Source organism: Sycon ciliatum, chromosome 3 (assembly GCF_964019385.1).
Source record: "Sycon ciliatum chromosome 3, ocSycCili1.1, whole genome shotgun sequence".
Lineage (NCBI taxonomy): Eukaryota > Metazoa > Porifera > Calcarea > Leucosolenida > Sycettidae > Sycon > Sycon ciliatum.
Window position 1 is genome coordinate 34,154,276 of NC_088645.1, and position 128,258 is coordinate 34,282,533.

The 128,258-nt window shown below is 46.8% G+C and overlaps 3 protein-coding genes and 4 long non-coding RNA genes across 11 annotated transcripts; 2 read left to right on the forward strand and 5 right to left on the reverse strand.

The window, feature by feature from the left end:
* Nucleotides 1–13,217: 13,217 nt before the first annotated feature.
* Nucleotides 13,218–24,672, reverse strand: LOC135812693 (uncharacterized). Of its 2 annotated transcripts, none has more exons than XM_065325966.1 (3): nucleotides 24,476–24,672; nucleotides 20,384–20,466; nucleotides 13,218–13,445 (listed from the first exon to the last, which is right to left on the reverse strand). In XM_065325966.1, exons 1-3 carry the CDS (start codon nucleotides 24,589–24,591, stop codon nucleotides 13,342–13,344), a joined length of 303 nt encoding a protein of 100 aa, XP_065182038.1. In that variant the 5' UTR covers nucleotides 24,592–24,672; the 3' UTR covers nucleotides 13,218–13,341. The 2 variants fall into 2 exon arrangements, with proteins under 2 accessions (XP_065182038.1, XP_065182037.1); XM_065325965.1 differs by having other exon boundaries at nucleotides 20,372–20,466.
* Nucleotides 24,673–30,757: 6,085 nt separating this feature from the next.
* Nucleotides 30,758–33,608, reverse strand: LOC135812694 (uncharacterized). Its single transcript, XR_010552922.1, has 3 exons — nucleotides 33,451–33,608; nucleotides 32,062–32,126; nucleotides 30,758–31,267 (listed from the first exon to the last, which is right to left on the reverse strand). It is a non-coding gene; the product is annotated as an uncharacterized LOC135812694 (long non-coding RNA).
* A 6,865-nt stretch (nucleotides 33,609–40,473) lies between these two features.
* On the reverse strand, nucleotides 40,474–43,760 carry LOC135812695 (uncharacterized). The gene is made up of 3 exons (XR_010552923.1): nucleotides 43,553–43,760; nucleotides 41,589–41,647; nucleotides 40,474–40,827 (listed from the first exon to the last, which is right to left on the reverse strand). It is a non-coding gene; the product is annotated as an uncharacterized LOC135812695 (long non-coding RNA).
* Nucleotides 43,761–46,977: 3,217 nt separating this feature from the next.
* On the reverse strand, nucleotides 46,978–51,718 carry LOC135812696 (uncharacterized). Its single transcript, XR_010552924.1, has 3 exons — nucleotides 51,550–51,718; nucleotides 48,389–48,447; nucleotides 46,978–47,680 (listed from the first exon to the last, which is right to left on the reverse strand). It is a non-coding gene; the product is annotated as an uncharacterized LOC135812696 (long non-coding RNA).
* A 27,584-nt stretch (nucleotides 51,719–79,302) lies between these two features.
* Nucleotides 79,303–84,836, forward strand: LOC135812045 (uncharacterized). Its single transcript, XM_065325361.1, has 7 exons — nucleotides 79,303–80,225; nucleotides 80,402–81,047; nucleotides 81,237–81,481; nucleotides 81,689–82,206; nucleotides 82,427–82,571; nucleotides 82,732–83,405; nucleotides 83,680–84,836. The coding sequence occupies exons 1-7, from the start codon at nucleotides 79,799–79,801 to the stop codon at nucleotides 84,439–84,441; spliced, it is 3,417 nt and encodes a 1,138-aa protein (XP_065181433.1). The 5' UTR covers nucleotides 79,303–79,798; the 3' UTR covers nucleotides 84,442–84,836.
* Nucleotides 84,837–102,071: 17,235 nt separating this feature from the next.
* On the forward strand, nucleotides 102,072–103,952 carry LOC135812041 (uncharacterized). Its single transcript, XR_010552738.1, has 2 exons — nucleotides 102,072–102,677; nucleotides 103,361–103,952. It is a non-coding gene; the product is annotated as an uncharacterized LOC135812041 (long non-coding RNA).
* A 4,077-nt stretch (nucleotides 103,953–108,029) lies between these two features.
* On the reverse strand, nucleotides 108,030–118,420 carry LOC135812042 (uncharacterized). Of its 4 annotated transcripts, none has more exons than XM_065325357.1 (7): nucleotides 118,179–118,412; nucleotides 113,979–114,082; nucleotides 113,010–113,195; nucleotides 111,913–111,939; nucleotides 111,074–111,293; nucleotides 110,216–110,494; nucleotides 108,030–109,161 (listed from the first exon to the last, which is right to left on the reverse strand). In XM_065325357.1, the coding sequence occupies exons 3-6, from the start codon at nucleotides 113,149–113,151 to the stop codon at nucleotides 110,236–110,238; spliced, it is 648 nt and encodes a 215-aa protein (XP_065181429.1). In that variant the 5' UTR covers nucleotides 113,152–113,195; nucleotides 113,979–114,082; nucleotides 118,179–118,412; the 3' UTR covers nucleotides 108,030–109,161; nucleotides 110,216–110,235. The 4 variants fall into 4 exon arrangements, with proteins under 4 accessions (XP_065181429.1, XP_065181427.1, XP_065181426.1 ...); XM_065325355.1 differs by having other exon boundaries at nucleotides 111,913–111,942; nucleotides 113,979–114,048; nucleotides 118,179–118,411; XM_065325354.1 differs by having other exon boundaries at nucleotides 111,913–111,942; nucleotides 118,179–118,411.
* Between the last annotated feature and the right edge of the window lie 9,838 nt (nucleotides 118,421–128,258).

The following is a 128,258-nucleotide window of genomic DNA, read 5'->3' on the forward strand; positions in this document are numbered from 1 at the left end:
CTCGTACCTCTACACTGGACTCATCTGTAGCTGCGGTTGAGGATGCGGTGGGCCAGTCATTGGGCTCCGTGATCCAGGTTGGTCCGCCCCTCCAGAACGGACTACGGATCTGCTGTGCACTACTCCCACGCGACGGTAAATCTGCTGGGTTGTGAAGGCCCGGGCAATGGTTCCACACAATGCCGACCTTCTTCGATATCTCTTGGACTTGACTGACGCGGTTAGCCACAAATTTTTTCCATTTGTACGATGGATTACTGATCCAATGAATGGCAGTGAGACTGTCAGTCCAGCCATAGACTTGCGTGACGGTCACACGCAGCTCCTTCACCACAAACTCAGCGTAGCGAGCCGCTAGACATACTGCTTGTAACTCAAGGCGGGCTAACGTGGGCGGAGACACAGGTGCCACTTTGGCCTTGGCAAATACCAAGTGCGACTGTCCATTGACGACGGCATACAAACAACATCCAAACGCTTTCTCACTCGCATCGGCGAAGGCATGAAGCGCAATCGGCGTGTCAAGATTGCAGCAAATCCAACGTGGTATGTCAATGCTCACCACTTCGGCCAACTCTCCCCACCATTGCGCACATGCGGCTGCGATGCCATCAGGCAACATATCATCCCAGTCGCCTCCGACTTTCCAGGCTTGCTGCAGCAGTATCTTTCCCGGCACAACTGCCGGTGCTGCTAGACCTAGCGGATCAAACACTGAAGCAACACACTTGAGGAGGGATCGCCGGGTCCAAACAGACGGCCTATCGGACTCGCCTAGCGCTGCTATGCTGAGCAAGTCATCACTGGTTTTCCATTTCAGACCGAGGACTTTATCTCCGGCCTCTGGATCGCACGGGATTTCGTTGCCTCGCCACTTGCGTAACTCCATGCCAGCATCCTTAAGCACACGCACGCTGAACTCTTGCATCTCCTTGGCTTCCGAGGCATTTGAGACACTAGAGACCAAATCGTCAACGTAGAAACTCGTGAGCAAGAGATCAATACGATCTCGCTCTTTGGGTGCAGACAACGCCCGTAGCTCCTTCAAGTGATGCTGAATCACCGCAGTAAGCATGTACGGCGAGCAGTTTACGCCAAATGGCAGTTTCGTTAGCCTTCAGGTTAACAGTTCATCGCTGTCGCTTCGACCGGGCCACAAGAAACGCAGGTACGGACGGTCTTCGGGATTAACCGCGACCATGAAGAAAGCCTTGCGGATGTCCGCTTGCAGCGCGCTCTTATATTCACGGAACCGTAATAGCATACCTGCGAGACTCGGCAATAGCGACGGTCCAGGGTCAACCATGTCGTTCAACGACTTGCCATCTGGAGCCGTCGCCGAGGCATTGAACACCACTCTTAACTTCGTGGTTGCAGCGTGCTCGCGGAATACACCATGATGCGGTACATAGTACCCGGCATCGCTCTCACATGGCTCCAGCTCAATTGCTCCAAGCTCACGGTACTCCCTGATCAGCACATCATCATAGAGCGCACGCTTCCCATTCCTCTTCAGCTTTTCAAGAAGCCGCGTTGCGATGACTCTAGCTTGAGTAAAGTTATCCGTTGGGCGACGTTCATTTCGCCACAAGAGACCCACTTGGTACCCGCTGCCCTGGCGACATAGCGGGAACGATGGCAGGTGCTGATGTTGTTCTGGAGGTTCATCCAACTGCCATAGTTGTTCAATGTGGGCTGTGACACATGACACGGTCACCGGCTGACTGTTTCGACTTGGTGCAGACGCTGGACCAGATAATACATTACCTATCTCTGTGTTCCACACCGTCTCACCATTAACTTCCTTCTTGCTGTGCAGTACCGCGTTGATTTATAGTCTGCACCAATCAGCATATGTATTTCGTCTGATGTCCCTTGTTGAGGCTTGTCACTCAGCTCTACTCCCCAACTGTGCCACTGCGCAATGGTCTGCGGACTTGCGCACTTCAGGTCCAGCTCAAGCGTTGGTTTCACGAACGCGCGTACCCGAATGCTAGCGGAGCTACCCTGGATCGTGATGGCGTACTTATCCATGCGCTGTTGGGTTGGTTCCGCGCCGAACGGCTTCACCTCTACATTTTCAACCCCAACGTGTTCTGCATCGATTGCTGACACCAACGCTGCAGTCACGAATGACGCCTCAGCACCCGAGTCCAGGAACACTCGAACCTTCGCGTTTCGAGTTCTTCCCTCAACTCGTGCCACTCCGGTCATCAGCAGCACACTTGGCGAGTGTAGACAGCACGACCCAACATTCTTCTCCGTAACTATCTCAGTCGGTTTCTCCCGGCTGTAACCTGCTCTATCCAACACATCATGTATTAGCAGGTGGTGTTTCCTCTGGCATTTCGTGCATCTCGAGCCTGACCGACATTCTCTGGCCATATGGCCATACTTAAGGCAGTTCCAGCAGAGTCTCTCTCGCTGCAGAAAACCCTTTCTCTCTTCCTGTGGCAGCGACTTTAGCTGCTTCTCTGCATCTGCGACCGATATCGCCATGCACTGTGCCGACGCCGTGGGCCTTGGCACGGATCGTTCTACTGGCTTCCTGGCAGTATCACCCTGTCGTCCGTGCGCGACCTGGTAAGACGCGCCGTGCTCCTGTACCTGGCGCAGTGACATCCCGTAGCACTGCCGTTCGACCAGGTACGTCTTCATCTCAGGTCCGCATTGCTCCAAGATTACCTGCTTTGCCATTGCTTGCAGCACCGGGGCCATTTTACCTATATCGGCGCTATACTTGGTGCCCACCTCGCCATCTTCTGTCATAGCGAGTGTGGCCCACACCTCTACCTCTCGGCAAACACGGACAACGTATTGATGAAACGACTCATCTGACCGCTGCTTGCCTGTCAGCAATGTCTTCCACGCTTTATCCGGAGTCTTTCCGAGCGAGGCAAGCAACTCTCGCTTTGCTTCCTCGTAATTGTTGCATCCAATACATATCCTCTCCGCTTTGCTACCCGCTAGCGCGATGCGCAGTCGCAGCAGCCATTCGCTTTCTTCGAACTCGTTCTTGGAACAGATGTCCTCGAACAGGTCAAGATAACGCTCCAATGGCTGCGTTCCATCATCTGAGGGGATTTTCATCAATGGTTGACGCCCCCCGCTGTGACTGGGAGATTCCTCTGTACCTCCCATCGCGGCTTTACCCTCACCCTCATGCGCATTGGCGATGCGCTCGTTAATCTCGTTTAGTGTTTTGGCAAACTCGGTGCGGAGCGCCTCCTCTCGCCGTCTGGCACTGCGCTCCTCACGCTCCGTGTACTGTTGGAGCCTCTGCTCCACATGTACCTTCAACAACTCGCCTTCTAATCCTAACCGCTCTCCATTGTCGATAAAGCTGGCTTCCAAATTGTTCCATAGTTCCTCTGCCATGCTCGCTCCTATCCTGGCGTGGTCGCCAAATGTTATGAACCCTCTAAGATTCTCTAAATTGTCAGGATCGTACGACCACACGGCACGAGGACAACACTTTTCCTTTACACAGTATATTTCACTTCATCTGATAATTAACAATGAACACTAATAACACCAGCTATTTATAGCATGCAAAAACAGCGTACATGCAAAACATAAGCATATAAAACTGGACATAACAGCGTATACAGCAAAAACACACACAGCGCATATAGCGTATGCCATGCAGCAACATCAGTGGTACGGCGGAGTCGAAAGACAACATTGCGACGAATACAACGCCATAAGCGCGAAGGCCTTTCCCAATTGAGAACTGGTGGTTTGCAACAGTGGTAGTCTTTGCCGGTTTCTGAGGGTATCCTGGATTTGGTGTGCAGCGCTGTGGAAATGGCTTGCTGTGGAGGTCCCAGCACTGGATGTTGTATCAAAGGTATGACCTCGTAGCACGTGCTAAACCTAAACAAATTCAAAAATTGACTTGGGTCTGTGAGAGTGTGTGAGAGAACGCCCACTCGTTCCGTTGTGACAGATTCCAGGGCCTCGTTGAGGGGCCCTACCCAATCACCCATGGCTGCTTCTGGACTTGTTCTAGGTTTGAGTCCCGCGCACGAACAGAATGAGCACAAAAAAGGGGAAAAAATTGTAAATGCATTTGTTTGGCTTCTGGGTGGATCGCACACCGTGGCGCTTTGCCGGAAATTTGAGTTTTTCCGGCCTGGAAAGCCTGTCAGTGAGGCGCAAGAACTTGTTAATCATGTCCTGAGGGCCAGCATAGTGGCAGAAGTGGGTGGTCAAAATTTCACTCAAATCCATTGAGAAACACCAAAATTACGGTCAATTGAATGCCATGTGAAATTTATGGGTAGGCTGTCCCCTTAAGGTGGCAGACTACCCAATAATTCGCTGAAAAATGGAATCCGTAAATTCATATCCAATGCTACGTCAGTCAAAAGAGCTTGAATAGCTGCAAATTCTCTGAAAATTGTGTCCCGATCTGACCGGCCGTTCAAGACTTTTGGCCGAAAATGTGCCCTTCAAAGAAAAGATATTTTTGTTGCACGCTGTCATTTGTTGGCAGCACTGTATTTGAATGTGAGCAGACCGTGCGCAACTTGGCGTATCATGGAAACACGCGAAAATGTGCAGAATTTTGCTCCAAGTCCAAAAAATCAGGTTTTTGAGCCACGTATTGGGCTGCACGGCGGCGGTCGAAGCCCGCCGCCGTGCAGCAGGACGTTTGCCAGCACCCTCGTGACGTTGCAGATATGTGGCTTGATTATTGTAGTTGACGTTGATTTAGTGACTTTGGCAAGTTTGAGTCGTGTCAAGAAGTCAGGTAGGATTCAGTACTAGGCAGTAGCGGAACGTGAGCGGTAGTCTTTGCCGGTTTCTGAGGGTATCCTGGATTTGGTGTGCAGCGCTGTGGAAATGGCTTGCTGTGGAGGTCCCAGCACTGGATGTTGTATTAAAGGTACGACCTCGTAGCACGTGCTAAACCTAAAAAAATCAAAAATTGACTTGGGTCTGTGGGAGTCTGTGAGAGAACGCCAACTCGTTCCGTTGTGACCGATTCCAGGGCCACGTTGAGGGGCCCTACCCCACCAACCATGGCTGATTCTGGACTTGTTTTAGGTTTGGGTCCCGCGCACGGACAGAATGGGCACGAAAATGTGAAAAAATTGTAAATGCATTTGTTTGGCTCCTGGGTGGCTCGCAAAACGTGGCACTATGCCGGAAATTTGAGTTTTTCTGGCCTGGAAAGTCTGTCAGTGAGGCGCAAGAACTTGTAAATCATGTCCTGAGGGCCAGCATAGTGGCAGGAGTGTGTAGTCAAAATTTCACTCAAATCCACTGAGAAACACCAAAGTTACGGTCAATTGAATGCCATATGAAATTTATGGGTAGGCTGCCCCCTTAATATTTGCGTGACCACCCCTCACATACATTGAGTTAGACCGGCAAAGGGTTAAGGGGGCAGACTACCCAAAAATTCGCTGAAAAATCGAATTTGTAAATTCATATTGAGTGCTACGTCAGTTAAAAGAGCATGAATAGCTGCAAATTCTCTGAAAATTGTGCCCTATCTGACCGGCCGTTCAAGAGTTATGGCCGAAAATGTGCCCTTGCAAGGAAAGATTTTTTTGTTGCATGCTGTCATTTGTTGGCAGCACTGTATTTGAATGTGAGCAGACCGTGCGCAAGTTGTCGTATTATGAAAACACGCGAAAGTGTGCAAAATTTTGCCCCAAGTCCAAAAAAGTCCAAAAAATCACGTTAAAAAACCACGTATTGGGCTGCACGGCGGCGGGCAAAGCCCGCCGCCGTGCAGCAGGACTTTTGCCAGCACCCTCGTGACGTTGCAGATATGTGGCTTGATTATTGTAGTTGATGTTGATTTGGTGACTTTGGCAAGTTTGAGTCGTGTCAAGAAGTCAAGTAGGATTCAGTACTAGGCAGTAGTGAAACGTGAGTAGCAGTCTTTGCCGGTTTCTGAGGGCATCCTGGATTTGGTGTGCAGCGCTGTGGAAATGGCTTGCTGTGGAGGTCCCAGCACTGGATGTTGTATCAAAGGAACGAACTCGTAGCTTTTGCTAAACCTAAAAAAATTCAAAAATCGACTTGGGTCTGTGGGAGTCCGTGAGAGAACGCCCACTCGTTCCGTTGTGACAGATTCCAGGGCCACATTGAGGGGCCCTACCCCACCACCCATGGCTGCTTCTGGACTTGTTTTAGGTTTGGGTCCCGCGCACGGACAGAATGGGCACGAAAATGTGAAAACATGTAAATGCATTTGTTTGGCTCCTGGGTTGCTCGCACACCGTGGCAATATGCCGGAAAATTGAGTTTTTCCGGCCTGGAAAGCCTGTCAGTGAGGCGCAAGAACTTGTAAATCATGTCCTGAGGGCCAGCATAGTGGCAGGAGTGTGTGGTCAACATTTCACTCAAATCCACTCAGAAGCACCAAAGTTACGGTCAATTGAATACCATATGAAATTTATGGGTAGACTGCCTCCTTAAGAGAAATCATGACCTCTACAGCATCTATAAAAAAATTGCCTTCCCCGTCAAATGCAACGCAGTACAAACGTCAGGGGAATATAGCAAAAACGTGATCACGTGTAGCCCATAAAGAATACGTCGAGTCCATTACTACTTCTCTCACCGACAGCCAGCGTCCTTCACTTCACTTATTTATAAGAACTCTTCGTAAATCAGCATCGTCATTGGGCTCTAGTCCAACAACAATCACACAGTCTGACCAAAGTTCCGCCACTGCGCCTCTTGATATTGCGGGTGCTCTGAATGAGCAGTTTACCAGCTTCTGCGTTAAGGATAGACCGGAATGGTTAGTTCCTTCCATCCACCAAATACCTATAGAGTCAACGTTTACATCGCTGACGATTGCATCCCGTACTGTAACCAGATACATACGCAGTCTCCCCGATAAGAAGTCTCTTGGTTATGATGGTATACCAAACGAAATCCTGAAACACCTCCAAGACAGCCTAGCATATCCGGTATCGCTGCTCTTTAACATCTCTCTGTCGTCTGGAATCTTTCCTTCCGCTTGGAAATACGCTTTAGTGGTCCTAATTTATAAACGCAAAGGCTGCCGGTCGGATGCACCGAACTACAGACCCATCTCCCTACTGTGCTGGATTTCAAAGCTGTTTGAGCGCATTGTGTGTGGTAAGATCAGCTATATCGACACTTGTCCCCGTACTTGCATACCACGCAGTCTTGTTTCCGGCGAGGAGACTCCACAGCTCTGCACCTAGTCCACCTAATCCAAAACATCATGCAATCCAGACATTTAAAAGAACATACTGGCATGTGCTTCTTTGACCTGGCGAAAGCCTTTTACACCTTTTGGTATAGAGACCTGATTGCCAAGTTGGGTGCCTATGGCATTGGTGGCAACCTGCTTTGTTTCTTTTAAAGCTACTTAACTGGCAGGTTACAGGCTGTACGCGTCGGGAACACCCTCGTCTCCCCAGGCAGGTAATTCGGGTGTGCCACAGGGACCAATCCTGGGGCCACTATTCTTTTTAGTTTACGTCAATGATCTACCGACGTCTGTCCCTAATGTTTCACTGTTTGCCGATGACACCACAGTTTCCGCTTCAAGTAGTTGCAGGCAATTGCTAGTTGATGACCTCCAGAAAAAGATACACTCCACCATTTCTTGGATGTCGACTTGGAAGCTGAGACCGAACACTAAGAAGACCAAAAAGATGTTCTTCTGTAGCGGTGCTAGTGATCAGTTCTGTAATGTGTCTTTATCATGTCCTGGCAGCTCATGGACCATAGAAATTGTCCATGAACATACGCACCTTGGTATATTTATTGACGACTGTCTAACATGGGCTCCTCATGTAGACCATATTTGCAAGGAAACTAGTAGTGTGTTCGGCATACTATAGCCTCATCGTTCTCATCTGCCAAATACATGCCGTTCTATGTTTTATCGCTCGTATCTATTACCTATTTTCCAGTATGCATGTCAGTCTTGGTGTAGTATAAGTCAGCATCTTGTGAACAAACTTGAAATCCAACCTAAATCTCTTCTTAAGATATTGTTTCACAAGCAGCGTTTATTTCCTAGTCTTGAGCTCTATTGTATCAACAATACTCAGCGACTGCAAGATGATCGCAAACCGCAGCTTTGCATTTTGATCCACAGAATTCGCCTAGGTAAAATTCCCATTGATCTCTCAGTATTCAATTGGTTTTCTCTGTCCCGGTCCACTCGTAACAGTCTCTCACTTCCTCGTGCTAATTCAGCCGCATTTACCAACTCTCCTCTGTTTTTGTCCTACAGCTTTTGGCTGCAACTTCCTCAGCATGTTAAAATATCAAAATGTCTCTCCAGCTTTAAAAATGGACTCCGATCGTATAAAGTAGTACGATAGTACGATAGGATCTCCTTGCTGAATTCTTGTCTATCCTTCTTTCTTCTCTTTTTCTTTATTCCTTTCTTTTCTTTTCTTGCCGTGGTTGGCTATCACCCATCTCTCGCATTTTGCGTGCCAATTGGTCATGGACCACGAGTTAAGTGAAATAAATATAAAATATATAAAAACCAACAACAACGGTTATTATGGGTTCTGCAGAGTGACACATGTGGTCAGCGGACCTACAAACATTGTTGTTTGTCGAACTAAGATCGAAATTGGTGAGGGAGGTGCTTTGGCACCCAAAGCTAAGCACCCCCGCCCCGCCTACGCCGCCACTCTCGAGACCACGTATAACGTGAGGTTTTCGATCTTTGCTTTTGCTGTAGCTCTATAAATTGCTGTATTTTGACATTTTTCATTATTCCCTGTACTTACCCATGATGAGAAGGGAGCGAAAACGTTCGGTTACCAAATTGGCTTCCTTGACTGTGTGGATTGCGTCGGTGCTGTCACCTTTTCTTTCGAAATAATAATAATAAAAATAATTTGAAACTCGTGTATTGAGCCAATAATAAATGTAGAAAGGAAAAGGACCTATGGAAACGAGTTAAGAGTAACTCTCCATCACTGTAACCAGATACTATATACAGTCAGAAATTGCAACAACTAGGCACAAAACTGACAGAGTACTGAGACATTCGACGTCCTGGCACCTAGCTTCAACACATCTCCGTAGCGCTAACCGACAGCCTTCCAACTTGGAAGGTTCAAGGTTATGGGAAGACCAAAGAGGGGAAGGCAAGCGCAACGAAAACGAGCACAAGCTACAGTCCCAACGGAACAAAGAATGTCGATTGTCACTGGACGATGGCGAGACCAGTAGCCGATTTGACAAAGCGGTCTAACTACAATTCGAAGCAGCAAAGGAGCACATCACCCAACTTGGGTGGGTCAAAAATATCAAAGAAACGTTAAAAGGGGGAAGCTTTGCGAGAACGAATTGTACAAGCCGAAATCTAAACTCCTACGGTACTCCTCATGCATGACATTGTGATGGACTAGTTGACTACAAAACAAGTTGTTTCACACGACGTACGTTTCGCCGTATGGTTCGTGACGGCTAATCAGGTGTGCAATTTGAAACTCGGGTATTGAGCCAATAATAAATGTAGAAAGGAAAAGGACCTATGGAAACGAGTTAAGAGTAACTCTCCATCACTGTAACCAGATACTATATACAGTCAGAAATTGCAACAACTAGGCACAAAACTGACAGAGTACTGAAACATTCGACGTCCTGGCACCTAGCTTCAACACATCTCCGTAGTTTGGTCTTCCCATAACCTTGAACCTTCCAAGTTGGAAGGCTGTCGGTTAGCGCTACGGAGATGTGTTGAATAGGTGCCAGGACGTCGAATGTCTCAGTACTCTGTCAGTTTTGTGCCTAGTTGTTGCAATTTCTGACTGTATAATTATAGTATCTGGTTACAGTGATGGAGAGTTACTCTTAACTCGTTTCCATAGGTCCTTTTCCTTTCTACAATAAAAATAATAACTGTAGAAAAGAAAAAAGACAAATGGAAACGTTAGTTAGTTAAGAGTAACTCTCCACCACTTTAACTAGATACTATTTTTCTTTTCTACATTTATTATTGGCTCAATACCCGAGTTTCGAATAATAATAACATGAAACTTACCAGAAAAAGTACCAAATTCTGCCAATTTTTCTGCCGGCATTATCCGCATATGCCTACTTACAAAGACGCTCCGTTTCTAGCGCGATAAACTCCTCGTGAACACCAGATAACAGTATGTGCATGTACATGTAATTCAAAAATTATTTTTAGTGAAGAAATGTCATTCTCAACTGGGGAGTTTCAAACATCAACATAAAGTGACCAGATAGAGGATGCTGAGAGGTATGACGTCATGAGAAATGTGCTCAAGTCACAACCACCGCCCAAGCCAAGGCTCAAGGCCACCTTAGCCTCCACTACAGCCAGGGAAGCACAGCCATCCCTAGGAGGCGGCCAAACTCGCTGAGCCCTTCGCAGGCATCCGAACGCAACAGAGCGAAACCCAGCCTGCAGCGAAGATGGGCCACCAGCATGCAGCACACCTTTTTCTGGTTGTCTGCTACTGGATTAGGTGATGCCTGTGGATGGTTTGACGTTCCGAATTAAGGTAGATCTTATTCTCGAGGGGACACTTTGACACAAGTTCACTACTCTTGTTGAGATACAGGTGCTTCTGTGTTGCTTGCCGTCATTCACACCTTTCTAAATCATGCTGTGTCAGATGCAATCTTTCACAACTGCTGTCATTTTACACTGTTTGCTTTGTGCCGGTAAATGTTAATGTTAGTATCCTATTGACTGGATACGAGGTCAATATAGGAAGTCGCACACAAGCATTCAGCGTGGAAGAGGTGGAGCCGCTCAAAATCCAGTGAGACACCGAAAGCAGCCTTTGTCCAGGCAGTTACCAATGCTGTGTCAACTCTGCAGCAAGCCCAACTTTCCTGGGAGGAACACCTAAAGCAGAAGCTTCGAACAGGCAACTTGCGGGACAAACAGTTGTGGAGCACCATTAAATCCGCCGCCAGGGAAGGAACGACACTCTGACATTTCTACGCTTGTTGATTCCAACCAGCATGAACATCTCACAGCCAGCTCCAAGGCTGAGTGCTTCGGTACCTACTTCTCGCAGAAGTGCAGTCTTGGTGGTGACGACTTGAGTCACACTGACATTCCGGACCATATTCCACGGAAGCAGGGCCAATTTTAAATTTGAGTGTAATGCCACTTTTGTGGACATGTAGTGTTATAATGCTAGCATAATGCTCGTTGCAAATCGCACACTTTAATGCTGCTTATAATGCTAGCATTTTCCGCCCAGGCCTAGCTACTACTACTAGCATGCAAAATGCAATTAGAATGTACCAGTACTGTGAAAGACTGCTTCCCTCTCGCTGTCGGCATCCACCAAGCCCTTTCAAACAGCTCGCTTGTGCTTTATTGCACCTTTCTCACTCACTTTGGACTTTCTGGCTGAGTAGTACAACCAATGTACATGTACATGTATGTAGTTGCTGCTGTCTATGGTATCCAGTCTCCACTCAACTTTATTGCATTTCTGGCGAATGTTTCAAACCTTATAATTATACATGTGCACTGCATGCACTGCACATGAAACATTTTTAGATTTCACATGAGAACAGTGTTTTCTCCTGACAAAATGGTCTTTCAGAATATGATTAATCACTGCCCTCATCATACTAATTTGAGTGGTATTTTAGTTACGGTCAGTGGCCGGAAGTTCCAACTAATTTGCACAGGAGGGAGTGGGTCATGATTTAGGCTGCGTTTACACGACAACCATTGAAAACGATTTACAATAACGAACATGATTGTACATGACAATAGTACAAACCAGTGACCAGGAGAGTGCACAGTAAAACCTGTAACTAAAGACCACCGTGACTAGCGACCAGCCTGCTACTACCAACCATTTGGCCAGGCACGGACAGTCTCACATTCAAAATGCACTGTGACTAGCGACTACCTGCTGAACGCGACCAGCGCCCGCCTGTTCTTGTCCCAAAGACGATTTTGACCCGTAACTAGCGACCGCGATGTAGGAATTCAAACGTTGCTAAAAGCTCCTTCTTGATATTTTGATGATTTTCCATGGTCCTGACAGGAATCTTTCGGTACTACACCTCAACAAATGAACGGAGGCCATTTTGACTGTGGAGTTCGTTGGACTCTACTACTCTTGTCAGAATTTCAAGCGCTGTCAAGAATAAACATGATAGGAAACGTCTTGGAGAGCGCATCGAAGGCGCTCTCTGCTCGATGTTACTACTCTGAGAAGAAACGAAGACTGAGCGGCTCTGTCACCCCAGTCATACAAACGAATCGACGATGGCGTCAAGGAATCCAGAAACAAAGCAGCACCGCATGGTCCTGATGCTGAAGGATCGTGTTCAAACAATCGAGACGTCACAACAAGGATAGTCGGTACGATTGATCGCATGAACAAATTTGAAGCCCAGCGCAAAACGAAACTTCCACAGGGAACGTTTGACTCCTGGCTTCAGAAGTAGCAGCTGAATTTGACGTCAAAATTAATCTCTCTCTCTTTTTGTTTCTCTCCATCTCTCTGTCTTTCTATCCAAGTGCTGTTTGACCTGAAATAAGAATGGTATTGCGCAACTCCTCGGGAATTGTATTAGCTGCATTTTTGATATAAGTATCATACAATGGGATCCATATATGGTCGCACGGTGCAAACCTCTAACTAAAGACCACCTGCTATTAAAGACCGCTTTTGCTGGCACCAAGGGGTGGTCGGTAGTCACAGGTTCTACTGTACGTACAAATCATTCGATAGAGAGGAATTATGGAGAAGTCCAGAAGGAAGAACTCAAACCAACATACCGGTATCAAGTGAAAAAAGGGAAGAAAATGTATTCAAGCGGAGTAAACAGAAGGAATACATGTATGAAGCAAAACCACTGGGGCCGTCAGATTGATTACCTGGACCGAGCCAGCCGGGAAAAAAACCCTCGCGCCGACGGACGCAGTGATGAGGGTAAAAAACCGGGTGTATAACCCCAGTGGCAATACGTTGTATTTGGTAATGGAAGCGTGGCACAATGACTACATTGTATGTACATCTGCAGATTTGTACAAGGCAAAATCAAGATGCACCAAAATGACGGTTGGAAGGTCAAGGACACTCGTCACATTCCAAAAACGGACATCGAAACTACTAGTGAGTAACTTAATAACCCAAGAAAAGGATCAACGATGCTGAACAGGAAATGAAAAGGCTGGCATGCATTGGCAGATTACAGAGGTGATGCCTGTAGCAAAACGAGGAAGAACTAGAAAAAATAATATTAATATACATGTAGTAAGATGAAGAGAATTAAGCAAACAGTCTGCCTGTCCAGTGCCAACGTCAGTGACTCCTATTTACATCGCATACGTTTCACAGTCCTGTGAATAGTACAACATCATTGTAACGAGAAGGAAAGACGACACTCTTTCCGCTTCTGCAGCATCCTTCTCCTCGCGTAGCTCTTATCCAAGCACCAGATTGAATGCCGCAGCTCCTCAACTGAATATACAAGCAGGTCGACAGGATGAAAACAGAAACAGAAATTATTTCAAACTTAGAAGTTGCGACTTCGGCGGTATTAGTTATGAAGTTGATTATTTCAACTAGGAACACACGCTTCTTGCCCAACTTGACACTTCTAAGTTCGTAATGTTGTCCCTCACGCGTACGTGCGACTAGTTGTTGGAGGTGACAGCGTTTTGAATAGCTATACTGGCTCTCAACGTCTGTTTAGCACAACTCCATGAGCGACTCTGACTCACGCTGCAACTCGGGTTTCACGAGGTGTTTGTCGCGCTGGAAACAAAGCGTCTCTGTAAGTTTGTATCCCTGGTGATGGTTTGGCCTGGAGAGCAGTATATAAGTGGTGCTTTTCAGGCACAATCTTCCTCAGCCTGCTCAAGCTCAACTGATGAGGGGTGAATTCCCCGGAACACTGTGTATTGAGCAGGGAGTGGTCCTTTCTTGCAGGTTTGCCGAGTGGAAGGTACGACGTGCTCCTCGTGTGCTCCGGATGGCAGTCGTGAGTCAGTCAAGTGTCAAGTTGGGCAAGAAGCGTGTGTTCCTAGTTGGAACAATCAACTTCATAGGAATTATTTCATAATTATCATCAAAAAGTTCCCTTCGGGAACGGATACGATAATTTACTTTTTTACTTTAATCAAAAATAATTATCGACCCCTCTCTGGAGATCGCAGTAATGGTGTGTTGGTTGATGTTAGAACCCTCTCTGTAGTATTTGTTTTATATTATAATCCCCCCCCCCCCTTCCCCCTCCAATCCATCCGCCAAAGTGCGAAGTCCGTCCAGCTATGCTCAGTTGGTCTGTAGGCTGGACTTAGTGTGGTGTACTATCAGTTGTCTCTGCTCGCTCGCTTGTGCTTTCTTTCCTTCGCCACTCAATTGATTTGTTTGTGTTTCACATATACATGTACATAATGTGTTGACAGTTTGACAGCAGCATGAAACAAGATGAAGGACACCGTGTTCGGAAACAGTGACCTTTCTGTAACCATCCACACGGTTGGTAGAGCTTCGGTCTGTTGAGACCATCTGAACCGTATGGGTCCTGGACCCGGTTCCGACCCTCTTTATTCTAGAGGTCAAACTATCAACATGTAATTTTTGGACAAACAAGGGTTTTCTAAGAGGGACTGACATAATAAGAACGCGCGATTAATACGTGACTGACTGAACCTCAATTTTTGAAAGAACGTTCTTTACTTGTACATGTATCTATACTTATAAAGAAGAGGCACCTGTGACGTGTGTTTGTCTGTGTGTTACGCAGAAGCGCTGCGGAGCAGCGCTGCCCTGAGCACGCGAAGCGTGCGAACAGTGTAGCTAGCGGCCGCAGAAGCAGTGAGCACGCGAAGCGTGCGAATCGTGTAGCTAGCGGAAGCAGCCACAGAAGCACTGAGCACGCGAAGCGTGCGAATCGTGTAGCCACCACCACGTGCTGAGCACGCGAAGGGTGCGAACAGTGTAGCTAGCAGACACGATCAGTGCAGTGCGAGTAGCAGTAGCAGCCGCGCGCAGAAGCACTGAGCACGCGAAGCGTGCGAATCGTGTAGCCACCTACCCTAGCCCATAGCCCATAGGTAGCACTAGCAGCCGCACAAGCGCTGCGGACCACGTGAACCGTTCTCTGCAAATAGAAACATCTGCAAAAAAGGATACAAAAGATCTGCACTGACTGCACTCTGCATCTGATCTGCAGTGAAGAGCGCATCGTGCAGCTACCTTTTCCACGGACCACGTGAACCGTTCTCTGCAAAAAGAAAGATCTCCAAAAAAATGATACAAAAGATCTACAGCTTCCTTTTCCACGTGAACCGTTCTCTGCAAATACAACAAACTTGAAGACTTGACCTAGGCGACGCTTTGCACTTTTTCATGTTTTGAGCCGCTTCATCCGCCACCAGGTGATGGACAACCCTGACCAGCCTCCCGAAGGCGTAACAGACGTCCCTCCTTCTCCTTCCAACGATGAAGAACCTCCCTCACCAGGACTTCAGCGGTCTGGGAAAAGACGTCGCCGGTCCTCATCAATAACGTCGTCCGACGATGAAGAGGCCATTGCCCGCAGACGCGAGCAAGAAAGTGACAGCGAGTGACTTCTACGCGTACAAACTGATGGTCCGCAATGACTCCTTCAACACAATCCTCAGAGGTGCTCAGTTATTCCACCAGTACATTGTTGACATGTATGTGAAGATCGAATCTGAACGTCTATCCTTCATTCGCTTCAATCAGGCCAGTCTCCGAGCAGATAACTACGTTCATTTACGTGACGCCATCAGCAATGACGGAAATCCTGCAAACGTCGGTCGGCAAGTCATTTTGCCCGCAACTTTCACTGGCGGCCCACGATACATGAAAGAAAAGACACAAGATGCAATGACGTATGTTCGAGAGCGCGGCAGGCCACAGCTTTTCATTACCGCCACATGCAATCCTAAGTGGCCCGAGATAGCTGCAGAGCTTTTTGACGCCCAGTCACCGCATGACAGAAACGACCTCATCGCACGTGTCTTCCGTTTGAAATCAAAGTTGTTCATGGATGTCCTGACAAAAGGCGAATTGTTCGGCCCGAGCACTTGCAACATGCACACGATAGAGTGGCAAAAGAGAGGCCTGCCGCATATGCATGCACTACTGTGGCTCCAGCATTCAATTCCATCTGCTGATGTGGATGATGTTGTTCGTGCGGAAATTCCCCTCGGCGGAGGATGACCCTGTCCTCCATGACTTGGTCAAAAAGCATATGATCCATGGACTTTGCGGTGCACTAAACACAAGCGCGCCATGCATGAAAGATGGGAAGTGCAGCAAAGGGTACCCCAAACCAATGGGGAAACACACCCAGACGGACAGGGATGGATACCCTCTTTACCGCAGGCGCTCCCGGGAAGATGGCGGGTCATTCACGGTGTTGAAAATTAGAAACGAAGAAGTCGAAGTCGACAACAGATGGGTTGTGCATTACAACCCAGTCCTCCTTCGATTGTTCAGTGCGCACATCAACAGCCTACCAGCGACCATTCTACCAGCACGGCCGCAACCCAGCCAGCTCCAATTATTCAAAGAAAAATGCAACAAGTATCTGCTGCACCTGAACTGGCAAGCAGCCACCGACGCCCTATGAAACCAGTGCCTCACTAGCATCCTCCCCCCCCCCCCTTACCACAATGTGACGTTATCTTTCACTCTGCTTCTCTCACGACCATCTACCCATTGTCCTTGTTTCTCACTATTATTCATTTCCCCTCTTTCTCCTCTCTACATGGTTTTACTGCATTATGGCGCGCTTTGTCTGCGTAGACGCCGAGACCTTTGAGGTCGGCAGAGCAGCCTGGCCCCGCCACCACTTCTCGCACATATTCGGGAATATAGTGGACTTTCGTATAAAAATAAATAAATAAAAAAAAATCAATGTGGAGGTGTGCAACTCTGTAACGGCCATCAAGTACATCACAAAGTACATCAACAAAGGTTCGGATCAGGCAGTCTTCGGTGTCCAGAATGAGAACGATGAGGTCAGCAGGTACCAGACAGGTCGGTATGTTTCCAGTAGCGAGGCAGTCTGGCGCATTTTTGTCTTCCCGATTCATGGCAGGTATCCAACAGTCACCCACCTTGCGGTTCACTTGGAGAATGGCCAGCGAGTCTACTTCACAGAAGAGACCGCCCATGCTGTAAGTGAGAGTCCGCCAGAGACTACTCTCACTGCTTTCTTTAAGCTTTGTGCCACTGATGCCTTCGCGAGAACTCTTCTGTACAACAGCGTGCCTTCCTACTTCGTGTGGGATGCCCAACGGAAGAAATTCAAGAGGCGCAAAGTCGGCACTCCTCTCCCAGGCTACGAGGGGGTCAGGAAAATAAGTGATGCTCTCGGCCGAGTGTACGCTGTGCACCCAAGGCAGGCAGAGTGCTATTACTTGCGGCTCCTTCTGCACACTGTTCACGGGCCGACTTCGTTCGATGATGTCAGGACAGTAGCTGGCCGGGTGCTGCTAGTATCTATACAAAAGAGAATGACCAAGGAACTTCAAGTTACGCTATACTGTCCACTAACACCACCAGTTACTAAACAATCAGCTCATGCGATAACATTGCACGACACTGACCGACGGTACTGACGTTCTACAACCAACTGGCTAACAGCTCTAGCACATCTTGGATGCGCACTCCAACAGCCTTCCAACTTGGAAGGTTCTAAGTTATAGAAATAACATAAGGAGGGAAAGTGAGCGCAACCAAGATAAGCACGAGCTGAAAGTCTCAGCTGTGAAGGACGTTGGCGGATGTTCATGCATGTTATTTCTATAACTTAGAACCTTCCAAGTTGGAAGGCTGTTGGAGTGCGCATCCAAGATGTGCTAGAGCTGTTAGCCAGTTAGTTGTAGAACGTCAGTCCCATCGGTCATTGTCGTGCAATGTTATCGCATGAGTTGATAGTTTAGTAACTGGTGGTGTTAGTGGACAGTATAGCGTAACTTGTAGTTCCTTGGTCTTTCTCTTTTGTATAAATTAAACCTTGCCTCTCCATCTGGCTCCATACTTGTATATCTATTTACTACATAAAAAAATTCTCTCCATACAGTTTTATAAAAATGTCTACCCATCCTCCTCCTAGGATTCGCAGGAAACTGTCGGTCCAGTCTCAAAGAGGATTGCAACATTGGCGTTAATCAACGGTCAATCTTCAAAACTCATTGGCCAGATTGGAGGTTCTCACCCAATGCAAGGCTAGTAAGGTGACAACGAAGTATCTCAACAGAACTAGTCCAAATGACTCTGAGTGAGTAAAAGCTTCAATGGTACGCGCCCACTGGACGCTTCTACGAGAGCATACAAAGAAACTCCAGCCTAAAATACTGGTCCAGAAAACGAAAGTAGAAGAAGCTGCGAAAACCTGCAGTACGCTTCAGGAAAACAGTTCAATATTCACAGATGGATGGAAGTGGATCTAAGCATACGGTGTATCTGCTTCCCAAAACGCCACAGCACTGCACACATGGGAATTTAAGAAACTACTTCCTTCACCGACCAACGCTACAAACACGCCTTCAAACAAGCAGAATGACGCTACAAACACTCCTTCAAACAAGCAGAATATCTTCAACCTTTTCTCTCACAACCTCTCGACGAACCAAAATGACCTGTTGCAACTGGGCTTGGATTTCGCTCTTCCACCCAAAAAGGTTCAAAGGAAGAAGTAATCAGAAGAACGGAGATGTGGGCCAACACACTTCCAGAGGATCGCCGTGGCCTGGCAATAGCCACACGCAAGAAGGTACAAGAAGCCCTTGACAACGCCATTACACCTTGTTTCATGCTGTCAATCTAACAATAAAGAAAGGCCTGGTTTTAAACCCTGACAAGACGCAGGTCTTAGCCATTGAGGCATCACGCCGTAGTACCCTGGAACTCAACGTTAACTGCAACGGGACGCCTCTCACCCAGACCACCACTGCTCGCTTTCTGGGCCTACAGATCGATTCCTGTCTTCGGGGGACGCGCAGGTCTCCAGCATAGTACGTAAAACTTCCCAGAAGCTAACCACCCTGAGAACCATCCACCCGTCGCTATCTGAACGCCAGTCGCTCCTCTTCTATTCTGCCCTTATACTTCCTGACATGCTTTATGGATCAAACGCGTTCTTCTCTGCCCTCACGGCTCAGCAGCGGCACCAGCTCACTGTCCTCGACAAGCGATGTGTTCGCTGCGTAGCCAATCTGCCCTTCCCGTCCCATACCACTCCTATATACACTCGCCTTTCCCTGATCCCTGTAATTGAACGTGCCACATGCAAACTCCGTTTCCTTATGCACCGTGTCCACACCAGCAGCATCAGCCCTCTTCTGAAAGATAGAGTACCCCTCCAACCTCCCAGTATCACCCGTGGCAATGACAATTGCAAATACGTTGTTCCGCTAACTCGGCGAACATCTGGCGACAGCCGACCATTGGTTTCCGCCGTGAAGCTTTGGAACACCCTGCCACAGGAACTCACGTCCGCTCGTCGTCCAACCCCGTTTAAAAGATTGCTGAAAGTGTTTTTCTACGGTTAATATGGCCGAATAGCACCTCCCTCTGCCATAGGTCCTCATCTTCCTATTTCTCCCTGATTCTTACTTCGTTCGAACTTGACTTGTAATTACCGGTGCAAATACTTCCTTTTGACTGTTTTCTCATTTTCGCAAGTGAAGCTTTATCGAGCCACACTTATTATTCTATCGCCATCATAATATTGGGCATCAATGCCCATGGCGATGTAAAATAAAACTTCAAACAAACAAACAACTATAGCAAAGTTTATCTAACACTAGTTTTGAACTAGCTATCGCGTTAAAAATAATACATGATTGTACATGTACAGCAACACCTGTGACTAACGACCACCCCTTGGGGCTAGAGGAAGTGGTCTTTAGTGGCAGGTGGTCCTTCATTAGAGGTTTTCTCCGCACAACCATGCATGAGTGTGAGACCGTCCGTGCCTGGCGAAGTGGTCTGTAGTAGCAGGCTGGTCGCTAGTCACGGTGGTCTGTAGTACCAGGCTGGTCGCTAGTCACGGTGGTCTGTAGCACGAGGCTGGTCGCTAGTCACGGTGGTCTTTAGTTACAGGTGTTACTGTGCATGTAGTGTACAGAGGGGTACTCTCATTTGTGTCTCCTGACTAGCCACATGCGGATAATGCCGGCAGACAGATTGGCAAACTTCGGTTCTTTTCTGGTAAGTTTCATGCATGTTTGGTATGTGGATAAAGAAATGGAGCAGAATTCGAGGAATTGGCCGCCATAAGGTTTGTTTGGTTCTGCCAATTTCACTGCTTTTCGAGCAGAATCTTCCACCTTTTCGAGCATTATCCGCACACCCCTACTCCTGATACATGTCATACTAATCTAGTGCAATACACGTACTGATATCCTTACGTTCCGGTGTCGCTGGATCGTCTCCGTCCCAAAACTCAAATGATCCTTGTCGCTCAGGGTTCATTACGCAAACAGCAGGACCACTGCGAGACAACACACGAAAACAAACAAACAAACAAACAGAACTAGTGGAATAACGTCACTGACCAACAAAAGGAAACAACATATTAAACAAATATATTACCATCAGGTGCTCACCATACTTGTACAGTAAAACGTGTAACTACAGACCACCGTGACTAGCGACCAGCCTGGTACTACAGACCACTTCGCCAGGCACGGATGATCTCACATTCATACCGTATTTCCGCAAATAAAAGGCCGTCCTCGTATACAACGCCTTCATCGTATACAAGGCCGGGGCAGGGGGCGATTGAAAAAATAAAAGACCGTCTCCGATTAGAAGACCGGACCTACTACATATGTATATGAGTCTTTGTTCTTGTGTTAAAAATAGAAGACCGTGCTTCAAACTGTGGGAAAAAATAGAAGACCGAGCTCAAACTGTGTAGAAGAAAATGGAAGAACGGGGGTAAAACTGTGTGGCGAGAAATAGAAGACCGGGGGTCAAACTGGGTTGAAAGAATAAAAGACCGTCCTCGAATACAAGACCGTCCTCGATTATAAGGCCGGGTTAGGACGAGGTTGAAAAAATAGTAGACCGGCCTACTATTTGTGGAAATACGGTATGTGGTTGTGCTGTGCAAATCTCTAAGGACCACCTGCCACTAAAGACCGCTTCCTTGGCCCCAAGGGGTGGTCGTTAGTAACAGGTTTTACTGTACATTTACATGTACAAAAAGAGCCAAAGGGATGTTACAAAATTACGAACTACAGTAAAACCTGTTACTAACGACCACCCCTTGGGGTCAAGGAAAGCGGTCTTTAGTGGCAGGTGGTCCTTAGTGAGAGGTTTGCACAGCACAACCACATTATTATGAATGTGAGATCATCCGTGCCTGGCGAAGTGGTCTTTACTACCAGGCTGGTCGCTAGTCACGGTGGTCTTTAGTTACAGGTTTTACTGTACATGCATGTGTAGAAGGTCACAAGAGAACGTTCTGGATTCAAACATAAGCAGGCAAGATTATTTCTACATTTTTGTTTGATCAACGAAGCCTCGAAGGCACATGTAATAGACCAATCCCGAAAAGATTGTCTGGGTTTGTGAAAGGGGGCACTCGTGCAAGCCAGAATGTGTGAAGTGCATCTGTAATGGGTAGCCGAGTGGTAGGCGCGGTGAAATCAACAAGAGTTACTTTTATTCTACATATACTTCTTTCAGGTACACACCTGAGATATTATTATTAGTGAAAGAAGAAGCGGCAAAATAACTGACTTTCTCCCCGGTACACACCTGGAGGTTGAATACAGGTCTGCTCTCGATATAACAACTCTCACTTGTACATAAACCTCGTAAGAACATAAAAAAATCAAATCCCGCGCCGAAACAGCATCACTCCCACACAAAATTTGTTCTACACAACATAATCCTACATAACATAAACCTCGACATAACACACGCGACGGCGGTCCCCGACGTGCGCACTCTCGATACAACATAAATTCACGTGCATGGTATGATCAAGCGGTAGCTGTAGCTAGGCAGTTTAGGCCAGTTTAGTCCTACATAACGTAAACCTCGGCATAACGCACCCTATACGCGCAGTCCCCGACGTGTACACTCTCGATACAACGTAGATTCACGTGCGCGGTACAATCAAGCTGTAGCCGTAGCTAGCCAGTTAAGTCCTACAGTATGTGCACATATTCTGCGGCATTGATGGTATCTGATGTCGATGGTGGTACAGTGTGTATATGTTTGCACGGTTGAACCCGCCTTGTAATACCCTTCATTTTGAGGTGCATCTTGTATTTCACCCACGGTTTTCTACATAACATAACTCTCGATATAACATAATGTTTGCGTGGTCCCAGAGATTACGTTATATGGAGAGTAGACCTGTAGCTCGTTATTATCAAAATCTCATCTTCATCAAAACAGAAATGCGCAGCCGCTTTTATGCAGCAGCTGCCGTACACTTACATGCGGAGATACACTAAATATACATCAGGCAAAGCTCCGTATTAGTTCCGTACTGCTTCCGTATTGGTCGGGCAGGGATACTACACATCGTTTTGTATTCAGTTTGTGTGTATCAGCTCATGGCGGAGGAGAGAGAGACTTTTGCTCGCCGAGCTGAAACTCAAGGATTTGATGGAGTCCTGCCAGCAGCCTGTCAAAGGACCTTCGGTACCTTAGGCAGACCCTGACGGAGTTTGGAGGCCAGCTAGCTCTCGGTGAGGAGAGAAACATTCGCGTGGCGATCGACTCTCCGTAAAAAATGCAAGCTACATAGCGCCGACATACTGCAACAGCTACGATTTCAGCTAACTTCTCGATCTGCTGCTTCACAAAGTTCAACTACATTTACAAGTCCTGACTGTTGTAGTCTGAAGCTGGAGTCTCATCGCCCACCTACAGGTAGCTTTTGGAGCTGATGGATTTCCCGACTTGGACTCCTTCCGCAAACTCTCGCAACATTACTACAGTGTATGCTGTGTTTCCGCACGCTCGTCTCGACATGTCATCTATACTGTATATGTACCATGTGTACCGGGTCGCGGAGGAGCTGGACGACCTCCGCTGACTCCAGGTTTCCGAAATACTGCCGTCGTCTTCGTTGATGTCGCTGGTGACATTCTCCCCTTGCAGGACGTGCGCATAGTTGTCATCCCGGGGATAAAGACTATGTTGTCTTTCGAAATAGTTCTTCATCACGCGCGAATGATTGATGTTTCTCATCATGAACTCGTTCCGACTGTGTGACACGGCGATGGTCTTTGGTGGGGCACTGGCTTGGCGAAAACGATATCTTCTTGTGCAATATAACATTGATCGGCTGCAGATGAGTACAGTCACTTCGTGGTTGATCCTATAGGAGGGCAGCGGCCAGGAAAGAGGCAGGACTCATCGAAAACGAAGCGCTCGCAACAAACAATAGCACTCGAAATATCTCGTAAGATTTAGGGCCTATCGCTTTGAGCCACAGCGCTCACAGCCTTGCCTACTTCATCAAAGTGAGCTCTACATGTTCGTTGATCTCTTCACACTACCCAGACGAACGAAACAAGGATTAAGTCTTAGCATTTCAACTCCAACAGCAGACCATTACCAGTGCGAGAGAGAAAACTACAAAGGGCTTTGCTTTTCTGTCGCATCGTCTCTTTTGCATGGAACTAACGAGAAAACCCGTGCACTTACCCTCGCATTCACACGCGAACTATCAAACACGTCCTGTGCCGCATGCTGATCAGGTAGTGCCATGTATGTGTTGTACAGTGTACTCTCAGGTGACATGCCCCCTTTCGAACCCAGACAATCTTTTCGGGATTGGTCTATTCCTACGTGAAGCGAGCCTATGCCTAGTATGAGGCATGGTTTCCCTTTTTGTGATTGTAACATTTTGATTACGCAAGAGGTGATGATTTGTTTTTTTTGCGATGAAACTCTGAGTTCCAAAAAACAAAACAGCCCTATATACTTCCTTTTGTGTACCTCTTGCGCACTACGCTCTGCCCATTCCTGGCATTTGAGCAATATTGCAGGAGGCCTGGTGGTGACAGTCACTTTTTCTTCAGACTTTTCCCGTTTGCGTCTTTCCCTCAAACCAGTGAACATCCTAAATGCTTTTTTCCAAAAGACCCTAGATCTCTGCTGACCTGACCTCGAGGGAAATACTGGCCAACGTATGACATACGTTTCACCTGTTCAGGTACATGTATGTACAACGAAATTGTGAAGCACTGGGCGAACACACAAACATGCAGACGCGCTCAAGCATAAAATACAAGTGCATCCGTCAAGTCTTGCTTGTGACAATTATACTCATTGTTACCCTATGCCTGTATTCTTCCTAATAGTCTTAGGCACTGGCTACGTCAATATTAGATTTAATAAAAAATATATTATACTCAATCTGCGGACAGCGTGCTGTTTCGTTCTTTGTGAACTCCTCAGCGCAGCACAGAGAAAATGAGGCCGAACCTGATAGCAATGAAAATAAAATGTATTATTATTATATAACTTACCTGAGTATCGTATTGGTGTATCGGTGGCTATTCGCACGTTGAGAACTGACACCCAGTCTCTCCAACTCCACATCTTGTTCCGCAGAACGTCGCCTTATTCCATGACAGCAACCCATGTTACCGGTATCTGTTCCTTCTTAGAATATTGATTCCACTGTTCAGCTGTGCTCATAAAGATCAACTAACTGGTCACCCATGGGTGCTACTGATAATATACTGAGCTAGATTAGGCTAGAGCATGTGTGTCTCGCAGCGACACCATGCAATGTATGCCATAGTAATGGAAGACATGAACGTTCATGACATGATAGTGTCTGTGTGTGCTGGCCGCAGTCAGTGTGGGCGCCGAGTACTGCATAGATCTCAGTGTGGGCGCCGAGCGCTGTGTAGACCTCACTGTAGTAAAATCACGTACATTTAGTGATTTATTTAACTTTGTGGGGGCAGTGCACGTGCACTGAGCACTGTGGTTGCAGAGCTAGGCAAGCCAGGCTATTGAACACATCATAATAATAAATAATATACATGTAATTTCTTTTTCTTTCTTTTTTTGAGCCTCCACTGAAATGCCGCTAGGGTTTATGGGGTGTTAGCGGCCGTCGTGAGTTCCCTTCGGGAACGGACACGATAATTTACCTTTACTTTTTGTTACTGAAATGACAAGCAGAACATTCTTCATTTAGAGTACGCATAGAGTCCGCATCGTTTGATTTTCCCATCATAATAATAATAATAAATGGGGAAATGTGTGTCGCTCCCTACGTGGACGCTCGCGTTTTGCCTGCCGACTTGAATTCTCATTTGACTGACTCACGCCTACTATCCAGAACACACGTGCACAAGAAGTCCATTGAGCCTGTCACTTGGCAAACCTGCAAGAAAGCACACCCCTGCTCAATACACAGTATTTGGGGGAATTCACCCCATATCAGTTGAATTATTTGAGTAGGCGCAAGATTGTACCTGAAGAGCACCACTAGTCATAATTATAATGCTGTCCACACCAAACCGTCACCAGGGATACACACTTACCGAGACGCTCCGTTTCCAGGGCGACAGAAACCTCGTGAGCATCAGATAGCAGCGTGAGTCAGTGTCGCTCCTGGAGGTGCTGAACAAGCGCTGAGGACTGTTGGCCATTCACAGCGCGGTTGCCCTCGAACCCTCTAATTCTGGTCTCGGGACAACAATGCGAAGAAGAGGTTGTTGCGACTTCGGTTAGCGCACTCAAGACGACAACACCTTTCTCTGATGTAGTCCATAGTTTACTAAACAGCGCTGTGTGCAGGTAAAGAAATATTTGTCAGTATCGTCAACTTGTCATGTTGCTGGTTTGTGTTGTCGGCCAGAGAGCGGATGTGATGGAGGTGGAATTGTAATGGGTAGCCGAGTGGTAGGCGCGGTGAAATCAACAAGAATTACTTTTATTCTACTTTCAGGTACACACCTGAGATATAATTGTTAGTGAAAGAAGAAGCGGCAAAATAAATAACTTTCTCTCCGGTGCTCACCTAGAGGTTGAATCCTTCTTCTTCGAGTTAGCTTTCATTGCTATCTAATCTAATCTAATCTAATCTAATCTAATCTTCTCTTTCTCAAAACAGAAATGCTCAGCCGCTTTTATGCAGCAGACGCCGTACGCTTACTAGGCCTTGACAGATTATGCTAATATTTTCGTGAAATTATGCTTTTCGCATTGCTGAAAAAATTGCAGAATTATGCTATTTTTATGCTAAAAGATATCATATTATGCCGCATTATGCTCACATATGCTGCTAATGTATAATGGTTTTGTGCAAAATAAAAGGGGAATTTTTTTGTAAAGAGCGTTGTACTTGTACTTTAGCAGCAAAGGTTCAACGGGGTCATGACGTCAACACACCGTCCGACCTAGCTACGACCGTCACTGATTGTACTGGACTGGATATGTTATCAAGGGAGTCGTAAACCTACGACTTCCTGGTGCATCTACTTGTACTTGTAGAACATGCACAACTGTATGGAATTAATTGATGCGAACAGGCGGATTATTCCAATTTCATGCGATTCGTATGCAATTTGCCTCGAATTATGCGATTATTCGATTTTGGTAGGAATTATGCGAAAAATTATGCTAGCATAATCCGTCAAGGCCTAACGCTTACATACGGAGATACACTAAAATTAATATACATCAGGCAAAGCTCCGTATTAGTTCCGTACTGCTTCCGTATTGGTCGGGCAGGGATACTACACCCTCCCTTCCTACAGATAATCACGCCCTCGTGATTTTCAAAAAATTAGTGAAGAGTTACGAACACAGCGTCAACCGGAAGATGGCAAATTATATCGGAAATGATAACGTTTAGAGTAGACAGAAGAAATGAACTGATAACAAATCATAAAGTAGAAGCACACCAGGTTCACACGATCTCACGGGGTCAAAAGGGGAAAGAACTGTCCTCCAAATAGGACCTGAAAATCCACAGCACTCTTGCTGCACAACGCTGGCACAACCCGCCAGGAACATCGCAGTTCAAAAAACCTAACTGAATACACTATAACTATAGGGGGTGTTGTTACACACATTGTCCCACGTTAGCTGGGTAAACCGTGGCTCACCATGATCAGACGCCTACCAAACTAAACTGGATTCACACACTCGCATAAAGGAAGACTGAAGAGAACAGGGAGACTGAAGGAAGACAGGAAAGAAAATGCCATACCTGGAATCAGCGTTAGTAACCACGGCGGCGGCTGGAGCTACGGCGGAGAGCAAGCCACGTTTTATCTTCATCTGGGTTGAGCCGGTCACTCAGAGCGGCTAGCTCGGCGTCAGACAAATGACCTGATTGACCTCCCTCCTCGTCTTGAATCGTGGTCTTCACATTGTCGATAGCATCGCTTTGCGTGACGTAAAGAGTGATGGTCTAGCCAGGAAGAGTGTTGACGAAAATCTGCATTCCACCATGGAGGCGAAGTACCAAGTGAAGAGTGGGCTCCTGCTTCCGACTGTGTGCCGGCGAAAATCAAACGCTGCTGGTCTTGGGGAATACCCTCCTTGTCTTGGGCAGCAGCCTGCCTGTTGTCGTCCTCATCAGCTTCGCCATCACCACCAGTAGTATTCATGAAGGTAGCAGGTCGCTTAGAATCGCCATGGTAGTCTGGGGTCGAATCACGTTGTTCTAAAACACACCGCTGCCACCAATGTAATAGGTAGCCGAGTGGTAGGCGCGGTGAAATCAACAAGAATTACTTTTATTCTACTTTCAGGTACACACCTGAGATATAATTGTTAGTGAATGAAGAAGCGGCAAAATAAATAACTTTCTCTCCGGTGCTCACCTAGAGGTTGAATCCTTCTTCTTCGAGTTAGCTTTCATTGCTATCTAATCTAATCTAATCTAATCTAATCTAATCTAATCTAATCTAATCTAATCTTCTCTTTCTCAAAACAGAAATGCTCAGCCGCTTTTATGCAGCAGACGCCGTACGCTTACATACGGAGATACACTAAATATACATCAGGCAAAGCTCCGTATTAGTTCCGTACTGCTTCCGTATTGGTCGGGCAGGGATACTACAGAATTGTTTCCAAGGCAAAGTGTTGGAGTATTGTTACTTCGTACATGGTGCATGGAAACTAGGTCACGTTGTAGCAAGATCATGCTTGCACAACTATGATAATTATTGAAGGCAATATGTTAGGTTTGGCAGCATCTAACTTCGCTGCCACTATTGTTCATGTATGTAATTTAAATATACTGAAGTACATGAACATTATCGTCTCCGTTCCCGACGGGAACGCAAGACGCCCGCTAAAACCTGGTTACCCGGTTGAAAGTGGTAGATGGAGCGCCAAACGATGGAGGATACTCCCCCCACCCCCCCCCCCACCCCCCCCCCCAGGCCCGTCGTAAGGCGATGCATCTGCCGCTGGGCGAGGGGATAAGTCTCACAACTACTGCCCTGGTACAAGAGCCGGAACATCTGTCACTGTAGTGTTGGAAACTAAACAACCCGCGCTCTTCAAAAGTAACTACAAACTTCTCGCTCCGTACAATCTTGGCATACAGCCTACAGGGCAACAGCACACCCATTGAGGATTAGTTCCTGGTCGTTCATTGAGGACGGGTCTCTTGGCTTTCCATCTCAGTTTGTTCCGGAGAACGCCGCCTTATTCCCTTGACAGCAACCCATGATGATTGTTCCTTCTTAGAATACTTCTTCAACTGTCCAACTGTGCTCATAACCATCAACTGACTGGATATCCATGGATGGTATTGATGTTTTACTGAGCCTGACTAGGCTAGAGCGTGCATGTCTCGCAGCGACACCATATGATGTATGGCGATTGCCATGGTAATGGAAGACATGAAAGTACTTCGAAGTAATTAGTTCGAAGTAATTAGTTCATGACACAATCGTGTCAGTGTGTGTGCTGGCTGTTTTCAGTGCGGGCGACGAGTCTGTAGAGTGTAGTGTGTACAATCATGTACATGTACATGTAGATCTGAGTGTGGAGGCTGAGCGCTGGGGTAGACCTCGTGTCGTGGTACTACTACTACTACTACTGTATACAGTGAAACCTGTCTAAGGCGACCCCTCATGCTCAAGGGACGAGAAAAAGTGGTTGCCGTGGCCAGGTGGTCTTCTTATCCAGGTTCAGTGGGTCACGTGACCATATCCACATGTGATGCATCATTAACAATTAAATTTTAATAATTATTTGATCAGTGCATCACCATGATCACATGCACAGTGCACACATCTACAGTGTATGCTACTCTTCTCTCTAGCATAACTCATGTGCCTAGCCTGGGCTAAGGTCCTCCTCACCCGCAGACCCCAGACCTGTCAAATGTCGTGCATGCACGCACCATGTACATCTACACTTCCTGCACTGATGTGTAGATCTACCATGCCTGGTGCACCGTGCAATGCATACACTTACATGACTAGCACGGTTCAACGCGGTCGCGGGTGGGTGGTCGCCTGTCGCGTTGAGCGAGTACTGGTCGCCTTTTCCGAGGTGTTTTGAACAAGGAAAAGTGGTCGCCATGGTCGAGTGGTCGCCATATCCGAGTGGTCGCCATTACAGGTTTTACAGTACTTGTACTGAGCTTTGTGTGGTAGGTGCGCTTACTGAGCATTGTGTGTGCGTGAGCTTTGTGTGGTAGGTGCACGTACTGAGCACTGTGTATGCGTGAGCTAGGCAAGCCACGCTGCGCTATTGCACACGTACTGAGCACTGTGTATGCGTGAGCTAGGCAAGCCAGGCTGCGCTATTGCACACGTACTGAGCACTGTGCATGCGTGAGCTAGGCAAGCCAGGCTGCGCTATTAGTATTGCACACGTACTGAGCACGTTGTGTGCGTGAGCTAGGCAAGCCAACTGCGCTATTGCACACGTCCTTCATTTTAGAGCCTCCTATATACTGAAATGACAAGTACATGTAGAAACAGTTTCCTCTGAGACAAAAATGCGATAATACTCATAAAAAGGACACACTTCAGGCTCATCACAAACATCATGTAGAAACATTCTTCATTTTATAGAGTACGTATCGTTTGATTTTCCCATCATAATTTTAAATGGGGAAATGTGTGTCGCACCCTACGGGTACGGGGGCGCTCGCGCATTCCTACTGAGTTGAATTCCCACTTGACTGATTCACGACTGCCATCCAGAAAACACGAAAATTCCATGGAACCTTCCACTTGGCAAACCTGCAAGAATGCACACCCCCTGCTCAATACACAGTAATTTGGGGAATTCACCCCATATCATTATCAGTTGAATTTGAGTAGGCTCAGGAATATTGTGTCTGGAGAGCACTAGCCCTTTCCCAAAGGTGCTCGCCCTTTTTGGCCCTTTTTGGAAAAGCCCGTTTCTTTCGCCCTCTATTGCGTTTTTTGGTGAATATCGCCCTTTTTGAGCTTTATTAGCTGAAAAAGTGCGAAAATCTGTTTGCTCATGCATGCGATCACAGTCTTCGAGTGCTCGATGGCCCTTGGCACGCCGCTTTTGGGGGGGGGGGGGCAACATCCAACAAGTACATGTACAATGTAGGTGAAGCTTGTACCCGGTGTACACAATGCTGTAAAAAGTGGCTTTTTTGAACTTTACTTCCTGTTTTGCCTTTCGTGGACCCATGAATGGAAGAGTGCGTATTCATTTCTCACCTTGGGTTCATATCTTAACATGTGTCATGGCTATGCTTCACTGAAAAAAGAGCACTTTTGCCTGTTTTCACTGAAAAGAGAGCACTTTTTCAGCATATTTTAGGGACGCGACAAACACCTAGTACCTCGTGAACATCATGATGATAGAAGCGTCAGTAAGTGGCAATATGACGTCACCGAAGCGTAGCACAATGTATATCAGCAGCGTGAGACGAGGCAAAATCAAGATGCACATAATTGAAGGGTCAAGAACACTTTTCACATAAGGATATCGGTGAAATAAACGAAGAATAGGATCAATGACAATGAGACGGCCTGCACGGTGTGTTGTTAGATCAGATGAGAGTGGTGATGCTTGTAGCAAAGCCAGGAACGCAATGTAATTGCAACAACCATAGTAAGCTAAAGACATTCGAGAAAACAGACTTCTTATCAGGAGTCAACATACATGAATGGAATATCAGGCTGATGATCAATTATCCACCAAACAGACTGCCGGTCAAGAGTCATCGTGTAGCACTGGGAAAAACAAACCGTCTGTCTGGCAATACTTGCGCTTCTTCGTCGTCTTGTTCTAGGCGGCTGTTTCGTTATCCAAGCTCAAGATGGCATGCCGCAGTTCGTAAACTGAATATACATGTAGGTCGACAGAATTAAAACAGATATGGATAAAACAAACCTCGGATGTTGAGCTGATAGTAATACATGTACATGTATGTAAAGAGAAAAGGACCAATACGTTACTAGTTATGACGTAACAGTCCACCAACGTAACGAGATTATTATTATTTGTGTGCCTTGGTGTCGCACTATCTGACTGTATATTATCTCGTTACCTTGGTCGCCTGTTAGTCATAACTGTTACTAGTAATTTGTAAGTCCTTTTCTCCTTACAAAATCACACATTACGAAATCGTAAAATCTGATATTATTCGAACCATCACCAAAGCAAAATTCTCGACCTACGCTGTCCTCTTATTATTCTCCTCCTCTCCTAACCTTCTCACCCTGGTCTCAACCGACCTACAGTGTGAAGTCCATGCAACGATGCCTAGAAGGTCTGTGGCCTGGACTCAGTGTGCCGCACTATAAAATGTCTCCGCTCGCTCACAGATGCCTTCTTTCCTTTTAAAATTTAATAATCCATTGATCTGGTTGTGTTTGGCTTTGAACGAACACAGGCATGTTTTGATTGACGTATGATCATGAAAACGAATACAGGTAATATGGAAGGTCGTATCATCACAACGGTACAGTGCATGCAGCAGAGTTGGCAATGGTGGGGCTACTTTCACTGATAGCAAGCAGGGAACATAATGCTGTCAGTGTTACTGCGATATGGCTAAGATGCATCAGCTTCGATTCTATGCCTGCATACATGTAAACCCAGTGCACTGCAATAATGATAATGATATTCTTACATTCGAGTGCCGTTGAGCTATCTCCATTCCAAACCATGCTATCGTGAACCATACATATAGGTTTCCTGCACGAAAACACGAGACAAAAACAAAACCAGAAGGCAAAATTCTTCCCAATTTCCTATTTACAAAATTATGTAAGTACACTAGCAGCACCCCCGCCAGCGTTGCCTGGCCGAATGTGGCATGCGCGCGGGTGAAGCAAGTACATGAACAGCACACGTGCTCAGCACGTGGTGGTGGCCAGACCGCTGAAGTCCTGGTACATGAGGGAGGTTCTTCATCGTTGGAAGGAGAAGGAGGGACGTCTGTTACGCCTTCGGGAGGCTGGTCAGGGTTGTCCATCACCTGGGTGGCGGATGAAGCGGCTCAAAAAATTCATAAACTTACGAACAAAAGTGCGATGCGCTCTTCACTGCAGATCAGATGCAGAGTGCAGTCAGTGCAGATCTTTTGTATCCTTTTGTTGCAGATGTTTCTATTTGCAGAGAACGGTTCACGTGGTCCGCAGCGCTTGTGCGGCTGCTAGTGCTACCTATGGCCTAGGCTAGGTAGGTGGCTACATGATTCGCACGCTTCGCGTGCTCAGTGCTTCTGCGCGCGGCTGCTACTGCTACTCGTACTGATCGTGTGTGATCGTGTCTGCTATAAGTATAAGCGCTACCACCGTACCTACACTGTTCGCACGCTTCGCGTGCTCAGCTCGTGGTGGTGGCTACACGATTCGAACGCTTCGCGTGCTCAGTGCTTCTGTGGCTGCTTCCGCTAGCTACACGATTCGCACGCTTCGCGTGCTCAGTGCTTCTGCGGCCGCTAGCTACACTGTTCGCACGCTTCGCGTGCTCAGGGCAGCGCTGCTCCGCAGCGCTTCAGCGTGACACAAAAACACACGTCACAGGTGCCTCTTCTTTATAAGGAGCGTGACACACACACACACACACAGACACACGTCACAGGTGCCTCTCTTTTATAAGTAAAGATGTACATGAATGTATTCTTTATTTTACTTCGCAGAGTCAAACGGGATCGTTGCCCAATAATATGCTAGCGAGGGTATTCAAGTTCCTTCGTCTAACGATCCTATAAAGCGAAATTTAGCTTTTTATGACTATACGATTCGTTCCAGGTGTACGAGGTCGACATCTCTGATGACCCGACCCGCAGCAAGAGATTGGCCAAAGTACCCAAATATCATGAGATTTACATTTTACTTGTCAGAAAATGTACAAGGAAAACTAATGGCAGTTATTTGATACAAATAGCGTGTATACGCCGTCGGTATAGCTAACATGTCCAATAGCCAAGACCTACTTGGGACCATATTCTCTATTACTATCTTCCCCTGTATCCTGACCACGTCCTTATCTAATGCAGCCTTCTATAACTTACGTGACCGCGAGTGTCGTGTCGGTGTCCCTGTTCCTTGAAAATCGTTGATAACGGGTCTCCAGGCTCTCCACCTCAGTTTGTTTTGCAGAACGCCGCCTTATTCCCAGACAGCAACCCATGATGATTGTTCCTTCCTAGATTACTTCTTCAACTGTTCAGCTCTGCTCATAAACATCAACTGACTGGATATCCATGGCTGGTATTGATGTTATACTGAGCCAGACTAGGCTAGACTAGAGCGTGCATGGCTCGCAGCGACACCATACGATGTATGCCATAGTATTAGTAATAGTACATGACTGTAATGGCATACATGAACGCTAATGATTGTGTCTGTGTCAGTGCAGTGTGTGTGTGTGTGTGTGTGCTGGCTGCTTTCATGTGTGGGCGCCGAGTACTGTATAGATCTCAATGTGGGTTCCAAGCGCTGCGTGGATCACGTGACACTACAACACAGTACATGTACTGAGCTTCGCGAGGTCAGTACACGTACACGGCTGTCCCATGCATGCGATGCGCGTTCATTAAAGGGGAAGTATACCCTAAAATCAAATTTTCACCAGTTGTAGTCTTCGGGGTGCTGAGTCGAATGGTCTTGGTCCGAGGAAGCTGAGACGCTCCCTTCCTACTTGAATCCCAATCGAACTCGCGCACTTCCACCGAAACTGGGTGACTGCGCCCTACTAGATGGAGATTTGTATGCAAAATGTCACTAAAAGCGCCATTTCGTTCTTATAAAAGCACGGATGACCGCGATTGGCCCATATGTTGTAGTCTTTTGGACGCTGAGTCGACTGGTTTTGGTCCGAAAAGGCTACGATGCAGCGCTCCTCCTTTATTCCCAATCGAACATGGTTGAAGAAGCGGTCACGTGCTCCTGCGTACACCAGTCACCTGGTCACCGTGCCTGCAGGGTACAACTTACTAGCCTGTTTGACCTTTTTTGGGTGCAGTCCTGTCACTCGAGTTGAACTCGAGTTGAACCTTGGTGTGAAAGTTGTCGCCTGCTGGCGCGGTGACCAGGTGATTTGGGCACCCAGGAGCACGTGACCGCTTGTTCAACCATGTTCGATTGGGAATAAAGGAGGAACGCTGCATCGCAGCCTTTTCGGACCAAAACCAGTCGACTCAGCGTCCAAAAGACTACAACATATGGGCCAATCGCGGTCATCCGTGCTTTTATAAGAACGAAATGGCGCTTTTAGTGACATTTTGCATACAAATCCCCATCTAGTAGGGCGCAGTCACCCAGTTTCGGTGGAAGTGCGCGAGTTCGATTGGGATTCAAGTAGGAAGGGAGCGTCGCAGCTTCCTCGGACCAAGACCATTCGACTCAGCACCCAGAAGACTACAACTGGTGAAAATTTGATTTTAGGGTATACTTCCCCTTTAAATATGGCGGCCAAATTTTAATCTTTTTCATTTTTTACGCGATCTGGCCTAGTCGTATGTTTGCAATTTCGCTCGACTTCCATCTCAAACGGGCAAGGTCAACCGAAACCACGGGTGTTTGCCAGGTCATTCGATAGAGTTTAGAGCTTGGACTGGCCTTGCCTTCGACTGTGCCGCCGCTCGAGCGATCTTCTTGGGTTACCCACGCGCTACGCATGGTTTCTTTCTCGACGTGGGTGCAATTATTTTTGGATCGTCGCTCGATTTCAAGGGCTCGCCAACCTCGTCAGCGAATTTTCTCCGCCTCGCAGACAATTTTCTAGTATACCTCGATGTCCTAGCCTTTCGATTTCGTGTAGTCCTAAGCTTGACGTGCATAACTGTAGCTTTTCGTGGCCATGTTAGAGACGTAATTTTGTTCAGAAATGGAGGCTCATGTTAGCTTCCTGTCGTCGTGTTGTCGTATTGGAGGGGAGAAATTCGCGTCAAGGAGTGGACAGACGAAGTATCGTGTGGCAGATCATACTGAATCCATTTTGGCAGTGTTTCATCTCAATGTGGATGAAACCAAATACACCCTGAACATTTTTGCCACACTTGAAAATTGGCCATGGAATGCACTGTTACTGCCAGGGGCCCAACATTCTCTGGAGCTCTAGAGGTGGATGTACACCGCTCAAAGACTGGGAGCCACACAGTGGGACAAACTGTTTGAAATGCAAGCCCAAGCCTGGCAGGAAGTCCAAATGCAGAACACAAACGCAAGACAAACTTGCGGCATGGGAGAAAACGCGGGCCATTGCCCGCAAGCACGAGCACATGCACGCCGCCACCACTGACAGCAGCATCACCAACAAAACCTCGCCCCACCACACCAGTACCTGATCACTGGATAGTTTAGTCTGTTCGGTTTACGAATTCAAAAAAGGCAGACAAAATAACAAAACTAAAAACACGAGCGTCGCATGGACCGAATCTGATGAGCAGCAGCGCGTCACACCCGCATACCAAGTTTAGTAATAGTAGTAGTATAGTATTTATTCATATTTCTCTAGGGCTTAGTGGGTAAATCTCTGCATCCAGAACAGTTCAGTTCAGATAGGAATGCAACAACACACGCACAATGTCCACTATGTCACAGTGTGGTAGGGAGAGAAGTGTTTGCAGCTTGCTGGTAGACGTTCAGCCGTGCATGCATTGGCAAATGGCTAGAGCAGACGGCCCGCTGCCCTTAATGTAAGGCACACACGCAAGCGTCAGAGCTACAGCAGCCAAACAGCATAGTTCATGGATTCATGAAAGACTGCACCATACACTGCGCCAGCTCTGGTAGGGTGCCCTTTTGAGCATCGTCACTGGTCGGTGACGTTTTGCAGGCCTCACCATCAAAGATGCGAGGTGATGCTGCTGATCGACTTGCTGGCATGATAGTCACAAGCATAACTAACGAAGGATGGCTGGAAGTCAAAACCAGCTGTAGATGTAGATTCCAGGTATACCAGACAATTACTGACGCCAGCACTTTATCCGATGCCCCATCAGCGTCAACTGTACGCCGAAGGTCACAGGACCGTGACAGCCTTTCGATCGGTCTACGGTCGGGAGACGGGGCTGCAAGCCCAAAGCAGCGGGTATATAGTGTTCGTCACCAGCTGAGCAAGAGAGCTTGCTGAGAGATTTAGGTGTGCACTGTTCAGCAACCAGTCCCAATATAGGTTTGTCCATGAAGGCTGGTGATCCTCAGCTATCATACAACAAATTCCTACTCACTGCGCATATGCGCATATGGCTTGTGAAACAGCAGCAGAAACTGCACTGCCTTGACAAACGCACCAGTTACCATGATGGAGCAGATATGCCCAGCCCTGGAAGCCAATACCAAATCTCCAATCGCTAGTACAAGTAGCTCTTCACTAAATCATGCCTAGTGCATGCTTGCAGTGATATTTTCAGCAAGAGCGCTGCAGTTACTGCTGCGGAGATATATTGCGTCCTTGAAGTCGAAGGCGCTCATCAAAGATGTCTTGCCATCAATTCTTGGCCTTATGCAGGCACGAGGTGGTCTCCCGTGGCATTGGCCATATTACCCCGAGCTGCACTTGCTCGAGGAGCACGTTGTTTCGCTCATGGAAGTCCTTCGTGTTGGACTGAGTAGGCTTGCTGAGAGAACAGAGCGCTGAATCCATCCACGTCCACAACTACGAATAATTTACAAAAACATTCCGACTGCAGATCAGCGCTTGAAAACGGCGATGCAAATCAGCGACGTTGGGCTTCTCCATTCAAAAGTAGAGCCTTCCTAACGAAGCAATTCTCATGTGACACTACATAGTCTCTCAAGCACTCTAGTTCAGGTCTTCTTCTCTCCACTCCATTATCATTTCGATCTTCACTCGGTCGACGTGATGGTAGTAGCTATGTAAATAATAATGATGGATTCCTCCCGATCCTCGTCGCGGCTAAAATTTGTTCGGTGTTTGTCTAAATTCTCAAACTGACAGGGTTTACAAGAGAAATGTACCTAATTTTGTGCGATTGATGCAAATAAATCGGAATATGTCTGACTTCATAAATCCGTGCGGTAAACCGCATGAAAGGACGCCATGTCATTAGATGGTGCACATGAAGTCACCGTGCGTACTGCATAGTGCGCGTGAGCTTCGCAAGCCAGGCTAGTATAGGGCTTGAAAGTGATGACGTCAAAAACGGCCAGGGAGTACTAAGTTGACATCAGATTTCTATTTTGGATCCACTAAGGTGTGACTTAGCTATTGCCTCAGTATGTGGGTGCATAGCAACCCACTCATGTCGTATGCAGGGGTGACTTTTACTTCGCCACCAGTTGTAACCCCGCCCCCAGTAGCCAAATCAGCCAGTTTCACTGGTTACATCACCTTGCTGAGAGTAAGACGGCTTGAAATGTGCTTGGATCCATACAAAAACTGGATCCAAGTGGATCCAATTTTTGAATTTTTGAAATTGTTGCTATGCTGTGACGTAGCACTTTCAAGCCCTATTGAACACGTCTTTCAAGTAATAGTAACAGTTTGGAGCCTCCACTGAGAAGAAACATTCTTCATTTAGAGTACGCATCGTTTGATTTCCCATCATATTAAATGGGGATATGTGTGCCGCTCCTTACGTGGGAGATCGCGCTTATCCTGCCGACTTGAATTCTCACTAGACTAACTCACGACTGCCATCTTGAGCACACGTACGAGAAGGCCATCGAACCTTCCACTCGACAAACCTACAAGAATGCACCACTCCCAACTCAATAATACATTGTTTCTGGGAATTCCACCCCCCCCCCCCCATCTGTTGAGTTGGAGTACTACTAGTAGGCTGAGGAAGATTGTGCCTGAACTAGGCTGAAGAGCACCACTTACATAATGCTCTCCAGACGTAAGCATCACCAGGGATACAAGCGTACTGGGACGCTCCGTTTCCAACGCGACAAACACCTCGTGAAACCAGATAGCAGTGTGAGTCAGTGTCGCTCGTATACATGTATATGTGCTAACCAAACGCTGATATTCCTTGGCCATTCACTACGTTGTTGCCTCCAAACCATCTAATTCGCAAGCCTGCGCCGGGGACAAAAATATGAAGAAGAGGTTGGCGCTCCTTCGGCGATACTTGGAGAATTGTGTGTCGCTCCCTATGTGGGATCTCGCGCTTTTCCTGCCGACTTCAATTCTCACTTGACTGATTCACGAACACCATCGAGAACTTTATTAATGCGATTAATAGTATAAGTGAAGCGGACATTACAAAATGATGAATGAGAATACATGTATCTAAAATGGTTGTTCCTAATCGATTTTCTTGAGACTATCATCAGGGAATAATCGTCTCACAATAGAGGATACGGAGAAACAAACTACTTATAGGTTATAGGATAGTGGGAAGTATACAAGGTGAGGTGTGAAAAGAAAAAAGAAAGTGGGAGAGAAGACGAAAGAAATTAGAAGAAAAGATGTGAGAGTGTTCCGACGGTGTGAGCTACTACAAAAGGTGAGTGAAATGAAGGCGTGGAAGCAGGTGAATGTGATATCTAATTTCTTTCGTCTTCTCTCCCACTTTCTTTTTTTCTTTTCACACCTCACCTTGTATACTTCCCACTATCCTATAACCTATAAGTAGTTTGTTTCTCCGTATAGCCACTATTGTGAGACGATTTTCCCCTGATGATAGTCTCAAGAAAATCGATTAGGAACAACCATTTTAGATACATGTATTCTCATTCATCATTTTGTAATGTCCGCTTCACTTATACTATTAATCGCATTAATAAAGTTATTGTCTCCTCGTCGCCTTACCATCGAGAACACACGAAAAGTCCATCGACTCTTCCACTCGACAAACCAGAAAGAAAGTACCTCTCCCTTCTCAATACACAGTGTTTTGGGGAATTCGCCCCTCACTAGTGGCATTCCCTGAAACACTCAGGTGGCTGCGTATCGAGCAGGGATTGGTGCCCCTCTTGCTGGTTTGCCGAGTGGAAGGTTCGATGGACTTCTCGTGTGCTCTAGAGGCAGTTGTGAGTCAGTCAAGTGAGAATACAAGGCAGTAGGAAAAGCGCAAGCTCTGACGTAGGGAGTGACACACAATTCCCCAAGTATCGCCGAAGTCAAAAATGTCTTCATAAAATATGAAATGGTTCTCCTTGACCAATTTTGACAATTATCGGCCTCCCTTTCAAGGCGTTGGAGTGTTGTTGCATGGCAAATAGTGCATGAAAACATGGTCACGTTGTAGCAAGGTCGTTCCCGCACAACAATGATAATTGAAGGGAAGTGGTTAGGTTTGGCAGAATCTCACTTTGCTTACACTGTTGTCAGTAAGTAAAGTAAATTATCGTGTCCCTTCCGATGTAAACTCACGACGCACCCAGGCAACCCATCGGTAGGTACAGTGAATAATAGTTGGGGTTTTGGGCATCGGCGAAAGAGCCGAAAAACCCGACACTGTAGGAAACTAAACGATCGAGGCTCTTCACAAGTATCAACAAACTTCTCTCTCCATTAAAATCCTGGCATACAGGGCAATAGCAAACACGTTGAGGAGTAGTTGGCCTCAGCCAGATTTGAAGCGGATAGCAAGAGAGGTCCAGAAGAAAGAACTGAGAACAGATCATCAAGCAAGTGAAAAATGAAAACATCGTTCAAGCCACTTCAAGAACCAGGATATGGATAAATACCACTGGGGCCGTCAGACCAATTTACCTAACCGAGCTAGCCGGGAAAAACACCCTCGTGCCGACGGACACAGTGCACTGTTAGGAAGGAAAAACCGGGTGTATAACCCCGGTTGCAATACAGCACCATGAAAAGAACATCCCAACGTATGATCAGTGTTGGACAAAAGAAAAATCAAGCTTCACACAAAGCATCCAAAAACAGCGTGGCAAAATGCATATCGGCAGCTTTGGACATAGCAAGATCAAGAAGAACATAATTTGAAAGGTGGGAGGTTACGGACACTCTTCACATTCCAAAAGCGGGCATAGTAACCCAAGAAAAGGTTCAACGATCTCGATAAGGAAATGAAAAAGGCTTACATGATGTATTGCCAGATTACAGAGGTGATGCATGCAGTTAAGCGAAGACGAACTAGAACATCTATAGACAGATGAAGAGAATCAAGCAAACAGGCTGCCTGACAATAGTCAACGTATACCAAAACTCAAATGGAATAACAAGCTCATGATACAATTTTTAAGCAATCCGATTGCCGGTGAACAGTCAACATCAGACAACATGTACAAGTACTACTAATATGGATAAAGTGAACAGTCCGTCTGCCAAGTGTCTCCTGTTTGTATCGCACACATATCAAAATTTTAATGTCAGTGAAGGCTATTACACAATCATTCTGCCAAGAAGGAAAGACGACGCCCTTTCGGCTTCTTGATCATCGTGCTCTTCACGTACATATATCTGCTGTTATCCAAGCTCCAGATTAAATGCCGCAGATCCTCAACTAAAATGTACATGCAGGTCGACCAAATGGAAACAGATATGAAAGGTAAAAAATAGGAACTATTTCAAATCATCTAAAAACGTTTACTATCTACCCATCTCTGGAAAGCTCAGTAATGGTGTGGTGGTTGATAGCGCCCTCTCTGCACTATTATTATCCCCCCCCCCCCCCCACCAATAGGGGTGTGCGGATAATGCTCGAAAAGGTGGCAGATTCGGCTCGAAAAGCAGTGAAATTGGCAGAACCATACAAACCTTATGGCGGGCAATTTCTCGAATTCTGTTCCATTTCTTTATCCACATACCAGCATGCATGAAACTTACCAGAAAAACTACCGAATTCTGCCAATTTTTATGCCGGCATTATCCGCATACATGTATGCCTACCCACCAACCGCTAAAGTGCGAAGTCCGTGCAAGGATGCTTCGATGGTCTGTAAAATGGGCGTAATGTGCTGCACTATCAGACGTGTCTCTACTAGCTTGCTGATGCGTTCTTTCCTTCATACTCCATTGATTGGGTTGTGCTCGACTTACATACAATGTATAAAATGAACAAAAGACAGGGTCATACCATCACAGTGATAATTGTAGTGGATAGTTGGCCGTACTACAAGGATGGTTACTGGGTGGTTCTTTTCACTGATAGCAAGCACAGTACATAACGCTGCAGTTGTCACTGTAGAATGGCCAATATTCACCAGCTTCGATTCTACACATGTATTTCCGCTTAATTTTTCAGTGCGATAATGACATTCTTACGTTCCGGTGAGGCTGGCTTCTCTCCATCCCAGTGCTCAAATGCCCCGCGCAGCGTAGGGCTAGCGCAAACAGCAGGACCAATAAAAGACAAAAACAAGAAAAACACAAACAGAGGTAGACAACTGAACTCGGGAGGATAGCCAAGGACTTAATTACGAAGAAAGGACCAAAAGTTTACACGTTACTCGTAGTTGTCCAACCCTGGCAATGGTAAGATTGATATTGATGAGTCAGAACGTGCAAAAGTTAGCACAAACTGTGACCGCTGTGGCACTGACATTCAAAGACCCGACGTTCAGCTCCATCACGTCCTGAATGCGCACGCCAACAACGTTACTTGGAAGGTTTTAAGTTGTGAAATATCTTCAGGAAGAGAAGGTGAGCGAAATCCAGACGAAAACAAACTAGACATCACAGCGAACCGAGAATGTCAGCCGTCACAAGAAGGTGACGAAAGACAACGGAACACAGCACAGGACGTCCACGAACGTGGCTGCTGGCGTGAGCATTCAAAACGTGATGGAACTGTCAGGTCATTGTAATGACTTCTCAACATCAAACTTTGCATGTTTTCAACAAAGGTATTGAAATTCCTTTGTCAAACGAGCCAATACGGTGTGGCTTCACTTCTTATGAGTGTAACAGGGTGCTGAAATTTGCTACGCCCATTGACTACTGTATATTTGAAATCTGAGTTGACGATGGCCAAGTGCCGAAACGTTGTAAAAATAACGGAACTGGTTCGGATGTGCAGAGCGATGGGAATGAGTGTGTCCACCCGAATTCCTTTCAGGAATGAAGCTGCAGGAAGCCTCAGCCCTTCTTCAAATGAGTTAAAAGTATAAGGAATTTCTCATGCGATTTAGTGCCTTTGCTATTAGCTGTATGCAGAACTCACTGACTTGTCACTTTGAGCACTCTGGCAAGTTACGTTCCGGCCTGGTGTAAATCTGGCTTTGGAAATTTTATTTTTCGTTCCTATCAGGTTCGGCTTCATTTTCTCTGTGCTGAGCTGATGAGCCTTACATATCTGATGACCTGGCCTGGCTCCAGGGGACAGATTGGATAACGTATGCCATACTTTTCAACTGTTCAACACCGGACATGTACATGTACTTCAGCATGCATAACAAAATGGTGCAGCACGGATCTTATACACAAACAGGTATATTGTTTTGTTCTATTAGTGTTCGATATTGAATTTTATACACAATTTTAATTCTAAGGAAAAAAGGACCAAGAAATTACAAGTTACACTATAAAAGCCCCTTGTCGGGCATTGGTTGTGAGACTTACCACCTCACCCTCGCCGTTAGGCGCTGCGTCTGCCACCCTGGTAGCACAGGCATGGTGGTGGCCTGGCACAAGCAAAACTTCCCAAGCTGGTTGTGTTTCTCAACGCAATTGTATCGCCGGTGGTAACGCGGACGTGCAAACTTTACTATAACGTCCACTAACACCACCAGTTACTAAACAATCAGCTCCTGCGATGACATTGCACGACACTGACTGTTAGCCAGTTTAGAGTTAGTTGTAGAACGTCAGTACCGTCGGTCAGTGTCGTGCAGTGTTATCGCATGAGCTGATTGCTTAGTAACTGGTGGTGTTAGTGGACATTATAGAGTAAAAAGTAGTTTCTTTGTCCTTTTTTCTTTACTATAAATATATTCTTGGCTCTCCATCCGAGTCCAACTTTTATTCTATTTCTTATTAAAAAATTCCATTCGTGTTCGGTTTAACTATTCACTGTACTGATACATGGTGATGATTGTGCTTTGCTTTGCCCGTAAAAGAGGCATTTTCACACTATACATGAACAATGCATACATTCTAAAGCATGGCATACAAATGCATTCGTCAAACCTTGGTTGTGACCGTCATCAGTGCTATTCTATGTCTTTATCCTCTCTTAGTCACTGACTACTAGTACAGCAATACTCAATAAAGATTTGTGTATAACATACCTGGCCATGTCCCTTGTGGCACGATGAGAACGGGTCTCCAGTCTCTGAACCTCAGAACGTCGCCCTATTCCCTGACAGCAACCCATGATGATTGTTCCTACTTAGAAAATATGTTTTCAACTGTTCAGCTCTGCTTATAAAGATCAACTGCCTGATTATCCATGGATGGTATTGATGTTATACTGAGCTAGATTAGGATAGAGCGTGAATGTCTCGTACCGGCACCAGGCAATGTATGCAATCGCAATGGAAGACATGAACGTTCATTGTGTCTGTGTGTGCTGGCCGCTGGCAGTGTGGGCTCCAAGTACTGTGTAGGTCTCAGTGGGGGCGCCAAGCGCTGTGTAGACCTCGTGGTGCAACATGTACTGGGCTTTGTGTGGGCAGTGCACATACTCAGCCCTGGGTGTAGGCAAGCTAGGTTATCGAACACGTCTTTTCATTTTGTAGCCTCCACTGCAATGACAACAAGAAGAAACATTCTTCAATTAGAGTGTGCATCATTTTGCCATAATAATAGTTTTAAAATGGGGAAACTTGTGTCGCTCCCTACGTGGGCGTTCGCGCTTTTCTCGCCGACTTGAATTCTCACTTGAATGACTCACACCTGACATACACAGTGTTTCGTGGAATACACCCGTTATCAGGTGAATTTGAGTAGGCCGAGGAAGATTGTGACTGAAGTACACCACTAACTTATAATGTAGCGGTCTCCAGACCCGACCATCACCGGGGATACGCACTTACAGAGACGCTCTGTTTCCAGGGCAACAAACACCTCGTGAACATCAGATTGCAGCGTGGGTCAGTGTCGCTCATACTCATAGAGTTGCTGAAAACAAACGCGGCTGAGGACCGATGGCCATTCACAGCGCCGTTGCCTCCAAACCATCTAATTCTGGGCTGGGCCAACAGTTTGAATATTGATGTGACCTCTGCGATTACTCAATATTCACTGACGGTACCTATAGTGGTCTAAACAGTGCTGTATGGGGGAAAACAATATTATATTTGTCAGTATCACAAGACAACTATTCGTTAGTATCTACAACTGGGAGTCGTGTTGCTGGTTTGTGAGGTCGGCCAGAGAGTTTTTTACACACAAATATAAAAATTGTGGTGAAAAAGGAGCAGGACAAAATGTTACGAGTTAGTCATAACTCGTAACATTTGTCCTTTTCCTTTTTCACCATAATTTAATTGGCTCACAATCCGAGTTGAATACAAAAAATTGATTTGAAGTTTTTTGGTTTGGGTTTGAAAATCTTTATTTTTCTCATGCATTTTTCTGATTTCTTCTCCAGTGTATGTTTTATTGCATTTTTTGATCCATTGGGTAAATTTTAAATGGAAAACCTTACACGCATACCATCTTCAATCCAAGTGGTCTCTTCGCTGCAAATCGCAATAATTATCCATCAAATTTTCGGCCAGGAGAAATCATCAGGATTGAGGAAAAAACAAGTGAGGTGGACCTATAACAGGCAACACAAAGTGGAACGAAACTGCACCATACGTAATAAAAATGCATCGTCGTGTTAATTTTGCCCGTAAAGGAGGCTTGTTCCAATCCCTCTTGTGTCGGCCAGAGAGTGAGTGTGATGGATGTGGAATTGCTTCTTTGTAAAGGTGTTTACTGCTCGGGTATTGTTGCATGGTACATGATGCATGGAAACAGGGTCACGTCGTAGCGAGGTCGGGCCCGCACAACTATGATAATTGAAGGGATGTGATTAGGTTTGGCCGCATCTAACTTTGCTTCCACTATTGTGCATGTAAGTAAGTAAGTAAGTTATACATTAAAATGGGGCGGGAATTCAAGACACCCGCTAACACCTGGTTAACCAAGCGGCAGATGCAGCGCCTAGCGATTGGGGGGGGGGGGGTACTCACCCCCATCGTTAATCACCGAATCTGCCACTAGGCGAGGGAATAAGTCTCGCAACTACTGGCACAAGAGCCGAAACACTTGTCACTGCAGGAAACTAAACAATCCGGGCTCTTCGAAAGTAACACAAAATTTCTCGCTCCATACAATTATAGGATACGGGGCAACAGCACACCCATTCAGGAGTAGTTCCTGGTTGTTCGTTGAGGACGGGTCTCAAGGCTCTCCACCTCAGTTTGTTACGCAGAACGTCGCCTTAATCCCTGCCAGCAACCCATGATCCCTGTTCCTTCTTACAATACTTCTTCAACTGCGCTCATAATAAAGTTCAACTGCCTGATTATTCATGGCTGGTATTGATGTTACACTGAGCCAGACTAGGCTAGGCTAGAGCATGCATGGCTCGCAGCGACACCATGCAATGTATGCCATAGTAGGTAGGTAGGTAGGTAAATTTTTATTTGAATTCGCAGAACCAAACCGGCGGTGTCCCCCAAATTACATGGAAGCGAATGGAAACAATAAAATATTGTAGGAAATAACCTAACATGATAGCAGGGTGTAGTACAAATCAAAGAACACTCAGTCAGCTCAGTCAATGAATAACGTAAAGTAGTGGAAGACATGAGCGTTACGATTGTACCAGTGTGTGTGCTGGCTTCTTTCAGTGTGAGCGCCCTGCATGGATCTCAGTGTGAGCGCGGAGCGTTGTTTGATTTTCCATTATAATAATAAGGAAATGTGTGTCGCTTCCTACGTGGGAGCTCGCGCTTTTCCTGCCAAATTCAATTCTCACTTGACTGACTCACGATTGTCATCCAGAATACACCAGAAAGTCCATCGAAACTTCAACTCTGCAAACCAGCAAGGGAGCACCACTCCCTGCCCAATACACAGAGTAGCAAGGTTGCGTTCGAAACATTATGATAAAATAGAAGGGAATTAGTTAGATTTTTGAAAGGATTGGGAGAACTTCAAATTTAAAGGATCAGTTGGGGAAGTGAACTGCCTCCTGGTGGGTTTGGCGATTTTTTCTCTTTTCAGGCAGTTCACTTCCTTTTTTCTTTCTTTTTTGAACAATGCAACACAATATTGTGGAAAGGTCACAACAATAAGAGACAAGATCAAAAGGAACTTCCCCAACTGATCCTTGGAATTAGTTAGGTTTAGCTTAATCTAATTTGCTTATACTGCTGCAAGTAAGTCACCATGGCTGGTTAAAATCGCCCGCATCACATACTTATTGGCACTATGACATTGTCATCGTGATTGTGGAATAATAATAAAAATAATAAGTAAAGTAAACTATGGTGCCCGTTACCCGAACGGAACTGACGACGCCCACAATACCCGGAAAACCCCGTAGTGGCCTGTGCAGCGAGGGTTGAGGGGATAATTCCTATAACCACTGGTACAGAGCCGAAAAGTCTGTCGTGGTCGGAAACTAAACGATCAAGGCTCTTCAAAAAGTATCTACAAATATCTCGCTCCATATAATCCTGCCATACAGGGCAACAGCACACGCACTTAGGAGTAGTTGGTGGCAGACAGAGCGAATCGGATAGCAAGAGAATCCAGAAAAAAGGACTGAGAACAGAATATCAAGTGAAAAATAACGAAAATGTTTGCAAGCCAATTCGAAAAATATGATATGCCACAATACCACTGGGGCCGTCAGATAAATTTACCTGGACCGAGCCAGCCGGGAAAAAACCCTCGCGCCGACGGACGCAGTGCACTGTTATGAGGGGAAAAACCGGGTGTATCACCCCAGTGGCAGTATGACGTCATGGAAGCGAAGGACAATACATAATAATGCAGAGTTGTACAAAAGAAAATCAAGATGCACATAAATGAAGGGCGCGAGGTGAACGACACTCGTCACATTTCCAAAAACGGATATAGCAACACAAGAAACGAATCAACGATTTTGAAAAGGAAATGAAAGGGTTTGCGTGATGCATTGCCACATTCCAGAGGTGATGCGTGTAGCAAAGCGAAGAACAACTCGAACCACTACAGTAAGATGATGAGAATCAAGCAAACAATCTGCCTGTGAATTTTCGGCGTCAGTGACTCCTGTTTGCATCGCATAAGAATCAGATTCCAGTGGATAACTTGAACGTTACAAAATCATTGTTCCGAGAAGCACATAGGACACCCTTTGAGCTTCTTACTTGTCGTGCTCCTAGCGTATCTGCTGTTATTCAACCTCCAGGTTGTATCTCGCAGCTCATCAACTGAATATATACATGTACATGTAGACAGACAAGATGAAAAGAGATTATAGTAAAAACAGAAGGAATTACTAGTATTTCAAATCATCAAAAAGACAAAAACATTTTATTGTTGACCCCTCTCTGGAAAGCTGGCTAGATAGCGTAGTTATGCTGTGGTGGTTGATGATCGAGCCCGGTCTGTCGACTGTCGTACTATTAGTATTTCTTCTCTCACCCCCCCCCACACACACACACACACAGACGCACCCGCCAAAGTGCGAAGTCCGTGCATCAATGCCTAGAGGTTCTGTAGCCTGGACTTAGTGTGTTGCACTATTATTATTATTATTATTATTATTTTTCTGTTGTTGTTGTTGTTGCACTATTGTTAAATTTTGTCTGTGCTCGCTCGCAGATGCCTTCTTTCATGATCAATTGTTCGGGTTGCGTTTGACGTGAAACGAACACACGCATGTTTGTCACTGCAATATGGCTAAACTGTTACGTACCAGATTCGATTCTATCTCTGCATATACCCAGCGCAACAATGCAAATTAAAATGATACACACGGCTTCACCATAGCTCAGTGGTTAGAGCATCGCTGGCTACAACTTACAAGCGAGGGTGCCTGGTCCCAGTCCTGGTGGTGACAGTCAATTTTTTCTTCAGACTTTTCCCGTTTGTCTCTTTCCCTCAAACTAGTTAATAGATAATGATAATGTACTTACATTCCAGTGGCTTTGAACCATCTGCATTTTTGACCAAGGTACTGCAAAAAATAGGATTCCTACAAGAAACACCAAAATAAAACGCAAACAAAAGTAGGCAGAGTACTTATGGTTGATTCTTATGGTGGTAAACACACACCTGGCAATATGGCGGTAAACGTATCAATCAACTGTACTTAAATGTACAGCTGCTGTGGTGTCTTCAACTTCATTCTCCGGAGTCAAGCTCCGTGCGAAGACATGGAAGAAGAAGATTGCCTGATTAGTCCAGCGGTGACGAAACGTACATGTAATTCACAATCGAGCTATGTCGTTGCTATTGTCATCTTCCATGTGCCATGCGCTACCTGCTGTGCCAGCCTGCTATGCTGGTTACCGCTAATCATGCATCGACGATGCGCCAGGCACAACCTGATGGTAATGGTGGTGCGAAGGGGAGCTCTGTGCCAGAAGAACTATATTTGCAGCCTAGATAGCGTGTGTGGGCAGGCGTGTATTTACCGCCATATTGCCGGGTGTGTGTTAAGGGGGCAGCCTACCCATAAATTTCATATGGCATTCAATTGACTGTAACTTTGGTGTTTCTCAATGGATTTGATGGAAATTTGGACCACACACTCCTGCCACTATGCTGGCCCTCAGGACATGATTTACAAGTTCTTGCGCCTCACTGACAGGCTTTCCAGGCCGAAAAAACTCAAATTTCCGGCATAGTGCCACGGTGTGCGAGCCACCCAGGAGCCAAACAAATGCATTTACAATTTTTCACATTTTCGTGCTCATTCTGTTCGTGCGCGGGACTCAAACCTAGAACAAGTCCAGAAGCAGCCATGGGTGATGGGGTTGGGCCCCTCAACGAGGCCCTGGAATCTGTCACAACGGAACGAGTGGGCGTTCTCTCACACACTCCCACAGACCCAAGTCAATTTTTGAATTTTTTTAGGTTTAGCACGTGCTACCAGGTCGTACCTTTGATACAACATCCAGTGCTGGGACCCCCACAGCAAGCCATTTCCACAGCGCTGCACACCAAATCCAGGATACCCTCAGAAACCGGCAAAGACTACCACTCACGTTTCACTACTGCCTAGTACTGAATCCTACCTGACTTCTTGACACGACTCAAACTTGCCAAAGTCACTAAATCAACGTCAACTACAATAATCAAGCCACATATCTGCAACGTCACGAGGGTGCTGGCAAAAGTCCTGCTGCACGGCGGCGGGCTTCGCCCGCCGCCGTGCAGCCCAATACGTGGCTCAAAAACCTGATTTTTTGGACACGTGTTTCCATGATACGACAAGTTGCGCACGGTCTGCTCACATTCAAATACAGTGCTGCCAACAAATGACAGCGTGCAACAAAAAAATCTTTCCTTGCAAGGGCACATTTTCGGCCATAACTCTTGACCGGCCGGTCAGATCGGGACACAATTTTCAGAGAATTTGCAGCTATTCATGCTCTTACAACTGACGAAGCACTCAATATGAATTTACAAATTCGATTTTTCAGCGAATTTTTGGGTAGTCTGCCACCTTAACCATCATATGAATCAACCATAATTATGATTCTTTCTAATTTGAAATAACAAATTACTTAATTAGAAAGACTCCTATGGTTTCGGAAAGGTATCATACGGTCAAGTAAAGCCCATTTCGTATTTTCCTTGCATCATTGCCCACGGAGGTATCTTAGGTTACTGAGCGCGCTGTGCTCGGTAATTCTTTGCATCGGAAGTGCATGTTCTTGCTAAATAGCCACAAATCCTGTCTAGCAAATTGTAGGCTGCATAGGGTTACTGGGTGCGCCTTGCTCGGTGATCCTTTGCATCGGCTATGCATGTTCTTGCTGAATTGGCTTTACCGGCTTGACTGTGTGGATTGCGCCGGTGCTGACACCTTTTTCGAAATGGGATACGACTCCTATGGTTAACAGTGAATACTCTTATGGTTGATTCACATTATACAAAGGCAGTCAAATTCAATTTACCCTAAGACAAGAATGCGATACTACTTCGAAAAAGGACACACTTCAGGTTCTTTACGAAAATCTTGAAACCTGTAGTAATTTGAAGTCAAATTCCTTAGTCAGATGAACGATTGTGCCAAAAAGCAACAGACCACTCTACTTGGGGGGCTCAAGTTTATATGATAAATTATACTCAAATCTGTGGACAGCAACCGTTTCGCTCTGTTAGAGCTCATCAGCACAGCTCAGAGGACCGAAGCGCAGCTCTTCGCAATGAAATACGTTTCCGTGAAGCAAAGCATTTTTATAAAGAGCTGCAAACCCCGCCAAGAGTGCGCGAAATGCTCCAAGAGCAGTGAACGTTGCACAAGGCGAGCGGCAAGGGTTCGCGCTAAGGTAAGAGTGCTCAACCTAACGACATTACTGACGCTAGGGAGCATAATACTCAACTATGTGGACAGCAACTGTTTCGCTCTGTTAGAGCTCACTTATAATTATATAAGCATAGAAGGGGTTTTTCTTTGCGTTGTCGAGTTGTCGTAAGACCGGTATGATCAATTGTCTTACTAGTCTCGTCATCATCCAGTAACGCTCGGCATTCTTTGTTGCCGTTAACAATACGAGTGTGTAGCTCGTGCTCATCTTCTCGCGCTTTACTTCCCCACTTTGGATCTTTCCTTACCTGAGCCTCCCAAGTTGGAAGGTTGTTGGTTTGCGCCTCTTAGTCTTAGATGTGTTGGAGCTAGGTGTCAGGTTGTTGAATGCCTCAGTACTCCTTGTCATTTTTATGACCTGTTGACGAATTTGCTGACTGTATATTATCTGGTTACATTGGTGGTCAGTTGGTGATAACTCGTAACATTTTGTTCTCTTTGTTCTATTTATCCGTTAAAAAAATAATGGTTAATTAAGCAACCAAAAACTTTCAAGATGTTCGTAAAGAGCCCGACGTGTGTCCTTTTTATGAGTATTATCGCATTTTTGTCTCAGAGGAAACTGTTAATTATTTAGCAGTGACTTGATACAATGAACCTGTAATGGCAGTATACGCTGTAAGTATAGCTTACATGTACATGTGCAACAGCCAAGACCTACTTGGGACCGTAAACTCTAAAATAATAAATAAAGTATGGCAATCTTCGCCTGACTACTGACTACGTCTTTATCCAATCCAGCCTTCTATTTTAACTTACGTGATCGTGATCATCCTTGTGCTGTCCCTGCTCCTTGTCGCACGCTGAGAACGGATCCTCTCCAACTCCTCAATTTGTTCCGCAGAACGTTGCTTTCTTCCCATACAGCAACCCATGATAATTGCTCCTTCCCAATTATTACTTCAACTGCTCAGCTCTGAAGAGAAAGATCAACTGTCTGATTATTCCCCGATAGAATTGAAGTAGCATGATACTGAGCTAGACTAGGCTAGAGCGTGCACGGCTCGCAGCGGCACCACACAATGTACTACTGTATGCCATGATTGATAATAATTAATACGCATTGACTGGGTGTGCTGGCTACGGTCCATGTGGGCGCCGAGCGCTATGTCACGGAGGCCCCGACATGTGCTGTCATAATCATTGTAGTGTGGTCTGGGTCAGTGCAAATGTTGGGCACTGTGTGTGCTTGTGATCAGTGCATGCAGGTCAACCTCCACCAAATACCAAGAAGTACCTTTTTTTAGAATTGCTGCATGTATAAACAGAACGAGCTGAACAGTCATTTCACAAAGGCTTTATTGTGTTCAAAACTAGTGGATAAAAGGGGGTTTGTCAACTGACAACCACTCTACATGTACAATAATTATGATGTCCACCACTTTCTGGAAAAAAACGAGTGGATACGAAAGAGACGCGTTTCCATTATCACATTTGTTTCTCCTTCCCTGTTCTTCAGCCAATCGTTTTGAACGCACAATAGCCTTGGTGAAATGACTGTGCTGGACGGGGTTTGCCAATTCTTGGCTCCTTTGAAAGCTCTTTGAGCCTTGTTGCGTAGGCCATGGTGCCTGAAAGCAAGATCCCGTTGTAGCAAGGGCATGCTCGCAATAGTAGCATGATGAGTATCATGATTTTCTTGAGCACTTTATAGAAGCCCGTTGCCATGGACTATCCAACCAAGCGGGTATCATGGCTGCTGCAGTGAAGTCCTAACAGATAGTACTGTACACACACGTACATGTATTTTTGCTCCTGAGCGGTTGCCTTCGCTTATCCTTATGACCAGGGTGATTGCGGTGTGTCATCTTCATTGATCTTACCTCAAAATATCATTTTCAAGCATTCATTTCTTCAGGATATGGAAAAGGGAAAGGCGTGGAGAAAACTCCTCCGCAGCGCGCGACCACCAGAAAAAGACCAAGGCCCCCAGGACTCGTACCAAGGACCCAAGTCCTTCAAACAACGGTCAACGGGATGCAATGATCATGATTGTACATGTACGCTGTACATAATGCATGTGGTGTGCTGCATGGACGCTGATGTCAGTAATGAGCAGTGGCGCCGACAACATACTGCCGCCATACTCTGATACTGGCTCGATGTTGAGAAATGTAGCATTGCGTTGCAGGATACAGTACAGGCTACGGTCAGTACGGAACATGAGTGGGCCTGCCGCCATGGAAACGCCATCACGACCCATACCGGCATACGCAAGCAATAGAAGCGTGCAAAAGATAGGTCAAATAAAAAAGGAACCCGCGCCGCGTCTTGGTTTTTTCCAGATCTACGCGTCTGTACGGCAACGGGCAGGGTGACCATGGTGACACGGCTTTTCGTCATGTAGCACTTATGCAACAGTCATGATCTGTGCCTTCTGTCGCCACGGCAAGCCATGGCAAGCAGCATAGCCATGGCCCATGGCATAGGTCTAAGCACTAGTACTAGTACTGTACTACAATCTACATGAGTGCTAGTAGTAGTAGTGGCAGTGCGCGCGGAGGTGTGCAGTACGGGTTCGATGCTGCAGAAACTGACGCCAAGACGGCAAGAGAGCGAGCATGGCATTCAGCGCCCACCATGCTGACGAGATTGTGCTGGCTAATGCTGCACTGTCTGCAGTCTAGTGTAGGCATGCGGACTCCGCACAGCCAGTGGCAGTGCCTGCCATGGCGCCAGCGCTAGCGCCTAGGCCTAGGCTAGCTATCATACTCAGTATAGGCGGACGGTTTATTTTTTTATTTTTTTATGAAAGTGCACACGCCTACATAGAATGGAAGAGACCATGTACCAACAATCAACATGGCGTGTAGGTGCTGTGGCGGTGAGGTGAAGTGCGCTCCCCCGACCAATGCCAATGGTCTCTGCCTCTGGATATAGGCGCACCTTCGTTTTATTTTATTTTTAATTTTATATTCCATACATTCATAACAGTCATTTCCATTGATGAGAACGATCAACTGGGACGGACTCCGCACAGCCAGTGCCGCCTCACCACCCTGGAGGACATGTTTAACATTAAGCTCCTCATCTTTGTCCGTCGTTGTCTGTTCTCCCGAGCTAGCTTCCTCTTCACCAGCTTCTTTGTGAGAGTTACTGGTGACCGCACTCGGGGAGCAGCACATCACCTCGTTCGAGTACCATTTTGGCCCCGTCCTGCAGGTCGAGCGACCATGCAGTTCATCGGCGCAGTCCTGTGGAACCAGCTCCCGCCTGATCTCCGTTCCGAGCCCAGCCACCTTCAGTTCTGTGCCCTGCTAAAAGCGCATCATGGCTCCGCTTAAATGCTTTTCGGCTAGTGTGTTTCTGTGGTATAGCGGACTGAAGAATAGTAAACGTGTTTTGCAATAATTTATATGTATGAAGCTATTTTGTATATAGTATGTTCCCATTCCGTTTTTGCCTTGGTGTAGCCCTGAGGTTGATTGCTTATTTATTTCTACCCTTCCTCTCTCCATACTTCTGTCCCCCCCCCCCTCTCTCCCCCCCCCCTCTCTCATTCATTCTGTCGTCCACATGTATCAAAGGAGGCAAAATCGCCTGTTTGTGGTGCGACGTTAAATAAACTTCTACAACAACAACAACAACAACAACAACAGTGCCTGCTAGCGCTAATAGCGCGAGCAGAGAGGATGCCGACGGTTCGTTTTATAGTTTTTTAATTCTAGATGGCAAGTCCAACGTTCATAAAATGATGAGAGCGACCAATAGAGTCGCCTTTCCACGGAACATTGTGGTGTATGAGAGATAAACAATAATTTCACACTAGACAACTACATGGGAATCAGAGTACATGTAAATTGGCGCTGAACACGAAGACAGGATGCAGAAGACAGGATGCAGAAACACCGCTGCGGCAGGAGATAGTGTGCTGTGGACACTCGCATCGTACAGTAAACTAGCTAGGTCGCTATTTTCGCTACATCGCAAGTCGAACTCAGCAGCCTAGTTTGCAGCAAATGGAGGATGATGACGGCGCTCACTGCTTTCACGCAGGACGACCGACAACGTGCAGCCAGTGGACTGGACAGTGGCTGCTAGGCCACAGCTCGACCATCTCCAGGGTATTTCTTTTCCAGAGCCGGTCACGCAGTTGCTGATGGCCGACTGATTCGTGGTGATCAGCAGGATACTCGTGTCATGTGTATCGGAAGGAAGTGACTAGGAAGAGCGGTCAACATGAAATTGCTCACGTTCCGTTCCGGTATCACTGGATCGTCTCCATCCCAGTCCAAGAACTGAAATGATCAGCACAACGTGGGGCTAGCTCAAACAACAAACAACAAGACCACGGTACAAGATAGATAACACAAGAAAAAGCAAGACAGACATGGAGTCATGGACAAGATTCTTTCAACAAGTTTTTTTATCTACGAAGATATTGACATTTCGTTTCGGACACTGACTATGTCCATATCCAATCAAACCTTCTGTTTTACTTACGTGTGGACAAAGATGAGGACTACTAATTACTACAGTCAACTTCGCTTATAACGACACTCGCCGGGGCATCCGAAAAGTGTCCTTATTCGCGAAGTGTCGTTATACCCGAAGTCTCATTATTATGTGTCACAGGATGGGACTTTGCTCTGGGCATGAAAATTATGTCGTTATTCGCGAATTGTCGTTATATCCGCAGTCTTTATTAGCGAAGTTGACTGTACTTACCATTATGCAACGAGTTACCACACATTAACACCAAAGATTATTATGCGCTGTATAGAATGTGCAAGTCTATCCCAACACCCACGATCCCTGTTCACATTTGGACGTCTATAACGAAAAAATATTGCTTCAGGAATACGGCCATTTACAAGGGACGACTGTGTGTCGAGAATTGATGCGTTGGTGATGGGTGTAGACGTGATTGCTTGTTGTGGGTGGTGTTCTGCAGAATGTTCTCCCCATGGTGTCTCCGGTGCTTGCGCTTTGGCCTCTCTGAGGTGCTCTTCGAATCTCTTCCTTGCAGTTATCCCGGTCTCGCCAACGTACACCTTGGCGCAAAGTGTACAGAACATTGAGTAGGAGAACATTGAGTAAATAACATCCTGAGACAAGCAGTGACATCTCCATACCGGAGCCACATGCACGGCATTCCTTAGGTTGCCGTCTTCCCCTCCTCTTCTTATATACTTCATTCCGGCATTCAGGACGGGAAAATGATGACGATATCAACATGTCCCTTAGCCAACGACCGAACTGGAACACCACACGCACATCCTCACTGAAAGACCTCCCGGTACGACGAACATCACGTGCCAAATGATCATTGCCAAAGGGCAGTTTGATGATGGATGTGTAACGTTACGATTGTTGTCGCTGTCTGGTGGGTAATGGGCTTGGTGTGCTTGCGTGGTGCTTGGCTGCTTGAATAGCATGTTGTGGATAGTCGTTGTCTCTAAGCCATGTCTCGACTTTCCTCTCTGCCCTCTATGTTTCCGTGGAAGCCTCGCTTGTACAGTATGGTCGATGATTGCCTGCTGTTAACTTATGGTGTCAAGGTCTTGTCAAGTTGATGGAGGTCGTGCTGTACTTGAGCAGCAGACACACCAGCATACGCTTCACGGTGGAACACACCCAGCAGAACGACTTGCACACAATCAGCTACCTAGACGTGTCTATCTCTGTGGGGAGGTTTTTTTTTACTTAGTCCACTATGCTCCCGAATGAATGCGGAAAGTGGTGTTGTGCAGTGGGAGTTATTCGTCAAGCCCAGTCATAGTGGTGTCCATCTGTACGAGTCTTCATTGCCATTGGGGTGAAGCGGCCTGTTGCCCAGGAACAGTTTCGGCGCGCAAACAGCAAGGCATCAATCGACATGGGGAGAGGAGGGGAGAGGGGAAAATCGGACAAATCGAGACATTGCTGAGAGACAACGACTATCCCCAACATGCTATTCAAGCAGCCAAGCACCATGCAAACACACCAAGACCATTACCGACCAGACTGCGACAACAATCGTACATATCCATCATCAAACTGTCCTTTGTCAATGATCGTTTAGCACGTTATGTTCGCCGGACCGTGAGGTCTTTCAGTAAGGATGTGCGTGTGGTGTTCCTGTCCTGTCGGTCACAGGTTCCCTAATATATCAGTGGCTGCAATGGAGTTTAGGAGTTATTAGAAAAGCATAAGCCTCATCGTAAAGTGTTGTTATTGCTGCGTGGTGCCTGGATACATGGTCATTTCGTAGCCAGGTCGTTCTCGCACACCATAATGATAATTGAAGGGAACTGGTTCTTCCACTACTGTAAGTAAGTAAAATATACATGTAACTGACCGTGTCCGTTCCTGAAGGGAACTCACGTTTACCGCTAACACCTGGCAAACCCAATGGAAGATGCAGCGCCTAACGGTGGGGGTGAGGGGATAAGTCTCACAACCATTGGCACAAGAGTTGAAAAACCGGTCACTGTAGGAAACTAAACGATCCAGGCTCTTCAAAAGTAGCTACAAATATCTCACTCCATATATAATACTGGCATACAGGGCAGCAACACACACATTGTGGAGTACTAGTAGTTGGCCGTAGCCAAATGTGAAGCGGATAGCAAGAGAGATCCAGAGGAAAGGACTGAGCACAGAATATGAAGTGAAAAACGAGGAAAATGTTTGCAAGCCAATTCAAGAAATAGCATACACCACAATACCACTGGGGCCGTCAGATAAATTTACCTGGACCGAGCCAGCCGGGAAAAAACCCTCGCGCCGACGGACGCAGTAATGAGGGGAAAAACTGGGTGTTTAACCCCAGTGGCAGTATGGCATCATGGAATAGTGTCACTATGCATATATTGCAGAGTTGTACAAGTAGAAACATAGGAAAAGGATCAATGGTCTCGAAAGGAAAATGAAAAGACTTGAATGATGTATTGCCAGATGTATATACAGAGTTCATGCCTGTAGCAAAGCGAAGAAGAACTAGAACAGTAAGATGAACTGAATCAAGCAAACAAACTGCCTGATAAGAGTCAATGTATAACACATTTCCAATGTAGGATCAAGCTGATGCTACATTTTCAAGCAAACAGATTGCCGGTCAAGAGTCAACACAATGTGTACTTGACTGTATCTTTACTTATAAAAGAGAGGCACCTGTGACGTGTGTCTGTGTGTGTGTGTGTCACGCTCCTTATAAAGAAGAGGCACCTGTGACGTGTGTTTTTGTGTCACGCTGCCCTGAGCACGCGAAGCGTGCGAACAGTGTAGCACAGTGTAGCTAGCTAGCGGCCGCAGAAGCAATGAGCACGCGAAGCGTGCGAATCGTGTAGCTAGCGGAAGCAGCCTAGCCACAGAAGCACTGAGCACGCGAAGCGTGCGAATCGTGTAGCCACCACCAGGTGATGAGCACGCGAAGCGTGCGAACAGTGTAGGTGGTAGCGCGCGCTTATAGCAGACACGATCAGTACGAGTAGCAGTAGCAGCCGCGCGCAGAAGCACTGAGCACGCGAAGCGTGCGAATCATGTAGCCACCTAGCCTAGGGCATAGGTAGCACTAGCAGCCGCACAAGCGCTGCGGACCACGTGAACCGTTCTCTGCAAATAGAAACATCTGCAACAAAAGGATACAAAAGATCTGCACTGACTGCACTCTGCATCTGATCTGCAGTGAAGAGCGCATCGCACTTTTGTTCGTAAGTTTATGAATTTTTTGAGCCGCTTCATCCGCCACCAGGTGATGGACAACCCTGACCAGCCTCCCGAAGGCGTAACAAACGTCCCTCCTTCTCCTTCCAACGATGAAGAACCTCCCTCACCAGGACTTCAGCGGTCTGGCCACCACCACGTGCTGAGCACGTGTGCTGTTCATGTACTTAATTGCTTCACCCGCATGCCACATTCGGCCAGGCAACGCTGGCCGGGGGTGCTGCTAGTCTATGTATAAACTTAATAAAGTGAACATTCTGCCTGCCAACTGTCAACGTGCGTGACTCCTGTTTGCATCGTATGCTTGTCAAATGTCAGTTAATAAAATAGAATATTACAAAATCATTGTTCCTAGAAGGAGAGACGTCGAGACTATGGTACTCTTCAAGCTCCACATTGCATGCTGCAGCTCCTCAACTGAATGTACATGTAGGTAGAACAATTAAAACAGATAAGGCAGAAAAAAACAGGAATTATTTCAAATCATCTAAAAACGTGTATGATCGACCCCTCTGAACAACTGCCTGGAGAGACAGCAGTTAAGGTGCGGTGCTTGATGAACGACTCCTCTGTGTCCCATCAAGTTAATATCATTATCCTCCCCTTCTCTCTCTCTCTGTTTCTATCGCTCTCTCTCGCTCTCTCTCTCTCTCTCTCTCTCTCTCTCTCTCTCTCTCTCTCTCTCTCTCTCTCTCTCTCTCTCTCTCTCTCTCTCTCTCTCTCTCTCTCTCTCGCTCCCTCTCCCCCCCCCCCCCGTCACCTGCCAAAGTGCGATGGTCTATAGGCTTGTCTTACTGGGCAGCGTTATCGGAGGTGTCTCTGATGCTTTCTTTCCTTCATACTCCATTGATTGGATTGTGTTCGACGTACAGTCATGTACATGTATGTACATTGTATAAAACGAAATGATCATAATGATTATAGTGCATAGTTGGCCTTACTACAAGGATGGTGCTTTTGACTGATAGCAAGCAGAGTACCTAACCCTGCAGTTGTCACTGAAGAATGGCTAGTATGCACCGGCCACGATTCTATTTTGTATTTAGCTTTTACAAACCCAGACAGCCCTACTAATAATCATGAAAGAGGACAACTGAAGTGACACTGGACAACAAGACAAAGGGGAATAGGGGCGATGTTTTTTTGTTTTGCTTTTACGTGCCGATGTGGTTGGCGAGGCTCATCCGACCGGAGGTGTCGGAATCATAGCCTACGACCAGGCATCGATAGGAATGCAGCTAGAGAGGGAGGGAGATCAAGTGAGAAAGAGAAGAGAGAGAGAGAGAGAGAGAGAGAGAGAGAGAGAGAGAGAGAGAGAGAGAGAGAGAGAGAGAGAGAGAGAGAGAGAGAGAGAGAGAGAGGGTGCCAAGAGAGAGAGAGAGAGAGAGAAATACAATAAAACAAGAAAGAGATGATGGACAAGGGCTCTTGCTCATTGACAGGTGACATAGCCCCACAGGGAGTCCGTTGCCCAGAGCCAAAGAGTTAGACGCTAGTGGTGGTGGACGTTTGTCTTAAAAGATGGGAGAAACTTCAACTAGGGCATCTGTTCCGGAAATATGTCTTGCGGCAGCCTGTTCCATTCATCCACTACACCATATGGGAACGAACGCTGGAGAAAGTTGGGGGCTTTAGGGAGGAGCACTGTTTGTAGCTGATGCTTATGGTGGACACCGAGCTGCATGTATGTCTGCTTATACAGGTAAATATCCATTGCAATAATGATATTCTTACGTTCCGGTGTCGCTGGTTCTTCTCCATCCCAGTATTCAAATGATCCACTCAACGCAGGGCTAACGCAGACAGCAGGACCACTGCGAACCAAAACAGGAAAACAACACACACAGAAGTAGACGACATCAGTCCTACTCGTCTACACGTACATTTTATTATTATCGATAATCAGGGAATTGTGTGAGTTTGTGGGAGCTCGCGCTTTTCCTGCCGACTTGAATTCTCACTTGACTGACTCACGACTGCCATCCAGAGCATACGAGACGTCCATCGAACCTTCCACTTGGCAAACCTGCAAAAAGCACCACTCCCTGCTCAATACACAGTATTTCGGCGAATTCACCCCTCATCAGTTGAGCTTTTAAAGAGAGCATGTCTGAGAAAACCAGAACATATGTGCAAGTCGATCTCTCAGATTTCGCTCAAATTTTGCAGGTAGGTTTGCTTTGGGGTGTAGATCGACATTCCAAAGCCCGCACAAAATCTTTTGAAGGGAACCATGAAATTGGCATACCCCTCAATATTGCCCCAATATTGGCACGATTTATGGGTCTACAAACGAGCCACGGCACAGCGTACAAGAACAAGCTACGAACAAAACTCCATCAAGCCATCATTACCTCACCTTAGAAGAGTTCTTGGGGCAGTACCACTTAGCCACGCCAGCATCCCAGAAGACGAGGGAAATCATCCCTTGACGCCACAAATGATCGTCTTGAAAATAGCCAAATTACAAGCGCTGATAAAACAGCGAGCTACATCCTCAATTAGCAAACACTATACACCGGCAGATAGTAGAACACCTCTTCTAGCACTGAGGACATGTCCTCCATCATCCTTTTGGGGTTCTCTTGAAATAAACAATTTTGAATTTTTCCACTCGACCATTCTGAAATACGTCCAAACTCATACTTGCGCAGGAAAGCTCGCCCCTCCGCGACGTCTAGTCAGCAATTTCTACTCCAACACCACTCCCAACGCTGCAGAACAAAGTGTATTGTTGACTCTGACAAGGAAAAGCAGCGGTGATCACTTGTCACTCCAAACGACAAGCTTCTCCTTGCGCCACCAACATTTTTCGTTGCAACAGTTGATGCAAAAGTGACTGAATTTTTGCGTGTAGTTTTTGGATTTTACTGAAAGAGGAATGAAGAAATCACGTGCCTCGTGACACAAGAATGCCAGGTCTCGTAGATCACGGTTCAGCAGTTGTTCCGAGTCACCTATGTCCTTGATCAAGCGCTCCTGCACTTACATGGTCACCCGTTGATCTAGATCGGATCAAGTGCATCTTGATGTCCAGCTCAAGAGCACGCATGTCGTGTTGTAGGCCTTCCAGCTGGGACTTTCCCTCTACATGCAGCACAGAGACGGGCGGCGAGTAGGGTCAAATCACGTTGTTCATGACGTAAGAAATCTGCCATGTGGCCGCGCCACATACTTCATGCAACCAGTGTTGGCCGCGCGCTGGTCAACTCCAAACGACCTTGATGGCATGGACCACGCTCATTCCTTGCTGTTGCAGATCTACGTGGATCATCAGCATGTAAACCAGCCGTAGTTCCTGCTGAACCATGTTCGGGATGAGCGAGGTTAGTGTGAAAAAATGCATCCCTGTTCTTACTGCAAGAGGAAATATCTCCAAGGATTCTTGCCAATGCAATACTGCTAGCGTTATAACGATAGTTTCTGCATGGTCTGAGCAGAGCATGCAAGAAATATAATGCATCTTACCTCCTCCCTCATGGTCCGTTTCGAATAGCGCCTCAGGAACGATCGTGATCGTGTGCATTGTGTCGTGTACCAGAAAGCATTATTCTACGTCACGATCCACGTGATTTCTTCATTCCTCTTGCAGTAAAATCCAAAAACTACACGCAAATATTCAGTCACTTTTGCCTCAACAGTTGCAACGAAAAATGTTGGTGGCGCAAGGAGAAGCTTGTCGTTTGGAGTGACAAGTGATCACCGCTGCTTTTCCTTGTCAGAGTCAACAATACACTTTGTTCTGCAGCGTTGGGAGTGGTGTTGGAGTAGAAATTGCTGACTAGACGTCGCGGAGGGGCGAGCTTTCCTGCGCAGGTATGAGTATGGACGTATTTCAGAATGGTCGAGTGGAAAAATTCAAAATTGTTTATTTCAAGAAAACCCCAAAAGGATGATGGGGGACATGTCCTCAGTGCTAGAAGAGGTGTTCTACTATCTGCCGGTGTATAGTGTTTGCTAATTGAGGACGTAGCTCGCTGTTTTATCAGCGCTTGTAATTTGGCTATTTTCAAGACGATCATTTGTGGCGTCAAGGGATGATTTCCCTCGTCTTCTGGGATGCTGGCGTGGCTAAGTGGTGCTGCCCCAAGAACTCTTCTAAGGTGAGGTAATGATGGCTTGATGGAGTTTTGTTCGTAGCTTGTTCTTGTACGCTGTGCCGTGGCTCGTTTGTAGACCCATAAATCGTGCCAATATTGGGCCAATATTGAGGGGTATGCCAATTTCATGGTTCCCTTTAAAAGATTTTGTGCCGGCTTTGGAATGTCGATCTACACCCCAAAGCAAACCTACCTGCAAAATTTGAGCGAAATCTGAGAGATCGACTTGCACATATGTTCTGGTTTTCTCAGACATGCTCTCTTTAAAAGTAGGCTGAGGAAGACTGTGTCCGAAGAGCACCACATACATATAGTGCTCCAGACCAAACCATCACAGGGATACAATCTTGCAGAGACGCTCCGAACACCAGATAGCAGCGTGAGTCAATGTTGCTCATCGGGGTGCCGAATACACGCTGAGGACCGTTGGCCATCCACAACGTCATTGCCTCCAAACCATTCAATTCGCAAACTTGAGCTGCGCACAACAATGTGAAGAATAGGTTGGTGGGCCTTCGGCGATACTTGGGGGTCTGTGTCTTTCTCCCTACGTGGCAGCTCACCCTTTTCTTCACATCTGATGACCTGACCCCAAGGAAAGGATCGATCAAAGTATACCATACTTTTCACCTGTTCACCATTATAGATGTTTTTTTCAACCCGGCAAATATTTAGATTCTGATAAAAACGATTCAAAGCCTCTCAATTATTTTGTAGCTCCTGCTCTTGTAGCAGTTGAGCACTCTTGCGTGGGGTAGTGCCTTTGCTGTTTGCGTTGTGCAGAGCTCACTGACTTGTCAGTTTGAGCACTCTGGCAAGGTACGTTCGGGCCTGATTGGAAATTTTTATTTCCATTGCTATCAGGTTCGGCCTCATTTCCTCTGTGCTGCGCTGACGAGTCCACAAAGGACGAAACAGTTCTGTCCGCAGATTGAGTATTTCGCTCCTGCTCTTGTAGCAGTTGAGGACTCTTGCGTGGGGTAGTGCCTTTGCTGTTTGCGTTGTGCAGAGCTCACTGACTTGTCAGTTTGAGCACTCTGGCAAGGTACGTTCGGGCCTGATTGGAAATTTTTATTTCCATTGCTATCAGGTTCGGCCTCATTTCCTCTGTGCTGCGCTGACGAGTCCACAAAGGACGAAACAGTTCTGTCCGCAGATTGAGTATTTCGCTCCTGCTCTTGTAGCAGTTGAGCACTCTTGCGTGGGGTAGTGCCTTTGCTGTTTGCGTTGTGCAGAGCTCACTGACTTGTCAGTTTGAGCACTCTGGCAAGGTACGTTCGGGCTTGATTGGAAATTTTTATTTCCATTGCTATCAGGTTCGGCCTCATTTCCTCTGTGCTGCGCTGACGAGTCCACAAAGGACGAAACAGTTCTGTCCGCAGATTGAGTAATACTTGAAGTATAAATATAAGAATATACTTTCACACAAAACAAGCTCGGTGCAGCACTAATCACGGCAGGGGAACCCGACCCTCCACCAACGCCAACTCACGAAGCATGTGAACTGGACGGTGACGGGCCGACCGAGCACCCCGGACACACAATACAGCTGAACGTAGCAGCGCGAAAGACACCCGACAGCGACAGTATCCCACTGTCGATGATTGTACCGTAAAGTCCGGAGCAAACGCCCACCCCAGCGGGTCCATACTATTTTCGTCTTTTTCAGGTCAATATAGTTGTAAACAACTGGCATGAAGGTCGAATGCGTACGAGAGCGATTGTCATCATCTTCTTGCAAAGAAATAACTTCTGTCGAGATTTCCTTTCATTCGATAAAGGTGTCCTCTTTGTGGTAGTTCGTTCTCCATGTGGTACGAGTAATGCCGTAGAAATTTGTGTAGTGCCAGGATGTCGCGCTGTCAGGAACAGTAATTGTTCTGATGAAGCGTCAGTCAACGACTTGACTGGTCCCAATATGGCAGTTGCAAGTCGAACAGGGTATGTCACAGAAGCTACACCTACAAAGTCGCTGCTAACTTGTTGAAAACTCCGAAGTGCCCAAGAAAAACACTTGCCTTTGGGCGTTGTGTGATCTCTAAATGATGGCTTGAAACACCGTCAGAAGTGTATTTGGTTCCTTCAATACTCTGTTCTTCGCTACCTTGTTATTCGGAAGAAAACCCGTTCGGATTTGCGAAATAAAACAACCATCATTATAAAATCACTACGAGCTAGCTCGTGGCTAGTGCCCAAAGAGGTTTTGAAACCAGGAAAGTGGACATAGTTTACCGTAGCAAAGTGCTCTTCCCGCTACGGTGTGAGATGCACTTTCGTACAGTAGGGGTGACAGTGCATGGGGTCAGTGTGTACAGGCCAGCAGATCTTGCAAAAATGGGGTGGGCGTTTGCTCCGGACTTTATAGGGTCAAAAATCGAAGTTTAGAAATCGGCTTTTTTGACTCTTTCAGTGGACGCACAAGGCCCTGAACCTGTGGAATCCAAAATTTGAGGCGAATTGGCACAGTCTGCAGAGTTACAGGCCAGTGAAGTGCGTGGGTATGTACGATGTACGCACTGCAGCGTGACCATGCTAGCTGTCAGAAGAGCAAAAATGAGTACTCATGCCACGTGGGAAAAATTCAAATACAGTATTCGTTACCATGACTGCACAAAATGGCGACCCAGCGTAAAAACTGGGTTCCCTTGCGCTTTTTGCATCACAAACAGCAACTATTCTGCACTCGCTGTGCTGAGCTTGAAGATGGGAAACAAAAAAATGGAAAGGTAGATACTACGTTGCCAAAAAGAAGCAATATTATGGAAAGAAGCCTGAAACAGCTCCCGATCCTAACCCTGTTCCTGTGGAAGCGGAGCCAGAAGATATTGGACGTAGCTCTTCATTTGCAAAGCTCGTCGGCTGCAAACCCTGGTGGGAGCAGGAGACATCAGACAGCGATGGCGACGTTGGAACGGAGTCTGATACCTCACTGACCTCGAACCCAGACACGAGTGACAGCAGTGATGACAGTGATTGTTTCGAGGCTGATGAGCCCCATACTGGTGCGGGAAACGTATTTTCGACTTGGAGAAGCTGCAGGAGATTCTGCTGAAATGTGTTTGCAGTTTGTAAAGTTGGCGGTATCATTTTGGAAAAGGAGAGACAGCAAGGCTTAGGATCACACATGGTCATATCCTGTTCATCAGAATCATGTCCTGGTGCTAATGTCAAGTTTTCATCGTCCATAAGAACAAGATTTTTTGACGTCAACCGATGCTCCGTTTTAGCTGCCAGGCCCATTGGCCGAGGACACTCTGGTCTCCAGAAATTCTGTGCCATTATGGACCTCCCCAAGCCTGTCAACAAGACGAACTTCCAGAAACACCAACAAGCTGCAATTGAGGCTGCACACACGGTTGGCGAGAAAAGCCGCAACTACGCTGCCCAGCAGCTGTTAGCAGAAAATCCCAAAGCCAGAGGCCATCTACAAGTTGCTGGTGCCTGTTTACCGAAGACTGGCAGACCAGGCACTTCTGAAACGGTGCTTGCTTGGTGCCACACAAAATGCCAAAGAAGCATTCAATGGTGTCGTGTGGCGCATGTGCCCGAAGGAAGTCAATGCAGGTCGCTGTGTGGTGGAGCTCGCTGCAAATCTTGCTACATGCACTTTCAATGATGGTGCCATGAGCCTTTGTCAAGTTCTTGAGAGAAATGTCGTGTTCTGTTGGCCATAACACCATCAAGGCACTGAAGAAGGAGGATACGAACCGCATTGCACATGCCGAAGTGGCCAGTTCAGCATTGCAAAAAAGCACAAGAAAGAAGAGGAGAAGAAAGAAAAAGGGCTGGGTAGAGCAAAGAACAGAGCAAGAAGGTGTCACATATGAGGCTGGTGGATTTTAGCTTGGTTTGGTGAGGTTTTGTTGCTGACATTACAGCTTATGCCTGCATTTTTGTCTGTTTTGGACCCCGTTTTTTCACTGTTTTTAGCCTACTGCGAGTGTGTTTTCTGAAGTTTTCTCTTGGATAAAGTGTCTGGACACCCCCCAAAGTATACATTTTTGGAAAGGTGATGCCCAGGCCTAGGGCACCTGGGTGTTTTCAAGAGCAACACTTTAACTGGAACAATCTTTGCCCTCTCTCAAATGTTGCAACACGGTCGCGTATTATATATGTTGTTTATAAGGTGTATTGTGCGTCCTTTGTTCCTTTGGATGGACTTCTGCTGACCCAGGTGCCCTTCCCCAGACCTAGATGGTTTGGATCCAACAAATTTGGACCCATCAAATAGTCTTTTCCTGGACATTTTTTTAAGAAAATTTGTAGCCCGTCATATCGACAGAAAGTGTACATTCTGATTTACATTTTCCAAGGATCTTGCAAAGCATGACAATATATTTTCTGCTGTTGCAATCACTACCCTTTCATCTGTGTGTGGAGAAAATTTGGGGTGATTTGCTTGTGTGGGACCAAAGTAATGCCTCTTCTTGTGCGGTCGGCCCAGATACAGCCGCGAAAAGAGTACTAGTACCTTTTTTAAATTAATTGAGCGGTGCGCTAACATCGCAACGACCCAACACGGGACGGTAAAACTACGAAACAGAGACCGCTAGAATGTGAACCCACCGCTCAGAGGGTCGGATTTCAGTTGCCAGCACTGTACAAACACACCTGTGTAATACACAAACAGGTACATGTTCAATGTATAGTTAAACACTGAAGCATAATATAATAATAATAATATTCGCGGGATCCGCGTCGGCATCGCTTGAATGTTCAGAAACACACAAACTAGCCTTCGCATCCGCAGGCCACCACTATGCCTATTAACTTTAGTGGCGAATGCAGACCTCACAAGTGAGTCAGGGGAGAGGAGGTTAGTCTCTCAACCAATCGGGCGTGTAACGGCTCATAACCCTGTAAACTGCATCCTTGTTATTCTCACTCCGAGCTGTGAGTACCCAGTTGACCGTGGGTGTCGGCGCAGTTCAGCACGCGTAAAAAGTCTCCCTGCTACCAGCGCGGGTCTTGAACTCGGGACCTCATGATTCGCAGGCAGGCCTGCAAACCAATCGGCCATATATGCTTTGGTCTACTCTCAAGCATAGCATAGAAATACATCCGTCTAGCCTTGTTTGTGACCATTGTCCTGCTATCCTAGGCTTTATTCTCTCTTAGGCAATGACTATAGCCTTATACTAAGTTATAGGTACATGATTGTACAATGTGTAGAATGATGATATACTTTCAAGCACAGCATGCAAATGCATCCATCAAACCTTACTTGTGACCATTGTCAGTGTTATCCTAGCCTAGGCCTTATTCTTAGGCAATGACTATCTTAATAATACTCTATGATGGTTTTTTTAACTTACCTGAGTATCGTGCTGGTATCCCTGTTGCTACACGCAGGCTTAGAACGGGGACCCGGGCACTCCAACTCCTCGGTTTGTTTCGCAGAACGTCGCCTAATTCCATGACAGCAACCCATGTTACCTGTTCCTTCTTAGAAAATGTTTCTTCAACTGTTCAGCACTCCTCATACATGTAGATCAACTGACTGGTTAATATTCCTTCAGGGATTGATATACCGAGCTAGGGCGTGCATGGCTCCCAGCGACACCATCCAATGATTATGTATGCCATAGTAATGGAATTCATGAACGTTCATGTCATGTGTGTGTGTGGGTCATTGTGTATGCTGGCTGCAGAGTGTACTGTGTAGATATAAGTGTGCATGTGGGCGCCCAGACCTCGTGCCGCAGTCGTCGTACTACGTCAACTGAGCTTTGTGTGGGCAGTGCACGTATTGTGCACTGTGTGTGCGTGCGCTAGGCATGCCAGGCTATTGAACAGGTCTTTTAATATTTATTACATATATTTGGAGCCTCTACCGAAATGACAACAAGAAGAAACATTCTTCATTTAGAGTACGCATCATTTGATTTTTCTATCACAATAATTTTATTCGGGAAATGTGCGTCGCTCCCTACGTGGGCGTTCCCTCTTTCCTGCTGACTTGAATTCTCACTGACACTTAAGGTGGCAGACTACCCAAAAATTCGCTGAAAAATCGAATTTGCAAATTCATATTGAGTGCTACGTCAGTTGAAAGAGCATGAATAGCTGCAAATTCTCTGAACATTGTGTCCCTATCTGACCAGCCGTTCAAGAGTTATGGCCGAAAATGTGCCCTTGCAAGGAAAGATTTTTTTGTTGCATACTGTCATTTGTTGGCAGCACTGTATTTTGAATGTGAGCAGACCGTGCGCAACTTGTCGTATTATGGAAACACGCGAAAGTGTGCAGAATTTTGCCCCAAGTCCAAAAAAGTCCAAAAATCACGTTAAAAAACCACGTATTGGGCTGCACGGCGGCGGGCAAAGGACACTTTTCTGATGCCCCTCCGAGTGTCGTTATACGCGAAGTAATAGTTGACTGTACTCATGCCTGTCATGGAGTCATGACGCTTGTCGGTTTGAGCTCGTCCACCTCGGCTATTGCCTATACATGTACTAGTCTTGGCTAGGTTGCTGCCTGGACGGGAGCGTGCTGGGTGACCATGGTGACCACGTTGACACAGTCAGCGTCTTCTGCCACCGCAGAAGCAAGCAGCGCATACATGTAAGATTCTTTTAGCACACGAAGGGACAAAGCCAGTTGAAAATCTGATGAGGCCTTTCGTACCATTACTCTTCAAATCAGTACATGGTACTTGGTACTATACTATTCATACATGTCACGTGCCTGTTGTCAGGTCGTTGCTAGCATTTGGCCAATCAGATCAGCACCGTACCAGGGCATTATCAGACGATAATGCCCGGGTACGGCGTACCCACGCCCATTAGGAATGACCCCAGGCGTACTACATACGCTGGTGCACTGCCAAATATGCACCAAGCCATGCCTTTTGGGCAGTGACCTGGCACATAATTGGCAGTACTCCAGCGCACATAGAACACATGGGACCATTCCTAAGGACACCACATGCACTCGCACACACCACACAAAACGAAACTACTTACGTCCACAACCGATCAGTGTCGTCCACAACCGATCAGCAGGCTCCACAGCCCAAATATCTTCTGCACAAAACACCTGGCTCGACTTTGCCCACACGGACTGGCAAGCATTTAACAACCACGTGTGGCAACTACCCTTGCTAGATGCCGTCCAAAATGCGCAAACAGTTGATGAGGCCTGGTCATTGTGGCGCACAGCGCTGGAAGACTCTGTATCGTTGTTTGTTCCCGTTGTCCGGGGAAGCACATTTCCATCGAACAAGCCTTGGTACTCTGCTGTTCACCATCGTCAGAGGCGGCTTCGGGATCGCCTCTTCGCCAAGGCCAAACGTCTCGGATCTACAGATAGTTGGATAGCGTATAGACTCTCACGTAACTGTCTTACTTCCTTGCTCCGGAAGGCGAAACGCCATTATCACGAGAGGATGGCGAGAGACATGGCTCAGCATCATGGAACCCGTACATGGTGGCGCAAAGCAAAGATCCTTTGTAATGTGAATCGCCCGTCTCCGGTTATCCCTGACCTCTACCATGACAACCAAGCCTACCCAGCCACGAGTAATACGGAAAAGACGAATCTCCTAGCCAAAGTGTTTGCGAGCTACAGCCAGGCGCCACTGCTAACACCTGACCTGCACTCAGCTGGTATTTTAACACCCACGTCCACTGTGAAGTTCTCCATACAACCATTCTCTGTACAGTCCGTATTTGACACGCTATCCAGACTTCCCATTCAACGTAAAACCGCTGGACTGCTGAACAATCGCATCCTCCGTGAAACAGCTGAGGTCACGTCACAGTCTCTTTCCGCCCTTTTCAACCGCTGCTTGCTGTCCAGTACTCAGCCCAGGGAGTGGAAATCTGCCGTTGTTGTACCTGTGTTCAAGGGAAAAGGTAATCCTTCTCACCCAGTCAATTACCGTCCTATATCGCTGTTAAATGCAGTTGCCAAATTGTATGAGTCTATGATTAGCCGTCAGTTTTACTCGTTTGTTGAGAGCCATAAAATTATCAGTTCCAGCCAGTTTGGCTTTTGTCGAAAGAGGTCAACAGTTGACCAATTGGTACAGCTTACCTCAATTGTTTCGCGTGCATTTGACTCTAAGTCTTCTTGTGACCAGCTGTTCCGTGATTTTTCTAAGGCCTTTGACAGAGTTAGTCATCATTTAGTTATTCAATCTGTTTCAGGTTGGTGTTCTCTTTCTGCCTGTTCTTGGGTGAAGGACTTCATCAGTGATCGTAGTATTTGCGTTCGCATTGGCCAAACTCTTTCTGACCCTTTGCCCATCACCGCTGGCGTACCCCAAGGTTCCCATCTCGGCCCGCTTTTTTTTAACCTGTGCATCAACTCCTTTCCTGATGCCCCTGCTTCTAGTACCCTATCCCTTTTTGCTGATGACTCTAATTTAATTCTTGTTTCTCCAGCAAACACCTCACTTCCTATTCATCATGCATTGCTCCAGACTGACATTGATAAGTGTTGTCAATGGTCATCAGCTACTGCCATGACGTTTAACACCAGTAAATGCGTCCACCTACCCTTTCAAAAATATGCATTAGCCCCCGGCCCGTCATCCCCCTTGACAATGAACGGTGTGCCTATTCAGAAAGGTGATAGCCACTGTCATCTCGGCGTGACTATCACTCCTTCACTAAATTTTTCTGACCATATAAAATCTATCACCCATAAGTTTCGCAGTCGTGTTTTTCTGTTGCGCCATATGGCCCATTTCCTTTCTGCTTCAACCGTGAATTTGCTCTACAAGTGTTACGTACGACCACTGTTAGAATACGCAGTCCCTGTCTGGTCATTCGCCGTATCCCATTCAGATTCGCTTACGTTAGACCGACTGCAAGCCGTTGCTGCTCGTTCATATCTGCTTTGTAAGACCCGGCACCCTCCTGAGTGGGAAACCCCGAAGCAGATTCTTAATCGTACTTGTGACTGGTCATCCCTGAAGTGGCGTCGTCAGATTCTGTCCTTGCTGTATTTTCATCATGTCTTTTACCAGTTTCCGTCTTTGCTAATTCGTTTCAAATTCAATGTATCCCTTAGTTGTCGTCACCCGTCCTCTATAGTTTTACCTCGTTCTGGCGCCCATTTCCTTAAATCCCCTCTCTTCAGTTTATCTGTGGAATGGAACAAACTTCCAGAACACATCCGCTGCGTTCAGTCCTCTGTCAATTTTCGCATTGCTCTAAAGGCTCATTACTCTCAGCATAGATATTCTCTGACTGGAATTCCGAACTTTTCCGTTTGAGATTTTTTTTTCCTTGAAATTAATCCTTGCTGGGTTTTTTCATCTAAATGTCCCGCTATTATCTGCAGAGGTGATTTCTTCCCTCGTCGATTTCTTTCCTGCTTTTATACCTCGATATTTAGGTACTTGTTTCCCTTCTTCCCATGCTTCATCTTCCACTCTCCTCTCCCCATTTCCCCATTTTTCTCGCGATATTTATGTGGGAGACTTCCGTGATAAGCATCCATTTGCTTTTGGAGAATCCTTTTAAATAAATACAATACAATACAATACAAAATACAATACGTGCACCGTCCAAAACAATTATTTTATTAGCAATGTCGACATAGGAGAAGTAATTTATAACAACGTGACAATAGCACACAGCATGTCATTACCATGCATTACTAAATTCAAGTCAATTGAGACGAACAAGTCGACAGGTGAACATGCATCACAAAGTTACCTATCTGGAATAGATCAGATTGTATCTCGAACTCCTACAAAATATACAGTTACATCTACATGTACATGTACTTCAAATGTACCTAGCTACATGTCCAGTGTGACACATGGACCTCAAGTAAACTGAAAGCAATGCGAACAAAATCTTAGATGTATGTGAAAAAGTATCATTGTTCCTAATAGGCGGCCCTTGGGCTACGGTGCACGACCTCGGGCTACGCACTAGGGCATAAATCAGCCATAATGCCCTCCGTACCATGTGTTATTATATACATAATGTGACGAAGCACAACGATGTCAACTTATGCAGCATATTGGCGGAAAGAATTATTTGTGATGAAACGTACACAGTCTGAATGATAGTGTGAGTTGCGCCAAAGAGTACACGCACTATAACAGGGAGGTGGGAAGTCACAATAGCACTAGCTTCCTAACATACTCCTTCTGTCTACACAGCTCAGGCTGTAGCTTGGCAATGTTAATTTAAAATCCTCTAGCACATCTAGGTGACATTTGCTGCGCGCCAGCGCGTGAATCTCGAAGCGGTCTGGAACATTCCTACATACTGCATTCAAGCAATAGTACGAAAGGCCTCATCAGATTTTCAACTGGCTTCGTCTCTTCGTGTGCTAATATGTTAGCAGCACTAGAGCAGCCTACTGAGCGTGCTCAACAAGACGAAAGCCGAGGAGGGCAATACCCAATGCTGTAGAAAGCAAGCTGTTTCGGCCATAAAGGCCTCATCAGTACAGCTAAGAGCTAAATAGGCCGACCTACCAGCCATGGTGCAAAGGAGGCACCACAGATATTTTAGGATAGCTGGTCGCTCTAGCGCCAGAGTGCTCAAACTACAAAACGTAGCGGGCAATGCGTGATGCAGCAGCACTAGAGCAGCCTACTGAGAGTGCTCAACAAGACGAAAGCCGAGGAGCGTAATACTAGTACCCAATGCTGTAGACAGCAATCTGCGAAGGTACAGAAATTCCTTAGTCAAACGATCCTATCAGTATGAGCTGCATTGTATTCATTCTATTTATTTCTGCTCCTCGTAGCATATATTGTATTGTATTGATCTATTTGAATTCGGTATCTCAACAGTACAATGTACAACTTTGGAAGATCCGAATGACAATAATATACGTAACACATGTTTTTACTTACCTGACTATCGTCTTGGTTTCCCAGTTGCTAGTCGCACGGTCAGAAAGGGTCTCCAGTCTCTCCAATTAACTCAGTTTGTTCCTCAGAACCCCGCCTTGTTACCTGACAGCAACCCATGATAATTATTCTTTCTTAGAATAGTTCTACTTCGAAGTAACGCTGATGGGCATAATATAGTTAGGCCTTGCTGGTTCTGTACTACTCCATTCTCGTTCGAACACGGACTACCTCCATATCCAATCAAACCTTATAGTTTTTATAACCTGACTATAGCTGTATCGTCTTGATTACCCAGTTGCTAGTCGCACGTTCAGAATGGGTCTCTTGACTCTCCACTCTCCAATCTCTCCAACTCGGTTTGTTCGGCAGAACGTTGCGTTCTTACCTGACAGCAACCCATGGTAAACCGTTCGTTCTTAGACTATTTTCTTGAACTGTTTGGCTGTGCCCGAAAATATCAACTACCCGGTTATCCGCCGATGATTGGATTGTTGTTATGTTGAGCTAGACCAGGTTAGAGCGTGCATGTCTCGCAACGACTCCATACAATATAATGACATCCTGATAATCTGAATCATTCTCGCTCCACATACACTGGCACACACAGAGACATAGACAGCAATAGCGACAACACACAAAGTGAAGGGTAGTTGGCCGCAGCCAGATGTGCACTGGTGAGACTCAAAACTGACTGAAGAAGTCAGGAAAAGAAGCGACAAAAAGAACACACCAGATGCCATAATTTGCAACTAAAAATATTTCGCGAGAAATCATTTCTCATCTTACAAGAAAACACCAAAGTAAACACAAAAAGAAGTAGGCAAGATTCTTTCCAATTTTCTATTAAAAAAACGGTATTCAAAGGTAGTCAAATTCCTTAGTCAAACGAACCTATAAAGTGTAGTTCAGTTTGTTGTGACTGTAAGGTTAAGCTGAAATTTGCTGCACCAACTGGATAGAATTATATTGACACATTTGAGTTATGAGTAAATGCACTTGGTCCATTTCATGGAAACTATCGCTTATCTTTCCACTTAATACATGTAAATGGAGCTCGAAATAGAAAAAGATGCGGTTCATGCGCTCAGTAGTGATGGACAGGATATAGAAACATATCAGCCATGCAGGTTCCGCAAACCCGGCGAGATACTGGTGAAGATCAGAGAATTTGATTGTAATCAATCGCGGACATTGTTGGAGTACAGACCTCTTTTACGGGCAAACAGAACACAATTGACAGTGGCATGGCGAATGATTAGAACACAACACCAAAAAATGAAAACAATGGACCGTATGCGTGTTAAAACAAAATGGCGTCACGATTTATTGAAAGTGGTATAGTTGGTGGTACGAGTGTTCAAACCCATTTGAACTTCATACTGTTCGTCTTCTTTTTGACATGCTCTCTTTCCATCGTCCTTAGCTTTTGTTTGTTGAGAGCTGTTTTGGCTTTCTCCTATACCTCTGGGGGATGCCAAGTGATGGTTTTGAGAGGCTGGTGATGGCTGTGAGCGAGAGTTTGCCGATCGGCGTCGTCCTCGCTATAGCGATGAAAATACTAGTTACTGCGCACCTGGCAGATATCACAACACGTCGGAGCGTCCAGGAGCAAAGGAATCTTGGGTTTTCACTGGAATCTAGTTCCTCCAGCATCGTGTAGCCCACCGTCGGTGAATGGCGGTCCAGAAAGGTCGAACCTGGTCTTCTGCAGCATCTTGCAGTCCTGCGAGGCACACTGAATACACCTGTCATGGGCTACAAATAAAAATCACGAAGTAGTGGACTTTATAGTGATGAGTCTATCCTGTTTGCTGCAAAAGACGCAGGAAATGTGACTGGTGTCCGTACACTGGACGCCAATATCATCCCAGTCTTCTCCTGCAGGATCTGTTTGACATTGACATACCGGTATGCAGTGGGTCGACATTGGCCTGGTTTGGCAGCTATCTGGCTGGGTGGATGTGGCAGGTTTGCATTGGCGCGTCGTCCAGTCCGACATTTTCTTGTAACTGTGGAGTACCGGCAGGGTTTGAGAGGTTGCTCGTGCTGTGAACACATCTCTACTGCCTGTCTCGTCCGGGAAGTGCCGTCTCGCCGCTTCCTTGCTCTACAGTCACGCCGTTATTTCGCTTTGTTTCGTGGTGCAGCTCAAAACCTGCCCAAACAACTGTGAGCTCGCAACATGGTATGGACAAATTGCACCACTCATGCTGGTTAACTAAAACCGGGATAGTCGAGTAAGCGAGTTCACTCCCTGGGCCATGGCAAGATCTGTTCAGCGCGAGCTATTCCAACCTCCAAGTGCATAGTCACAGATCGATCCATGCGATGGTGGTTGACCTACAAAGAGCCCAAGGTCTACGAGTACTACTATTGGATGCTGTCTACATGCAGTCAACAAAATCAAAGTACCTCAGTATGCCCCAGAATAGGGCATGTGCATCTATAGCATGACACAACAGGGGTTCTGGCGGCACCTGTCAAACAAGCAGTAGCGACTAGTGCCAGCTACCTATTGGAGGCTAGCCGCTACAGTCTGTCACTGGAGATAATTATTATGTTCACTGTTTAGACTGAGGACAATCAATGATGCCCAATCAATCTGCCCAATGTGTGTTCTGTTCCACCTAATTATAACGTCCCATTGCATCAACCCTACTACACCAGTGGCGTGTCCAGGATTTGGCTGAGGGCGGGTTGCGGCCAGGATCAAGGCTGGATGGGGTGGGGGTAGATGACATCATGCTACTGTCCCAGGTCAGCCATTTTGAAAACCAATGTCAAGAAGCTCCTCCTGTAGCCCCTTCTTCAACAGTTATTCACCCGAACGGCCCCAGAGACTGTTCCGGAGGATCAGCGCACCACACGAAGACAAGTGTCGAACTTGCTTCAAGTTCCCTTTCTCCGTGGGCCTGCGGTACGATCGAGCATGATGTTTTGGGGAAGCATTCTCTGGAACGCTCTCCCCTCTGATTTTAGAGTGATACGTGTCCCTGGTCCCTTCCGAAAAGCTCTTTCTGCCATTGATATACTTACTTTGTCCTCGTTAAATTTTTATTATCTGCCATAAATTCCAACCTTCTCATCTATCAATCATTAATTTTGTGCATGCATGTCTATAAAATCAACCACGTGTTCCTGACTCCATGAAATTGTTCTTGATATAAATGTTTCCCTTTCTTCTTTTGGTCCTTTCTGTCTTATAAGTTATATTATTATTATCATTTCTTGTTTTCCCTTGCATATCATCCCTTCATCATTCTGTGAGAACCTGTCCTATGGGCAGGTGAGAAGGCATCTCTGCCTGTTCCGGCATTTGGTGAAGTAAAATAAACAACAACAACAACAACAACAACAACAACAACAACAACAACAACAACAACAACAACAACAACAACAAGCCGTAAATCTCACACACCACGAGCAGTATTTCTGTACACGCAGCAACAAATGTACATTGTAAACTTCAAATTTGCGAGTCCAACAATTTCTCACCGCTCTCAAAGTATCCTTTACATAGGCAGCGGTACTTGTCACTGTGCACTGTTCTTTATGTTCTGGCTGCTCGCTGACAACAGGTTCTTCCACGTCTGGCGGAGTTTGACTGCCAGTCCGCTCCGAAAGTTCAACTGGATTGTCTGGAATAACAGCGACTTCATCACTCCCACTGTTTCCTGTTGGAGCGGCAGCAGGAGTTGCGCCGCCACAGGAACGCTTTACAAAAATTCCAGGCTCTGCTGGCTAGAGCTTGGCCTTTTGGGATGTCCCTGAGACATCGAAGAAAAGCCTTCGAGTCAACCAAAACACGATTCGAACGAGGATGATCGCCTGAGCCCTCGGCATTCGAATCGTGTTTTGGTTGACTCGATCGAAGACTTTTCTTCGATGTTTGTACCGTTGAAGACGCGTCGAGCGGGTCCCAGCACTACTACGTACGATGGAGACGGTTGGCAGTTTTGGAGCTCCTGCTCCGACCTCCTTTTCTTTTAGGATTGAGAAGGACTGGTCTGCAGACCACTTGTTTTACGCCAAGGCGCTGAAGCAGAGTAAGATAGATATAAGTCAGGTCTGCCAGGTGGACCTTCAGGGCAAGCCTGGACATTGCGTAGTAACTGTGAAGAGTTCTGCTGAGCGGGAAAAGATACTGGACGCAGGAATCCGGATTTCCGGTAAGCAGGTGCTCTGCGAGATTTCCGGGGTGGACTTAACCCATCTGCATGTGTTTGGGTGCCCTGTCGGGCTTCAAAACAGTAAATTGTGTGCTGCGCTGGGCCAATTCGGCCGAATTGTTGGGTCGCCTCTACAGAAAAAAGTATTGTTTGAGGGATTGGAAATATGTACTGGCACCCGTGTTCTCAGCCTGGTCCTCCGATCACCAGTTCCATCTACAGTTACCGTAGGTCAGTTGAAACTGCGAGTATGGCACCGTGGCCAACAGCAAACATGTTGGCGCTGCAACAACAGTGGCCACGAGGCTAAAGCATGTCCCAACCGTGGGGCACATGCACAGTCTACAGCTTCCCGGCCTCCACAAACGCAGCACCGCAACACAACCAGTACGAGTACAAACCCTCCCAGCGTCAGTACAGCCACTAATACGGGTACCGTGACTACCCAGCCCGCTGAAGCCGCTGTAGAGCCAGCTGTCGTCAGTGTGGAGACAGGTGCAGCTAGCAACACAGGGCTGAACACTGCCTCAGTCACCAGCTATCGCCAGGCACTTTTAGCCAATGGGACCAGCACTGGCACCACTGATACCAGTAACCATGTGCCGGCTTTCAGCCAATCTGGAGACAAAGAAAAGAGCAGCGGGACAACCCCCTCTCCTGATGACGATGGCTTCAGACTTGCAGCAGGCAAACACACCTTCTCCGCCACTGTCCTTTCGGGGCGCACTGAGCCACCTGCCTCTGCCATGAATGACCCGCAAATTGCGTGGGCTCAGGAGTGTTCAAACCGTGAGCGCAAGAAGCTGGCAGAGAGAGTTGAAGCTGCCCGCAGAGGAAGCCACTAGCGCAATGAAGGTAATTACGGTCCGTCAGTGTTAACTATGAGTAGTATTTGTTACCTTTCGTTCTTTTAATACTTACTGCACTTGCTCTTAATCCCCGTGCTGATCCCTTTTTGCCTCGTGCTGCTATGCAGCCTCCCGCTTCCCTTTTTCCGGTGAGCACCCAGGACACCCGAACTCTTAAGCTAGGTTTTTTGAATGTTTGTAGCTTGCGCTACAAAGTAGATGAAGTAACAGCACTCCTCCAGGTGCAGGACTTTGATATTTTTGGATTGGCTGAAACCTGGCTAGACAGCACTATTGGTGACGGAGAAGTAGCCATTCCTGGATACAACCTCACAAGGACAGACCGCGTGGGTAGACGAGGAGGAGGTACGTGTATATATTACAAATCTTCTTTGCCAATCCGACCTTGTCCCGAACTGTCTTTGAACGGCCTAGAAGCTGTCTGGATATCGATCAAAGGCGGCCAGGGTCAACATGCAGTGGCCTGCGTCTACCGAGCTCCAGACGTGGGGATTGACTACTGGAAGGACCTTGAAGAGTCACTGCAGCGGGCCCAAGCGCAAGCGCCACACATGACCATTATAGGCGATCTCAACGTCAACATGACAACTCACAGCCACCATCGTACACACCTGCAAGACCTCAGCAATATGTTTGGCATCTCGAATTTGGTGAAGTTCCCCACACGGCCTACTCCAAGTGGGAATCATGGTTCAGTAACCGACCTCGTACTAGCAGACCATAACTTTGTCTCGAGTTGCGTTGTCATGGAATGTTCGATTAGCGACCACCACGCGGTGATGGCGAACCTCCATATCGCCATATCCACAACTAGTCCAGGTAGGCAACGCCAAAAGCGTCGCCACTTACGCAACATTGATATCGACCAGAGTAGTAAGTGCGGGGCAGGTTCTGGGCCACTTTTTGACCTTTGACCTTTGGGCCAAATAAGGCACACTGTGTCGGTCGTGCTTGGTCTGGCCCCGGGACTCCCCCAGGGTTTGACCTTTGACCTTTGGGTTAAATAAGGCACACTGTATCGGGCGCGCTTGGTCTGGCCCCGGGACTCCCCCAGGGTTCGACCTTTGCCCCTGCCATGCCATAAATGTCATCATGTTCTTTTCCGTGGCGACCGTGCACTTGTGCACGTTCGTTGTATTCGCACCAGGGAGTAGTAAAATACGTACTACTCCCTGATTTGCACATCGTAGATGTGCAGTGAATGACATATTGCGCATGCGCGCATGAGCACGCGGAGCGTGCGACCTTCAGTGGCCCTGCGGAAAAGACGCAGTGCAACAGAAGGTGGACTAGTACACGTGTCATTATACTAATGTGTGATAGCCGACCTCATATACGATGTACGGGTAGATTTTTCCTCAGTATGTTGTAGGCAGTGCTGGAGGTGACGTGACGATGGCGGAGCCAAGTGCAAAACGATCTAGGCAGCCCAGACAGCCCACCTCGAGTGCCGTGCGTGGTTTTTTGAAAAAGTTTTCTTTGCCAGGTTCAGGCACTGATCCTCTCGTCTTTTTCAGCAGCCATCATGACGAGCTCAGACAGGTTCTCCTCGAGGAGCTTCAGTCTCACCCGTTCAAGGTGGTTTTAGTTTTGAGGGTGGAGATGACACGAGAGTCGGCCACGGGTAGTACGTCTGCCGTCCCGTTTTTTAGAAGTAGACCGGCTCGGATCCTCAGCGAAGGGGATATTGATAGTGCAGTCAAGACGATGGTGGCGAGGATCACTGGTCTTATTGATAAGTGGGTGCAGAACGGATCTGACTGGACCGTTTCTCGAGTGAGGCAGCTGGATGTGTCGACAGCAAAGTACACTCCTCTTCGAGGTGAGTTTCTGTTCATCCGGCAGTGTTTGTTCGAAGCCTGTCGAATTTCTTGTGGAAAGTGGTAGACGTATGTTTTGTACCAGATGTACAGTTTTTCGTGATTGTCGAGAGGGTGTAGTTGTGATGTGGTGTTACTCTGAGCAAAGCCTTCGTTGTATTTTTGTGGTGTACTGTAGGTGGTGCAGCTGCTATCCCGCCGAAATTAGAAAAAAAGAAGGCCATCATTAACGTAAAGAACAACGATGACAGGTGTTTGATGTGGGCGTTGTTGTCAGCGCTGCACCCCGTCGAGCAGCATGCTGAGCGTGCATCCAAGTACACCCAGTATGTGGAGGAGCTGCGGTTCGACGGTGTAATGTTCCCTGCAACGCTCCGTGATGTATCCAAAGTGGAGATACAGAATGGTCTTGCAATCAATGTGTTTGGGTACGAGGGGAATCTGTACCCACTCTATCTCAGCGAGCGACAGGAGACTCCCATCAACCTCCTTCTTCATGACAACCACTTCACATGGATAAAAAACTTCAGTCGTGCATGTGAGAATAAGAACAGACACGCCACACACTACTGCTTGCGATGCCTCTCCGCACACAAAACAGCAGACTCCCTGCAGCATCACAGCGAGAGATGTCAGGTGATGAAGCCCGTGCCAGTAGTCATGCCCACAGCAAAGGACAGCATCCTCAAATATACAAATTTGAAGCACAGGATGGTGGCTCCATATATCATTTACGCTGATACGGAGGCCATCATTGAGCCGATGGAGGAACAGCATGGCAGCAGCACTGTACGCACAGCACGTCATGTACCATGCAGCATCAGGTATGTTTTGTTGTTGGTGTTGTTTTTGACTAATGTTTGCTGTACTCATGCCTGCACAGTGCTTGCTGTTATTCCTTCTTGTCTTGTTCTCCCCTAATTGTGTTCGTGTTGTAGTATGTGCATTTTGTGTGATTCCATTTTTTCAAAATCACTTATTCTTACTTTCCCTCTTCTTTTATGCTCTTGTAGATATGCTGCCATCCGATCCAACGGTGAAGTCCGTGGTGAGTTTGACGACTGCAGTGAGAATGCCATTCACAACTTTTTCGACAGTCTCAAAGAGTTGGAAGGCAGTATCCAGGAGGATTTGGCTGATACCAAGCCAATTCGCATGACAGCAGAACTGGAGCTTGAGTTTCAGAACGCAGTCAACTGCTGGATATGTGATGAAGTACTTGGAGAAGATCGTGTTCGTGATCATGATCATCTCACTGGTAAGTATTATAATTTTTTGTTTTTTTTTGTTGTTTTGCAGTTGTGTGTAGATATGCGCATGATGTGTATAGTGCATTTTCATGTCTTTGTAGCTGTTTGCGTCTGTGTTTTATCACGGTGTATTGAATTGTATTGTCTGTGGTATCACCTTCACTGTAGATGTTTACTATGTTTGTGTTTTCCCCTCTTTCTGAATATCTGCACAGGCAACTACCGTGGTGCTGCACACTACCAGTGTAATATTCAGCTGAGTATCTACCCAGATCGCCAGATCATTCCGGTTGTGTTTCACAACCTGAAAGGGTACGATGCTCACCACCTCATCGCCCACATTGGTATGACCGAGGTTGAAGAGGTGGAGTACGAGGACTCTAACCAGCGTAAGCGGATTAAGAAGGTTGGTGAGATCAGTGTCATCGCCAACAACATGGAGAAATATATTTCATTCAAGTGGCGTCAGTACCGCTTCATCGACTCCATGGCCTTCTTGAACTCCTCTCTGGACTCGTTGGTGAGCAACACCCCGGAAGATGCCTTCAAGCTTACTCGTACATTGGCCCATCATGACCTTCTCCTGCGTAAGGGTGTCTACCCCTACGAGTACATGGACTCCTTTGCTCGGTTTGATGAGACACAGCTGCCACCTAAATCAGCATTTGAGTCTAGTTTGACTGGAGAAGGTATCAGTGATGCTGACTATGCTCATGCTCAGAACGTATGGCAGGTAAGCAGCTTGTGCCTTCTGTATTGGCCCTCAGAATTTCCCTGATGCCATGCTTTTTGCATTATGCTCTACTTATGACTTTGTATGCTGTTGTGATGTGCCCTACACATTTTTTTGTACTCATTGCTCTCTATCCGTGGATATGTGGATGCTTGTGTGTATGGATGTGTGCATGCGTGTGTGCGTTGATGTTTTTTTTTGTTTTTTTTTTGTTTTGCAGACATTTGAGTGCAGTACAATGGAGGCCTATCATGACCTCTATTTGCAAACAGATGTCTATCTTCTAGCAGATGTCTTTGAGCATTTCCGCAAGACGGCATACAAGACGTATGGGTTGGATCCAGCTCATTACCTTACTCTCCCAGGTATGTTCATCAGTCTTTGTTGTTGTCCAATGTATTCTCTCCTTTAGATGGTGTTCTCTGTTAGTATTCTTGTGCTTTCTTGTCGGTGTATTTTTATACTTTTTGCATGGTGTATTGACTTTCGTGTTTGTGTTCTGGTGTGTTGCATGGTGTTATGTAGGATATGCATGGGATGCTCTACTACGGTTCACCCAGATTGAACTGCAGCTGCTCACGGATGTAGACATGCATCTGTTTGTCGAAGCCGGTCTATGTGGGGGCATCTCAATGGCGTCGCAGCGGTACGGCAAGGCCAACAACCCAACGATGGATCAGTACAATCCTGCCGAGCCCACATCATACCTGCTATACCTTGATGCCAACAACCTGTATGGCTGGGCTATGTGCCAGAGTATGCCGACATCTGAGTTTGCCTGGTGTGACAAGAACCTGTCCGAGATACTGGCACAACCTGTAGATTCGAGCACTGGGTTCATTGTGGAGTGTGATCTTGAGGTACCCTCTTCGCTGCACCACTACTTCAATGATTATCCACTTGCACCGGAAGTGATGAGAGCATTCTCAGATAAGCTATCACCATACCAGAAAGCACTTGTGGAGGAGCTCAAAGTGTCAGCCGTAGATGGAGTCAAGTTGACACCCAGTCTCCTACCCAAGTCCAAGTATGTGTTACACTACCGTACACTGCAGCTGTATTCGCGTCTGGGCATGGTGGTGACCGCTGTTCACAAGGTGTTGGGATTTCAGCAGAGTGCCTGGATGGCTCCCTACATCAATCTGAACACTGCACTTCGCACGAGGGCTACAACCGACTTTGAGAAGAGCTTTTACAAGGTAAATGCAACCGTTGTGTGCAGTCTTGTATGTTGTTGTTGGTTTCAAATCTTTATTCTCACGATAGCCAGTGGCCAATAAGAGATAATAGTGTAAGAAAGGAGAAAGAGTGAGGAAGATTTTGTTGGTTGTTGTTGTTGTTGTTGTTGTTTTTGTTGTTGTTGCATGTATGGTGCAAGTGTGACGTGGAGTATGCTAATTGAAAATATGCTGATGTGAAGGAATGGCATGATATGATTCTCATGTGTCATGTTTGCCTGTTTGTGAGCTGCAGCTGATGAACAACTCAGTCTTTGGCAAGACGATGGAGAACGTTCGTAATCGAACACGCATCGATCTCTTGCGGGAAGAAAGTGAGGAGCAGGTACTGAGGGCAGTGAGCAAGCCTACATATGTGCGGCACGACATTTTCCCGAACGGGCTTGTCGGAATAGAAAAGCAGCACACTGAGATCAAGCTCAACAAGCCGGTCTATGTGGGTATGTCGATACTAGACCTGTCAAAGTTGCACATGTACTCCTTCTACTACGATGTGCTGAAGGAGCAGTACGGTAGCAGAATCCGGCTGTTGTACACCGACACCGACTCTGTTATTGTGCACATAACCACCGGTGATGTTTATGCAGAGATGGATCTGTCTCTGTATGACACCAGCAACTTTCCCACTGACCATCCTCAGTACACTTCTGCCAATAAGAAAGTGGTTGGCAAATTCAAAGATGAGCTTGGTGGGAAATCCATGGTGGAGTTTGTAGGTCTAAGATCGAAGATGTACTCCTACATCGGGCAGGAATCGGCCAAACGGGCCAAGGGTGTGCGGAAGGCAGTCCTGGCAAATACCATCACCCACAAGGACTATGTAGATGCACTGCTCAGTCATCGTGTGTCTGCCAGGCCTATGATGGGTCTCCGATCACATTGCCACACAGTGTATGAGGAGGTAACCACCAAGGTGGCATTGTCTCCATTCGACTGCAAGCGGTATATACTGGATGATGGCATGGCCACACTTGCCTATGGTCACAAGGACATTTAATGGGCAGAACCCCACATTGAACATGTTTCATCATTTTCATGCAAAACTTCCCGCCATTCTTCTGTCTAATATTCCTCCTTTCTTGACATGTGGAGCTGGCTCCAACACTCCACATTTGTGTTAAATATTTCAGGCTTGTGCCTCAATTATATTGCAGGATATAGTGCATTGTGCGGTATAATAATCTTCATCGCATCATAAAATATTACCCTACATACTTTGGTTTGCAGTGTGTGCGCAGCATAGTCCATATATCATCAAATTGATCAAGTTCAGTATCTGCGGGCATATATTTCCCCAGCTTGAGAAAATGCTTATATACTTGCGTAAATTTATGCTCACAATGATGACATAAAAATGAGATTAAAGTCCATATGATGGCCAGTATGAATGTAGTTATGATGCTTGTTCTTTCGGCTGGTGAGGTTTGAGTGGATTTCTCTGCCAACACATTGCTGGCTCCGAACAGCACTGGTGCAAGCAGGAGTAGTTGTTGAGTAAGTTTAACTTTATTCAAACGCCCCTTCACTTTCTGATAGGTTCCGCTGTTGCTCGCAGTTGATGGCTCGGCTGATGGGGTGTCATTGCTTGAGGAGTCCATCTTGATCTTACTGTACCGGGAATTTTTCCTCACATCCATTCAACCATTAGTATGAGCAAAATTATGGCCAAAAAGGCTGAACGGGGATGAGTCCATACTGAGCGATTTGACCAGTTGAAGTCGTGTGTAAGGGTGTTTTCAAAACTTTGCCAACCTCCTTTTTCCGCCAACCAGGGCGAAACATTGGTGGTCATGTAATCTAAGTGCCAGGTCATGACATGATGTACATAGTGCAATCCCAGTTCCGTTGAATTCTCCATACAGATGTTCGCTAACTCGCTGCTGAATAAGTACAGGGCCACAATTTTAACATGGCTGATACCGTTTTTAAATAGTTCTTTTGCAAATGTAAGAAATTGCGTACGACCCGTTCTGGAGTTGAAACACAGTTGCTGCATCAGCACCTGAAATCTCGATCCACTGCGCCTGACTAAGCGACACACTCGTACCAAAACTCTAGAAAGCCGAGATGGTTTCGACTCCGGCGACGATACACATTGTGGTAGGTCTACATGACCTTGTTCTGCCAGTCGATCAGCAATAACAGCAGAAAGCAGATTTCTTGCAGTAGTCTGCATTGTGCACTGCATCATCGTTTCCCTCTACTACTATCCTTGGAAATATACCTCATTTCTTTCTGCGATACCCATTGGTTGAACTTTTCGGGGTATCCCTTCCACTTGACCAGCAAACTACCCTTACGTCTTTTCAACACCTGATCGATTCGAAATGTAGCTTGCGCAGTCTTCATGAGCTGCTGTTTGTAGAAGCTTCCTGTGATGGGTTCATCGGCAAGGTCTTTCACTTTGTAGGTGACCGGATAAGTGGGGAGAACCTTACGAATCACAAATACCTCTTCGGTCCAGTTGGGTGTGTATCCCTTCGCAAACATTCTTTTTTCCACTGTAATGCGAACTTTATCTCCGACTTGAAAGACAGGCTCATCCGCAATGGGCTCATACAGTTGCTCAATCGGTTTCCCTAGGGAGGCTTCCATGGGGGTCATCCCAATTGTACGGTGTTTACTATTGTTGTAGTTGTCGACAAGTTTTTGCAGCACATCGATGTAGACGTTGGTCGAGCGAGCGGTGAAGTGCTTCCACATACGAGATTTTAGCGTTCTGTTGAAACGTTCAACGACGACGGCTTTTCCTTCATTCTCTGTACTGTACATGTGAATGTCGTTTTTCTTCAACCACTCCTTGAACGTTTTGTTATAAAATTCCGAGCCATGGTCCACCCATAGTAGCTTAGGTTTCCGATTGGTTGTGATGGTTTTAAAGGCTGAGACAACACTATCCCCGGTTTTGCTCTTAAGTGGCACACTCCAAGCATACTTCGTGTATATGTCTATAACATTGAGAATATATCTAATTCCTTCGTTATATTCGCTAAAGGGCTGCATTTCTACGAGATCAGCACTCCATACATCGTCCTTGCCGTAAACGTCCACTTTTCTGCGTGGGAAATGTACTCGCTTAGGTTTATGTAGCTCATCAGCAAGATCATCTTGCCAATCCCCACCAACCATGACTTGATCGTTGTGAAGGGTATCGTGAGAGAACGTACAGGAGAGGAATTCCAATACTCCGTCTATACCAGTCTTTGAGAAGACTTTCGCTACCAGGATGGCATAACGTCCGCAGACCGCTGTGCTTCTATCTTGAATGACTTGCGTATTGGTGTACAGGTTGCAGCCGGAATAAACATTAAGAAAACATTGTTTTAGTTCCGGTTCTTTATAGTCTTCGGCCATCTGCATCAATGCACGCCCGAAGCTGTCAAATATCAGAACATTATCGCCTTCCCTACACACCGTCAGCCAATGGTGTCCCCCTTCGGGTTTGTCCAATATCGGGAGTATGTTGTCCGTGTTACACACACAAAACTCGCCATGGTTTAAGGCAGGCAGGAGATCATAGCTAGTCACACCTCGGAACCCGCGAATGTGTTTCAGCGCAGACTCGATGTCCACGTTGCTCAGCTCCACATCCATACCTAGTATACCAGGGATTTTCCTTTCAGAATAGCAAGTGTTCGGTAATAGGGACTCCTTGTATTGCTAGCCACTTGCCGATTCTTGAAGACACTTTTGATAAAGGTGGCATCATCAGCCATGTACTCTTTGAGACCTAACATAAATTGTTCTGCGTTGATAAGTTTTGCTTCTTTGGTTCGAGTGTAGGCGTTGATCATATCTCCTATACCGGAATATTTGTCTGCGGATCCTGGTATGGCTAGAAGCTGAGTTCTTATTGCAGCCAATTTCACATTACTTCTCGAGTGGTTTGGAAGCGCATTAAGGTTGGCTGCTGCTGCAATCTGCTGGAATGGATAACGCGACAGGTGAAACTGATTGATTTGGTTGACCAGAGTAGCATAGTCTTTGAGGATTTGAAATTCGAGGGTATCTCTAGTGTTTTCCATTCTACCTCTGAGCCCCTGCTCATCCTCCTGATAGACTTGGTGTAGTTGCGGCCTTGCACTGAAGTGGCTGCTTTGCAGAAAGGCTTCCGGTATCTTATGGTCTACTAGGAGTTTACCAAATGTATTTATCACTATTCTATCAAACTTTGGCTCCATGGCGGTTTGCAGTGGGATACTAGCGGCAGAGATGTTTCGCCTCATTCTAGCCTCTGCTATGGACCCTCTTGCCATTCCAGAACTCTGATCATAATCGAGGAGATTCGATGCAACAGCATTAGTAACCGAGAATGGGTTTATCAGATCCGGATTGTTCTTAAATGTTCTATCATACATAGCCTTTACTCGAGGGTTTGATTTCACTTGGGAGATAGGAAATGGGCGATCTTCTTCGGGGATATAGGCCAGTGCTTCTCTCACTTGCCCGGAAAATTTCTTATAATCTCCACCTCGTACTGGAGGAGTACCTTAAACCTCCCACATGGTGTCACCTTTACTCAGGATATCCTGGGGGTTTTGTAATATCATCTTCATGGTCTCGTCTCTCTTCTCTAGTGGTATTGGGTGAGTACGGCCGTTGCACTCGATGCAGATAGGTTGGAAGTGCACCCGTATTCGCTCCATTTCTGTACAACGGGCTTAATCAATCTCATCCACTCCTACCCCCCGTGCTTCACAGCCAGCAATCCACTCAAAACTATCAACTTCGGATTCGATTTGGACAATTAGTTTTACTCTAGGGAATGTGACCTCCCAGGTGTCTCCAATCTTAGTGACGGTAACCGCATCCCACTCACTGTGGGTGGGTATAATGCGAACACTGACACCATCCATACTTACTATAGGCAGAAAATATTTTATTCAAACACAACCTTCGAGGTTATGGAATCACAGTGAGTATAAAACTCATTGCGTGATGCATCGACCGCTAGAAAGGGTCTCCAACAAGCTTCTAATAGTTTTTCATAGAGTTTATAGACAAGATTAGCTTTCAAACAGGATCCGCCAAATAAAGTATGAAGATAGCGTTTGATGTTGGATTTATCTGTAAAGCGAAAAAGATAGAGGAAGTTGGTATTTATCTTCATATCTTTGATGTTATCAAAGCTTTGAGAGAGAAAGAACACATTAAGTTCATAATGATGGCTATACATGGTGAAAAACTTGTAAAGACATTCCCTCTGACTGCCATGCTTCAGTCCCATGACACGTATATCATCTATAATGACAAAGGACTTGGGCTGAATGTCCGTCTCTTCGATACACTCAGGCATTGCACTGTAATGTTTCAACTCCGTGCCTTCCTGCCTGTATTGCTCCGGTGAAGTATTGGAGATGACGTAAAGTCGTTCCGGCTTTACCGCTCGAAGTATTTCCTTGAGGTAATGGGATTTCCCCATGCTGCTCTGACCCAGAAATAGCACATTTTGTCCCCATGTTTGGAGGGAGGGGAGAATCTCAGAGTACTTGGGTTGAGATCGTAGAGACAGACCTGCTACGCGGAGTAAAGAGGCAGACCCTCCTTTCAGAGACAGCAGTGATGAAAAGTCCATACTTACTATAACGAGAAAAAATTAAATGTTAAAGCTCTGAGGTATAAACGAAGGGTTATGGGTATTTTCGATGCGAGTTCGGATACGGTCAGTAATGGTTTCTGGAGGGTTTGAGGATCGTCGTCTTCTACCTCTCTTCTTAGCTCCTGACTTGATGCCGGACTGTACTCTCGACTTTGCATGTTCAAACAGCTGCCTTCCCAGACCTTCAACCTCCCTCTTCAAACCGTCTCCTTTGCGCTTCCTTGCACGTTGCCCCCTGGAGAATTTGTTAGTGGGTGGTAGCTTCGATCGTCTTTTCTGAGATCGTCTCTGGCTTGCTCGAGTACTGCTTTTTCTACTATTTCCCTTTCGACCCCGGCCAAATACCTTGTCCACCAGATTGTCACCGACGGACGCTAGCGCCCCCATAGCTAAGGGTGCACCAACGGTTTTCAATATGGGTAGGGCTTTAGCCACGAGTCCCGGTGGAATGCTCAGTCCGCCTCGCTGCATCATGGGTTCACGGCCGGCTACCATCTGACGTCTGATGGACTCGCCGTCTTGACCTCGACCCAAGAGCATGGGAAGAAGCGACATGCCTAACATCGCCCCCATCCCAAGCCCACCCCTCTGGGTGAGCTTTTGGCCTTGTTCGGGGTCTTGCATTCTTTTTCGAAGCTCCTCAGCCTGTGCACCTCCAAAGATGTTTTTGATGAAGCCCCAGATACCAGACCCGTATTGTCTTTCCAAAGTCTGTAGATCACCTCCCCACGCTCGGGGTGTGGTTTCCAAATCTCCTCCCTGCATTGTTACTATAACGTGGAAATATTTACACAGTCTCCCACTTGATGCCTTCTTCCTTGCTCATGGTATACATATACTGGTCGAGACATAATAAATTGACCTTGATCGATGTGCTTGCGTGACTGGGTACATTGATCGGGGCGTTGGCCACATTGGCGAATTGATAATCGAGTGACATGTTACCCCTGACCTTTTCATTGTCCAGCATCCTGTCTAGATTGAGGTTGATTGGTATCATAAAGTAATGGTTACAGTAATCCGAGGCTGTGATAGGTATTTCAGCCCCATAGGTCTTTCCAAAGAACTCTTGAACCAAGTTGTATCCACGTAAATAGCTCGACTTGTTATAGTCATAATAGTGCTTGGCATCACTGTTTTCAGAACACTCCCATCTGAACTTCAGCGGACTGTCGAACACAGATTCATCGTTAATGGTTACTCTGAGTTGGGAAAGATTCGCATGTACCATGGCCAGGCGATTGCTGAAATTACTGGCAGCGCCGCCACCCAAGACAGCATCTTCTCCGAGTTTCAGATCAGAAAAGAACAGGATCATCCTCCTAGGAATATCTGAATTGTGGAGTAGCTCCAGAGTACCTGCATCGTCTGTCAAACTCTTCTGTACAAGCCGAGGGCACCAGGTATGGAAATATAGTTCTTTAGGCAGACGCACTTGATCTACGTATGCCTTATCCATTCTATAGGTAGGGTAAACAAAGTCCAGCTGCAGCAGATCAATGTTGACAGGCCCAACACCTGTTAGACTGTTTCCTCCTCCGCCTCTATCCGAGACAATCATATATCTAGAGAGCTGGGTTTGCGGTAAATCAAACCGTATTTTGATTTGTGTTCCTGGAGGCAACCACGCATCATCCACATTGAAGAAGGGAAGGAATGGTCTCATTTTGAACTGGAAATGCCCTGATGTCACACGGGCAACGTTTTCCAGAACAGTATTACTGAAGTTCTCCTCATTCGACAGGTGGACAGTGGGCCGTCTTTTCAGTGTCGTACCATCGAAATCATCTTCGCCATCTGTGTTTGTTGCAAACGCATAGGCGTGCGAGCGTTTTACACCATACCGATAATTCCCTAGAGGTATATCTTTAACACACTTCTGGGGGTCGAGTTTCTGAAGTCCGTACAGATCAGAATCGGAATATTGGAGTTTAGCCACGTCACTCTCCATAAGGCTAAGAATGTGTTGCACACTCTGCATATCTTGCACCTTGCTAGATTGCGTCACCTCCGTGCCATTTAGTTCCACGCGGATATTCTTGAACCATGAAAATGCAGGGGAGGTGGTACACACCCAGTGTGGATATGATCTGGCTCCATTAGCCCGACTATCACTAACTTCATACCGGAGTTTGACGATAAAGTAACTTTCACTCAAGGCAATGAAATTTGGTGATGATATATCCAATTCGCTGTTCAGAGAGGGTGGTGAACCATTTCGAGAATACAGTCTTACAAAGTTTCTCCCCTCTAGGAGTGATATCTTCTTTTCGGTTCGCTCTAGGATGCTATTCTGCACCACTTTAGTTTTCGACAGCAGCCCCTTAAAGGGGTCTGGGATCTGAGTGGCCACGACGTGCTGCGCCATTCTTACTTGTACGTGGAAAAATTTACTCGATTCTCAGATCCAATAACGCCGGGTACCCCGTGGTGATAAACTCTCCAGTGTTGTACTTCAGCCAAAATGATATTTCCGTAACGCTTGAGTGCGGAAGTAGAGCGCGTTTGTCTCTCTCTCCAAATATGTAATTGTTGATACCGTTGTGAGTTTGAATGGGGAACGTCTTCAAAATCCTCGAGTCCTGATTGTCTTCATATTCGACGGCCTGGGCGATCAGGTCTGTATACAACAACACAAACCTTCTCCCTCTAGTCAGATCAACTGCATACGGTGATGTGAAAAGACCAGGTTGTATGGTCACGGATTCTGCAATCGATCCCAAGCCCAGAACGACACTGGGGGAGTCGGGTTTCAGGATAATTTTTTTCCCGACAGGTACGCTGATGCTCGCTCGGCTTGTATAGCGGGAATAGGAAAACACAATATCTGGGTGATTTGCACTTTTCAGTGCCTCGTTAATGACTGTAATGAGATCTGCAATATCCGTGTGAGTTCCTGTTAGGATGGAGAGTTGAACTTCCCCTTCTTGTGTCTCCACGTACAATTTGTTACTCTCCGTATCAACGTTTTCAGAATGAAGTTCGAACTGGGCAGTGTCCAAACTGATGTGTTTCCCTATGGTATTCAAAGACCTGATACGCAGTGTAAAATGAGGCGTGAACGCACCGGCTATAACGGCAGAAGCGTTGTTTACTGCAGACAGTACCACCGCCATACCTACTGTACAGGGGAAATATTTCCCCATAATAACAAGGATGGCGTTTTGGAGCATGCATTTCCACAAGAGCCCGTCTGAGGAAACCTCCAGCCGAACAATAAGAACCTTGAAGGATGATATTGCGCAACTCAAAACTCTGGTGGGTAACGATAACACCAAAAACACCCTGATGTACAATGTCGGGGCACTACAGAACAGCAAGTTGAATAAAACAGATGCTGAGATTATGGAGGGTCGAATCAAAGAATTCGCGGAGTCAACGGTGATAGATGACGAAACCCATTTGAAAACGGATGGCAGCGTGAGGATGAGAGGAAATCTGCACATGAATGGCAAACGCTTATGCTGGCTGGATTACGACGGTGTGTCGGACACCTGTGCTGTACCTGCTGGGTGGGTGAAGAAGGAATTAGCCCAAATCCGCAAAATGAAAGGTCCTAAAGGTGATCCAGGATTTGGTTGGTATAGCGGAGCAGACCCTCCGTCGCCACCCATCGGCAGACAGGGTGACTTCTATTTGGATGCTACCACCCTCGTTGTATATAAAAAACTCATTGCGGGTTGGACTGCATTCGGATCACTTAAAGGACATCGAGGAAGACCAGGGGTTCCTGGACCAAAAGGAAGTCCTGGCCCGACTGGGGAATCTGGATTGCAAGGTTTAAGGGGCCACACAGGACTGCAAGGACCCCAAGGACCATCAGGACACATAGGTGCTACAGGACCGCAAGGACCCCCAGGAAACATAGGACCCCAAGGACCTGAAGGATCGCCAGGCCCTCAGGGTGACATGGGACCGCCGGGGCCCAGAGGTCCTCGGGGCCACAGTGCAAAGAGTCTTCCAATACTTCTTCCATAATACGAAAACCAGAGTGAGATTATAGAAATGTTTCCTTTCTTTTCAATTCAACGAATTCATGCAATGGATGGTTTGATTACGGTTGAAATTGACTGTATGATTCATAAAGAACAATATTCTCCAAGCAAGTGATGACACGTACACCTTAAATCAGTTTAGAATGCCTGCACAATGGTGGATAGTATATAGATCAATGCATCTGGATAGTCATCATAAGCCAGTGAGGCAGCAAGTGGTAGCTTCGGTTCAACTCCATAATGTTGGATGAGTTCAATCATTAGCTGTTCTTCTTGCTCTGTCATATCCACCGTCCTCTCAATAAACCGTTCAAAGTGAGCCTTACGTAGTTTCTTTGGGGTTATGATCTTCATCCACATTTTGAAGAACACTGGGGAAGTCTTGAATAGGGAAGCATTTCTCATCCATGCATCTTTGCTTCTGGGGAGATGAAGACTGAGTATCTGCACCATCTCTTCATCTTCATAGTAAATGCATGACAGGGCGATGGCATAATTCAGAGCTCTATACTCACTGCCCTTCTTCATAGCGTAGAGGCGTTGCCGAGTTTCAAAAAGCGATGGGTATAGCGGCTTACAAACTCCCACCTTCTCGATAAAAGCCCCCAGACTTTTATCCACTGATTCCAGTCGCTGCACATCTGTGTAAGGCTTACTGGGCAGCATTACACGCTCTGCTACATTTGCCTCTGGCGCAAACAAAGAGCCCAAGACTAGACCACATTTCATGCAAACGACAGCTTCTTCCGTTTCTATTTCTTCATGGTTACACCCATCACAAAATTCAACTTCCTCCTGAAACTCCATGGTGCCAAATGCAACTGTAATGATCCTGACGCATTACTTTATCCCTTCCACTAATTGTTATCGGCCAATCAGCATACTCTCGTCAACTCACATCCAATCAGCATACCCCACGTCACACTAACGTTACACACACTTGTGTCATATATGCGAAAAAAATGGTACTGGATCATAGCAAAATCCTCCTGGATAATGAACAAAATAACGATTAAAACACAACTCACAATAACAACAACAACAACAACAACAACCAACAACAACCAACAACAACCAACAACAACCAACAACAACCAACAACAACCAACAACAACCAACAACAACCAACAACAACCAACAACAACCAACAACAACCAACAACAACCAACAACAACCAACAACAACCAACAACAACAACCAACAACAACAACACGGCCAGGGACTGAAAGTCGCACGCTAAGTATGGGCAACTTACTTGTCAATCACTGCACATCTACGATGTGCGAATAAAACGAATGCAAGGAACGTGAACTTGTTGCTGCACATCTACGAAGTGCGAATCAGGGAGTAGTATAATGACACGTGTACTAGTCCACCTTCTGTTGCACTGCGTCTTTTCCGCAGGGCCACTGAAGGTCGCACGCTCCGCGTGCTCATGCGCGCATGCGCAATATGTCATTCACTGCACATCTACGATGTGCAAATCAGGGAGTAGTACGTATTTTACTACTCCCTGGTGCGAATACAACGAACGTGCACAAGTGCACGGTCGCCACGGAAAAGAACATGATGACATTTATGGCATGGCAGGGGCAAAGGTCGAACCCTGGGGGAGTCCCGGGGCCAGACCAAGCGCGCCCGATACAGTGTGCCTTATTTAACCCAAAGGTCAAAGGTCAAACCCTGGGGGAGTCCCGGGGCCAGACCAAGCACGACCGACACAGTGTGCCTTATTTGGCCCAAAGGTCAAAGGTCAAAAAGTGGCCCAGAACCTGCCCCGCACTTACTACTGACCAGTTCCGGTGTGACCTCGCCGAAGCACTCAGCGCTAATCCTACATCCGCCCACATGGATGTTGACGACATGTGGACGGCTTTCTATGAAGGGTTCAAAACAGTTCTAGACATACATGCACCCATCATGCTCTCGTCAAGACGCCAGAGAGCTGCTGCGAGATTACCTTGGCTCGACAAGGATACGTACCAACTCACGCAAAAGAAAAACAGATTACACAAGCGCTGGCTAGGAGATAGAGGAAATGACATCCTACTCTCCCGGTATAAAACAGCCCGGTCTCAGGCATCCAACGCAATCCGCAAGAAAAGAAACGCTTTTTTCACCAGACAATGTGAGCAGCACTCTCATGATCCAAGGAGAATGTGGTCAACCTTGAACGCGGTAACCGGCCGCTCCAAGGCAAGGCAGGACCCAGTGTGCGATGTTTCTGCAGTGAGCAGCTCCTTCAATAGTATTGTCACTGATCCAAGTCGTCCGGACACCCTACAGATACCCCATGGTCCCTGCACCCGCAACTCACTATCAGCTCTCACGCCAACGACCTGTCCCGCAGTACAGCGATTACTCGCCACAATCGATCCTGACAAGGCTACAGGCAGTGACGAGATCCCTGGCCGTCTGCTGCGAGCCTGCAGTGATATTGTTGCCCCGCACTTATGCGACCTCTTCAATGCCTCCTTGCATTCCGGTCGCCTACCGAAGCCGTTCAAACACGCCCTGGTAAAGCCGCTTTACAAAGCAGGGGACCCAACAGTCGCCACTAACTACAGACCTGTGTCATTATTACCAATTGTTGCGAAGCTGCTTGAAAAGGTAGTACATCGCCAGCTTACAAGGTTCCTCGCGGCAAACGACGTGCTGCCGACCACGCAATTTGCATACCGCACAAACCACTGCACTGAAGACGCTTTGGTACTCCTGACGGAGAACATTCTCCATGCAAAGGACGCGCGACTAGCCAGTGGTGTGTGTTTGCTGGGCATGTCGAAGGCTTTCGACAAAGTCAAGCATGACATTCTTGTACGCGATCTTTTCGAAGTTGGCCTTCACGGCACTGCACTCCAATGGTTTGCAGACTACCTCGAAGGACGCACCCAACAAGTGCAAATCGCTGGATCCATTGGTGTCAGTGGCACATGCTCATGTGGCGTCCCGCAGGGTTCCGTTCTCGGACCCGTGCTTTTCAACATCTACACCAGGCATGTGCCCACCATTGCCAGTCCGTCCATCTCAGTGCAGTTTGCTGACGATATTGCTCTCACGTTCAGCTACCCTGATTGCCAGGAAGTATCGCGAGTTTTAACAACGTCTACAACCGAGATTGCTAACCACCTCCAGAAACGGAATCTAATCCTGAACACTAGCAAAAGCCATGTCTTGCGAATTTCCGGCCAAGACATTACTGTCAAATGCCGTGGAAACCCGCTACCAGCAGTTCCCCATGCGAAGTACCTGGGCATGTTGTTGTTGTTGTTGTTGTTGTGTTTATTTTAATTCGCAAACCAAACGGGCAGATCTGCCCAATGAAAAGGTGGCGAATGCAGATAGAAAGCAGTAATAAATCACGATAGACGAGCACGTTCGATTTGACGAACACGTTAACAATGTTGTGAAGAAGGCCTCGCAGAAGGTGGGAGCACTCTGGAGAGCCCGCCGTTGCCTTACAAGAAAGTCCAGAGAGCAGTACGTGAAATCCGTTGTGATGCCAGATTTGCTCTACGGGTCCGTGGCGTTCTCTGGGTGCCTTCGACAAGACCAGCGGTCCCGCCTTCAGGTCCAGCAAAACCGTGCGGCACGCGCCGTATTCGGCCTGCCACCTCGCACAAGCGCCCAACCTCTGCTTGCTCGTCTGCAGCTGTATGGCATCGAAGAGCTCCACAAGCAAAAGACCCTTATTATGATCTGGCGTTGCTCGAATGGTCGGGCAAGCAATGCACTGCAAGCCCTTCTGGAGCATCCCAGTACTCGAACAACGCGCGCACAACGCAGCTTGGGCCTTCGAGTGCCCAAATCTGCTTCCAAAGCCGGCCACGACCGTCCAACCGCTCGCGGGTCCATTTTATGGAACACCCTGCCATCCGACGTGCGTGGTATTACCCAGTACCACCAGTTCAAACAAGCCTGCCTCCCGTTCTGTCTTGCCAGCAGTAGCACCCACTACTGAACACTACAGGAATCTTTGAACGTTTGCACAGTACCAGTCATGTGCTGTTTACCGCCTCCCCGTTGTTGTATTCTAACGTTAACGTTATTCATTGACTGAGCGTTCTTTGCTTTGTACTACACCCTGCTATCATGTTAGGCTGTTTCCTACAATATTTTACTGTTTCCATTCGCTTCCATGTAATTGGGTGACACCGCCCGTTTGGTTCTGCGGATTCAAATAAAAATGTACCTACCTAGTCCATCGGCCAAATCTCAGAAAGGGCCTCTTTCGGCGAAGGTGATGCACTGAAGCTCCAACTAAACGCCCTTTGGCACACTAGCTCATGAGACCCCATAGAATACGAATCCGATTGTTGGACGTTGCCAATCCAGTCCAGGATAGTCGAACTGGGTCGAGTACCTTCTTCCGATTTTCGTAATTTCGTCCACCATTACATCTTTCTCATCGACTTTTTTTCGCGTGGCGAATGTTCTTGACCCGCTGAGCAGAATCTACGCACGCTCGAACACTTGAAATGCCTGCATATTGACGGTTCGCAAGATTCTAGCGAGCTTGGTGGAAATCTATTATTTATTTGGACATTTTTGGGGAATCTGAATTATTATTATTTAGAACGGTAGAAGCTCATTCGGAGAAGACGGCGTGTCGCCGCTGTCGGATTGTCGCTACTGTGTTTCAGACGTATTTGCTTGAACGTGCTATTGAGGATGGACAGAAGATGAAGTGACGGCTTTCTTGAACACGGACGTTGTGTCTACATTGTAGCTGAAACATCTCATCTGGCGTCTAGAACGCAATTATTATGAGTTGTGAGTGCCAGCTGAGCTGAACACAAGCTGGACACCATTCGTCAGCTGGGAATTTGCATCGAAGCTCTTGATAGCCACGATAAGCATAATTATACAGAGGTAACCTTGTTTGACTCAATACGCATGCAGGTGATACCACTAGTGGCAATACAATGTGAATGGTGCAAAATTGATGCAACCACGGATATGTACTTCGTACAATCACGAACAATTGTAAGGCAAGTGTTCATGCCTGTCATAGAAGAATTTCAGCCCGGAAGTCTTGTTGTCATGGTCATAAATAATACAGGACTTGAGTTGGCTCTGGACATGAACACACTTGTGGTGAATACGGTCATTATTGCGAGAAAAATATTTAGCCACTGTATGTTAACACCTGATGCCGCACTACACGCAATATTTCATGTACATGTATGTGAGACTCAATTGCATCTTCAAGGCCGTAGATGCATGTAAGCACACAATGCTGTACAGTATAAGTAGTAGTCGACATGTGGTGCCTTCCTGGTCCACACGCACATGCGGCAAGTTGGGAATGACACATGACCTATCTGCACTGCACAGCGTGAGCTTAGAAAGGAATATTGCACACATAGTGCTTTTTTTGTGTTCCGATATCGTTAAGCCGGTATACATTATACTAGTATCCTTATACATGTACCTGGTCACTCGATAGGCGATGCCGACTGTACTAATCTTATCCATATTACCCGATACGCTATAGCACACTGCGTCAGATCACTATGCAACAAAACAAGAGCTTTGGAGCGAATATACACTGAAGCAAAGTAGGTTTCAACGGTACAGCACTAGTCACGATGAGGGGAGTTACGAGGATGGTTAGGCCGTGACACATAGATGATGATTGTTAATGATTCATGCATGGTGGAAAATTACCACCAATGGCGATGATATTGCTTTCACAACAATGACATCAGTAGGAGCAGTGACACAACCTTACTGCTCCAAGTAGGATTTACAAGCGAGTGAAGGGAGAGCAGACTGGTCTAATAGCAGACCGGGTCTAAGCAAGGAAGTAATCAGCATCAGAGGTGAGCTTGCACATCAGAAAACAGAATGATGATCACCAAACACAGAGAAGTTGGCTATGTGTATGTTTGTGTCACTGTGTGTGCATGTGTGTGTGTGTGCATGTGTGTTTGTGTGTATGCGCGCACATCTGTGTGTGAGAGAGAGGCAGACAGACAGATAGCATATGGTGGGAGGGATCAAGGTCTGACCTCAGAGTTAAGGGGGCACATCACAAGGGGGGCACATCACCCAAAAATTTCATATGGCATTCAATTGACCGTAACTTTGGTGTTTCTCAGTGGATTTGAGTGAAATTTTGACCACACACTCCTGCCACTATGCTGGCCCTCAGGACATGATTTACAAGTTCTTGCGCCTCACTGACAGGCTTTCCAGGCCGGAAAAACTCAAATTTCCGGCATAGTGCTACGGTGTGCGAGCCACCCAGGAGCCAAACAAATGCATTTACATTTTTTTCACATTTTCGGGCCCATTCTCTCCGTGCGCGGGACCCAAACCTAAAACAAGTCCAGAAGCAGCCATGGGTGGTGGGGTAGGGCCCCTCAACGTGGCCCTGGAATCTGTCACAACGGAACGAGTGGGCGTTCTTTCACGGACTCCCACAGACCCAAGTCAATTTTTGAATTTTTTTAGGTTTAGCACGTGCTACGAGGTCGTACCTTTCATACAACATCCAGTGCTGGGACCTCCACGGCAAGCCATTTCCACAGCGCTGCACACCAAATCCAGGATGCCCTCAGAAACCGGCAAAGACTGCCACTCACGTTTCACTACTGCCTAGTACTGAATCCTACCTGACTTCTTGACACGACTCAAACTTGCCAAAGTCACTAAATCAACGTCAACTACAATAATCAAGCCACATATCTGCAACGTCACGAGGGTGCTGGCAAAAGTCCTGCTGCACGGCGGCGGGCAAAGCCCGCCGCCGTGCAGCCCAATACGTGGTTTTTTAACGTGATTTTTTGGACTTTTTTGGACTTGGGGCAAAATTCTGCACACTTTCGCGTGTTTCCATAATACGACAAGTTGCGCACGGTCTGCTCAAATTCAATTACAGTGCTGCCAACAAATGACAGCATGCAACAAAAAAATCTTTCCTTGCAAGGGCACATTTTCGGCCATAACTCTTGAACGGCTGGTCAGATAGGGACACAGTTTTCAGAGAATTTGCAGCTATTCATGCTCTTTCAACTGACGTAGCACTCGATATTAATTTACAAATTCGATTTTTCAGCGAATTTTTGGGTGATGTGCCCCCTTTTAACAGCAGGTGGTCGCTAAAACCAGAGGTCGCTTACACCAGGTTTTACTGTTGTTCGTTTACAAAAATTGGACTTGCTTAGCCACTTTTTTGAACAGTCACCTGTACTTCTTCGAAAAACTAAAAAATATTCAGGCAATTTCGGTTAATGGTGGTAGAGAGTCGTAAAATCCCTGAAAAATCGAATTTGTAAATTCATATCGAGTGCTACATCAGTTGAAAGAGCCTGAACAGCTGCAAAATCTCTGAAACTTTTGTCTCGATCTGACCAGCCGTTCAAGAGTTATGGCCGAAAATGTGCCCTTGCTCGGAAAGATTTTTTTGTTGCACGCTGTCATTTGTTGGCAGAAATGTATTTGAATGTGAGCAGAGCGTGCGCAACTTGTCGTATCATGGAAAGACGCGAAAGTGTGAAGAATTTTGCTCCAAGTCCAAAAATCACGTTTTTTAGCCACGTATTGGGCTGCACGGCGGCGGGCGAACGCCTTGCATCAGGACTTTTGCCAGCACCCTCGTGACGTTCCAGATATGTGACTTAAGGAGTACGGCTGGCTTTTCTCGGATTGGCTATCTCGATGCTGACCGGTGGAATATGCTGCCTTCCACTGTTCGTACTTGTACCGATTACCGCTCATTTATTCGCTCATGCATAACCTTCCTAGGGGCTCCCGTAAGAAGACCATAGGTCTGTGGGAAACACCCTAGTAAAATAAAAGTTAAATAATAATAATAAGGGGGCACATCACCCAAAAATTCGCTGAAAAATCGAATTTATAAATTCATATTGAGTGCTACGTCAGTTGAAAGAGCATGAATAGCTGCAAATTCTCTGAAAACTGTGTCCCTATCTGACCAGCCGTTCAAGAGTTATGGCCGAAAAAGTCCAAAAAATCACGTTAAAAAAACCACGTATTGGGCTGCACGGCGGCGGGCAAAGCCCGCCGCCGTGCAGCAGGACTTTCGCCAGCACCCTCGTGACGTTGCAAATATGTGGCTTGATTATTGTAGTTGACGTTGACTTAGTGACACTAAAATTACGGTCAATTGAATGCATGAAATTTATGGGTAGGCTGCCCCCTGAAAATACGATGGACCAGAACGCATGACTGTCTTGGCGACAGGATAGGGATGGGGCTGGATGCCAAGCTATAGATCAGTAGAGGGGAAAAGAGAGGGTTTACAAATCAGGTATTTGAGCCACGTATTGGGCTGCACGGCGGCGGGCGAAGCCCGCCGCCGTGCAGCAGGACTTTTGCCAGCACCCTCGTGACGTTGCAGATATGTGGCTTAATTATTGTAGTTGACGTTGATTTAGTGACTTTGGCAAGTTTGAGTCGTGTCAAGAAGTCAGGTAGGATTCAGTACTAGGCAGTAGTGAAACGTGAGTGGTAGTCTTTGCCGGCTTCTGAGGGTATCCTGGATTTGGTGTGCAGCGCTGTGGAAATAGCTTGCTGTGCATGTGGAGGTCCCAGCACTGGATGTTGTATGAAAGGTACGACCTCGTAGCACGTGCTAAACCTAAAAAAAATCAAAAATTGACTTGGGTCTGTGGGAGTGTATGAGAGAACGCCCACTCGTTCCATTGTGATAGATTCCAGGGCCTCGTTGAGGGGCCCTACCCCATCACCCATGGCTGCTTCTGGACTTGTTCTAGGTTTGAGTCCCGCGCACGAACAGAATGAGCACGAAAGTGTGACAAAATTGTAAATGCATTTGTTTGGCTCCGGGGTGGCTCGCACACCGTGGCACTATGCCGGAAATTTGCGTTTTTACGGCCTGGAAAGCCTGTCAGTGAGGCGCAAGAACTTGTAAATCATGTCCTGAGGGCCAGCATAGTGGCAGGAGTGTGTGGTCAAAATTTCACTCAAATCCACTGAGAAACACCAAAGTTACGGTCAATTGAATGCCATATGAAATTTTTGGGTGATGTGCCCCCTTAAAGGGGCACTCCGGCTTCATTTTCGACGCCGAGTTTTCGATGCCAAGACGAAGGTAGGTGAAAGAGAAGACACCTCGAACAAGAACGAGTCTCCAGAAGCGATCGAGTCGAGCAGGAAGACGACTTTTGAATTTCGGCCGAGCGAGCGCTGATGACGTAATGAGGGATTAGCTTGCCAGTGGAAATGCATCTGCGCACATACATTTCACACACTTTTTGGCCAATTTTCAATCGAAGAAGAGGTTGTTTGCTATGTTCTCCCAACGCCGTGAGCGATCCCGTCTTCTATACCCTTCCAGGTACCCTGAAGGTCCTCCAGAGGAGAATTTATCTCCATCAAAGCGTTGTTGATCCGCTAAATTCGTCTCGAGACATATTCACCCAGTGCAGTGCTGATAAATGTAGAATGTTGAATCTGTGATAATTGTCGACGATGGAGAGAGAGGCTGATAGCCGCTGTCGCAGGGAGAGTGAAGCTGCTGGAAGTAACAACAGGGAGCCCGTTTGTATCACCTGAACAACCAGACTTCAAAGCAGCTTGACCAAATCGGAGGGTGCCTCGTTGCTTATCGTGAATATTACACCGGCATGAATTACTACAAGTATACTGGTGAGTTTTTATCTTGTTTCTGTTCGTATGCTAGTACCCTGGCCTGGAGTTCTCGTTAGCAAATTCCTATTCCCTGGCGTTTTCTAAACATTCCGTGTAGGACTGAATACGTGATCAAGTATTCCGATTTGGGTAAATGTGGAATTTGGACATGTATTTTATTAAAAAAATTCTTTTCCAAATAGAGCGTTTGTAGAGAAATGGTTGCCCAAATACAACAAAATTTATTCTGCAGTTCTACAACTAACTTGTACTGAAATCCAGTCGAAGTAAAAATGATTCTTCATGACAGTTGGGGTCAATGAAATCTGATCCAGGCATAACGAATGGTGACGCCTGCCACCCCGGGAACGAATGCCCATTTGGTGGGGGATACCAAAGTACTCGAAAGTAGTGCGTGTTTCAATGTGGCATGGAAGTTTTATATGATCTCTGGTCAATGCAACATACAATAGCCATCATGAATTGCTGGCCTCGAACGCAACTCCGACCAGAATTGGCAGTTCCCTAAGTTAGATGCTTTATAATTCCATGGCCCCAGCTGTAGTTATAGAGGGTTTTTTGCACATTATTCTTATAGTCGATAGATTTATACTGATGGCCACAAACAACGGCAGTTCAAACTTCACTGATGTGTTCATGAGCTGAGAGATTTCTCTCCACTATTTCTGTTGTGCACACAGGTTTGTCCAATATGCATTGACCGTATTGGGTATGGTACCTGCTCTGAGAAGGGAATCGCTGGAGCCACAGTCCAACTATACAGGCTTTCAAGAAACAGAGAGGAGCCATCTTTGCAAGCTGATACCTGATGTGTACCGACAGAATTCTCACGAGATACCTTACAGACTACGCCTGGTGTATACTTCATAGTACTCCTTCGACTACTGTCTAGAATCAAGTCGACTGAAGCAAGTTCAAACAACTCTGGCTTCAAACGAGCCGTCGATTAGACAAACAAAACATTCTCTCATATACTAGAGCACTCTGACAACTCACGACCTATTCCTAACGATTGCCACCGCTTATAAATATGTAGAGTACTGATTGGAATGTGCTCACAATCTCAACAATCCAGTGCTATAATTATTTGAACTATGTGTTCCTTCCATAAATGTTGTATCCACATATAATCCACAGTGCTGCAAAGTTTCAGAGTTCTCAGGGTATCAAACAAAATTATTTCAAATACAGTGAAATAGTTCGTGGACATTATAGCGTAACTTGTAGTTCCCTGGTCCTTTTCTTTGCTATAAATTAATCCTTTGCTCTCTAGCCACCGGTGAGTCCAACAGTGAAATTGTTAGTTCATATGTATGTGGGTATGTGGGGGGGGGGTGAACATATTTCTATATAAGGGACCTGCAACTGTAATACCACAGTACAGTAGATAGCAAATATGTAGAAAACAGAAATGCATGTTCCCATCATTGTACATGGACGGGCGCAGCAGGCCGAAGCTATAAGCCAGAACAGGATTTACAATCGCCTAGAGATACTTGAGCTTTTCCAGTATTCTCCGTGAGCTGTCCCATTCCACAATGGTTCATGCCACCATTATTTCTGGTAGTATCCATGTGCATAATTCCAAGAACATCTCGGATTCTTCAACAATTTGTGCCACGGCAAAAGACAACGCTTGACTCGGTCACTGGGGCTGTCAAACTTCACATCACAAATGAACTTCAATTTCTCATCTGGTTCAAGTATATGTACTGCCATGACTTGACCATGCTTCATCCACAGCTGGGCGAAGATTGTGGCGTTGAATTCCATAGCGCACCTTCTTGCTGCCATGCAGGAATATGTTGAGAGAAGTGAACATATTTTTACTAAAAAAACAACAGCCACTGAAGAGGATAGCATTAGCAATAGCCTTGGGTGAATTTCCTGCAGGTACACGTTGTTGGTAGGTCTACTGGTCGGTCTCCGTATTGTCAAGTTCAGAAATCACCTGTACTACACATCTTGTAGAAGGGATCCTGATCGAATAATTCTCTGATCATAAAATTCACTAAACTGAGGGCGAGACAAATAGTCAGTACTCCCCGATTCCGTCTAGCTGCTTTGATCAAGTGATGCTAACAAGCTCCCCGTTGTTACTTCCAGCAGCTTCACTTTCCCTGCGACAGCGGCTATCAACCGTTCTGTCCATCGTCGACAATTATCACAGATTCAACATTCTACATTTGTCAGCACTGCACTGGGTGAATATGTCTCGAGACGAATTTAGCGGATCAACAACGCTTTGATGGAGATAAATTCTCCTCTGGAGGACCTTCAGGGTACCTGGAAGGGTATAGAAGACGGGATCGCTCACGATGTTGAGAGAACATAGAAAACAACCTCCTCTTCGATTGAAAATTGGCCAAAAAGTGTGTGAAATGTATGTGCGCAGATGCATTTCCACTGGCAAGCTAATCCCTCATTACGTCATCAGCGCTCGCTCGGCCGAAATTCAAAAGTCGTCTTCCTGCTCGACTCGATCGCTTCTGGAGACTCGTTCTTGTTCGAGGGGTCTTCTCTTTCACCAACCTTCGTCTTGGCATCGAAAACTCGGCGTCGAAAATGAAGCCGGAGTGCCCCTTTAATTATTGTAGTTGACGTTGATTTAGTGACTTTGGCAAGTTTGAGTCGTGTCAAGAAATCAGGTAGGATTCAGTACTAGGCAGTAGTGGAACGTGAGTGGTAGTTTTTGCCGATTTTTGAGGATATCCTGGATTCGGCTTGCAGCGCTGTGGAAATGGCTTGCCGTGGAGGTCCCAGCTCTGGATGTTGTATCAAAGGTACGACCTCGTAGCACGCCCTAAACCTGAAAAAATCAAAAATTGACTTGGGTCTGTGGGAGTATGTGAGAGAACGCCCATTCTTGCCGTTGTGACAGATTCCAGGGCCACGTTGAAGGGCCCTATCCCGTCATCCATGGCTGCTTGTGGACTTTCTTTAGGTTTGGATCCCGCGCACGGACAGAATGGGCAAGAAAGTGTGAACAAATTGTAAAATGCATTTGTTCGGCTCCTGGGTGGCTCGCACACCGTGGCACTATGCCGGAATTTCTGAGTTTTTACGGCCTGGAAAGCCTGTCAGCTAGGCGCAAGAACTTGTAAATCATGTCCAGAGGGCCAGCATAGTGGCAGGACTGTGGGGTCAAAATTCCACTCAAATCCATTGAGAAACACCAAAGTTACGGTCAATTGAATGCCATATGAAGTTTATGGGTAGGCTGCCCCCTTACGTGACTGCTTCCTTCTAGCATCCGAGAAATGCACTGGTCTGGTTTAGAAACTAGTTTTGAAATCTATGTGGTTTCGGCTATCAGAAAGTGCAATGCAAATAAACTTCGAGTTGTCTTTCTGAACGCTCGAACTAAATCCAACTCTGTCATGATTATTTTGTTTGTGTGTAGACCCGAACCTGCAGTGACGGCTTAATCCGGCGCAGTTACAGCTTCGCCTCACCAAGCCACGAGCAGTGTCGTGCATATGTCAACTGGTGGAGTGGACGACCAGCAAGCCCCAACTCTGGTATGGAAAACCACTTGTAGCGGGTCGCCTCCTGTGCTCAGAGGTCACTGTGCAAACTATGCTGCGGTACTACCTGGATACTGTTGCTGGAGATGGCAAGTCAGCCAGCAATTTCAAAGCCATTTCTGGCTCGGACAACAAGTCATCAAGACTTGATGAGAGAGGATACGTACAGAAAATAGAGGTTGCGTCATCCAGCAATAGTGTGCACTACAAGGCTCGCTGTAAGCCCGAAACACGCACGTTGAAGGGGCGTATCAGCTCTGTCTGTCTGTGCAGACCAAGGGCGGCAGTGGCACTGACTGCCATACCGTGGAGCGTGTCACCCATGCCGAGTGTTCGTGTCCCGCTGGCAAAGGTCCCCACGGGTCTTGCAAGCACCTTGTTGCCCTATTTTACTCCTTAATCGACTCTATATACTCGATTTGTCTACACTAGTGACTCGGTGACTTGCACTGATAGACTGCAAGCCTGGAATCAGCCGCATGGGAAAAGGTCGGAGCCGATGTCGGAACTAATTCCGAGACCTCCGGTCGGATGAGCCTCACCAACCACATCGGCATATCGCCCCTACTTCCCTTTGTCTTGTTGTCCAGTGTCATTTCAGTTGTCCTCTTTCCCTGATTATTCGTAGGGCTGTGTTTGCTAGTAAAAAAGAAATACTGATCACTGTCATGACTCATACTCATACTAAAAACTCAGATTGCAACCTCCCCACTGGAGCCCGGACCCTCCGTTGCGCGCAACATCCGTCGCCGGTTCGTAATCGTGAACGCGAGTGTTTAGGAAACACCCAGCCTGAACGTGCTCAGTCTCTAGTCTTTGTTAGTCGTGAGTATTGTGTGAACATGCAGCCAGTCATATTGCCACACTGATTAGGTGTCTTGTGTGGTGAAGCATCCCGCCGGAACGCATGACTCAACGCCTGGTATTCAACATTACAGTGAAGTCTGAAAGCATGTATTGCATGGAGCACTGGTCCATTGGACCTGGTGCAGCTCCATCTACCCCATGACGAGCGTGTGTAAAATGCAGTTTATGCGTCTATTTTGCCGCAATCTGCAATCGTCTGCGGCTCTTGCATTCATCTCGGAAGCTGTATTCGCTTGTATCCGAACGATGGGTGGTACACGTTCAGGAAAAATCGAGCTTGCAATTGGCAGCGATATGGCGGCATTCGACTCTTTTCGAACTTATGCCACTGTATTGTCGGGGGTGAAGAAAGAGTTTCTGGATTCGATCGAACCACGCCTATTGAACTTCACCATGCTTCTGTTTTTTAGAACATACAATTAGCCTCAAGCTCTATGTTTTTTTGTCTGCAGCTGCTTGGTCCAACATCTTGCTAGTCCTCTTCTTCAGTCTCAGTACCAGCTCGGGGCGACTGCACCTGGTCACCAGGCATGCACCCGGGGCAGGGCACAAAGTGCCTTAGTTCTCCCATTTGTTTCTATGCAGTATGGCATGCGCTCTATTTCTTTCCTGGTGGAAGGCAATAGGAATTCTCCGAAGAACGGAGCACTGAAGAACAAACAGGCTAGATTTTCACCAAGCATAGCGGGCCAATGTATACACTTTGATTCAACTGTCAATAGACTGTGGATAGCCGCACCTACATCGTCTACCATTGCAGTTTGTTACCTATCACCTATGCTCTCCCCCTACACTGGGAGAGAGTTATGGTTGCTCATGACAGTGCTCAGTTCAGATATGGGCAGAGCTAGTACAGTGCCTAGTACTCCCCCTAAATATATAGCATGCTATCTACTCCCGTTGAGTATCTATTCCTCGGCTCAAGAAGTAGATACATAAGGTTGGGTCGAATTCCTGCAATGCACAAAATATATAATTTTGAAAATCTGATGATAAAATTGAAAAACAATGCACCGGCACCTTTGCTAGTGCTAAAGCGGTTAAGAAATTGGCAATGCAGAGAATAGAACAAACAGCAACTTGCCTCGTACTATGAAAGGCGCAGCAGATCCATTCAAAGTTCATCACTAAGAAAAGAGCAAAAGGGAGTACATGTACTTCTCGAGCTGCAAGGAAACCGAAACTAGGGACTGCTCAGAATCGGTCACAAAACATGGCATGGAAGCATACAATACGGTCATTTATTTTTTGAAAGAAAAAAAAAGCATACAGTCTGCTAAACTAGGTAACTTGGCCCCAAGAAACGAGCAATACCAACTCTACAGTTGTTTGCGCAAGATGAGGTAAGCGCATGTACGAAGCAAGTTGAAAAGCTTAAGGAAAAACGGAAAGAGCTAAAAACAAAAACAAGGACACGGGATCAATTGCGGAGGGAGAGAATACAACACTAATTCGTCCTATATTTTTCTTTTGCTGAGGAAGGGTGTTGGCTAGCAGTTGGTGACCAGGGATGCATGCAAGTGGACGGGTGACAACTAAGACTAATCATGATGAATTGTGTAATGCGGGCATGACCAATATTTAATACACGAGCAAAGGGCATTTTTTAAGGATTTTGCATTTGATACCAAAAAGTAGGAGAGCGGCATGCAGGTGTGTGTCGAACTACGTGCCGATTGAGCATCCCCTGGCGAAGAATTTGCACAGGTACTTCGGAAGTTGCGACGCTCAATTATGCACAGCAACATTAACAGTGGGGAGAATTGCACGTAACACGCGCGTGGATGGGTGTTTGTGGCCGCATGCGAGTGTATGCGCGTGCGCGCACATGTGTGTTCGTGCATGTTTATGTGTGCGCGTGCGTGTGTGTGTGTGTTCGAGGGTGTGTGGGTGGGTGCGGGCAGGCGTGTGTGTGTTCCTGTGTGTGTGTTTGTGTGCGCGTGCGTAAGCTGATAGTCGTGATGCACAGACACAGGGCAGCATGGCGATACCAGTAAACATTGCAGTTACGATGAAGAAGTCTTGTACAGGTGAGCACGTCAGCGAGAAGAACCGTGGTCTAGTTTATGACATGCTTGCCCGAGGCCCTGGAGTACGGGAAAGTGGATTGGAAGAGAGAAAGAAACACCGAAAGACAGACAGAATGAGATAGTAGGAGTGGTGCTGACGAAGAACAAGGCCGAAGATGACAACATGCACTGAACCTGTCACTTGACATCTTCTCACAACATTGCCTTGTCTCTGTCAAACAAGCAAGTCAAATCCGTGTAAAGCTAGAGATGTGTATACAAATCACCTGATCGAACGCCCACTTTCACAGAAACCGGGTGATTGCGCCCTACTACATTGGGATTTTTATGGAAAATGTCACTAAAAGAGGCATTTTCTTTTTCTAAATACATGGGTGACCGCGGTTTGCCCTTATGTTGTAGTCTCTTGGACGCTGAGTCAACTGGGTTTGGTCCGAGAAGGCTGGGATGCAGCGTTCGGCCAGTATTCTCAATCGAACACGGTTGAGTAAGCGGTCACGTGCTCATGTGTATACGAGTCACCTGGTAACCATGCCTGCAGGCTACACGTTTCGCACCAAGGTTCAACTCGATTGACAGGAAAGCGCCCTAACAATCTTCACGTGTTAGCCTGCAGAGATGGTGACCAGGTGACTGGTGCACGCCTGAAAAAATAAATGCCGCATTTAGTGGCATTTTGCGAAAAAATCCCCATCTACTGTCGTGGACATGGAAATCTGGTCGCACGTCTAGCGGCCCCAGGGAGCTAACCATGCAGCCCGCCGTGGATAGCGGAACATGCATTGTGCGCTGCAGCGAGCTGGTCGCATCGGATCAACATGACTCTGTGCACTGCACGCAGCGTTCTGAATGCACTGAGGGCGCCGACCCCGGGCAGTCGACTGGATTTCCATGCCCAGTACAGTATTAGGGCACAGTCACCCAGTTTCGGTGGAAGTGGTGAGTTTGATTAGGAATAAAGGAGGAAGGGAATGTCTCCGCTTCCCCGGTCCAAGGCATTTCGACTCGGCACCCTGAAGACTACGAGTACTGAGATTTTTATTCTGAACCATACTTTCCCTATTGTCCTTTGCATGTACAAGTAGTGCGGGTTTGTAGGAAGTGTACTTACACATCAATGCTGTTGGGATCTCAAATCCATGTGCTCCCCTCATGCACACCTAGTATCATGGAGTAATCAACTCTGCTCCTTGTCGGTGTGTCCGAAGCACGGGAAGCATCACATCGGGGCAACAACTCCACCTGGCAGTATTGGATCGTTCGTTCCGGAGTCGGCGTAGTGTCATCCACTGCACAGTTGTCTGCTGGCGAACTGCTGGCTGCTGGTGGACTAGTGGCTGCTGGCGGACTGCTGCTTGCCACATTGGCTTCCAGAGGTTCCAAAGGTTCCCTGTTGAAGTAGAATTGATGACATCATCAATAAGTTCGATGGTCTTGCACTTAATAATGAATTGTAATTCTGACCTTTGTCATATACAACCGTTCTGCTCTATCAATTGTTCTAAGTACCTTCTACTCGCCGCGCATTTCAAGCCCACGTGGGTCTGCTTTCTGTGCTCTAGATTTAGCTGGGCCTGTGGAGAATAGCCAGCACTGTTCTTCAGATGTTATCACTGCATGTTCTATGAACAGATATGCCACTAAGCCAAACTACGGCATTGGGAAACCAATGCAACTGTGTTTACCTGGAATACCTTTTGTACGTTAAGTGTGTGGAAATTTCTGCGAGCGGACACGACCTTCACACAAAAACCTGCTTCAAAAAGGGTGTCCCAACTTCACTAAGGTTCTCACACTGTGGACACTTTGTTGCACTCCGCCATACGATTATCATTTTCCCTGTCTGTGAAATCAAGGTGCGATGCTCTTGCGAGACGGAGCACTCTCGCAGTACTTTACCGAACAGATCAAGGGAAAAGAGTACACATGCCACCCTGATATAAACTAGGAATCAATAAGAAGTTCCTACCTGCAATGCCTCCTCAGTGCAAAGATGAAGACGATTGACAGGGCAAATACCACGACACCGAATGCAATCCCAACGCCAATAACGGTTGCAGACTGCACGCCTTCCTCTGCAGAATCATCAGTCGTTGAAGAATATGCGGGTGAGGCAGAGCGCACCGTCACGCTTGACATCGCTGTCTCTTGTGCAATCTGGATCGCTGATGTTGCTGATTGAGGCATTGCTGTGACGGTTGATGTAGTTGTGTAGGAACCGCATGTTTTTAGGGCAACAAAATGGCAAACAAAAATGAGGAATTCAGTAGCAGCGGTCGAGCATCAAGTTACAGTCAACTTGGCTGATAACGACTGCGGATATAACGACAATTCGCGAACAACGACAGAATTTCTATGCCCAGAACAAAGTCCATTCTACCTGTAGACATGTAATGAAACTCCGGGTATAACGGCACTTCGCGAATAAGGACACTTTTCTGATGCCCGGCCGAGTGTGGTTATACGCAAAGTTGACTGTACTTCTGACATGCTGAGTGGTGTGGTACAGACATACTGGTCGTATAATAGAGTACACACCGAGACTACCATGAAAGACACCCACATCTTTGCACTGCTATTCGTATACAGACTGCACATCCAGCCTACCATGAAAGACACCTGCATGTTTGCCCGACTAGAACAAATCCTTTCTAGTACATTCTGCAGAAAGGTGTTGTCACTGATCTAATGTTCATTTCTGCACCGGTAGATGCAACACAGTGGTCATACAGTGTTTTCAGAACCCATTGCAGTGCTTGATGCACTCACTGAAAGTGCAAGGCAAAGAGAAACAGAAATAGAACGTACCGTCAGTATCAGGACTTGTAGAAGAGACTTCTAAATAGAACACAGCACATAACACGCACACAGATACCAACAGACAAGCACATGTATTATAGACATCTGAAGTGCACATAGACAGTCCCATACATGAGTGTGCACTCAAACTACGCCAGTGGCATTAGTGTTCACCGCCTAGCTCACTCCTAGTTCACATTCGACTGGGCGAGACGGGACGCGACGCAATGATCGACGGGAAGCGACTGGACGGTCTGACGACATGGAACGTGAATACCCGGAACGGGAACACAACCGTACCATCGGGAAGCTATGTGAAAAGTTGAATCGATTCAACTTTCCATACAGTAGACGGGAACGCAAGCATACAAAACGGCTGCAATTCGAGTGTGAACAGGAGACGTCGTCGTGCGCCGACAACTCCCGATTCGTACAAGAGGAGATTTTTAGCATTGTGAACATTTCGCTTTCCACGATAACTCACAGAATGGCTAGCACGGCTTGAGTTGAAATTTTTCAAGATAATATCTCAGGTTACTTCATTGGATTTAGAGACAGTTCAGGAGCGTGACAGAGGAACTGTTCTATCATTTCCTGGGGCTAATATTTGAATGCCACAACTTTCAGGGCTACCTTTTTTTGGTTTTGATGAAAAACTGGTATTGTGAACTCGATTCCGCTTCATTCAAGGAGAAATAATCAATTTTAATAGAAGTCCCGAAAACAAGAAATTAGGTCCGAAAGTCACCCCGTCACGGACCATGTCTTATGACTCGCGCCGTTCGACGTTGAACATCGCAACGACTGCTGCACGTCGTGTCGTTCGAATCGTACAGGATTTTACAGCTCACCCCAGGCGTCCCAACAGGCGCTTACGTCCCGTACCGTCATCGTTGCGTCGAATGTGAACTAGGCTTAAGCACCAAAGCCGGAACATCCAACACCAGTCAACACTTTGAGACACCAACGACCTGTCCACAATTTCACGTCCATTTGAAACCGCTGTTGTTGTACGGCAACTCAGCACACCCAGATAAAGTTCCAAAACAATTCAATTCTCCATACTCCTAAAGTCCTGAAAAAGCCCTCATATTGTACAAACTTACTTTCACATCTTGGTGGACTTGGGTGCGATACTCCGCCACTGTGGAACGTAGAGATGGTGATAGCCAGACCGTTGCTCCATACATATCCCGTTTGACATCTTATCGATACCTGCGCACCAATCGCCCTGCTGAAACCTGCCATGGGTTTGTAATTGAAGTGCGCTGATACTAGATCAGGGCACCGTTCTGGAGACAAAGGAAGCAAAAATTCAAGCCAGTTGCTCATTGGAATCAAAAACTCAGCTCCAGAATTCATACCATAAGTCATAATATAAATGAAGACGGATTTTAGTCTCCCAAATGATCAGAGGATCAGCAATTAATCTGTGGCGTGAATAAAACTTAATGACTGTACTTAGTGGAGTAGTAGTAGTAGTAGTAGTAGTAGAGTGTATTATTTGACTAGGGGAGTCCCCACATGCATGACCTTCTTCCAGGGAACCCTAGGGAAATAATTGTAGTGTATACTTCACGGTTAGAACACGATGCACACTGAGAAGTCACACAGTGACTTACCCCAGTATTGGTGCAACAAGGCATTTTAAAAATGTACAATCAGCACATCAATGATGCAGCATGTACCAGTACAATACAGATACAGTGCTGGCAAATGAAATCCAGCCTTGTGGAAATACCAGTCCCGGACTGTACAACCCCAGCAATGTGAACAGTGGACTGTGCAGTGAACCGTGACTCTACTCTATTCATGGTTGCTAGATTTCAGTTCCCACCACCTTGTTGTAATACTCAGCAGCTACATTTCACACAGAAGCATTCTTTAGGTCAGTACATTTAGGTTTTGATCAGCAAGACCATCATTATATCCCTTCTTTCGTCTTAAATTCAGCAGTTGAGTCAGGGCCACTGTAGTTGGTAACCATCATATTTTTTACAATGAAGCTGCGTGGAGCGCCATTCAAGATTATTTAAACATACGCAAAGTGACTCTAAATACATGTACAAACAAACCTTCTTCGACAGTGACCGAGACAGTTCTGGAGACTGGCCTAGAAGCATGACCACATCTTTTGGTCACACGCTGTGGACGCGGAGGGGTTCACCATGAACCCGTGCTTCACACACACACACACACGGACATGCACACACACACACACACACACACACACACACACACACACGGACATGCACACACACACACACGGACATGGACATGTGCAGACATGAGGACAAGCGCGCATGAATCAGCACACACGAAAGGATGTCAGGCTGCATTTAGTTGGGTACGTGGAGTGCTGGATTCCAACAATTGGTGCAACATGCAATGTCCTGTGACTCAGCCAATGCGTCGCAACGCGAAAAGACTCTGTGTGTGTTTGTGTGTGTGTGTGTGTGTGTGCGTGTGTGTGTGTGTGTGCGCGCGCGCGTGTGTGTGTGCGAGTGCGTCCATGGATACGTATGTCTGCATACGTGCGTGCATGTGTGTGTGTGTGTGTGTGTGTGTGTGTGTGTGTGTGTGTGTGTGTGTGTGTGTGTGTGTGTGTGTGTGTGTGTGTGTGTGTGTGTGTGTGTGTGTGTGTGTGATGTGTGTGATGGTATTTTCTGTATGTGTGCCGGCTTTGGTTCTACATGCAGGACTTTGCTTGGGTTAGTGCTGCATTGAAACTAGAGGTGAAACTATTAGAGATTTGTTCTGTTGGTTATCATACCCAAGAAGTTTATCATATCTCTATAATACGCACTGTTTATTTCTTTTGCTTGATTTGCATCAGGAGATCCCCTCGACAGGCCATCGCCTGTCGATTATTATTATAAACATTCGGTTATGAACGAGAGGGCTTGAAAGCGCAGGATTCATTGCAGGGCTGCCACACTTCGAGGGAGAAAAATGTGACGGGAGTCCTGGGTTGGGTATTTTTTTTAAGGAAAATGGCTTGCTATTGGGGCCCCAGAACACATTTTTAACTGTCCACACACATGCAAGCATGCGTGGATTGTAAAGCTACATGTACATGTACATGTACAATGACTGGCGAAACGTGACCTGGAAGTGCAGAATGGCCAACTGGACTGAAAAGCGCTCAAAATATAATAGTCGGTTGTCCCTCTTTGGGAACAAAATCGGTCGGTTTGTCCTACAGGCGATCAAAAATCGGACGATTTCCGAAATATCGGAGCAAGTGGCAACCCTGCATTGCCATGCATTGTTTTCACAGTTTGCTGATCTCTCTCGCAGTCGTTCACGATGTGGCGGCCGACGAATCAAGATCACAGAAGAGATCGCAGAGAAGTTGATCGAAATATATGTCGTATCCCTACGACGTTCTTCTGTACGCCTGGCAGTGCACCTCGTATGCTTCCCGTACACCTTCCATTCATGGACTTGTGTCCGGATGCTCTGATGTAGGACGCTTGTTTTCGCAGTTCTCGCTTTCACGCACTGCAGCCCATTTGGGACTATGAACTCGAACCAGGCACCTTGCTCGCGAGGATCCCTGGTTCGAGTCCTGGTGGCGTGACTGATGAGTTTTTTCTTTCTTTCGTGTCTGATTTGCAAGTGTTGGCGTTCGGAGAGAAGAAGAGCAGTACAAGGCACGTGGCCTAATTTCCTGATACTTTGAAACTCTCCGTGATGTCCAAAATTTTGAAATTGCAGCTCAATCTGATCAGGGTTTTTTTTTTAATTCTTCACTCTTTCCATTATTGTGTCCTTTTTTCTGCACAGCTAAACAAGTCCGGTCAGCGTTCCCCACATCCCAGCGACTAATTTCGCGTGATGCCAGTAGTACGATACTGTGCATGTCGAGTGGTAGTTCAAATCTGAACGCTTCCTGGACATCAGTACCAGCTTTAGACATGCCATTTATCTGGACGACCAACGCTCCAAAGATGGTGCGTTCAGTTTTCACTTTCAAGCTGAACGATAAAACGATGGTGAACCACCTAAAAGATCTTGATACGTCACGTGTTACATTCAATTTAAAGTGTACAACGTGGTACAGAGAAGATTTGGACTGTAGAGCAGCAGAGTCAACTCCTCCACGCCCACAGCGTGTGGAAGAAAGATGTCGTCAAGCTTCTCGGCCAGTCTCCAGAACTGTCTCGGTCACGGTTGCAGAAGGTTTGTTTTTTACATGTATTTAGAGTCACTTTGCGTATGTTTAAAATAATCTTGAATGGCACAGATCAACAAGTCAGGTCAGCGATCCCCACATCCCAGCGACTAATTTCGCGTGATGCCAGTAGTACGATACCGCGCATGTCGAGTGGTAGTTCAAATCTGAACGCTTCCTGGACATCAACACCAGCACTTGACATGAAGCAGGATCAACCCCTCCGCGTCCACAGCGTGTGGCCGAAAGATGTGGTCAGGCTTCTGGGCCACTATCCAGAACTGTCTTTTGTTCTGGGCATGGAAATTCTGTCGTTGTTCACGAAGTTAAATCCGCAGTCGTTATTAGCCAAGTTGACTGTAACTTGATGCTCGACCGCTGCTACTGAATTCCTCTTTTTTGTTTGCCATTTTGTTGCTCTAAAAACATGCGGTTCCTACACAACTACATCAACAGTCACCACAACGCCTAAATCAGCAACATCAGCGATGTAGACTGCAGACTTGACAGCGATGTCAAGCGTGACGGTGAGCTCTGCCTCACCCGCATATTCTTCAACGACTGATGATTCTGCAGAGGAAGGCTTGCAGCTTGGAACAGCTATTGGAATTGGAAGTGTATGTAGTGTCGTCGTATTTGCCCTGTCAATCATCTTCATCATCAGACTGCAGACTTGACAGCGATGTCAAGGGTGACGGTGCGCTCTGTATTACCTGCATCAAAGTATTCTTCAACTAAAAAAAAGGTTTGGACGACGAACGCTCCGAAGATAGTGCATTCCACTTTCACCTTCCAGTTGAATGATCAAACGATTGTGAACGACCTAAGTGATCTTGATACATCACGTGTTAACGTCAATGTGACGTGTACAACGTGGTACACGGAAGGCTTCGAATGCATTTCAACAGGATGTTACCCGCAGCACAGTCAGCTGGTCGCGAGTATCAAGCAGCACGAAGACCAGGATTGCGCTTTGCCTAGTGAGCACGACGTAGTACACGATTCTGTACTATCTCCTGTTTGCAAGGAACAAGGAGAACAGGCGGCGGCTTGGATTTACTTCGGAAGTACGACTCGTGCGCTGGCGGAGAACAGTGAGCTGCCGTCATTACCGATCGAACTGGTTGGTGTCGGAGATCTCTCATCATGATCAGCCTGATCCCAGCTCCCATCGACAGCGTCTTCTGGATTTGGTTCGCAACTTGCCAGGTCTGCAGAAGACGGCATCGGCAACATCAACATTGGCGTGTTTGTGACTTGCCCTCCGTGTCGGCAATGGCCAAAGCCGTGCTGGTGACTTGACGTCCTTGTCGGCCAAAGCCGTGCTGGTGACTTGACGTCCTTCTCGGCCAAAGCCGTGTGAAGAAGAGGGGTAGGTTTGCCAAATCGAAGTGTGCATATGCCATCCGCTCAAGGCAAGGATAAGAGGCTGACTGTAAACCAAATTTCATCTAATTCGTGTGAAAATGTATGTTGCTACTGTCGCGGACATGGAAATCCAGTCGATTGACCCGGGCCGGCGCCCTCAGCGCGTACAGAACGTAGCATGCAGTGCACATGTTGATCCGATGCGACCAGCAGCATGCAGTGCATGATAAAACGTGCTACGGCTGCATGGCCAGCGCCCTGGGGCCGCTAGACGTGCGACCGGATTTCCATGTCCACGACAGTAGGTGGCGGCTATGCAGTAGTTTGATCATGTTTTGAGCCGATTTCACATTTGATCGCCAGAGAAAAATGGCTATAACTTTCGAATGCCTGGACCAATTTTGATAAAAAGAAATTGGTACCATTGGATTTCTTATTACCTGGGTGACATTGTCCAAGAACAAGCTAGCTTGAATTATGAATTTGAATTATATCTTGGAATCCCTACTGGTGTTTAGAAGTTTTTTCCGCGTCATTTTGGCGGTCAAATTTTCAGGATTCCACGTGTTCATTCTACACTCAATAACTAAATTACCTCGCGCAAACATGAACGACCGTACTCACGGGTAAACAAAACCAAAACAATCACTGATTCAGTCCAACATAGGTTCGTGCTAACGCCACGCTAACTGAAATCTCAACTGAACTAACCTATATCGCTCTCGCTTACCCTGACTCGAGGTGTGCTTCGCAAATCTGGGAAGATAGGAAATCTCTTTCACGTCGTCCTGAACTTGCTCAAGCTGAAGGGACAATGAGCGTACCCCAGGAAGAAGTACGGCCAGGAATCAACTGCAGGAGAACTATCTTCGAAAGCGAGACAAATGTCTTCTCGCCAGAATACACTGAGCCAACGCCGGCAACTGAGTTCATGAAGCAAAAAAATTAATAGTGTTCTGTGTTTCTTGAGACGCAAACAGCACACAAACGCTGCCTATGCCATGGCATACTTGCACTGTTTTCTTTTGTGGTCGCAGTCATGGAGCGGTCCGTCTAGGCGATGCATGCAGCAGCATGCAAGTGCAGGAAAGCATTCGCCCAAACAGTATTTGGCAGTAACTCTCTGAGTATGACAGCCACAGAACTCGTCAGCATGAGACGCCCGGGGAGTCGTATAAAGTCGACTCCCTGGAGACTACTAACTACTGCACTGCAGTACTGTAGCGGACATGGAAATCCAGTTGATTGACCCGGGCCGGCGCACTCAGCGCGTCTACGGAAAGCTGCGCGCAGTTCACAGTAAGACTGTAAGACTAAGTGTAGTCGAGTCATGTTGATCCGATGCGACCAGCGTGCTTCAGCGCACAATGCATGTGTTTACCGCTTATCCGCGACTGCATGGCCAGCGCCCTGGCCTGGGGCCGCTAGACGTGCGACCGGATTTCCATGTCCACGACAGTAGTACAACTACGCACGGTAACTAACTACAGTGCTGGCAACTGAAATCCGACCCCCTTGGATTTCAGTTGCCAGCACTGTACTTTTGAGTTTTGTCGCACGCGACTAGCCTGTCAACATCTCGCGAGACTCCTCAATCCTCATGTCATGATCGTTCGAGCTGCAGCAAAATTAATACGGAGCACGACTGGACAAGCGCGAACTAAATTATTGTGTTTTCAATTACATGTATATAGGCTATTCAGACTACGGCCAAATGTGACCACGTTTCTACGATAGGGATTAGGGAGGGCCCCAATATGCTCCAAAATTTCGCATATTATGCTTTTCGCATATTGGCCATTTGCTTCAAAATATGCTTCGAAATCACACAAAAGTAGAATAATATTGCTCGAAAATTCTTCTCAATCTCTAAAAAGGAGTTTGGATGGTGGTGGTCTATATGGGGTTTGTATGAGGTTGATATGCCCAGTATAAACCGCCGGCATGATGGGCAAGTTGGCTGGAAGTTTGTATGAAAGGTCAGCATAAGCTTGATTACCAGAACTGATATCAGTGTAATTATGCGAATTCTTTGCTCCTTGTAGCAAAATATGCTACATTTGGTACGATACGCTACATTTGCTACTTTATGCGACCTTGGGACTTGAGTCGCGGACACTCTCTTCCCGGGTAGGCTCCGGCGGATTATGCTCGCGAAATCATGGAATTATGCTTTCATGGATTCTCGGATTATGCTCGCAAAATCCTCTTAGCCCCATCCCTCACACAAACAAGTCAATAGCGAGGCATCTTTGGATTGAGGAGTGCTGGTTTCGAAACAACTGGTTTGAAGCTCAAAGTAGAGCTGGTGTTAGCTCAGAGCAGAGCTGGTGTTAGCTCAAAGTAGAGCTGCTGTTAGCTCAAAGTAGAGCTGCGGTTAGCTCAAAGTAGAGCTGCGGTTAGCTCAAAGTAGAGCTGCTGTTAGCTCAAAGTAGAGCTGCGATTAGCTCAAAGTAGAGCTGCCGTTAGCTCAAAGTAGAGCTGCTGTTAGCTCAAAGTAGAGCTGCTGTTAGCTCAAGGTAGAGCTGCTGTTAGCTCAAAGTAGAGCTGCTGTTAGCTCAAAGTAGAGCTGCGGTTAGCTCAAAGTAGAGCTGCTGTTAGCTCAAAGTAGAGCTGCTGTTAGCTCAAAGTAGAGCTGCGGTTAGCTCAAAGTAGAGCTGCTGTTAGCTCAAAGTAGAGCTGCTGTTAGCTCAAAGTAGAGCTGCTGTTAGCTCAAAGTAGAGCTGCTGTTAGCTCAACGTAGAGCTGCAATGCTAAATGGATGTAATATAGCGCAAGGCAGAGCCGCAGCAAATAGCTAGATAACACCAGTTGTGAGAGTGGACCCGGTTAGTGGGTACGATAATATTATGATGGTGTGAATAAGTTGGATAGGGAGGGATGGTGGGAAAAGAAACACTGCTGAAGCACGATCCGTTGTCTGGAAGAGCACAACAGGGCAAGCAAGGTTTGTTTTTCTTTTCCGCAAAAATGGGCTGGTGCCATTTGTGATTACGCAGCAAAACAAAGCGCATGACGTCAGTCTTGAATGCAGTACAAAGCAATGCAGTGCAGTGTGTGCGCTAGTTCGGATTGTTGCTAACAAGTACTAGCACAGCTAGTACACCATTAGCCCCATCCCTCACACAAACAAGTCAATAGCGAGGCATCTTTGGATTGAGGAGTGCTGGTTTCGAAACAACTGGTTTGAAGCTCAAAGTAGAGCTGGTGTTAGCTCAGAGCAGAGCTGGTGTTAGCTCAAAGTAGAGCTGCTGTTAGCTCAAAGTAGAGCTGCGGTTAGCTCAAAGTAGAGCTGCGGTTAGCTCAAAGTAGAGCTGCTGTTAGCTCAAAGTAGAGCTGCGATTAGCTCAAAGTAGAGCTGCTGTTAGCTCAAAGTAGAGCTGCTGTTAGCTCAAAGTAGAGCTGCTGTTAGCTCAAGGTAGAGCTGCTGTTAGCTCAAAGTAGAGCTGCTGTTAGCTCAAAGTAGAGCTGCGGTTAGCTCAAAGTAGAGCTGCTGTTAGCTCAAAGTAGAGCTGCTGTTAGCTCAAAGTAGAGCTGCTGTTAGCTCAAAGTAGAGCTGCTGTTAGCTCAAAGTAGAGCTGCTGTTAGCTCAAAGTAGAGCTGCTGTTAGCTCAAAGTAGAGCTGCTGTTAGCTCAACGTAGAGCTGCAATGCTAAATGGATGTAATATAGCGCAAGGCAGAGCCGCAGCAAATAGCTAGATAACACCAGTTGTGAGAGTGGACCCATGAAACCAGCACTCCGTTAGCTAAGCACTATTGACGCACAGCAAGGGTCAATTAATGTCAGCACCGGCAAGCATTGCGCAGCTAGAGTTCAGTAGCTCATTACTCACCCGAGTTGGGGATCATGGCATCCATGGCACGGCAGCAAGCCGGGATGATAGCTGGCGCTATGCGCTTGTTGTAGTCTGGATGTAGCGTAGACACGCATCGCTCTTTCCACTGACCTGCCACTCGGAAGAAGGAGTCGGGGGCACTAGCCATAGCAGCAGTGGTGGCTGCACCAATGTGGACCGAATGCCCGGAGTAGTTCGACTGGGATGGTACACCGGCCGCAGAGACAAGAGACCATACTGTTACTGTGAATGACTGCCTGGTCAGCCGCTGTCTGTTCGAGAGTACGAACAAGAGTTGCTCCGGTCCCTCGCGACGAGTGACAGATGGGTAGCTAACAATGGCACGGACCGGGCAGTACGGCGGTACAGACGGGCCAATGTCACTAGTAACGCCTTTACCGAATGGGTCCGTCTTGGATGAAAGCAGGAAGAGTTGCAGGCGTCCGTCACCAGGGGAGCTAGTGCAGCCCCGTGTGATGCCATTAGTGAATTCAGCGCACCGAAGAAATACAAAGAAGCAGCATGGCGGCTTGGCAGAACAGCTTGTCATGGCCATTCAGGATACTACTTTTCCAGCGTGCATCCGTCAGGTGTCGTAGGATTGGCATAGTTATAGGAAGACGAGGGGTGAGTGCAGCCGTACCATGGCATCGCTGGATGCCCTTCAACACCCTCTTTAGAAGCCACGCATCTACTAAGGGGCCAGCAAACCCATTCTCAAGGTGGGCTTTATGCACCGCACTCGCATACACAGATACAGTTCAGGGCACGCTGATCATAGTTCACGCATGAATGTGTGTCCAGGAACGATGACTCGGGCAGCAAAAGTGAGCTTCCCCAGGAGGGACTCGAGTTGACGCTGGCCGATGCTGCGCTCGCTGATAGTAGCCATGAGTGGCGCACGGATCTCGGACAGCTTGTCCTCTGGTAGCCGAGCTTCGTGGCGCTCGCAGTCTAGGACAATACCAAGGAAGGTCAATGATGGTGATGGCCCTTCGAGCTGGGATGGAGCAAAGAGGAGTGCCGAGATATGTGAACGCCCGGAGGGGGATGGTGAGTTGCTGGTTGGCTGCAGCCAAACCAGTGGAGATATCGAGCAAGTCATCGAGGTAGTGAAGCCGGTGATCTATAGCAAACTCGTGCTGCATGATCCAGTTGACTGCTGTGGCTACTGAGTCAAAGACGGCTGGGCTGGAGCGGAGGCCGGAAGGCAGAAAGCGCTCGTAGTAGTAGGAGCCTTCCCAGCGAAGTCCTGACGGCGGACTGGGATCTGCCGAAATGCACTGCGTACATCGAGCTTGGACAACTACACAGGCTGTGGGCATGACATGATGATGTTGATCGCGTTGTCAATGCTCGCGTAGTGCAGAGAGAGCGGCTCGGCAGGAATGCTGTCGTTCGCGCCGGTGCCTTCCGGACTAGACAGATGGTGGATCATTCGCGGCTTGCCGTTCTTTTTGGGGATGGCACCAATACCAGAGCGCATGAACTGAAATGGAGGTGACGGAAATGGGCCTGTGGTCTCGCTGCGGGCGCAGGAAGCAGCTAATTGCTCGGATATAAATGCCGAGTGAGTGAAAGCCAATGGTAGATTATTAGAGAAAACCGAAATGTCGTGTTGGCCGGCAGATCCGAGAGTAAAGCCACGGCGCAGGCCATGGAGAACATACGCAACACATGATTGATCTGAGTGGTTACGTAACAGGCGGGCAAAGTGGTCAGCTAGCAGTGTGGTGTTTGCAGAGTGTATAGGAAAGAAGCTACGTACCGAGTCAAGCGATTCAGTAGCCATTCTGCTAGGAGCGGCGGGGTGGCCAATTGGCTCCGCGCTGCCGCTGGTTGCACATGATGCATGGGTGGTCCTTGCCACTGGCTGCAGGTGTGGGAGAAGCGGCACGGCGACGAAGAACAGCGACCTCCATTGAAGTTGCGGCAGATTTCTTGGCCGTCGCTGGTATGGTTGCGACCACTGGAGGCAAATGCTGCTGGCTTCGGGACGAAAAGGACACAAACCGCCCCTGGATGGACCGTCTTACATTGAGCGCATTTTGGGTGTGCATGGCCTGTGACAGCTATCTGCCATAGGTTCACGTCGATGGTGTCCAACCTCTTCGTGCCTGGTTACTGGGCCACGAGCATCCGCAGCTGGCGGTCGTACTCTAGCCACGCGCTTGGGAAGAACTGGCAGTTAGCAGTCAGGATCAACTGCTGGTACGCAATCAGTTCAGCAGTGCGGTGTAGGGCAGCAGCCGTGATAACAGACATGTATGTGGTCCATGCCTCGAGCCGGGTAGCTACATGTGTAATTATCATGAACCTTGCGACGCACCTGCTTCGCGTCATCCGACTCAACGATATTTTAGCTGGCTATCGTTATTCGGGCTGTGCACCAGCCGGAATGTTGGGCCGGAAGTGTGCAAGAATTTCAGGCAACAAACTTGAAAAATCTACGAACTCCCCTCGCAAGATACGTTCTTGCACAGCCTTGGGCACAGCTGGTGCAGGTGGCTGATCGGGTGGGTTACAGGAGCTTGGCCTGGCGTAGTGGCGGCAGCTGCCGCATTGCCTTGGCCTTGGGTGAGGAGCGGCGCCGAGAGTGAATGCTCTCCGATAATAATAAAATGGCAGCCGACAAAGCCGACTACACCTCGTCCCGTACGGGAGCGCAGAGATCCGTTGAGCCCGCGTCACCTGAGCTGGCGGAGGAGGCATTGGTGCACGTCGGGCTTCTGGGCTCGCGAGCCATGTCCGCACTGTCATGTTGCTGGTTCTCCTGGCCGGAGCAGACCTCACTACCAAGGGCTAGTTGTGCCAGCAAACGGTCCTGTAAAATACTTTTACTAAGTTTCCTTTCGGATTCAAGCCGCGCTGAGAAGGCTCGCCGCGGAGGGCTTGGCAAGGCATTGCCTTGACAGTGTCGACAGTAAGGTCAGACATACTGAAGAAATACAGTGTCGAGGTGACACTCGGGCTGGCAGCAAAGCTACGAAAGGAAAAGAAACACTGCTGAAGCACGATCCGTTGTCTGGAAGAGCACAACAGGGCAAGCAAGGTTTGTTTTTCTTTTCCGCAAAAATGAGCTGGTGCCATTTGTGATTACGCAGCAAAACAAAGCGCATGACGTCAGTCTTGAATGCAGTACAAAGCAATGCAGTGCAGTGTGTGCGCTAGTTCGGATTGTTGCTAACAAGTACTAGCACAGCTAGTACACCAATATTCTGCTTTGGCACGCGGGGATACATATTCACTTTGTTGTACTTATGGAGCCCCAAAGTTGGGAAAATTGTGACTTTTTCGTACTTGCAAGTGGCCATAAGTACAACAAAATGTTACACGAGTATCCCCATACCAAGGTGTCATGCACGATACATGTAGAGATCAACATGGAAAAGGGAAAATATTACTTCTATAAATTCATTAGTTGACTTCTTTTGTACATCAGTAAAAAAAAATTTCATTGCCGAATTAGTTTGATTTACCTTTGAATATTCAGTTATCATGTTCAACTCTCTTCATAATCGTCATACCCGTCCAACTGATGTCACCCTCACCCTGCGAATAAGCTCATCTCTCCCGTAGCTCCACCTCTCCTTCCATCATGACCGAACATCAACTATACCTCAATTTATTATTATTATTAGAGCAAAATCCATAGCCTTCACAGTCATGGCTGCTAAAATCCAGAGCCAGGTTAGGACTTCGTAACCTGCATTATTACATGTACGCGGACTACCCCTCACTATCTCGTCCGCCCCAGGATACCTGATAAAGGCGGATTCACTCAGCATCTTCTGCTACATGTACTGTATCAGTGTGAGAAAGAACAGTTTGAAGAAGGCGAGTTCGAGCACACAATAATTTATCAGTGCCATGATTAGAATACCATTCAGGGCATCGTTCTGATTCTGGGTGGCACCGCGGCAACAGCGCTCCGACAATTGTCGGTATGGAAGCCAAAATTAATGATGGTGGACTGGGTGTATGGCTTGAAGCACAGCTAGTGGGATGGAGTCAAAATGTACATCATATTGTGGAGGTCTGTTCAGATCATAATGCAAGATGGTTCTTTCTTAGAATTCCAGATACCTTGTGGTCATATGCTGAACTCCATGCACAAAACAGGAACAAATCTACTTCGTTTCTTCTCCACAATTCTCAAATACAGCTCGTTGGCTAGCACTACATAGAGTAGCCGACCGCAGTAGAGTATTCAAAGCAGACAAATCGACAATACGCCTATCACTAGTCCATTCCTGTTCCTGATCGGTGTCTGACTCGCCATCTGAAGCGCTGTCATTTTCTTCAGCAAATGGCAGTTCATTCCATTTCTTCAGCGATTGATCAATTTTTGCTAATTCACACAATTCCTCTACTGGCTCGTCTAGGCATGAAGCTATCAGCGACTTTAGAGGGGTCTTTTGACCACTGCGACTGGTTGCGACGAAACGATCGTCTTTTCTTCCATCCTCTGACGGTACTTGTATGTCAGCGAAATCGAAACCAGAAAGAAAGAAAAATTCAAAATGATTTTCACAACGACGCGAGGAGCTAGTGCCTGGGCCTCGAGGAACAGCGGAGGTGTTAGGAGGCTGTGTTTGTCCCTCACACGGCGATTCAGAAACCACACCTACTAGTGAAACAAAGAACACACGCAAATGCAAAACACCACGACACAATTTACTTCCCTCCCTTTACTTCCACAAACCCGTCGCTGAAGCGATAATAGCGAACAAACTTGTGCTAGTAAATACACCATTCAACAGCTTTCAAGGCTGATGAATTGACCACCCCAAAGTATTTAAAAAACGCAAGTTATGTGTTGTAAAACGGACTATAATTATTGTGGATCAAATTGCCAACACGCATCCCCTTTCCACTGTGAAATTTGAACTGGACATGGTACAGTGTCACTGTGCATGCACATCCATTATACATACACACCTGCATTGATACGTGTACTTATGCTAAGCCCAGTGATTAGTTCTACGCAGTTCTACACAGCTGGCGTTCACATAATGAAGGAGACAGAATCACTGTCAATTTTACGTCATCCCACCCAGTGTAGTAAAGTAATAAAATTATACTTCTAACTCAGTCAATGTTTTCCCTATCTTTTCCATTGTTTTCTCTATAATTTCATAGAAAGAACAGAAGATATACGAAGGGATGCGATGAAAATAAGAGATGGCTCAACGGGTACGTGAGCGTGAAGACGTTCCTGTGATGGGTACCTCATTCAGTTCATTCGCAGGTAACACTCCAGTCTCCAAACCCAACGTTTCCGACAGTGCTGTGTGTGCAACTCGCCAGAGCAAGCCAGAAACACACTCATCTAAACAATGTAATCCCAGTGTGAAGAAGCATCCCAGCATAATGTCGCAACCATCCAGTGAAACATCTATTAACTCCACAAGACACATCCAGTGCGAGGGGAACGCTCGTTGTCATCTTCCGTCAAAAGGACGCGGAAGGGTCCCAGTACAGTCGTCCAAGGCTGTTGTTGCTAGTGTTGGAGCATCTATTATCACGCAACGGGCATATAATGAAGATCTCCTCAAGAAAATTGCCAAAAGAGGAAAGAGGTTTGGTGGGAATATACGATTGCTCAACGTGATCGTAAAGAAGCTGCTGCCCAGGATGCCTCATTCAGATCATCCACAGGTAACACGCCAATCTCCAGACCCCACTTTTCCGACAGCGCGGTGTGTGCGCAGAGCAAGCCTGACACACACTCATCTGTAGGAAGTATTGCCAGTGTGGAGCAGCACGCCAGGTTAATGTCGCAGCCATCTAGTGGAACATCCACAACACAAACCCAGTCCAGTGAAAAATCTATTACCTCCTCGAGACAAATTCAGCCTGAGGGGAACGCTCGTTGTCATCTTCCGCCAAATGGACGCGGGAGGGTCCGAGTACAGCCGTCCAGCAAGGCTGTTGTTGGTAATAGTGGAGCATCAACTGGGAAGAAAACCAGTGTGTGTGTGGAGGATTGGCAAGGGATAGCCCGGAACAAAGAGGGTCTATAACAATGACCTCCGTCAAATCTGAAGTTAAGATGGCTGACAAGCCTGAAACTTTTATATCTCCCAAGCCTGAACCAGTGATTGTAGCAGGTACAGATGTGGACTGTTCGCCATCATTTTGCCTAGTAGGCTAGATAAAGTGAACCATAGAAGCGCGTTGCAGAGAGCGTCGTTTCCAGCCAGTGGGACACCTGCCTCCCAGACGACAAAGAAGTCCTAATCCATTTGCTTTGCAGGCTTTCAGATTGCACTAGTCGGTCTTCCGAAGAAAGTACACGCCAAGAACAAGACTTTTCAACGAGATGAGTCAAAACTCAGTCTTGTCAGGTAAGGCAGGTAGCTTAAACTACTACTACAATGATCGTTGTGAGATGAAACAGTGGCACTACGGGGACTTCGACAGCTAAATGGTTGGCATTCGTAGCGTGGCTGGTGAAGAGTGTCTGTACTGTCACTGTATGTAGATTTACTCTACTGTAGATACCGGAAAACTAGTCTCGTAGACAAATACACGCACGGATAGCACAGAAGTAATACTGGAATAACTCAACACGAAACAAGACTGTCTTCTTCTTGACTCCTTGAGTCCTTCGTTTGTGAAATTGATCTGCCAGAAGCCTAGTTTCCACAATCGACTTTTTTTACCACGTTTGACTTGTGGACCCCGAGGTCATGCAAGTCACGTACAATACAGTGACGCTTAGAATCTGCACGTGAATTGAAGCGATTACCTGTATAGCAAAGGTCAAGATCAGCACATCCCCTTACGCCTTAGCATCCCCATCACCACACACATTTCGCATTACATGCATGATGTATTCATGATGGATCTGTTTTCTGAGAGGGTGAAGTGCAGCGCGAGCTGACATAGACTGCATAACGCGCTCAAAGTCAAACTCACGTACATCTACAATAGCTTTACGTGACTCAGCCACTACACATGAGTGACC

What these genes read in the sequence shown, in the direction of transcription:
- LOC135812693 (XM_065325965.1), bottom strand. Translation starts at nt 24,591, where the DNA reads ATGGGTTGCTGTCATGGAATAAGGCGACGTTCTGCGGAACAAGATGTG. An exon ending in TACACCAATACGATACTCAG is followed by an intron (nt 20,467 to 24,475) that starts GTAAGTTATATA and finishes GTTGTCTCGCAG; the next exon opens with TGGTCCTGCTGTTTGCGTAA. An exon ending in ACCGGAACGTAAGGATATCA is followed by an intron (nt 13,446 to 20,371) that starts GTACGTGTATTG and finishes TTGTATATTCAG; the next exon opens with TTGAGGAGCTGCGGCATTCA.
- LOC135812045 (XM_065325361.1), top strand. Translation starts at nt 79,799, where the DNA reads ATGGCGGAGCCAAGTGCAAAACGATCTAGGCAGCCCAGACAGCCCACC. An exon ending in AAAGTACACTCCTCTTCGAG is followed by an intron (nt 80,226 to 80,401) that starts GTGAGTTTCTGT and finishes GGTGTACTGTAG; the next exon opens with GTGGTGCAGCTGCTATCCCG. An exon ending in TTGAGAAGAGCTTTTACAAG is followed by an intron (nt 83,406 to 83,679) that starts GTAAATGCAACC and finishes TGTGAGCTGCAG; the next exon opens with CTGATGAACAACTCAGTCTT.
- LOC135812042 (XM_065325355.1), bottom strand. Translation starts at nt 113,151, where the DNA reads ATGGCAGGTTTCAGCAGGGCGATTGGTGCGCAGGTATCGATAAGATGT. An exon ending in TACAAGTCCTGATACTGACG is followed by an intron (nt 111,294 to 111,912) that starts GTACGTTCTATT and finishes CAACCGTCACAG; the next exon opens with CAATGCCTCAATCAGCAACA. An exon ending in GCACTGAGGAGGCATTGCAG is followed by an intron (nt 110,495 to 111,073) that starts GTAGGAACTTCT and finishes CTACTTCAACAG; the next exon opens with GGAACCTTTGGAACCTCTGG.